This window comes from Pogona vitticeps, chromosome 2, assembly GCF_051106095.1.
Source record: "Pogona vitticeps strain Pit_001003342236 chromosome 2, PviZW2.1, whole genome shotgun sequence".
Taxonomy (NCBI): Eukaryota; Metazoa; Chordata; class Lepidosauria; order Squamata; family Agamidae; genus Pogona; species Pogona vitticeps.
In genome coordinates, this window is record NC_135784.1 from 143,061,583 (window position 1) to 143,205,761 (window position 144,179).

The following is a 144,179-nucleotide window of genomic DNA, read 5'->3' on the forward strand; positions in this document are numbered from 1 at the left end:
TGCTTCCTCCCCATGTTGCAGGCAGCAGGTGTGTGTTTCACGTTTTTATGATACTAGGTTATCTCAAGAACCACCTGCTTCCAGATAAACTTTCAAAGAATTAAGATTTAACATTACAAGGCCTGCATGTTTTTAGAAGATATCAGATGAATGGGTACAAAAGGTGGGGTTGTTTTGATGGTGGAGCCAAGATTGTGAAATGGTCTCTTCCTTGTGGAAAGTTGCCAGCCTTGCTCTCTCTCTCTCTCTCTCTGCCCCCTCCCCTGCTTTTAGGCATTCATTGAATACTTTTTAAATTGTTTAGCAGGCTTTCAATGTTTAATGATCTGCTGCTTTTAGGCATTTGAAGCTTTGCTGCTTTTAATTGTTATTGTTGCTGTACTAGTTTAGTATTGTGTATTGTTTTTAACCACACTTACTGTTTTTTGCTGTTATGATGCTCTTGTAAGTAAGTCACTTTAAATGCCTTTTCAGAAAAGCAGCATTATAAAACAAAGTCAAGCAAAAATTCAGCAGGCAAAGCTTTTCTCTGCTGAACTTCTGCTTGTCACACAACTGTTAAAGCCACTTGGAGCCCTGCCAAAAGCATGCTGGCAATCCCCATCAGGCAGTTCCTCACTCTTTTCAGCCCGATCCTAGGCATTTTTAGTTAACATTATCCACAACTATATATTCAGTGGGATGTTGTTGACACTGAAGACTTTAATCACCTTTTATTTGTTGGGATTGGCAGTCTAACTGCGTCCAACCTTGGGAGTCATCACTACTGGTAAATACGGGCAACAGAGTGTCTGTCTCACCCTTTAAACCAGTGGTTTCCAACCTTGGGTCTCCTGATGTTGTTGGGACTAAAATTCTCAGAAGCCTTAACCACTAGCTGTTCTGGCCAGGATTTCTGGGAGTTGTAGTCCAAGAACATCTGGTTGTCCAAAGGTTGGGAACCGCTGCTTTAAACATTCTGTAAGCAGCAGCAGCAGCAAAATTTGTAGGAGTGACAATGTGCTTCCTAACAGGAGGCAATTGTGGCCCTCCAGGGTTTGGACTGCATCCCCTTCATAATCCTTCCTTACTGACTGTGCAGGATAGGGTAGGTGGACGTTTCAGGCTAAAACAAGAGCACAAAGCAAAAACCTGGAGGGTCACAGCTACCCACCCCTGCTTTATAACAGAGAATCTCCTAGTCTTTCAAATGTTGCCAGATTACAGCCCTCGTAATTAATGGTCGTTGCTCCTGCTGGCTGGGATTAATGGGAATTATTTTAAGTCCAGTTCCAGAGGGCAACAGATTTTTCTCCTCCCTGCTTAATAATTTACTCTCTGTACCCCCTTCTCCACAGATGGGTAAAATGCAGCCCTGGTTCTTACAGCTGACTGGGGCAGGTAGGATGCAGTTAGGGAATTAAAACAGAGAGCTTGTAACTTCATGGCCTTCTATTTTTAAAATGCTCACTTTACTGGCACAATATTTCAGTTGTACACATCTGCCCTTTTGTGCTTGGCCTGCTGAAAAGTCTTACATTTTCTCCCTTCTCTGTAACCAACCTAAGATTCAGATTTTTTTTAGGTTCCAGATGCGGCAACCATATAGTAATGGGGTTATTCCTGCCTCTTCCTGTTGCTGATAGTGCTCCCGACCTGCTGGTTGTTCTTCTCACCCATCCATTCTTATGGATCACTAAATATGTCATTTAAGGACTACGCTTCTGAACTAGAAGAGCTGGCAAAACATGCTATTTTAGAACTGGAATGGAAGCAGGAAACACCATGACCTGAATGGCAATGGAAAAATAAGTTTTTTTTTTTTTTGCAGAACCTGCATAAAGCAGATCTTAAATAAAATCAAATGCAGGACCCTTTACCAGAATAGGAAACTTTCAATTACTTGACACAGAATCATATATATTTTCTAGAAGGAACCCCAAACTATGGTTATAGCAAGTTTTGCCTAATTCAGAATTTGACTTTCTAGATATGAGCTCTCTGGAACCCTGTTACGTGAAGATTTGCAACTAGTTCTTTGGCTGTGATTAGCCAGTCAGACATTTGAAAGCAGTGATCACAGAGGCAATTTGCCTGTTAAGACTCCCTTCACTCACCCTTGCACTATGGGATTCCTGATGAATAGGGGATACCTATATATTTTGTGTGCTAGGAAAACTGATCATGTGAAACCACAATAATAATAATAATAATAATAATAATAATAATAATAATAATAATAATAATAATAATAATAATAATAATAATAATAATAATAATAATAATAATAATAATAATAATAATAACTTTTATATATATATATATAAAATACACCATGTATTTCCAAAAATGTTTATATAAAAATAAACATTTTTGGAAATACATGGTGTGGGATGCTGTTCCTCATTTTGAAACAGAATCACCTTTTAAAATATTATTGGGGTCTGGGGGGGGCAAACATTTATAGGAACTGCAACAAAAGATTGAAGGATGTGGGAGGGGAAGAAACAATGTGTAGGAAATATCTGTTTGCCTTGAAGCCTCCATTTTGTTCAAAAAGAGACAGACGGGTCTGCAAAGGAAATGCTTTTTTTACAGGCAGGACTTGAATTGCTAGCCTCACTTGAGGGGAGGCACTTACCCTATAATCCTCTGAAATAGCAACATCAGCTAATCAGCAATTACTGTGAATTTTAATCAAACATAAATTTACCTCATGGGAATCTGAACAATGAATTCTACACTTGAAACGGTAGGAAGTTGCTGTGGAAGCACCTACAGAGAGGCTGAGTAAAGAGAGGTCTCAGTTCTACTCTAGACACATGTTAAAAGACTCTTGTGCCTTTTAATAGCTGCATGGCACTCAGAAATTTGACAGTCAAATCTTTTAAGGAGGCAAGAGATTTACTGGGGAAAGTTCCTGCACAGAAACTCTACACAGAAAGTTAATGGAAGTAAGTTCATCAGAAAAGAATGATCTTAAGAGGTTTGGTTCAATTTACACTCCAGAGAGAAGACTGGGGGCCAAATGCTGAAGCTTTAGAGATACTCAGAATCATCCAGAAAGGCAAACAATTCAGAATTATCATGAAGTAAATGGGTGAAGAATGGCCCTCTGTGCTCCGTTCGAAAGACAGCATTGGTCTGAGAACTGCTGGGTACTCCCTTGTCATAATCAAAAGTTAATATAGGTGGTGACCACGAGGAAAAGCTATCCCCCAAAAATCTCACATCTGCTTTGTAGTGGGCAAACTTTCTATTTCTGATGTCTAACTTGGTCAAAAACCAAAGCAATTGGTGTAGATATCTTATGGATAGGTGAAATGTGATACATCAAATTGTATATGCCGAATCTTGATAGGGTCCTTAAACCTCCCTATTTTGCAGCCTTCCTGAGTTGAAAACAGCGTTTGTCAATTAGATTGAGTCATAACACCGAGGTGGTGGGATACACTCAGCTTTGTGAATCCCAACTTGTTCATTTCTGACCAATGCCACATTATGACCTCTCAAATACTTTCCCCCTCCCCCTGTTCAGTGCTTTGTTCATCTCTGCTGTAACATCCACCTGCTGATTTCAGCTAGCTTCGTTGGAAGGGTCCTTGCAAAACCTTTAGTGTCACTGTCCCTTTATTTCTCACATCAGATTATTAAAAGATCCTGTGCATTTGCTACCCAAAAGTGTATACTGCGAGGAACACTCACAGAGGGACCCACTGACTGTATGAACACAGTCCAGGCACAGTCACGTACATTCAACTCCCCATTCAGTTTAGTGTCAGTTAAATATCTGTGCATAATAGTCACAATCTGCTAGATACATCTCCCGTATAAGTGCTATTGAAATGAATCAGAGTTGCTCACAACTGGGTGTGATCTTGTGCGTTTCTTGTGCAGTCATTGCAATTAGGTTTGTAGAGATGAAATTTCTTACATGATAGGTATGGTGGCTTTCCTTTATAGAAGTCATAGGAAACTACCTTGTACCAAGCCAGATCACTGGTCTAAGTAATTTAGTACTATCTATAGTAGGATACACAATCAGGGACTTTCAAATATGTTTTGCCTAAAACTCCCATGAACTCTAGCCAATACAGCCAGTGGTGAAGGACTGTAGAAACTGCAGTCCAGACAATCTGGAAGAGGACCACACTTACCCAATCTGATCTATACCAGCAGCACAGTGATTCCCAGCCTTGGGTAACCAAGGTGTTCTTGTACTGCAACTCCCAGAAACTCCAGCCAGCACAGCTGGTGGTGAGGACTTCTGAGAATTGCAGTTCAAGAACACACAGGTTACCCAAAGTTGGGCACCACTGCATTGATAGCCTTTGGCCAGGTTATCCAGATGTTTTGGACTTTCAACTTCTAGAAGCTTCAGCCAACATGGCCAATGTGTTTATGAGAGCTTTTGACCAAAATATTTGGAAGGACAAAGCTTCCTTGCTCTCCTGAATGACATTCTTTGGTAACATGTCTCAGGGGATTCAAAGATGATCCTTCCTAGTTCTACTGAAGATTTCAGGGACCAAATTTAGGATCTTCTCCATACAATGGATGAATTCTACCACCGAGTTACAGCTCTGGACTAAAGCTAGGATTACCTCCCACCCCTAGATGGAGACCAGAATACAAGATCCTCATTTTATAATAATATATATAATCTTCTCTTTAACAGGAGCATATTAACATCCGCAGACATTGTCAGAATAATTATCATTAGAATAACAATAATAATAATAATAATTAATAATAATAATAACAATAATAATAACAATAATAATAATAAAAAAGGGTAGCAGGGGACAGGTGAGGGGAGTCTATAGTACACAGTCCTGTGAGGAAAACAGCACAGCCTTGAGGAGCCTGCGCTGCCGCATCATTCAAGTGCCCCCTTCCATATTTACACACTTGCCTGGCGTCCACAACCCCAGCTAAGCTGAGGGAAAACAGTGCATTAAACACAAAATAAAACCCATCAAATAATCTTCCCCACCCACCCTCCCTAAAACCAGCCTTTTTTTGTCTCATTTGTTCCTTTTCCATAAAACTTCCCATCAGAAATACATTATTTACACATGAAATAAATAGAGCAGTAACCTGATTTGTGTTTGGCCTGTGGCAAACAGTCAGAGGTACTAGGGAAAGTATGGCTTGGATTCAAATCTATACAGAGCCGTGTGGGGAGCCGGGATCAGCCTGCAACCCCGGGCATGGCAAAGCCGGGCACCTTGCATATTTCAGGGCCTTGTATCCAATTGCCAGGAAGTGGTGTGAGGAGACTGGCCCCTTCCACTGTTCTTTGGCCCTTCTCCCCCATCCCCAGCCATCTTCTGGCCCCGGAGCAGTGGTTGCATCCCGCAGTCTCAGCACAGGATGGGCACACCATCTGCAGTCACAAGCCGTCCTGTGGTGGGGTCATAACTCCCTGCCAGGTAGTAGAGGTCTTGCCGGTCCTGGTATTTCTTGTTGCGGGTCAGCTGCTCGTAGTGTTCACGTTCAACCACCTGGCATTTGTGTGAGATGGTCTGGACATCATTTTCATCTTCGTGGCACGACTGGTACAGGGCATTCTGAGGGAAGATCAGAAGTCAGAACATGGTACCCCACCACTCAGTTTAAGAACAGAGGTCCCACGAAAAGAGTGAACCTCCACTGACAAGGTGGGGTGGGGGAGGGGAGGCAGAATCCTCCACAAAGCCATAGTGGAAGCTCATCATATTCCACATAAGAACAAAGACAAGATGGGTCAGACTAAAGGCCTCTCTCATTCAGCACTCTTGTGCCCACAACCCACAAGCTCTAAGCGTCTTCCTGCTTACATTACCCAGCAACTGATGTGGAAAGGCGTATGTATCTGATACTGGAGACTGCGTAAAGCAATTATGTCTAGTGGCAGTCAAGGACCTTCTCCTCTCTGAATCTGTTTACGCCCTCCCCTCCCAGCCAAGAAGCAGCATTTGCCAATCCCATTGTGGGACAAATTCAATTAGCCTTGACAGAGACTACTGTTCTGGGTGACTGGCAACTTCTCTCTGCTCCATTTCCTTCAAGATCCTGCACATTCCATGGCACAGGGTTCATATGAGAAAAGAGTGTCCATAGAGAAGAGTGGTGAACCTTGGAGTGCTAGCTATGTATGTGTGGTGGACTTGCAGTGCAACCCTATCCACGTCCATCTAGAAGTAAGTCTAGCTGAGCTCTGTGAAACCTAGTCCAAGGTAAACGCTTGCAGGATTGTTGCCTCCATATGCTTCTAAGGCAGACAACACCAGAGGCTCCTTTTTATATAAGAGATGGGCAAATGAAGGTTGTCCCTGCTTGTTCCCTTCTGTAAGACTTCAGTCAAAAGTGCCTTCCTTTATTTCTTTTGCTAGAATCCTGGTGTCCATGAGCGGAAACCAATTCATTTAGGGTAGCCATTCTCAATGGCGGCCATATGGCCCCCTGGGAGGTCCTAGGACATTAGAAGGGGGCCACGGACTGGAAACAATTCTGCACACACCGTCTTATAAGGTTTGCAATGTGACTTCTACAATCCTGATTCAGCATATACTTCTTTCATATTGTGTTTATGGCCATGGCAAAATAAACTAGTTAGTTAGTTAGTTAGTTAGTTAGTTAGTTAGTTAGTTAGTTAGTTAGTTAGTTAGTTAGTTAGTTAGTTAGTTAGTTAGTTAGTTAGTTAGTTAGTTAGGTAGGTAGGTAGGTAGGTAGGTAGGTAAGTAAGTAGGTAAATAGGTAAGTAGGTAAGTAGGTAGGTAATGGCTGATTTAGAGAGCAGAGGAAAGTGAAGCCAATGTCAAATTATCCCCATTGGTACCATAAGGGGTGACTGGGATATTCAAGTACAAGGCTGTATTTGAGATATTTTAAAGCAAGAATTCCAATTGCCCAGTTCAAGGGTAGGAGATTTAATGCATGTTAAACTCTTGCCAGTCTATTGCAAACCATCAAGTGAATGGGCAGCAATTTTCACCCTACTTTCTGCTCACCATTGCTCTACCTTACTACTTTGCATCCCTTTAGTCCATTCCCCTAACCTACCTCTGGTTGTTTCATCACTCATCACTTCCACCAAACTCTAGCCCTGCTCCCAACCACTCTCTAGCCTTGCCACTCACCTTGCCATCGCTGTGACGCTTGCCCAGTTTGGTCTCTTCAGGATGGTAGAACCATTTTACTTTGACCACCATGTTGCTGCCCCAGGATTCCCACATGCTCTCAATGCGGCCAATGTATGGCAAGTGGGGTCGGCCAGCTGACAGAAAAACAGCACAGTCACCGATGCGTAGAGTCTCCTTCCCTCGTACGATGGCCTTGTAGAATAACTTTCGTGCTTTCCCCTTCATGCCACGGCGCTGTAGGGAAGGGAAAGAACATGCTAAGGCAGGGTAAGCAGTGGCCTGCGTGACACAGGTGGTCCCTCCTCTTCTGTGCTGCAAGGCCCTTGGAGTTTATGGAAGGGATTCTGACTGTTGCCATGGAAACAAAGCTCTCAGAGCAGCATCACCAGTGGAACATGTTGTCCAGAGCCTATAGCAACTGAGCTTAACTGAGGGGCCCTTCTGTAGCAAAAACAGCTAGGTTCCAGAAAGAATCCCTACCATTTCCCCCTTAACAAGGCCTGAGAGAAGATAACCAACAAAAATTACCAAATGCCTTGTTGGTCTTCTCCAAAGTGTTTGTGTCCATGAGGGACTTGTTGGCATGAACTGCAGTCTAGGAATAAGATGTGCAGAACACAGCTGGTGCCTCATAGGCAATGATTAAAATCAGGCTGTGTAAAAAAGTACAGATCTAAGCCCACTGTATTCTCCAGTGCGAGATATACAGTATCCCTCATCTTACTGCACTCCTTTTAAAGAAAGGTGACTTGTGGACAGCTGTAATTATGAAGCCTCAACTAGAGTAGTGGTTCTTAACCTTTGTTACTCAGATGCTTTTGAACTGCAACTCCCATAAACCCCAGTCAGGACAGCTGGTGGTGAAGGCTTCTGGGAGTTGCAGTCCAAAACTCCTGAGTAACCCAAGGTTAAGAACCAGTGAACTAGAGCATATGGGCACTGTTGCAAAATTCTTGCATGAAGAATAATTAGGACTGATGAATGACAGTTAAAAAGGCATAGGCCAAGTTTGGGCACCTCAGACTAATAGGCAAGATACAAATATGCACAGCCACTTCACTCCTCCTTTCATAACAGTGGGTGAAGAAGTCAAGAAATCATCACCTACGCTTAGTCTCCTGTTGCATTTGAGGCCATGAAGAATAGTTTCCAATTTTGGACACAACAGAAAGCTAAGATTAAATGAAGACTCTTGATTTGTTTCCTGGCCTGCACAAAGGCAGGAGTAAAAAGTATGCGTGCACAAGGGCACAAAGTTCATTCATGTCCTAGCTTATTAGGTTGAGTTGAGACCATCCAGACAGCATCACAGTCCCCGGCAAGCCCGGAGACCTCAGCAACCATCCAGGGGCCCCCTGCAAGTTCCCAAGAACTGTGATCCTTACACATGTCCCCAGGGCAGTTTTTCCACCAGTCCTGATCCTCCTTACACGATAAGCCGATCCAACCATGCTCAGTGGCATGTAATTCTGACCCCAAGAGTTCTGATCCCAAGACTGGAACGTTGTTATTATTATTATTATTATTATTATTATTATTATTATTATTATTATTATTATTATTATTATTATTATTATTATTATTATTATTATTATTATTATTATTATTATTATTATTTTTATTTATTTATTTATTTATTTATTTATTTATTTATTTATTTATTTATTTATTTATTTATTTTAATTTATACCCCGCCTATCTGGCCCACCGGACCACTCTAGGTGGCTTCCAAATATAAAATCAAATAATAAAACATAGGCAAATACAGTGGTGCCTCGCTTAACGAGCGCACCGTATAATGACGAAATCGCATAGCGATCCGTTTTTTCGGATTGCTAATGCAATCGCTCAACATTTTTTTAATAGGGCAAAATTCACTTTACGAAGACCGGTAAGCGTTTCGCTTACCGATCTTCGCAAAATGAAGCCCGACGATCAGCTGTTCGGCGGCCAAAATGGCCGCCGGAAGCCCGGAAATGGCCCAAAATGGCCGCGCGCAGTGTTTTCGCGCCCTCGTTAAGCGAGGGGAGGGCGCGAAAATGGCTGCCGGCCATGAAGAAGCATCGCTGAACGGTGAGTATTCGGCCCATTTGGAACGCATTAAACCATGTTTAATGCGTTCCAATGGAATTCCCTGCCCCGTTCAACGATGCTTCAGCATAGCGAAGGTTAATCCGGAACGGATTAACCTCGCTATGCGAGGCACCACTGTACATAATAATCAAACAAGCACAGCAGTGAAAATAAAAAGGAAAAGTAAGAAAAAATCAAGAGTTGGCTGGAGGGAAGGCCTGAATAAACAGCCATGTTAGCATTCTAATTTGCTAGCCTCAAAGCATTGTGAAAACAGCATCTTGTGGTTCTTTTGTCACAAAATACAGAAAGGGAAATTTGGTCTTTCCGTTCTGATCTAGGACAGGAAGGCAGTCTGAAGAGAAGAGCAAACTTCCCAAGTTTAGCCTGCCCTCTTGTCAAAAGTCACAGAATGACTGGGATCGATAACCACACATATGAATCACTTCCTTCCCACATTTCCTTTTAGCAATGGCAGAATGCCTCGTCCACCCCACCTCACCCCTGCCAATCTTAAATCTCTTCGGCAACTCTGTCTTAACAAGTGGAAAGGCAAATTCAAATGATATTTCTTGACTTGCAAACTAAGGTTCAGTCCTTGTTAAATGTGGAAGATGTTTTTCTGGAGCAAAATTCTAAAAGCTCTGTTCAACTTCCAGCCTTTTCCCTTACCTGAGTGGGATTCCCAGACCATTTCCAGAGCTGGCGTGCAGGAAGGAAAGCAGAGATCTTTGGCCGGTTTTCCACCGAGGGCAGGCGCTGCCGGCGGGAGAACTCTTTGGCTTTAGAGAAGCTCAGGGCCTCCTTGCGCCTGAGCTTGCCCTTGGCACCAGCGGCAAAGCACCTCTGCAGGGTACTGCTCTTTGAACGAAGGGCTTCAGACTGAGCCAGCAGGGCAGGAACGGGGTGTGTGAGACAGGTCTGCACAAGCAAGGTGGGGTCCTCATCATCAGAACTGTAGGAAGAGTCCTCATTGTCAGAGGAACAGAGGCTAGAGGTGGAGCCTGAGCCAGAGCTTGAAGACGTGGATGATCCAGAAGAAGACGAAGAGACGGAAAGGCGTGTCAGGAAGCGAGATGGGACGCTGCCCCTCAGTTCATCCACTTCATCTTCGTCCGAGTAAGAGCTGTGGCAGTCACTGTCACAGTGCAGCCCATACTCTGCTTGACCCGTGTACTTGCGTAACGCCAACCCTATGGGCAGGGCACTCTTCTTCTCCTTGATCCCTAGGCCTGGGTGAGCGTAGCCGTGGCCAGGTAGGGGCCCAAAGTCTTTGTCGCTCATCAACAAGGCTTTGCAGTTTTTGTTCTTGGGTGAGGTCACGCCCTCATGGTCCAGCTTGACCAGATACTCACCACCCACTTTCCGACGCCCTCCTTTGCCCATCTCAGCATCCAACCGCTCGGCCTTCTTGGCGCGCAAGAGCTTTTGGGTACACGGCAGCACCAGGCCAGCACTTCCAAAAGTTGAGTAGGAGTTGGCAATGCGGCTGAATGAGTCTGAGCCAAAACCATTGCCAAAAATGGGAGCAGCTACACTGTGGACGGGGAAGAGCACCTCTTTGGCACGCAGCTTCTTGCTGCTGCCATTGAGTTGGAAGAGGTTCTGTCGTAGAGCTGTGCTCTTGCTGGACGCCTTGCGCTTGTTCTGAGCCAAAGCTGACCAACTCAACAGGGGGCTGGCACGACGGCTCAGGAAGTGGTCTCCTGGCAAAGCTTTCAAACTTGAGTGCAGCACGTCAGATTTACCTGGTGAAAAAGGACTGGGTTAGAGAAATACCGGTGAAGATGATCAATTGTGTTAAGGTTATTCTGTCTATATCCTTCTCAAAGAACAATCTTCAGTTTCTGTGCTTCAAAATGAATAAACTTATTACTGTATATGGACCATTTTGCTTCCACAGCTCCCCACATGTTCCAGCTGAGTTCTAGATTTCTCTCAACGATGCAGCTCAGTTTTGAAGCTAAAGTTGTTATGTCTCTGGAGGAAGTATAGCAGGTATCCTTAAGAAACAGATAGTAACTAGATCGCAACTATTGTGAAAAAGGCACCGTGCATTCTTTAGTTATCTGCACTCTCAAACAATTTATGTAGGATCTTGGCATCAGTCATAAAATGGCAAAGCCCAGAGGGTAGCAGCTGCCCCTTGTTTATAGGAAGCATGCACTTCCCACTCCCTATGGTCTGCCATTCCATGATACACCCACCAGAACCTCAAGGTTTGCAAACATTCCCATGACATTGTCAAAACAAACATTTTAAAATAGGGTTAGGTAAAAAGCAAGGGCCTGTTTTGTGAAATTCTTCATCAACGTCAAAACAAGCACTCATCTGTTGGTAATATTTCATGCATCACCTGAAAAGGGCTGCAAAATTACCCATTATGCAAGAAAAATCCATAACGGGATATTGTCTGCCATGTGGCCTCTGTAGAAAGCATTGCTTTCATTCTACATGCCCACACTGATATGAATGTGATTGGTGTCAGATTTGGATCATGAGGAATCTATTAAAAATCAATCACTAGAATTATTATAACTTTAGGATGCTTTATATTGAACTAAATATTTAAGAGCAATAAGGTTGATGCAGTCAGATTTATATAATGGATAATATTGTATGGAAATGCCTCCCCCGCCTGCCTATATGTTTTTGCTTGTTTTGTATGTTTTTTTTGTTGGTTTTGTATGTCTATATGTGTTATAAAATAATTTTTTTTAAAAAAGAGTTGTGGGTCTCTTGGGATTGGCACCATGATGAGTTGTCTGAGTGGTGTGGTGTTCTTTTCTCGACATCTTATGTGGAGGAGAAACTACAGGCACACTGAGTCTGAGTCGCTCAATGAGATGGAGCGACCAGTAGAAATAGGGCTCAAATGGGGGGGGGGGAGGACATTGGTATCATGGTGACGTCCGCCTCGACCGGCGAAACTGGGGACTGAGCCAAAATTGGGGACTCTGGCTGGGTGGAAGGAAGCATCAGAGTGTCCTCTGAAGAATTAACTCGTATTGTGGATTGATCTTGTAGAGGCTGGTCTGGTACCAGTCCAGAGGAACAGGTTTCGGTAGATGATTTTTTCCTTTTCTTAGATTTTGAGTGGTCTAATATTGAAGGAGACTTTGGTATTGGAGTAGTCTTAGCAGAGTTTGATGTTTTGGATTTAGATTTAAACTTTTATAAGCTCTTGGAAGTAGCAGTTGGAGATGCAATAAGTGGCACTGGAGACTGATTTGGAGGCTGAGTAGTAAGAGGTGTCTTCATGGTTTGTGAGGGCTGAAGTGATTTTTGCCAGAGAAAGGACCTCAGGCGTTGTTGCCTCAATCTGAGTGCCTGCTTGGTAAATCTTTTACAGTGGTACCTCGATTTACGAACTTAATCTGTATTGGAACGACGTTCGTACATCGAAAAGTTCGTAAGTTGAAGTACCATTACCCATTGAAATGCATGGGAATGGAATTAATCCATTCCAGCATTTCAAAAGGCAAAAAAGCAGAGATTCCAATTTTCTGCCCTTTCTCCCTGCCTTTTTGGCTTCGGATGTCTCAAATGGCTTCCTCTGATGTCAGAGGGAAAGCCCTTTGAGACTTCCGAAGGTGCCGATTGCAGTGGCATGGACCCCCAGGCAGGTCTCCCAGGGCTTGCACGCCACCATGGGTGACCTCCCTGGGGGTCCCTGCCACCACGATCGGCACCTTTGGAGCTCTCAAAGGGCTTTCCCCCCAACATTGGAGGAAGCCCTTTGAGAGCTCCGAAGGCAAAAAGGCAGGGAGAAAGGGCAAGAAATTCAAATTTCCAGCCTTTTCTCCCTGCCTTTTTGCAGGGAGCCATTTACGAAAGGCTCCATTGGCAAAAAATGGCATTAACTTGTGAACAGGGCCTCACCCTTGTTCGTAGGCTGAGCTCCGTTCGCAAGTCGATGCCAATTTTTGATAATGGAGCCATTCGTAAATCGAAAGGTTCATATCTAGGGATGTTCGGAAGTCGAGTGTTGACTGTACAAATTTGGCAGGAAGTAGTTTGATGTGATTCCCCTAAGCAGAACAGGCAGATGTTGTGGTTGTCTGTTAATGGGCTTTTATTAGAGCACAATGTGCACTTTTTGAAGGGGGAAGGGGTGCCATAAATGGCGGGAAGGGAAGCAGAGGGAAAGAGGAAAATAGGGCGGGGGGAAGCGGTCAACAAAGAAAAAGTCTCTCACGATTTCTTGATATAAAGAAGGACTGATTCTTGTGTAAATTATAGAAGATGATTGATGAACTCGAAGTAAACAATGATATTTTCTTTTCTAGGAAACACAACGGATGAAAGGCAGCTCGACAGAGGAGACCTCAGCTGAGGTGAAATAGAACTGAGGTGATTTGGAGGCCGGGTGGACCTAGTGGGCTACGGGGGCGGTCCTTGACGAACGGAGCTTAAAGCTCTAGAATATTCCGAAGATCTCTGCACAGATTAACCCATTAGTGTGCATTCACAGAGACCACGAAGAAGAACAAAGGAATGGCCACTGAAGCAGCAGTGAGAGGAGCAGAAAGCAGTTTTGAACAGCTTTTGCAAAAGGCTGAACTCAAGACAACTGCAGCTGACAATCAGTAAAAGATCTGGTGCTGACTCAGAGACTTGTCTACAAGTCTATGCTACCTAGGTCTAATATCTTACATCTAGATCTATACCCACATTCTGCTATACTTACTATTATTCCTCAAACCTGTCCCAATCCCCTTGATGTTTTTGGCCCCAATTTCCATGTCACTGCTTTGGCCAGCTCAGCTTCTAGGATGCCCTTTAATCATGTGGGTTCCAGCGCTGCTCTTTAATGCAGAGTCTGATTTTTGTGTACTTATGGCATAATTATGAGAGTGTTGGATCTGGACCTGGGGACCAGTTACATTCATGCATCTTGAAGCTGAATGACTTTGCCACTAATCTTATTTTGCATGGCCAGTTAGCTTTTTATCTATTGTAACTTTATTATTATTTGGATAGTTTAGAATTGCTAAATCATTTGGTGAAATATTTGGGAGTGAGTTTGTGATTATTATTAGCTGATTTTCAGAAACTGGATATTATCTTCTGACATATCTAAATGTTACACTACCTGATGCAAATTAATTTTATAATTATTCTTTTCAGTTTAACTTTTTTTCTTTTCTTTTTTTACAGGATGTGAAAACAGATACAGTCTGTTTTTTTTCTACAGGTTGTAAATTGCCTTAAATATAACAATGTAGAAAGAGGGTTTAATCATTTAAGATGAAACAAAAATGAAATAAATCCCTGTCCATACCAAAGTCCACTGAGTGGCCAAGATGGCTCACATTCTCAATCTAACATGCCTCACAAGGTTCTCATCTGGATAAAACGGGATAACCTTTGGCTTCCTCAAAGAAGGGCAAGAAGCGGGGAGACCCTGTGCCTTACCAGCCTTTTCTTTACTGGCTGCCTTCTTGCCAGCGCTTTTGGTTGACTCAGAGCCCTCACGCCCCTCAGCACACAGGCTTGGTGCTGGTTCACTGGAGTGGGGAACATCACTGGAAGACCTCTTGTTACGTCGGCAGGAAGTAGAGACCAACAGCGCAGGAGAGGGCTCTGTGCCTACAGAGGGAGGAAGGGGAATTGTAAGTCTCACCCAAAGATCCAGAAGAAAGATGCCTGCTGAATCCTACAGTTAGTGTTCCATCATCTACTTTCCTCACATGCTTTCTTCCTTAGTAGTAGGCAGTATGCCTCCTCCAACACTGACTGGGGTCTCTCCTACACAACGTATTCTTATCCCAAGCACATAACCAAAACTCTCAAGACACAGAGTATTTAGCAGAGGCTCCAATATGGATGGAGCTCTGCATAAAAATGGGCAATACAATACTGCATTTCGACCAGTGGAGTCAAAATAAAATGCGAAGCATGACAGCTACAAATGGCTCTGCGTTAATCTCACCCAGGAATACTTACACTGGATTTTGAAGTCTGGTGGCAACATGCGGATGTTAGACACTGCAATGTGTCCTGTGTCCCCATCGTCAAATTCAACCAGCACTGAATCCGTATCATCCTCTTCATCGCTTGAGGAACCTGTGGAGCAGAAATGGTCATAACTTGAGAACAAACGGAAAGGTTACACGCCAGTTGGACTGCTCAGCCACCTGCTGCACACTCTTTTCCTCCCCACTCTGGGATGTGTCATGGCCAGCCCGTCTCACCTCGAATGACATTCCCTGGGTAGAGACAGCGGGACTTCTGGCTCCAGTAGGCACAGACCCGGGTGCCTGGTGGCAGGCTGTGACGCGACGGTGGCTGCACATCCAGAACCTGGAAAGAAACAAAGGGCCCTGGTTGTCAAGCCCACTTCGCTCTTAGCTAAGCTCCAAAAACATTGCTGACACCATCGCTTAGGCAAGGATGAGTGTACTTTATGTCCTCATACAATGATAGTCAAGGTAATGTCTGAATACAACCCAACAGAATCTGGGAAGGGAAGCTAATATTCAGATGGCAGGACTTCCACGGTTATCTGCCCTTCTTCCACTATCACCAATCGTATTCTCTTACCCTTGTCTTCTGCCTAGACACCACTGAACCAAGGAACCCTTTCCTCCAGTTACAAGGCACCATGCCGTATAACATGCAAATACAGCAAACACTCAAAAGAGGTGGTTTAGAATGAACCAATGTTGCTAATAGCAACTGAATCCCAAAATCAGCAGCTCTGTGTATACTTCATTTGCATGGTTTATTCTGAGTAAAACATTAGTGTTTTCCTGTGTGCAGGAACCTCTTGGTCTTTGCCATTCTGCACCGAGCTGGACGAATAAATCTGACTAAAGCACAAGCATCAGCAAAGGCTACTCTCTCAAAGGGCTCCCCTGAGAGTGCTGCCAAAACATGCAGCATCTCTCTATGTATCCACTCAGGCACTAGGATGCACCGCTGGATGTACTAAGATATCCCTTGGAAAGGCAGAAGTCCTGTATGTCAGAACGTTGCACCACCAAAGGCAACAGCAAAGCCACTGCAAAACTTAAAAGAGGTCCAGCCCACAATAGGTCTCAGCCGTTGTATGATTGCTGAAGGGCTGGGACTGCACACCAGTACTTTGTGCCTTTGTGCAAGGGCATTTAACAGGCCTTCAAGTTAGCACAAAGCAGGTGTCCGCTTTCCGGAATACACCCTGCCTGCTTTTCCCTGAAGTTATGCTACTTTAAATCCCAATACAAAGAAGGTCTGGGCTTCGCAATTGTACCATGCCTGTCTCATCAAAAATGCTTTTTTCCCTAGCATTCTGTGCCAGGTTGCACATTTGCACAGGGGAGGAGTACTTTTTACTCCCTGCCCCACAGGTATGTCCCGTAGGTATTGTTCCCAGTTGCATGCTACAGCCCAGCTTCTCCACAAATACACACCCCAACTGTCTAAGCAGGCCTGATTAATCCCAGGCCATGATCTACTGGGACTCACCGCCTCCTGCAGCAGCTGCTCCTGGGAATAGATCCTCTGCCGGTTGCCTCGCTCCCCCTCGATGACAATGCTGTAACTACAGGAGGGACAAAGCAGTGACAGGGATTTATGCAACTAGAAGGACAGAAAAGGCGGGAAAATAATTCAACTGGGCTAATTTTGATAAATGGGGAATGGGGACATTGAACGATCAGTTTGCTGTAGGGAGGACAAAGCCCTTAGTCTTTTGGCCCAGGCGAGTCCGGTGGGAGTGCAAGGTGCTCCCAGCCCAGCTCACGGATCGGAAGAAAATGGGGCAAAAGAGGGCCCCCAAAGCTCTGTTTGGGAAAAGAGGTGTAACAGCACAACAGTCCAGGTGTTAAGTCTCTCCAGTCTGACTCACTGATCCTTATTCCCTGGTGAACACAGAATGACAGGTTCATACTTCTTTTCATGGACATCATTTAAAAATGACCAAATTGTGATTTTGTGTATGTGGTTTTTTTTTAAATCCGCTATTACACCCCCTTTACAAGATGGCTAGAAGATAACAGGTAGGCCCAGATTAAACAAGGCACTCAAGTGGGAATGGAATGCAAGTCTCTCAAATGAGCTCTTTGTCCTCTGAAGCGCATGGGCTCTTTGACACAAGAGTGCTTTCTTCAGATCAGAGTAAGGGGTGGACACAGGGGAGAGACCACTGGATGTGCCCTGAATGAACGTATAGCACAGATCAACTGGCACTGCAGCTGGGGAAGATGGAACTCTTGATGGAGACCAAGCAGGTGATCTCTGGGGTGGTTATTTGAAGAAAGGGGTACATGGATCTCTCTTTAGGAGGGCTCACAAGCATCTACAAGGCTTAGGGAAGTCCTGGAACAGAGAGGAAAGGAATGGTACAGCCTTCTGAAGGATGGAGACATCATGGAAACATCTGCGCTGCCCTCCGGTCCTTGGAAGGGATGGCCCTCACTCCCTGCATGTACCACCCAGGATTGGGAAGGAGGGCCCCTTACATGTCTGGTGGCTGCAGGCTCTTTACACTACCAGCGTAGAGCAGGCTGTCCTCTTTGGGGATGAGCACCCGCAGTCCATCCTGCAGATCTTCCTTGTGGATTGTGCATGACTGGGCTGCAAAGAGAAGGCAAGGCATGAGCGCACAGCACTCCTCTCTCCATTTCCTTATTCTGCCTTCAGGACACAACACGAGCTCTTCAAAAACTGTGTGGCCATCCAGGAAGTGTCTGGATTAAAGCTCTGGCTAGACTCACATCGTTTCTGGTAAGCATATGGCAGACAATGGGCTCACCAATTGATTAGGAGACCTCATCAGCCAAGAATCCAACCCTAGGAGCTCTGCTGCATGACATCATCCCACATTGGCTCTCCACCATTCTGTCCACTCTTCCAAGTTGCCTACAGCACCAGCCTTCGCCTGACAGCCATGCACCCCAGAACAGTTCATTCCCTCAAATGATGCCTTAGCAGCAGTGCACACACCACAACATCCCATCCCTAGTACTACCTCACACCACTACCTTTCTTATCTGTACGTCTTTGTTCTTGACCACCAAGCTCAGTCAACAGTGGTACTGCATTTCCACTAAACATCTTTGGCTCCTGGTTCTCCCATCAAATGTTATAGACTCTCACCGGTGTCCTGCTCTGCACCTGTGGGCGGCATCTCCTCTTCTTCAGAAAAGCTGCTGTTATCATCAAACTCAAAGTGATCCTCAATGGCAAAGCTCTCCATCAGTCGGCTGACTGCCCGGCCTTTGCACTGCGAAAGCAAAAAGCATAGTGTGTTCTTTTGCTGCATATGGGAGTGCTCCACTCGTGTGGGATAAACAGTGATTCCCCCTAGGTGAGAATGCACTAAATAAAGGACTTTCCCGTCCGGAACCAATTCAACAGCATTAATCTGGCTCTTGCAGAAAGGGGTCATTATGCATAAAAGGGTTTCGAAGAAATTCAGAGGATCTCAGCCTGCATGGAGAACTGGAGGGCTTGCCTGCATGCCTTCTTTATTTCTGGATAGGTAGCCCAATTTGTCCCTGTCTCACTTGGCCTAGTAGCTGGGGGGGGGGGCAGGTCTAGAGCTTTCAGATCTTCATAAAACACTCTAGTAGCTCTAGGGCTATATAGCTGTTGTTTTTGAGGGTGGCAGGCGCTGCTGACCTCAACAAACCCTGCACTACAGGAGGGGGTCATCTGGTCTCCTACCTGTTTGCTGACCACCTTATTCTTGACCTTGGAGAGCTTCTTGCCCTTGCTAAGGATGGCCTTAGCATTGCGAGGAGACAGTGCCAGTGTTCCATTCTTTCTCTGCCAAGAAGGCACAAGGAGAAAGGGAAGAAAGTCAGCAATGTCAAGCATACCAGACAAACATGCAGTATATCTCACAGCATCTGACCTGACACTCCTGTGGAAGGGATCTGCCCTTCCTAAAGCCTAGCAACACAGTAAGGACCAGTCTGTTAGGCAGCAATACTGTCCTCTTGGAATAGCTGCTCCTCCTGCCATCCCACTTCACCCCGAGGTGTGCATCTGCAACCCTCTTCCCTTCTTTCCCTGCTCACCCGGAGGGCTGACTGCAAGACTTTGCTCTTGCGTGTGGCTTTCTTGAGGCGTTCACTGCTGAGCTTTACTGCATCGTCCCGAGCTGTGAATGACCGGGCCTGACTGCTAGAGAAGAGCGCCTCGGGGGTGGTTGATGTCCCAGGACTGCACTGAAGCTCCTTGGCCTTGCTCTTTAACTTCTTCTTGCTGGAGGTCTCGCATGGTCCTGTCCGACACGCTGGTATTTTCTCCAACCTCCCTACACCAGGCTTCACAGGACGCCGCTTGATTTTGACTTGGCCATCAGGACTGGGGATTCGGCAAGGCCCTGTGCAAATCCAGAAGAGCAATGTGGTAAAGCATGGAGCCAAAGGGAGCCCACATGTTATGCTGATGCTTCTCTCTGACTACACAGTTTGGTTCCCAAGACACATACAGCAGGAATAAGCTTAGGCATATCTGTATTATGGAGAAGCTCTCACCCCTCGTGGACTTGTCTCATGTCCACCTCTCTTTTAAGGCAGTAATAATAGCAGAACCTGGATCTTTTAACTTCCTATGTAGCTTTTAAGATGAACTTAGAGACTCTCTGTAACAAGAGGTGGGTGCAGAGGGATTGGTCTCTGCTACCTGGCACACATCCTTAGGCATCAGACATGAGTCAGGCATCATAATTTTGCAGGATGGAATAACAAGCAAAACAGGAGAGCCAGATGCAATCTGACTCATATCCCCACCAAGCTTCAATGCCCAGTTCCTTGTCAGCTGGGGTGGATTTAGCATGTTAAAAAAAACACATTTCCCTTACCTAGCAACCCCTGCCTCTCCTTTTTCTTTTTCGCCTTCTGATTGGCCTCCATTTTCACTACTGAGGAGGGAGAGGGGCCAATCACAGCAGGACTGACTGTCACATGGAGGGTGGAGCTGGTGTCACTGGTCAAGTCATCACCACCACCATCATCATCGCTTTTATAGTCTTTGTGGTGATTGTCATCTGCAGATATGGAGGAGAGTTAGTTAAAGTTGAAGAATGTAAGTGGAGCAAACAGAACATGAGGGGGAGACTCCAACTTTCCTCATCATTCCCAACTTCACTTATGCCCACACATCTTTAGCTATCATGATACATCCCACAAACAATCACCACATAGTTTTTGAGGCCTATACTCCAAAATGAACTGTGAAGTAAAGATCAATGGTTCCCAACCTTGGGTCCCTAGATGTTCTTGAACTACAACTCCCAGAAATGCTGGCCAGCATAGCTAGTAGTGAAGGCTTCTGGGAGTTTTAGTCCAAGAACATCTAAAGACCCAAGGTTGGGAACCACTGGCTTAGAGGCAATAGTTCACAAAGCATTTTATTATGGGGGATTAGCGCATTTTGTCCAGGGAGTCGCCCTCTGCAAGGCCTCTTCCCCACTCATGAATGGCAACCTGACTTCTCGCCAGCCCAACATTGGTACTCCCTGGCGGCTGAGGCTACTGCAGTGAAGGCCTGAGGAATAAGCACTTAGTAAATTACTTAGCCTGGCATACTCATGGTGAGTAGAATGGTGAGGGTAAAAGCTTTTAAATAAACGAAGAAACAAAGCAAAGCAAACAAAGCTGTGAATGACTGTGTTTTAGTTGAGAATAACCTCCCTCTGTGCTGACCCCACTGTCGAGCTGGCTGTGCATCCCCCTTCCGATCTCAGCTCCTACATCCTGGCTCTCTTGCCCCCTCTGACAATGTGTCTTTGTTCTTTTGGCTTTAGGGAGTGGAAGCAGGATTCCTGTCTCAGCCTTGGCTTCCTGATAAGATGCCCCAGGAGCTCCAAGGGAAACCCATAAGGCTGCAGTCAAATGGGAACGGACATTGGCCCCTGCAGAGGCCATCACATGCAGCTATTTTTAAACCCCACGGCTTCCTCTGCTTGCCAGCAGGAAATACACTTGTGCGGCAAAACCCTGGCCAGAGCTGATGATAATGACTTTGGGGGAATATGGACTTGCCCACGAATGCCTTGGGAGAAACCAATTGGGATAATCTTCCTCAGTGGAAAGATGCACAAACGAACAGGGATTTTGCACCTTGGGAGCTCAGCAAACAGCTCAGAGGACAAGCTCTCTGTCAGTTCCATGCAAGAGGCCACTGGCTGCCTCAGAGGGTCAGTATCCTTTTGGCAGCAGGAAGCAGGACACTTATGACTGATGTGATCCCTACATTTCACACAACCAACTTTACTTCCCTGCAAATCCCTTCTATACCTGCATCAGGATTCCCCGTGCTTGGCTTCGCCTCGGAGGAAGTGAGGTCTTGTTGTAGGTATTTGGCAGAAGGTGCGGCTTTAGAGCTCTTGGGATGAGATAGTTTCTTTTGGATCCGAGCAGCAGGGGTTGGCTCTTTTCGGCGGAATGGGCCAATGTTGGCAGGCAAGCCTTTGCTCTTGACCTTCTGCTTAAGATGGGAAACCTTGTGCACCACATTGGAAGTCAGCTTGCATTGGGAGCTACTCTTCTTGCAACGCACCTTATCCTGGAACCGTACAGAAGAAGTTTTGTTACTAACGGCAGAAGATGCACAGAATTCTCATCGTCCGGCATCTCCCTCTCCCTCCTGCTCACTTGTGGGACAATTGTGAGAATTAAGAAATTGGAAAAGGCTGAAAAAAAATCTTATCTGGCTCTACTGCTATTGAAGTTGGACTCTCTATAGCCAAATCTTCTAAATCCTTCAAAGAAGGGAATTCTGTGCTTTATAGCAACTGCTCTGTTAGAAGGGACTTCCTATCTCCATTCTCTTCCTTGCAAACTAAACCCAGGACCTCACTTTTCTGTGCCAATTAACTGACATCTATTATCTGTAATGGCAATCTTTAAGATATTTGAAAACAGCAATCAGAAACCTTCTGGCCTCCTTAGACCTCAAGTGTCATTTCATATTATATTTTAAGATATATTTCTGTAACATTCTGTTTCCTGTAACTTTGTGTGTGTGTATGAAGTTACGAAACCAGTAATTTAAAAGAAGACAAAACACCAATTCAAATGGTACAATTGCTTGTTTATATTTGCTTTTTGTACATAATTAATTTTTCTAGTCTTTGAGGGTAAGTAGAAGGAGATAGCAAGCAGCAGATGTGAACATTCAAAGACTAGGAAAATATCGCACCCACTGATCCTGCTAGGTTGGGCACTGGCACCTAATGCATCATGGTTGATGCGGTGAAGATTTCTGTCTTTTAAAAGGGGACAAGAATATTGTTGCCCTTGGCTCAGATCAGGCCCCACCTATTCAAATCATTGAAGGATCACTTGTTCATCTGCAATGGAGGCTAAAGAATAAAGCTGAAGTGTTCTCACCTGTGAGCTCTTGAGGCCACCATAAGCTGTCTCTGATATTTTCCGTTTTTTCTTCTTTGGCTCCCCCTCAGCCCGCAGCTCTGCACACAGCAAAGATAAGCTTGCCTTTACTGACCTGTGAATGGGAAAAGAACGTTTGAAGAAAGTCCAGTGGAAAGATATTCAGCTCACTGTCTCCTCTATAAAATGGAGTGGAACCGACAGCCAGATCAGGTGGAGGGGTGGAGCACCATGCACAGACAGAGCCCAAGCATCATTTGGACTAAGCGGAAATGATTAGCGCTTTCCTACATGCACACCACAAATCCATCCCATATTGGTTTTGTTTGTTCACATCCCATGAATGTATTCCCTGAGCCATTCTGCATAAAAATCTTGCCTATTTTTTTTAAGAAATGAAGAACTGACTGACATCCTTTGGTTTCTTTCAAGCCTCTTTGCTTAGTTCCCTTTTGTCCCCTTTGTGTCTTATCTCTGTATTTATATGTACAACCAAACACAGTATATGAGTATTTCTCTGTGTGTGCACATGTACATACTAGACATTTCATTTTTTCACAAATGTATATTTTGCCTGTAAACCACCAGCAAAAGCAAAAGCAAAGCATGATGCTTATATACCGTCCCATAGTGCTTCAAGCACTCTCTGGGCGGTTTACAAGTTAATTATGCAGGCTACACATTCCCCCCCCCCCCAAGCGAGCTGGGTACTCATTTTACCGAACTCGGAAGGATAGAAGGCTGAGTCAACCTTGAGCCGGCTACCTGGGATTGAACTCTGGGTCGTGAGCACAGCTTTGAATGCAGTACAGCGGTTTAACCACTGCACCACGAGCACTGGCTCGCAGTGCCCTAAGGATCAATGTCGCGGATTGTATGGTCATATCTCCTTTGTACTTCCTGCCTGCCTGCGCACAAAAAATATCTAGTACTACTTGGTGGGTTTTTGAATGAGAATATCTGAAATAGAAACACAAATTTTTTGTGGGTGGCAAAAATTGCCCTGGTGGCAATCTTTAGAGCACTGTATTTTTAATTGCATTTTAATTGTTTTATCTTTTTATCTTTTTACTGTATTTAAAATGCTGTAAGCCGCCCAGAGACCTTTGGGTAGTGTGGGTGGTAAATAAATAAATAAATAAATAAATAAATAAATAAATAAATAAATAAATAAATAAATAAATAAGCCTCGTGGCGCAGTGGTTAAAACGCTGTACTGCAGCTAAAACTGTGCTCACGACCTGGGGTTCAATCCCAAATAGCTGACTCAAGGTTGACTCAGCCTTCCATCCTTCCGAGGTCGGTAAAATGAGTACCCAGCTTGCTGGGGGGGCAATGTGTAGCCTGTATAATTAAAAAATTGTAAACCGCCCGGAGAGTGCTTGTAGCGCTATGGGGCGGTATATAAGTCCAATAAATAAATAAATAAATAAATAAATAAATAAATAAATAAATAAATAAATAAATAAATAAATAAATAAATAAGTCTATCTCTACCTAGAACTCCTACTTTAACTACACAAGTGATATGCTCTTATTTTCTGGAGAAGCATGTGAATCTGCAACTCACAGCTCTGAATACTGCCAGCATGTTATGCTCTAACACAGCTCTGATTAAGCTTTACAAGATCTAAACAACAGGCAAATAAATACAGAAAAATGAGTTTCCATAAATATTCTCAAACATCAGCCCCCTCCCTCCAGCAATGAATCCTCTGAATTTCTAGGCTACATTAGAATGTGCCTCTTTCTCTCCTTCAACCAATGTTTGACTGTATGCAGTGCTTTGTTTGCAAAAATTCCTATATGTCTGCCAGCATAGAACGAGCATGCAAACACAAACACGTTCTAACAATTTTACTCTGTCTTCTGCAATTCTATGCTGCATCTTTTGGCATAAAACATCATTTACAACTTTATTTCTAGATATCGTGGTTATATGAAAATGTGTTGGAAAAATACAAAAATAGATTCCATTTATGTTAAAAATGTATCAGCACAATGTTTTTTTCAGGCAGAAAACTGATTATTGCCTTGGTTCACAGCATCTGGGGACTTCACTTTTTGTAAAGAGTAGAAACATGCTAGATAATAACCACTGTATTTCACAGACTGCAGCACAAGGATGGACAGGGTTGGGCAAACCTAGATTTAAAGTGCTTGGTCTCTTCCCCTAATGGAGCTGCCTCAGTGCTGGATGGTCACTAAAATTTAATAGGGATAAGTGCTATGTTCTACATCTAGGGGGGGAAAACCCAAACACAGAGCTTTAAGATAGGGGATACTTGGCTCAATAATACTACAAATGAGAAGGATGTTGGATTTGTTGTAGGTCAAAAGCTGAATACGAGCCAACAGTGTGATGTGGCTGCAAAAAAGGCAAATGAGATCTTAGGATGGAGTAACAGAAGTATAGTCTCCACATCCCATGAGGTACTAGTCCCCCCTCTATTCAGCACTGTTTAGGTCTCATCTTGAGCAGTGATTCTTGTTCTGAACATTGAACTTTAAGGATGCCAACAAACTGGAGCAAGTTCAGAGGAGGGCAACAAGGATTGATCAGGGAAATGGAAACCAAGCCTTATGAGGGACCTGGCCATGTTTAGCCTTGAGAAAAGAAGACCGAGGAGAAATGTGATAGTACTTTTCAAATACAGTACTTGAAAGGCTGTCATACGGAGAAGGGGCAGGATCTGTTCTCGATCATCCCAGAGTGCAGGACACATAATAATGGGCTCAAATTATAGGAAGCCATATTTAGGCTGAATATCAGGGGAAAACGTCATAGCTTTCCGAGCACTACAACAATAGAACCAATTGCTTTTTGGGGGTGGTGAATGCTGAGACATTCAAGAGAAAAATTAGACAGAGAACTATCTGTCTGATATACTTCAACTGGATTCCTGCACTGAGCCAGGGCTTGGACTCAGTGGCCTTATAGGCTCCTTCCAACTCCATTATTCTATGATTCTAAAGCACTCCTCTCCAGACAACAACATAGCTTGAGATCTCCTCCTGCCTTTTCAGCACAGGAGGGCACAGCACGAACTAGGTGCCAAGACATCTGGGTTCTATTGAACTCCAGTTTCCTCAGGAAGCAACTTGGATGAAGGCTGAATTGTGGCAGCTGTGTAAAACAGGAGACCAAATTTCTCCTGACACATATGAAGGACTAGTTAGTATTACTAGGAAAGTCTCTGTGACTGGCAGAGAAGAAGGTGAGGCCTTACATATTGCAGAGAGCTTCATGTCTCTGTGTAAAATAATTTCTTTTATGTTCTGCACCCATATACACACATTTGAAAAGCCCCTTTGTCAGGATTGCATATTAGGAAGTTACACATCAATTTTTGTATAAAATATTCCATAAAGTCAAAATGCAGCTATTACAGACTAAACAAAGTACATAAATAATATTCAATAAAGTTTCTTCATATGGACCAATATCAAATTTTCTATAAAACAGAGTAGGAAAGTTTTACATTCCTTCCTAAAGAGTGAAAAAGCCTTAGGATGAAATAAGTGCCATTGTTCTGCAAGACATAATTACCGAAAAGGCTTAGGAAGTTATTTTCTCAAATGCCAATTAAAATAGAGTTAGTCATTGTTATAATTACTGTTTTTAATAGTAACTCTACTTTCTGCTGTGTATAGGTGATGATAATTTTCATTGCATTTAAAAACTCTGAATACTACAAGCTACTGATCTGTACTAGAAAAACCACTATCCTCCCATCTACCCCATATTGCCTCCATATCCATTACAGAGCACCAGGCCAGCAGTACAAAGCACAGAATGAGCCAGTGGCTGGAGCATATGAAAACCCTCCTCCCCTATTTGATGAGGTCATAGCGCAATACCTATAGAAAAACTCTGATAAAAAAAAAGTTGTCAAGGCTAATTGTCATGTAGTCACATCTTCATTTTGGAAAAAAACGGAATTCATTACAGCTAACATCATATGCAACAAGTTACTTCCAAGCTTTGCCTTCTCTGGAAAATGACAGCATTTGCCACCTGCACAGAGGGATCCTGAGGCAGCTCCTTTCCTACAGATCCTAAGTTATATGTGGGAAGACTCCTACTGGACCTCGGTAGTAGGAGAAGGTATACTTCTAGGAGACTTGGATGAACAGGGACATGGTAAAGCTTTTGCCGCATCCTCCACAGAAGAGACAAGGTTGATACCACAAGACTGAGTGGACAACTCCTGTGCCTGTTTCTTGGGGGATGTGGTGGATGATGGGATCATGCTAGACCCCTACCCACCCCATATCCTGAGGCTGCTCTAGGAAAGGGAGGAGACATTCCAGGACTTTTTATGTCTTCCAGCAACATTCCAGAGCGGCTGCCACTTTTGCTGCAGCTCATTAATTCACCAGCTATGGAGGGGGCTTTGGGACAATCACCTCTTTCAGTGGAGCTTGTCAGAAGATTTTATGAGCAGGGGGATTGCCAGAGGAACTACAGTGTAGTGCTTGCCCAGGCAGCTTAACTCCCTCAGCACCAAAAGGAGAGCAATACGGGTGGCAACATGAATTGTGTAAAGGGTCTCAGTGCCACTCTTTCGTTCTGCTCTGAAGGGACAAGCTTCATGGGTGGGGGAAGATGGGCAGCATATCTTAAAAGAACCAGGAAGCCAGGAGATACCTCAAAGGTGCAGACTTCAACACATGCACACAGTAAGGACTACCGTTCTGGATTAAAATTGCTTCAATGTGCTGATGTGCCATATTCTCAGACTAAGCCATTCTCAAATATTGGGTTGGTTTGACTGTCTTCTCTTCCTAACTTTGAACATTTGTTCTACTTGGTGGGATGTGTGGGGAAGAAGAATTGCAGGGGCTCATGGCAAAATAGGAGGATGTATCACAGGTCTTTAAGGAAAGCAGGACAGAGGCTGGGAGACATGAGGAAGGAACAGTGGGGAGTGCAGATGTCTCACTCTCTTGATTAATGAGTCTCTATTTTCCTAGAGCTGTAGCAAAACTCCCACATGGATCAGTCTTGCAATGTTTCTGTATGTACAGGCAAGTAAGAAGCTCGGCTTCTCCGCAGGGTATATACATATACCAAGCACAATGGGCATCAGAAAAACTAAAACGACCACATTAACTACTATACCACAAAGTGCTTTCTGTCCAGCACTTTAAACAAACGCAAAGTGATCCTAAGAGTTTAAGAGAAACTGGCAGTACAGTTTGAACTTTTATTCTACAGCTAGTACAGTATAAGAATAAAATCTGGGTTCCTCTTCTAGGTATTAGCAGTTGTTGTTAAAAGAGAAGGAATTTCTCAGAAATTCTGCACCACCTGTGGGATTCTATATTGAGTGACCATTCCTCTGCTTTACGGCAGGACTAGCAGCACGCCAATGTCAAGAGCTGTTGGTAATGACTCTGGTATGCTTGGGCATGTCTGTTAAGTTTTTTGCATATTCTGCATCATGGAATTAAAATTCAGTGGCCTACATGGATTGCCCAAGCTTGTGTGATTTCTCTTACTTTTGCATAATGTATGCTATTTACCTTATGCAGTTTACTTTCCTTCTGTTATTCCTGGGGAGGGCTAAGGTCTTACACTGCACATGGCCAGTCCTCAACCGGTTTCATTTAGCAACCTTTTCAGCTTCAGAAATTCCAGCATTGCCCATGAACTAACTCTCTCTCTCTCTCTCTCGCTCGCTCACACACACACACACACACACACACACACACACACACAAAGTGTGTGTATTTGTGTCTTTAAAAAGCAGGAATCTATGCCCACTCTTATATTCTGTGTTCCTTTTGTGCTCCCACAGAATCACAGCACATACAAACCCCAACATCTGTTGTAGTTATTGTAAACTCACATGCTGCTTCTAGTAGGTGTGGCTGGGAGGGACCTTTTTAGACTGGGGTTATTGTCAACCTACTCAGCAATAACCAAATGTTCCTTCCTGCCTCTGATACAATGATAGCCCCACCTCTCTGCTGTTTTCCCCCTCTCTTTTGTCTGCTGGAAGCAGTAAGCCTGTTGAAGCTTGTTATCAAGAGCAGTCACGTGCATCAGTTTTACTGTAGATCTGTTCAACTGTAAGTAGAGACACATTTTTATTCTTTCTTCCACTAGTGTGTCTGAGTGGGTTACTGAGACTGTAAGTGCCAGTTAATGAGAAAAAAAGGGGTGGTCTGCTCTGGTTAATTTGAAGCTATTCTGCTCTGTGAATCCTTGCCCTTCTGCTGCACAGCTACAGGAATTTAAGAAGAACTTTAAAACTCTGCAACAGTTTCTTCAGGTACCTTTGGCCACAGGCTTCCACACACAGCTCAGTAAAATCTTCCTGTTCCATTCCAAACTCTTCCTGTTTCCCTTCCGGCCAGTCTGCAGCCAGTTTAGACCAGACTCGAGAAGACAATATGAGTATGATTGGTCTCATCTGGCACACTAAAGGAGCAATGGGAGGATGATGGGAGAAAGGCAAGAAGTGACAAGGGAAGCTCTGTACTCCATTTGAAGTGTAGGCCAGATTCAGAATGGAAAAGTGGCAGAGGAAGTTCACCTTCCACCCCCTCTCCTCGCTTGCCCCTAACCAAGAACTTCAAAGAATCAGGCCTGGCTTCATCGGGGTGGGTCATCCTTTGTCACCTTCCAAAGGATCTTCTCTACAGTGCTTTGGCAATGCTTGTTCTCCTAGCATAGTAAGTATGAAATGAATCAGTTCCCTGAAGGCTTGGTCCCATCCCCCCCCAAGCTGGCTGGCTGCCCGCTCTGATCTCTAGTGCTCGTTAGTTCTAATTGCTCCACTCCGGCACCCAAGCTCCAGAGAAGCTGCCTCTTGTTGGCTGCACCCTGGGAATGCAGCCCAGGGCTTGAGGCCGCACAAACCCCATCTTCCCAAGACAGCTTCTGTTCACACTCTCCTCTCGGGCCTTGCCCCAGTACCTCAACCTTTTGACCCAGTCTTGACCCTGAAGCCGGTGCCAAATTCCATTCCGGGCTGCGGCTGCCGGCAGGAAAGAGGAAAGGAAAGGAAGGCGGGAATTCCCTGGTTAAGCTGAGGGTGGGAAGGAAGCGGAGCACCCTGAAGCAGGCGAAGGGCCATCAGCAGGAGGCGGAGGAGGAGGAGCGGGCTGGCTTAGGAGCAGCAGCGGGCAATGCCAGGCTCCAGCTGAGGCCAAGCCCCCAACCCCCCAACCTGAGCACCTCAGCAGACTGACTTCAGTGGGGAATTACCATGGCTCCTGGCCACCGCTCAGTTCCGGGGAGTGGCAGGAGGGAGGCGTGCTTGGCAAGAAGCTCTGTTCAGCGTGGAAAGCTCAAGGAATCGGAATGTTCCTGATAGGAAACAGGCCAAGGGGCTGGGCCTGCAGCTGCCATAGAAGCATGTGTTGCTCTGCTGAAGCCAAAAGCCTCCACCTGAAACACAGGGAAAGGATGCCACCATGGCTGGCAGCCTTGGCCTGGCACGCAGTAAGGGAATCCTATGCCATGGCTGTTTGCTGGGGCAGGCTTACAAGGCAGATACATGCAAATGAACCAAGCGGAAAGCAGCACAAGCCACCATTCAGGTTAACACACACACACACTCTCTCTCTTTCTCTTTCTGAGAGCCTGAACCGTCTGGAACCACACTGAGATGCCTTGATCTGTGGGAAAAGGTTGATTTCCCATGTGCTCACATGTGAGCATTCAAGGGATTGGATCCTGCTGCTTTTATGGCTTTTGAGAGGCCAACTGAGCCCATTTTACTGCACCACAGAACAGCATCAGGTACCTCAGGCTCTGAGCCCACTGTGGTAAACAGAGCAGGTCACGGTTCTCAAAGGCCCTTTGCAGTTAGTAGTTCATGAATACACTTTTACTTTCTAGGTACAAAAATTGGAAAAGAAGAATCTATGTTCCAAACATATTTAGCCTTGCTTCCCAAGATTGGTGAGAATGTCACCAGTGGCAACGCTCTTGGTAGAATGTGATAATAACTGCTGCCAACTGGGTTCACATATAGAATGTGACCATGTTTTGGCAAATAATTCGAACTACCAAGGAGCTTTTGTTGACCATCTTTTCAGAAAGCACTTTTCCCCCTTCTCCTGGTTAGGACTTTGGTCAAACCAACTTTACAAATATTTATAATAATTCATTACGAATTTGCAAAACATTTGACCAGAGACCATAGCAGGACAAAACGTCTGTGGCACAGCCGATGATCGCTTTATCAATCGCTCTCTCAAGCTGTTGTTTATCCCTGCTGATGAAGCTCATCATAAACACCAGCTCCTCTCTGTAAGTGGAAGAATTTTACTTCTCAGTGTTTTGCCTTCCCAGGCAACAGAGAACATGGAGTGTGGACTATGTCGGAGGTCGCAGAACGTAAAGGACAGAATCCTGTATTTCAAAAGGAAAGCCTAGCTATGAAGATTTGGTCACGAACTCACTCTGATGGAATGGCTTCTGGAATCACGCAGACATACTCTTAGAATGCACAGAGCAAGAATACAGTATTGTCATTTAGTGCCCTGCTTGTTGCCTTCATATGACCTCCTATCCTCTGATATCACTTGATAGGTTATATTAGTGCCAAAGACTGAACTCCCTTTTGGATTTAATTTTGCACGAATCTGCACAATTTTAAAAGATGCAGGGAGGAAACAGGGATTCTGCTTCACCTCCAGGATAAATCTATATAAAGGGCTGGTGGTGGGCAAGGAGAAATGGGAGAAAAGACAAGCAAGTTCTTCAGTGAGCCCTGGAAGGTTTCCATGAGCCATATGGTAGAGCCATGTTGCAACCCAAAGCCAACACTAACTGCTTTTTTTCCCCTGTAACCTTCACTACATTTGCTAATGTTTTGTGACATAAAACCTAGAGATTAATTTTTTTTTCTTCTGTCTTAATTGAAGGAACCATTTAGTACAGATTTAACTATTATTACCAAATCATCAGGATTGATGCAGCGCACACACGCGTGCTCCAATCATGTTTGGACTAGCTTGGAGGATTTATGCAAATGGGCCTGCCGGGAGAGGCAATTTGTAGCAGAGAAGGACAATTATACAGGGCCCGTGAGTGCGGGAATGACTGTGCCGGGCGGCTAATGGATAATCATAAAGCGCCAGCAGCAATGAACACCACTGCAGCGTGACCAATGACTTTATACAGCACAGATAAAGAGGCTTTTATGCAACGCTGCCTTCCTCTTCAAAGAGGGGCAATTCTTTCCCCAAAGCGGTGCAGGAGGCAAAGCCGACCTGGGGCGGGAGAGAAGGTTTGGGACAGAGAAACAGACGTCTCTCCAATCCCATTTGGTTTCCCAGGCCCCGATGTCCACTATGGGGTGGAAGGAAATCATTGTATTTGGGGCTGAAATGCATCCAGGTCTGGAGTGGCAGCAACAGGAACAACTACAAACAACAAGAGACTTTGGCTTCCAAATATTTCATGAACATCATCACCTCTCCTTCCAGCTCTCTCTTATTCTCTCTTTCTGACACACAAACACCTGTCCACAGGTATCCATAATATCCAATAGGGCAATGGGATCTCTCTTCTTGACAGTTGCACTGGCTTTGGCAGTGTACAAATACACAACGTTGCAACAGATAACAAGTACATATGGAACACATGTTGCATTCTGTTTGATGTGAAAAAAAGTCACGCTACTTCCAGGACAACAACAAAAGAGAAAGTTCCAAGGTCTAGGAAATAACCATTTGTAGAGACTCCTGAAAAATACAGTCACATACCCTCTGCAACATAGTTGTGCAAATAGGGACAGGTCCATCCTCCCCACTCCCTCTTTGCCTCACTCAAAACACTCACCCTTCTAAACATAAGCAGAGTAGATGCCTCTCAGGTAGATGGTGAGGGAATTTTAAGCAGAAAAGGGAGAGCAGATATGGGGTACTGGAACCATCCTACACTAGTCCCTTCTCCCCAAAGTTCCCTCCCCATTGTCACATTCCAATTTTGAAAATTAGCCCAGCTGGGAGAAATAAAACCTTGGGGCATGGGGGAAAAGAATGGGGGAGAAAAACCAGCAGGTGTAGCAAAATCTCATCTCCGCCCTCCACAACTTAATGGGTGCTTGGTAGCAATTCACATTTTGACCACTGCTGGCATTGTATATAGCTTTGCTGATATGGGAATGCATACTACATTGTTTGCATTCATTATAATGCCTACACAGTAACAGCTATGCATACTCAACAGAGTAATAGCTATGCATACTCATTAATGCATACGCATGCTCCTGCATGCTTCCAGAGAGGCATGCAACGTTGTGCACATATAGTGCTACAGTGTCATTCCAACACCCACTTTACAAGTGATGCCAGATCACTCACTTGACCTTCCTGCTGTCACTCTTGCTGACTGAGCTCTGTCGCAGTGAACTGAGTGTACTGGAGTGCTTGCGTTTTCTAGGCCGTCCTGGTCCGCGTCGAGCTGGACTCCGGGAGCTCTCATCTCGCCTGCAGGCAACAACCATAATAAACACAGGGCAAAAGGGTGAGAACGTCTCAGCTCCCATTTGTTAAGACTTGTGTAGGTTTCCAGAAGGTGTGGGTGCTGTCTCCTTAAAAACACTGAGAAGCTTTGAATTCAATCCTGGTACAAGGGAACTGCCTGCTTGCTTCCCTGGCCGGCAGATGTGATATGATTTCACATCCTGCCCTTCTGTTCTTGGCCAAGTAGGGCTTGGTGCCTCCTCCTCCTCCTCCTCCTAGAAACCACTGTGGAAGGCGAAAAGGCAGAGACACTCACTCATGGTCGTGCCGCCTCTGTAGCTTGGCCAGTTCTCGCTGCTTCTCTTTGTAGCGCCGTTGGAGTTCTGCTAGCCGCATACGCATCTCCACTTCCTGTGTGTCCAGGTTCTCAATGGCTGCTTTCAGAGGGCAAACCTATCGAGCGTGAGAAGCCTCCTTAATCATGGCAGAAAGCAAATGGCTTTTGTGTACAGTCTGTGTTGTGCCCTCCCTTTCATTCCTGACTCTTACGTGGCTTCTCTTTGCCTCAGTATACCAAAACCTGATAAATAGGTGTGCTCTTGGAGAGAAAGTGCTGTAGAAGGCTAGCTGGCTCCACAGATAACGCTAGAAAGCTGCCTTTCATGTGCCAAACTGCCCTCCCCCCCCCAAAAAAAAACCTGTACCAAATCATGGCCTGGTTCTACAGCTTCACCACACTGAGCCTCAGGGGAAGAAATATGTGACCCCATCACCCAGAAGCAAACGCAACCTGCGATTAATTATCAAGAGTTTCTGGGAAACATGAGGTCCCAACTGCTTCCTCTGGCAGCTGAGAGCCTTCCTCAGATGGCAGCTTCATCAGATAAGATGACTGAAAATGCAGTGGGTTTAAAAGAGCAGAGCATCCGCGGCCCAGAAAGAGACAGAACACAGAGCTCCCAATTTGGTCTGGCTGGCACCAGGACTACATCAAGAAGGAGCCCTAGGATGGTGGAAGGCTGGAGGTGGCCTTATGAAATGCCCAAGAAGCACAAGACTTACAGGTTTGGTCTTTGGGGTCCAGATGTACTTGCGACGGGAGACCCTTGTCCGAGGTGGCACATCCACGCACGGTGCGGCATCTGCCAAGTTGAGGAGGTCAGGAGGGCTGCTTTCTAGGCCAGTAGCTTCCACAAGGGCCCAGGCTGCAGCAAGCGTGGCAAGGCTTTGCAGGTTGAATGCAACCAAGTCTTCATCCAGCACTGTAGAAAAGCAAAAAAAGAGATGAGTGTTGTAGAAAGAGAGCTCTCATGTAGCAGACATGGTATATATATTAATGCATATAACATGTGCTTATAATATTTTACAATACTTTTGCCAGAGCAACTGAAGAAGGCTGAAGCTGAAATGCCTTGCTCAAATACGCCTGTTTATTAGTCATTCTTATAAGTGTAACATGTACTTACAATATACATTATGCATCTAATACCTCTTCCCAATCTTACAGGGTGCTTCACAAGCACATATAAAAGAGTTGGCCATAATCAGAGCTCCCAACCAATGGCGGTGTGAACTTTGAGTAGAAACTATTCTCTGGTCATTGGATGCATGCACGTTTGTCTGGGTCTTGTTTGTAGCACTGGTTGTGTCTCACAGATCTACTTTTGGGGGGGGGGGGGGAGAATGCCATGTCCTCCCTTTTCTCAGAGATACCTGGCTTCCATGCTAACCGTGCAGGGCTGGAAAGTACACCATGACAGTACAGGTTAGCCAAGGCAGTCTTATTGTTAGAACAGTAGCTCTGTTCTAAGCTGGAGAGTTTACAGGCAAGGCACAGTCCTGTCTTGCTTCAACCCACCACACACTCCACATGTCACTGCCTGAAGCTATAAGGCACATTTTCATGTTTATCTCCAGCAAATACCACACGTCCATCTAGGCAGAGGGGGAGGTGTTGGGATACCACATATCACAGCAGGGGATCTGAAAAGGCAATTTGAGCTGAGGGGCAGCAGCCAGGAGCCAGCATTGTCTGAACTTAGTGGGGAAAGGGGGCCTCATGAGATAGCATCAAACTTGGAAAGGAGACTTCTGGGGAAGCCATGATTGGAGGGGGATGGTTTTAAGAGCAGTGTAGTTAACAGACTATGCTTTCAAGAATCCCTGGAGATGTTAAGTGGACAGAGAAAAGGGAACAGCAAGGCACAGAAAAAAAATCTGCTTGCTCTGTGTGTACGCATATATGCCTGCATACATATGTGTATGCGGATGTATCTATTTTACTCTCCCCAGTGGATTGTTGCCCTGTGCTTGTGTAGAAGAATGTCTGCCTGAGAAGTGAACCTGCACACATATGCATGAGAGTCCTTGCATGTGGTTTCCGTTCCACTGTGTGCAAAAAACAGTTCTGGTGTGTGAGCGGCAACCGTTTGTGTATAGATGAAAAGTACAGAGTTTACTTAGCCACAGGGGGTGATAACCATCTGCACATGTGGGTTGGTGCAGACCCCAGACGGGAAATGGAAGACATAAAAAACAATAGCAGAAAGGTGTAGAAACTAAAAAGAGGGAGGGAGGGAGAGAGGACTTTCACTAGTTTCATTTTATTCATTTTTTAAAAACTAGATTCTGCAAGCTTGGGGACACTCCAGTTGATGAAGTATTTGTTCTTTAGAAACTCTGAAACAGAAGACATCCAAAAAAGAGCCTGGTGCTCCCTCCCACGGAACGGTATTCACATTGGGTAGTTCTCCCTAAGTGACAGGAGTGGTGAACACGACTGGTTCATTCCCCAGTTTGCAGGGCTACACAATGTTTTTATTAACAGCCCTCAAGACAAGTCTCCATTCTGCCACAATTCTGGCAGTAAGATTCCACTTCCCTCTAATACACCCCTTGCCTTCTACATGTGGCACAGAGTAGCTGCCTTGGTTCTTGCCTCCTGGGCTCAGAATAAATAAAACTTCTCTTCCTAGAGACTAAAGCAAGAGTTGGATTGATGTTGCTTCCAAAATAGTGACCAAGCAAGCAAGCCATTAAACTGTGACTCTTGATTTCACTTGACTGTTTGGAATGTCTGTGCTTCTAAGCGAAACACATGGTATGGCTAACTAGCAGCAGGGAGCAAGCTAGTGTGGGCCGCTTGGGAATGATCAGGCTTGATTAGAATGATCTAATCAAGCCTGACCATTCACACGGAAATGGCTCTTACTAATATTATGAAGTGGTTTAAGAAGCAAGCCACTTCAGGATATTGGGAAATTAATCACTTCCCGTGCTTGGCAGAGGACAAGGGAAGTGGGGAAAAAACTTTTTAATAGCATCAACTATAAAAAAATTAAAACAATCTTTTCTTTGCCTTCTCTGGTTGAGAAACTGCCTGCAGCCAAAATACTGCCATGGATTCGACTACAGGATGGTGGTGGTTCCTTGACTGGCCCTTTGCGATGAGGCAAAAAGATTTTTTTTAAAAAAATCATAACTGATGTAGCAATTTTCATAACTGAGTCAAAAATAATTTTCCACTTCCCCTGTCGAGCAGGGGAAGTGATTAATTCACCAATATCCTGAAGTGGCTTGCTCATGAAACTGCTTCATGATACTGGCAAATTGAAAGAGAAAGGCTTGCTCTGGATTAGTTTTAGCGATCACTTGTGCTGGAACTGACCCAAACCAGAGCAATTCTATGTTCACCATGGAAGTAGAAGCCCCTTAATAGAGCATCAGGTAGAAATGCTCTGGGGGCAGACTGGTGCACACTAGCAAAGATGTTGTCCAATTGCCATCTTTTAGAGTGCACCAACCCATCCCTGTAATGCTCCAAACAGCAGGCTAAACAGCCCATGTAGTCAGCATCTCATTTCATCCCCAGGGCCAGGAACAGGCAATCTCATGGACAGGTGTCTCCTTATAAATGTGAATCCTGATACACACACTTTCTCCCATTGTTACCTACCATGATTTGGGAATGCTTATAGCTCATTCAGAACACTCCCAAGCCACTGGCCATACTGGCTGGGGAGTTTGGAAATTGTACTCTAAAAAGGAACTTTCCCACACTCTGCAAACTATATACAACACTCAAGGCCAGACATGAAGTCCATCTTTCATCACACAATACATATGGAGAAACAGCCTAGAGGAAAACCAGCAGCTTATATGGTGCTCCAACTTGGTTACAACAGACTCTTCTTAGCTTCCAGATACCTGCAGCTGCAGTAAAAAAATGTGTGATTCCATCCCACTTTTTTAAACCTGGACTGCACAATTCCTAATGCACAAGAGCGAGACCAACAAGAAGCACAGTGCTGTGTTGATGGTAAGCTATCCAAGTGCAGATCCTGTTCCACAAGGCTGTAGCAATGCATTTCGTATAACAGCAGGGAGTTTGATGCTAAGACCTTTGAGGTCCCTTCAAATTCAGTGACTCTAAGATCCTGCACAGGGATGTTTAAGCAGTGCAATGCAGGCTTAGGGAGTGGACAGGGATGTACAGCATTCATGAGAGTTAACTACATTTGGCATTTGATCTCCAGCTGTTCAATGCAACATTAGATGGGTAACGGAAGACAGCAGGAGAGTATGCTGTAGCAATACATCTACTGCTGTTTCCCAAAGGTAAAAACAGAACACATTTTCCTCCAAGATCTGGGAGAGGATTCCAGGACATCTGGTTTTATAGACTCCAAATAATCTTCCCATCAATCACCAACTGGTCACAATTTTTTCATATCTCATCTTCCATGATAGACACAAGAGTTCTGATCAACTCTCTGCGGGCCGGCTGGGAGGCAGAAACAGGTGTTGGGAAGTAAAAGCTCTTTATTCCTTTGCTGATATGTAAAGTTCAGCCCTAGTTCCGACTCAATTGGGACACAGAGCCTGGAAAGTTTACTTTGGGGAAACGCCCACAATCTCCTAGCTGGCAGAGCTGGCCAAAATGAAAAGGGGGCACCTTGCTTCCTTACCATGGGTGGCCGTGTCAGAGGGCTGCCGACGGAGTTCCAGTTCAGCCAGCTCACTGAGCAGGGCAATGCCAGGAATCCCTGAGCGGCATGGAGTAGGCAAAGGATGGGGAGTTGCAGGAGATGGAGATGGAGGTGGAGACTCCAAGGCGGGGAGTTCACCCAGATCGATGCTGGCAGCAATGAGGGCATCCAGGCCACACAGTGCTCCTTGTACTTCTGTCTGCGTGGAGGAGGCATCTGGTGAGCTAGCATCACTCTCATTGTCCTGGCAGCTATCTTCCACAGCTGCAGCTGGACTAGCCTCCATGGCTATCACCTCTGGAGAAGGGACCGCTGCATCTGGCCTAGGTTCCTCTGGATGGTCTGGTGGGGCAGAGTTATCCAAGTCCTCTGGGCTGTCCCCGACCAGCAGGGGGCAACATGGGGTGGTTTCCTTGGCTAGCTCTGGAGAGCTCGGCCTCTGAGGGTGCACAATAAGATGGGGAGGGCGTGGGTGAGGAACTTGCACTTCCGTCTCTCCAACCACCCTGGGTGGGCTTGCCTCTGCCTCACAGTGTGGCTCCTCCTCCTCCGGTGGGAAGGTGCGGGACTGTTCAGGCTCAGCTGCCGTGGAAACCGTTTGCATAGTGTCAGGATCAGCTGGGTCCAGGGGTAATGGCGACGCATAGCCCAGACCAGCCACAGGGTAGGAATAACCAGGAGGAAGGTCTAAGGAGAGAGAGAGAGAGAGAGAAAAAGATCAACAGGGTAAGAAAAGGGGGAAAAGGGGAGCCCAACACAATCCATCAGGGTAACCTTGGGCTCTTCAAATCACACCAAATGGACCTATGAAGCCCAGATAAAACGGTTGTCCATAAATCACACAACCCAACCCCAAATTCTTCTCACATAACATATGGATATCGCATGAATGTTTTCAAATTCTGTGATTATAACGAATTTCGCAAATTCAAACTAAAGTACCTGCTTCACAGTTTTTGCAGGCCATTACCTTCTGCAGAGTGCCTGCAAGGACCGCTGGGGTAAAATAACGGGAGGACTGATTGCCAGGAATACGGACCAAGAGTTGCTCAGGTCTTGACCCTGAATGTTGGAAACCCTGCAACTGACCCCTGAAACCTTCCTAATTGATCTCCAGCCTTTAATAACCCACATCTCAAACAGTCTCTCCCCCCCTCACCAACCACCACCACCATGAGGATCACCAGCTGGATTGTAGATTAATGGCATTTTGAATGTATTTAGGAGTGACACCATGCAGTGCTAGACACCAAATGACATAGCGGTATCAACACTCAGACTTTTGCCCGTAGCAGGACACAGATCATAAAATCTTACTAGTAAAGAAGGCACCTGTACCACAAGTTGGCAGCAACCCCTCCAATCAATAGCGCGCTGCCTCAGCAAGCCACACCTGGTCGAGTTCTTCCACAAATATGCCCCCCCCACACTTTTGCCCCCTCCCCCTCCCCCATTCACAGCCATGCCCTGAGTCTCTCTCTCTCTCTACCTGGTTCCAGTGATTTGGGGTAGTCCTGGGCGGGCCGCCCTTCAGGCTGTTTGCCTTCAGCCTCAGGACCTGTGGAGTTCTGGGAGGGCACCGGGCTTACAGCAGGCGAGCATGGCACCACAGCAGGGCAGACAGGTAAAGTGCAGGGGGCAGGGCATTTGGGCGGGTGGCAGCACGGAGAGAGCTTGGCTGAGCAGGCAGAAGAGGGCAAGCCCTTTGGGGGAGCGTTTAAGGCAACAGCTTTATGAGATGGTTTGAGCGGCTTCTCCGGGCCTGGCACCTCCAGCTCAGGTGGTGGCTCTTCAGGCTTTCTCTAAAGAAGGGAAGAGGGGGAAAAAATCACCCATGAGTATTTGAATCTCTCTCTGTCTCTCCTCCCCCCAAACACATACAACCAACCTCACAGGAGCCTAGTGGGAATCATATCTACAGTTCAGTCTCAGGGGTCCTTGCGCTTCCAACTCTATGATTTCAAAGGCTAGATAACAGTCCTCAGGCAGGCCTGTCTGTCCCTTCCATACCCACTTTTCTTCTTCAGGAAGCCTGATCAGTTCACCAGCTCCAATCCCACGCACAGCCTGAGTCCGCGGCTATTTATCCGAGTTGCATCCATCTACAGCCGAGATGGGCACAGGCTTGCCGGATGTTCTTGGACTGCAGCCCCCAGCCTTTGTCTCCACAGATGATGGCAGCTAAGGCTGATGCACTACAGGGATCCTTTTGCTTAAGCACAAGTAACTACAATTCTGAACAAAAGCAACTGAAATCCAATACCAAGGGGGAAAAAAATAAGTTTGGCAACCTATATAATGCCAACATATCAAATGGGCAATTGTTATTTTTATGTATGTTTTTCCGCTGCCTATGCACAGAGACAAGGACTCCTGTGGACTGCAGAAAGCAACTTCTATGGCAACTGGGAATTTTAGGCAGTCACCATTTTTGGGGACTTTCAAGACTTCATTAGGCATCAATCTACACTTTTCTGAAAAACATCTTGGCACCTCATTTTGAGAAGCTGAACTTCAAAGAAAGCTGAATCCTACCTAGGCATATTCTCTGCTTTCTCCGGTGCCCACACATAAATCAAGACAAAACAAAGCTCCAGTTATGGCCCTTGAGAGCCAGCAAGCATGTTCTACTTCTTCCACGTAGGATACTGGTTTCCATTACTATCCCACCACACAGCAAGAAGCAGGATGTTGACTATTGTGGATCTGTAGCCAATATAACTTCCTTTGAGATGACTCAGGAGATAACTTTCCTTCTCACTCAAGATCTGGCCAAGCACTATATTTAGAGCCAAAAGAGCACTTCTTACCAGGCAAGATTGGCTGGAGAATGTGTTGGGACTGTGTGTTATGTGTGTGTGTGTGAGAGAGAGTAACACATGTGTGCATGCCTTCTCTGCTGCATGTGGTTTGGCTTATTTGGGTGAGACATCTGGAGCTGTGCAGTACCCTTTCTGCAATACTCATTGCTTTGCATGTGTATCACCCTGTGGTCTGGACTGCATGGACTGATCTGCATTAAAACAGACTGTGTGGGTGGTCTAGGCTTTCTCACAGACACTACGTGGAACTGAGCGGTTCTTTGAAGACAAGAAAGTGGTTGCACTGGGGTTCATTCCTGAGCAGACACGCACGGCGCTTTGTATGCTTGTGGGGAACCATCGAAAGTGGTAAAACTCACATCTGGGCCCACCCACTTTCCTCAGTCTCTGGACACTTTGTGCTTGGTCCCACCCCCACCCCCACTCCCCTTAGCTGCACCTATTGCTGGAATGCAGCTCTGGCACAGCACCTTCTCAGGTTGAGCCCCCCAGGCTACAAAGGGCTCCTCACCCCTGCTGCAGATTTAATTATAATTTGGTTCTTCTATCTTGTGATTACCTACATGCCCCAAATGGCAAGGGGTTAATCTTTACCCAGTAAGCGAGGCCTGTTTTTCTAACAACCCACTAAAGGTGAAAAAAGAAAAGGAAAAAAGAGGGACCATATTGGCGATTCCATTCCTGCAGATGCCTACCTGGCTATGTGTGTGCCGCTGCACTTCCAGTGCCTGAGCTGCACGCTGTTGTTGCTGTTGTTGCTGTTGTTGCTGCTGCTGCTGCTGCTGTTGCTGCTGCTGCAGAGCATAGAGTTCTTGTTGGCGCAAGAACTGGGAGCGGGAATACACGGGGAGTTGCCCTGTGTGCTGCAGGTGAGAGCCAGGCCCCCGGCTAGGATACATGGGTGGCCATATAGATGCCTGATCCATCACCTCAGCTGCTGAGAGACAGAAAGGTTAATCAGAGGGATAAATGAAGCCAACACCTCTAAAAGAGGCCTCCTTGTGCTGGAGAACCACACCTACATTTCCACATTAGAGAGACAATCTCCCCACCACCACCACCACCACCACCACCAGCAGCAGCATCTGAGTTATCCCAGTCATTGAGAGTTCCGGGTATTCCAGCTAACTGCATTCTGGCTGCCACTTACCCAGCGTGTGAGGGGCACCGTGGGCTGGAGGCTCAGAAGGCAGAATGACTAACTGGGCAGGTGGTTCCTGTGACAGGGGGAAGACTGGTTGCATGGCACTGGGCATAGAGGCTGGGAAGCCAGGCGGCAGGTTTTGATGAAGAGCAGGGTGCCCGATGCCTAGAGCGTCAGAGAAGAAAACATATTTCAGACAGAAAGTCACACCCCCTCTATGTACGCTCACGGCAACTCTATATTCCCCAGAGAGAGAAGATATTACTACAAGAGGTGGGGTCTTCCCCCCCCCACACTGAATGGAGCTCTTACTTCGCTTAACTTCTATTTAGTTATCAGCAATAGCCCTGGCATTACTGTCCCAGTTCGGCAACAGCTGTTAATCATCCACATTCATAACATTTTCTGTTTTAGGAACATACATTTGGTTAGAACAGTGGTTCTTAACCTTTGTTACTCGGATGTTTTTGAACTGCAACTCCCAGAAACCCCAGCCAGCACAGTTGGTGGTGAAGGCTTTTGGGAGTTGCAGTCCAAAACTCCTGAGTAACCCAAGGTTAAGAACCAGTGGGTTAGAATATGTCCTCTGCATCATCTATAAAACAGGAATTTTATAAACTGTATGAAGCAGCCTAGAGTCTCAGTTACCCTAGGCTTCAGATTTGCCTTTGGCCCTCACAGCCTTGAAGGCCAGAGGTCTAAGGTGGGCCTCTCGATCTATCATCCTGACCTGCTTTACAAAGTGGGAAGAGAGCGACAGTAGCAGGGGTGCCAAAGTGTGACCAGTAGAACAAATGAGGGCTGAAAGGAGATGTGAATGGAATAGCAAGGAAGAAATGGAAGAAACTGAATTTGTTGCACCATCAGGGTAGAATTGCTGTAGCTCTGGTGTGAAACACATCAGGGACATGTCTGCTGTAAAGTCAGCAGCTGCAGGAGGCTCTATTCAGCTGCAGGCTACAAAGCACACGATCGCGCCAACTGGACTGACCGTATGAGTGTCCACCCATCCAAAGCGAAGGGCTGCGTGTCCGGGGTAACCAGTGCGTATGAGCTGGATGGGTATGGGCTGTTGGATCTCCTCCCAGCTGGCTGGCCTGCAATGAGGAGCTGCTTGCAATCATCAGGTGGGGGGTCAGGTCTCCAGGGCAGCTGCTTGAGGGGTGGATGCGGGCAAACTCCACAAGGTCTTTGTTATCCCTGGCAGGTGAAAACAAGCAAAAACACAAAAGATGAACAAAGGCTGGGCTACTGAGATGGAGACTCCTCCACCCTCCAGGCTAGACAAGTGGGCTGCCACCAAATGGCCCTGCAGCCGCCCTCAGTCCCCACAGATGTGAAGGGGCAGGACCCGGGAGAAACAAGGTGTCTTGCTTCCTTTAGAACAGGCCCATTGTGGGGCCACAAAGTGGTCAGGCACCCAAGTAACCCGCCATCTTTGCCTTTGCTTAGAGCCTTCAGGACGCCAAGCTGGTCTAAAAAAATAAAGTATTTTTACAGCTCCCTATTCTCATATGCCTACTTCCCCAATCCTTGTCCTGGATCAGGCCCTTACTGAAGCAGGAGGTCTCTTCCTGCAAGCCCCAGGCGTTCCTCACATAGCCGGCTCCGTTCCTCTTCAGCATCCAGGTCAATGACATGCACAGGCCGTGCAGCACCAGCTGCCAAAATAAAATTAAAAAAGAGGAAAAACAAGATTAAAAAAGTACGATTAGTAACCTTTCCAACAGTTTCCTCAAGACTGGGTCTTCCTTTTGAGGACACATATGGGGACACATATGGGGCAGGACATGACTGAAGCTTCCCCCACCCCCACCCCACAACAGAATGATCACATTCATTTTTCACTCTATGCCATCAGGTGGGTTTTGGGCCCTCGAGGAAGGAAAGGGAACTATCTTCCTGTTACGACGATTTTCAGCTAAGCTTTAAGAACACCTTTGTGTCTTGATTGCCTGGGAACTAGAAGTCTAAAATGAAAGGCCCTGCATGGAAAAGGAGAGAGGGAAGCCAGGATTTGGTTAGCAGGTGGCTGCAGACTGAACCTTCTTCCACATCTTATCAGCAGGCGGGGAGCACCACGCATGGACAGAGAACCCTAAAGCCAGATCCTGACTCTGCCGTGAGGCCCCAGTCCTGACCCTGCACAGCTTCCAAGCCTGGCCTCCAATACCCGAGCATTTCTCCACGTGTGAAGCTCCCCTTCATAAGGACAATAAGTGGAAGGGGCTTGGGACTGGAGGGGGAGACAGGCTATTATGAACAGAAAGAAGAAGGTGCTGAACAGAGAGATGTATTTTAAAAATCCCCATGGGAAGAAGGATGTCCCTCCTCTTCCTGCCTCATGCCCTGAGGTGTCTTACCTTTCAGGCCCATGGCAGCCCTGCCCTGCCGACCGGAGCTGGACCCATAGGCTGGGTCAGGCCGACTCAGCGTGTCCTTCTGACGAGCCACGGCCACAGCAATGCCCACTGGAGGCTGGCGCACCTCACCATCCCCATGGCCCAGCTCGTGGTCTCGGCTGCGGGCACAGTCTGGGCGCTCCAGCTCCTGCTGCCCTTTGGCCCCAAGGAACTTGCCCCCATCCTGGTGGGCACAGCTCCCCTTGAGGCTGCCCAGCCCCACAAAGGGAGCCTTCTGGCCCACAATAAGTGCTTGGTTGCTGTATTTCAGCAGGTTTTTCATGGCCGACACCTCATCTGGGGGAGTGTGCATGTCTTGGGTCAGGACCGAGCCCTGCGTCATGAGTGCGGCCTGCTGAAGGCTGCTGCTAAAAGGGTCCAGGTAGGAACTTTTCCTTTCCTCCACCATAGACAAAGGAGGGCCCTGGCCCTGCACCGGCCATGGCGGCAAGTGTGGCCCATTGTAGCCCAGAGAGCTGAGCTCCATTGATTTGCGCTTGGACTCGGCGTGGGTGCCCGCCTGCTCCATCTCTGTCTGCAAGTGCTGCTGATGGCGGATGCGAGCCACTTTCTGGGTGCTGGGTGTTGGCGGCTCCTTGGGGGCCTTGTCTAAAGTGCAGCAGGACTGGCTGAGTTTACACAGCGTCTCTTGAGGGCTGGGCCGAGCACAGTCTTGAGGTGGCATCATCTCAAAATGCCCGCCCTTAGGTTGGTGAGGCAAGCTCCCAAAATGGCCATCAGAACCAGGGTTGTTCAGGTACTCCAGGCCTTTCAGACGGGCGCTGGAGTTCTGTGGCCAATCCAGCCGCCGTTCGACCTTGCCCTCTGCTTTGAGGTGAGAGAAAGGGTGGTTTCCGTAAGTGGGCGGGTGCTCTGGCCCCACATCGTGGGGGCGCTCCTTGCCCTCACAGGGCTCAGAGGGCACCTGGAAGGAACGACTCTTGTCAGTCAAATGGCCTACAGAAGGCACGAAAGTGGCCCCACTGATCCGTAGCTCCCGGCTGGCCTTATCCTGCAGAGGGCACATCCCTTCTGGACTCGAATGAAGCTGGAGGCAGGGGAAGCTGCTGGTCGTAGTGCTGAGGGCAGGGGGCCCAGCAGGCAAACTAGACGGGACAGTGTAGGAGACCGAGTGGTGCAGCATCTGTCGTCGCTCCAGGCACTCACTATAGGACTGAGGAGGAGGCTCGTGGTGTCCAAGATCCTTGGCACAACGACTCTGGGCACCAGCATGGCGTGGGAGGATGCCTCCGCCACAGCTGGGGAGTACAGCTTTGCCCGAGTCCCCATTCAATACTTTGGAGCTCAGAAGGCACGAGGGCAGGTGTTTGGGCCGGTTGTCACAAGAGCTTCGCTGAGGAGCCCCTTCTTTGCAGTTCCCCTCTGATGACATGGGCATCACCAGTTTGTGCCGCTCCTTGGCCTCCTCGTCAGCTGCTCGCTCCTTGCCCTCACCCTTGGCCCCTTTGTCCTTTGACAACACAAAACGCTCATAGTCCTTGTGGCACTTTTGCCCGTGGCCAGCCTCCCGGTCCCGACTGCAGGAACCGATTGGGTGTCCAGGTGCTGCCCGGGCAATGCTGGGGAAGTTGTGATTGGCTGAGAGCAGGGTGGGCTGAGCCGGCAGGTTCCGCAGATAGAAATTGTCTGGAGAAAAAGAGAGAAAGGTATCCCTGAAAAACAGCCACCAGACAATGGCAACCCATATTGTAGCCCTCATAATAGCCCGACCTATACCACTGTCCATATCCTCTGGCCCAAAGAGCTCTGTGGACAAAACCTTATCTGCCTGCATATTGTACCACGAGTGGGAGCAGGCCAGTTGTCGCGCAGAAGCCAACACGGTGAATGTCTGGGGTCAAGATGGAAGTGGCACCAAATGTACCTCAAGGACAGTGGCTTTTTCTTCCCCTTCCCCATTCCCTCTATACAACTGCCTCTTGAATCTGTGTCCTTAGTGAGATGCTGGCTTCTCTTCCCTCACCCTCCAGAGGCCCCTATGACAGGCATGCCACCCATTCCAACCCACCCATTCTCCACACTTGCCTTTCTGACTTTCATAGAAACGATGCTGGCCGTACAGGACATTGCTGTTTCCATGGTGATCCAAATGGCTCATGGGAAGAAAAGTGGATGCTAAACTCCCAGAGAACCTCGGGTAACCTGGAGCTAAAACAAGAGGCAGTGAAGAATGAAACGCCAATGTCACAACATATTGGTCATGAAGCCAGGTCACTGCCTGGGCTCTTAGTCCACTGTCTCCATATGCACGCACTGAAGCAAAATTGCCCTTTGTTAGATCAGGCTTTTACTATGGCCACACTAAAATAATATCTAGTGGTTATAGTTAGGGAATGACTGACTTTCGGGTGGATCATGGGGTACAGGAAGGTAATTGGACATGCATGAGAAGATGGTCCAAATTTATGGGTATCACAAGAGAAAACTCCTCTGGTGATAGCATGGTAGAAAGACACTCTCAAAGAGGACACTTTAGGAAATGGGGGGGGGGGGATTCCAAGGTCCTCCTTTGCCTAAATAAATGCATAACGTAAATCCAAAATTTGCACCAAGGTATTTAAAACTAAAGAATGATGATGATGATGATGATGATGATTATGACGACGACAACAACAACAACAGCAACACCTTTAAGACTGACAGTACTATTTCAGTATGAGATTTTCTGGACTATAATCCACATCTTTGGACACAGAAAGACACTTCCATGTGTTTGAAGAAGTGGACAGTAATCCAGGAAAGTTTACAATGAAATAAATAGGTTAGTCTTACAGATGCCACAAGATTTTTGCTTTGGTTTTGGCTTTGTTGGTGGTGAAAGAAACAAGGTTTTCTGTCTGAAAACTGCTAAAATTGAAATAGGATTGAAATAACCCCACCTATGTACATAGTACTTGCAATAACTTACTCTGTTTTCAAAGCTTACAGCTTAGTCTGTTTTCAAAGATTCTGATTTTATTTAATGTTTTGACAATGTCCGAGGGAACAGACAGAGAGAAAAGGCTAACTGAGATTAGGGGAGGAGAGATGTGCATCTGGCAGTGAAGAGTGCCATGGAGGCTAGAGAGGGAAGAAGGAGCTCCTGAAGCATCACAGATCCACATTCTGACCACGGCAAGTACTTCTTTCGGATCTGCAGTTGTACCAGAAATTCTAGAATGGCATCCCAGCATCTAGAAATTTGGTTGCTTCAAAACATGAGGGAGAAATTCAGGATTCCAAGCAACTTGGTGTCACCAATACAGTACCCAGATTCCATGGCTCAGCAGCACTCAGAGATGTGGGTGAAATCTACACATAGCCATTGACTTTACACTCTTCAATAGGATTGTATCCTCCTGGCTTCCTGCCAGCCTGTGTCTCGGTCAAGTGTCAAATGCTGCCACTAAGGATTTTACTAAGAAGACAGCAAAAGAGAGTCAAGCACTTTGAGGGCTACCTAGAGTGAGCACAGCCAAACATCTCAGCAAGCACTAACCCTGAGTTTTCACACCTGATGCTCAGAGGTGCTGGGCTCAATTCCTAGCTTTGCCACAAACTTCTCGGGGTGAATTTAAATAAATGCACCAGTCATAAATAAACATCAATCTCGTCTTCTTCATTGCAAAACAGGAAGATTCACTAATTTATTTAACTGAAAGTGTAAAGACTCTACCAGCTACAATATATGTCTTTTAAAAGGTGTATCTACGGGAGGAGGAGTGGAAACAGAACTAGACCTGACAAACTATGTCAATATTTGGTATTCTGCTACTTTAGAAACAGAGAATTTCCTCCGAGTTTCAGTAGGCAATTCAGAAGAAGATGCCGAACTATAAGACTGCCTATAAAAGATGCAATATTATTGGTAAAATTGGGCTACGGTAGTATGTGACTCTTTTTCTAATTATAAATATAGTTTCTTCCACAAAAACTGGTTTTGGGGAAAAACAGACACGTACACTGAAGAAGAGAGGACAGTTTCTTTCTGAGAATTTGAGCTGTGCTGATCAGTACATGGCTGTCCTTAATGTAGTTTTAAGCTCAAAAACAGGAGGAGAAAATACTTTGCATATTAAAAACATGAAAGAAAAAAAAAACCCAACACGAATGTTCTTGCACAGCAGAAATGACTAATAGTAAGGAGTTGAGAGCTAGCCTAGCCAACCCTAGTAAACCAACCTCTCCTCAGACACAAGACATAATAGACTCCAAAAGAATGGATTTCCCACACGTCTTTAATTTGTGACTCAGAGCTTCCCAGCCAGGTTAGAATCCAATGGTGGCAACATAAACAAATGGTGGGGTGATAGGCTAAGACACTTAACGACCTTGTCTGAGTTTCCCCAAGCTGACTTTTCTTCATGGTTCCTCACAGAAGGGGAATGCTGGCCTTCCCTGTGTGTGCCCAACTAATCTCCCTAGTGAGCCACACACCCATACTTTCAACCCTGCCTTCTCTTCCCCCCCACCGCCAGCTCCCAGACAGGCTGCTCGTCAGCATGATGCCGACAGCATCGCCCGCATCCCCCCCATCCCACCCCCAGCAGCTCCAGCATGCCGGAAGCCAGCTGGCAGCCGTTCAAACTAGCAGTCGGGCCGGCTGCCCGGGCACAGTGCCAGCAGCACCTTGCCGCTCACACTTTAACTTTCTGCATCTCGCACAGAGGGGAGGATGTTGTGGAGGGGGGAGGGGAAGGGCACAGCAAGAGCTGGTCACCACGGGAGAGAGGGAGAGGGAGACAGAGGGAGACACACACAGAGGCTGCAGCTCAAGAACAGTTGGAAGTGTATCTGGGGAGGGGAGCGGGCAAGGCTGTACAGCCAGCCGCCTAGCACATCTGGAGTGGGATAGGAAGAGCTGTAGTGTGGACGCTCCAGGGTGGCTTCTTTGGGGCCGTGGAGTTCTCAGTGAAACACACTGGACGAACTCTGAATTGCACGGACAAGCTGAGAATGGAATGACGGAGTAACTGCAGTCTGGGAGGCTGAAAGACATCAGCTGAACTAAGTGCACGTGAGAGAAGTTCAGGAACAGAATAACAGGAAATTTGGGAATAGGAGTGGGAGGAACTAACAGCTCTGGTGAGGGGGAGGCCGTAGTCAGATACTGGGCAGACCTGCAGCAAATTCATTGTGTAAAACACTTTGTTCAAAGGTCTTTTTCGAGAAGGCTGCTTTGAATATCTTAGGGGATTTCCTGAATCAAAGAAAAAAAAAGGGAACGGGCTCAATACTAGTGAAGAGAAAAATGCAAACAACCCTCCTTGTTCTGCAGTTCTTCTCCAATTTCCTGTCCTCAACTCCAGAGGAAAAAAAACAAGCCCAGCTCTGTGCTACAGTGCAGTAGAGCAGTTTAAACAAATCAACTTAACGTTCTATGATCAGAATGTGATTTGGGGACGGCCAGTCTCATAGGGGTTCAAGAGTCAGAAAGTTTCCTTCACACACCCCAGGTCTGCGTGCTTCTGCTGTGAGTTTGCATGCATTTGCTGGGACATTTTTAGTTCTTGGCCTGCTATCCTCCGCAAGTATGAGGATCTTCTTAGTCAGCACTATTTGTCTTCTGTGATTCCCTAATGGCACAGTATAATATATATAAAAATATTTGGCCTGACACAGAGTATTAAAAATTGTTTGTCTTTTCAAAAATCACCTTTCTAGACTTCATGCTTTTGGTGATTAGTAGGAAGATGGTCAGGCCACATAATAATGACTCCACCAATTCTCTTTACCTTCATGGGAGTGTGAGAACCAGATCTGGGAGGTGCCAGAGTGGGGGCCACGGAAGGCCGGTTCTGATGGGGAGGATGCCGGGCCTGTGGGATGTGGGGGGGCTGCTGACCCCAAGCTGCTGCTGAGGAAGCTGCCCATAAAGGATGAGGCAGGTGTGTTTCCCATCAACCCGCTTCCTGCTGGATACACAAAAGAAAAAGAGAGAGCGAGAGGAACAGAGAGAGAGAGAGAGAAAAGCAGAGTGTCAGCACACAGATAGACAGCATGAATCAATCTCTCCACAATGGCAAGCATTTAATTAAATAATCTATATTTGATATCCTGCCTACTGCAAATCAAATACTTTGCAAAGATACATATGCATTAACCTGGAAACAACCTTTGCAAAACAGTACCAACATAAATGTCCTTGTTTTAAAACCAGCTACTTAAAATCCTAGTTTGTTTGAATGTTTGTCCCAGACACCAGGTTTACACAGAGAACTAAATACTTTCAGCAGATGGATGGGCCAACCTATGTGCCTTTATATGCAGTTTTGGATGCACAAACACAGCTTTCCCACTCAATTTGGCAGCTCTGATGTGCATATATTATTATGTGCCTGCTCTCTATACTGGGGCTGGTGTAGTAGCGTGAATACCTACGGAAAGCCTCTAGAAGTGATGTGATTTTATCGCAAAGACGGGGTCGTAGGATATGTGTCACTGGGCCGTGAAAACAGAGTGGCAACTGGCAGAGGTACAGAACCCCTTGGTATACATGTGTGTGAGCATGTCAGCACTCATGCAGCAGTTCAACACTAGCAGCTTCAATGCCAGCATATAAACCCTGGAGGGTAAGCAAATGGGAACAACCCCCATGCAGCACATTGGGCTCTCCTATTTCCAGATCGAGAACAGTATCAGGATTAAACAGTTAGCCAAAGAGAGATGAATAAGACTGAAGCTAATTGTCCACAAAGATATCTTCAAAAATTATAAATACAGTGTCAGACTAAACATAGAAGCCACGAGGCCATGATACAGAAACACCACACTGCACACAGGCATCAGAGGAACATCTGCAGATGGGGGGAAGGAATAATCTCTTTCAATGCACTGAATCGAGTGAATCTCTGGTGATGAAGTTTCTTCTGTAGCTCTTGCAGTTGGGCCACCATATTCCTTGGCCGGTGGCTCCTGCCTTATTCTGCAATACCGTTGGGTCTTTGTGGGGTGGCCACCTACACAGCCTGAACCTACTTCCCCAGTGAAACAAACCTTCATGCAATTCTGTTTTTTTTTTTTCCTCTTGCAGTAACTTGACACCTGAGAGATGGTTCTGGCATATCAGTGGAGGCTGGCTGTTGCAGAGACACAGTGCGCTCAAGCAAGTAGGTTGCAATACTCCCATGAGCAGCAAAACAGGAAGGAGATGACTCCTGAGAGGTTAGCCAGCAGTCCCTTCGGTGAAGAGAATGCGGCTCATGAAAGGGAGTGATGTAATATGGCTCCCCCATGTTAACATTGCTCATGCAAGTAGACTGCTTATGTGAGCAGTATTTTTACACTCGTCAGCTGGTGATTTACTGTTGGATCTGCAACCCTGAGTTATGGCAGAATGCTATATCTGTCTAGTTCATAATGTAGAAATATAGAGAGGAAGAAAAGAAAAGAAAAGACTTTGTGTGACGGAAGTGGCACTGGCTATACTGTATAACAGGCGTTCTCGAAAATATTTAGAGAGGTGTCTTTGGTCCTGCTGATGGTAGAAGGGTACGGCCCTGCACCCACACACCTTACATCTCCCCCAATTCCAGGTTACCATTGGGGGGGTAGAAGGTGGTCTAGATCTACATTCAGCACAATCCCCATGCTGGAGAAGCTTAAGCCTGTGAAAGTTTTGCTTGTCTCATGGCTGTAAAAGGCACACAACAACACTAGAAAAGAAGAGAGAAAAAGATGGCAAATGTATGGCTACGTGAGGGACCTGGCAGGGCCTTAAAATAGTGCTATGTGCTATCTTTGGGCAATGGGCCTGGACTTTTTAGTCATTATCCCTAGGTATTTGACGTGGGTGAGTGCCTGGCCAGGCATCCAGCCAAGAAGCAGGAAGTGCTCCTCACTTTAAGCCAGCCCACGCTCCCTGGCTAATCCCACTGTGATGCATCAGCGATGAGTGTGGGGATGTGGTTACAAGGGTAGGGCCAAGGCCACTCCCTACAGCTGGACTAGGGGTGGGAAGACTTGGTACTTGTGAGAGAAATACTTTTCTGGAGATTGTATAGGAGCTAAGTCATAATTGGGGCCAGGGGGAGAAAGTGTGTCCAGGATGCAGCTTGGAGAACCCAGGCTCCTCCATAGGCTGAAGACAAGGAGTAGTGAGGACCTCTGGAGTAACTGAACTTCCGCCCAATGTTAGACTGCCAACCAGGACAGTAGGCTTCTTTCTTCAAGGGGTATTTCGTTTTGAGGCCTTTACTTACAAACAAACAGAATTCCTTCCTTCCCTGGACACTTATCTCATTTTCAAAAACCTCTCTATCTTTACCAGCGGTTCTCAAAGTTTCATTTATTGCCCTCTAACTTCAGTTCAATGATTTCATAAAACAGCCTCATTCGCTTTCAGATGTGTATTCCAGTTGACACCTCCCCAATCTACCATGATGTCACGAAACATCCCTCTTCCTCTTCCTCATATGCATAGACATTCTCAAGTACTGAGTACAAGACATTCACTCAATAAGGTCCCCCAAAACATAAGTGCTATTAATCAGCTGATACAACAGTGGCCTGGAATTCTGACATCTTACAGGGCTGCTTGCTTTGTTATTGCAGACTGGTCAGTTTGGTAGTACAGGGCTTTCAAGGATCAAAAATGATGAAGTCATCTGCCAACCCATTCACCCTTCCTTCCTTCCTTCCTTCCTTCCTTCCTTCCTTCCTTCCTTCCTTCCTTCCTTCCTTCCTTCCTTCCTCCCTCCCTCCCTCCCTGAAAGGGTCAGGTTAACTATGGGGGACATGAATGTTCTCAGCAACAGTATCTTGCTGTGAGCTACACCTGTTCCAGTGAAAAGTATTTTGTGGGGCTTGTTTTTGAACGGACAATGAAGACCCACTAGTTTTACAACAGAGATGCTCCTGGTAGAGATTAAATCTGCTATAAATGGTTTTTTTTTTTTAGGGTTCAAGCATAGCTGCCTGGATTTTTGGACTCTCCTAGGTGTGCAGCTACTGCAGAGGGAACAGTACAATAAGCATGAACATTTGTGCCTCTCTATCAGTGGCATCTAACAGTAGTTTCCACCACTAAACATCTGCAGAAAGCTCCAGCTCAGTTCTTGTATTTACAGAATATGGGACTCTGTGCATATATGTGTGTGTATATGAATACGTGTGTATCTTCCATGCTGTATTTACACTAGTGGGTGTAATACTGCCATGTAGAGAAGGGGCAATTCTCAGCATACAGTTTTCAATCTGCTGTTTTTAGAAGTTTTTAAAATTTCATTCTTTACTTTGCACTGAAGTCTCTTTCTGTTTAGGCACTATTGTGTAATCACGATCACAGATTTTTAAAAACCATCTAGAATAATGGCAAAATCATATACTTATGATAGTAAACTGAAGCTACTTCCAAACAGACATGTATAGAATCGCACCGTGAAATATGTTTTAATACTAATTAAAATACTCTAATTATGATAGTACTAATGTGGCACCAATTGGAGCAGGAGGAGTGTTTTTTTTAACCTTAATATTGAATTTATGCCAAAATTGTGTAATCCTAAGAACCACTCCTAAGAACCACATGGCCATTTCTTGCATTTAAGTGTTACTGTGTGGCTTCATTATTTTAAAATTTTAAGTGATAATGCATTTGAAGACAAAAGATCAGCTAAATACTCATACTGATAAAATGGTAGTGATGAAAGAGGTAGAAACAAAGTAAGCCAAATAAGATGCATGGTGACTATTATATCTGTCTGATACATAAGGGGTGGCTCTTTAAAAGATGAGAAATTATCGCTACAGTGGCCTATATTTGTGGAGAAGATATGTCCTTGCTTTCCAAAAGGAGGTGGATTTGCTGGAGCCCCTAAAGAGTTTTCCATAGGGAAAACAGGGAGTGATGGAGATGATGAGTTGACAAAAATGGCATCATGAAGACCAGTAAAAAAAGAATGAAGGGAACAATGGAGCATGGCTACTCCAGAGTGATCATGGAAGCACCCCTAGTACAACTGGGAAACGCAGCACCAGTTGCTTATTGCTTTCAGTCCCGGCATTCTCAGATTAGTAAAGACCAAAATCCCAGTAGACATGTAAGCAAACGGATGCACCTACTTTACAAGGGTTTCAGGCAGAATTATAGGGCTGGGAGTGACAACTTGCTTGCTTGTATGAAACCCCCACACATAACCCTGGTCGTTCTTCCCTGCTGTCCCACCGGGGATCTATTGGTGTAAGGAGAGTCAAGGATCAAAGCTCGCCCCATGTCATCTTGGCTCGAGACTGTATGCTTTGAAGTCCTCCAACAAGCAGCTCTATCTGCAGTCACACCTTCAAAGCAGGCAGCTGATCCTTGGACAGGCCGGCCTTTTCCGCCCACTCAACCCCACAGCCTCAGACCACACAACATTCCACACCCTGCAGCTCCCCAAATAACTGGCCAGTGTCGTTTCAGGCAGCTGCAGCAGCTCCTTTTACCTCTGCTGTTCTCCGCCCACCTACCCACCAGCTGCCTCCAGCTGTGCAGGGCAAGGGTAGCACTCCCCAAGTCCTCAGGCAGCCCAAGCTGTGTTACAGAAGATAAATCACTTTTGCTGCTTCAGGCCCTGCAAATCCCGATGCCACCTCTGGAGCACAACAGTTGCCCTTTCAGATGCGCGGCTGCCAAGGAGACCAGATAAATTGGGAGGAGAGGAACAGTTGGGCCTGGTGGAGGGGGAGGTTGGCGGAGGCAGCGGGCGGGGGGGGGGGGGCAAGCTGCAGTTTTCAGAGCAACCCTATCTGAGAGAAGCTGTGGTAGAGGCTCTTGGCTTGCATCTCCCTGAGAACAGAGCCCCCTGCCTTGGTTCTCTCACGCTTGCCAGCATTTCCCAGCCTGTGACTCACAAACTGCTGGCAGCTTCTGCTCCCCTGACTCTGCAGCTGATCAGCCCATTGCTTGCTTCCCATCCCTCCTCAAACAGCAGCATCAGCCAGACCTCCTCTCACACTCCCTTCGTGGAGACTTTGGATCCCATGAACTGGAAGTCCAGCTCCGGCCCACTCCACCCCCAAAGTCATCTGGTCCTAAAGGAGGACTCTGGCAACATATGCTCTTTAGCCCTAACTGGACATTCTCTATTTGGGAGAGGTGGTGTGTGGCCCTCCAGGAACCCTGGCACACTGGTAGAGGGGCACAGGTTGGAAACAATTCTTCACACACCATCTTATAAGGTTCGTTGTGCGACTTGTACAATCCTGATTTTGCCTATATTTCTCTCAAATTGTGTTTCTGGAGCACCAAAAAAAAAAAAAAGAGTTGAGAATGGCTATTCTAGACAATGGTGGTTTTAAAAATTATTATTATTTAAAGATATGTGACTGCCCAGCTCCTATGGTATTGCCACTGTCCTCATTTTCCTGCTTTTCTAATTCAAACAAATCAGCAATTGACCATTTGTGGACATGCAATTATGAAAACGCATATGTGGTAAAATTCTCCTTTTCCACCACTCTTTATGAATGTACAAGGTTTCAGAAGGCAGGGTGACTTCACCACAAAGATTGAGAAAGTGAACATTTGGGAACTTAAGTTCTCAGAATCAATCTAGCCATGCTGGCTGGAAGGTTCTGGGCACTGTACTCCAAAAAGTATATATTTTTTCCCAGGGTTTGCCAACGTTGCTGGTATTGTGAGTTTCCAATCATTTCATTAACAACATCTTGATGTACAAACAGTAGTTACCAAGTAGTAATACTCTTTTCCATGAAAGTTTCACCCTCATCAGCTAATTTCTTCCAATCAGGTTGGCGTTAAAGACATAAAGCCAAGCCAAGTGGGTTTATTTAGGTCCGTTAGTAAGTGTAATGGCATCACTATGTATATATACACACGCACATATGCATGCAGGCATGTGTGGGTGGAACTGAGACCTCTCTTAAACTTTACATTTCGGAAAGAAGCAGAAATCTTGTCTGGTGGGCTTCCTAAGCTTGAGGCCTTACTACAGTTGTCTTACTTTTCCCACATCCCACCCACTCCCAACTGCTCTGAAGAAGGAACCCGACCAGGTTTCCTATGGGCTGTTTGCTGAAAAGGCTGGCCAGTATCAAATAGAAGTTCAGCTCCAATCTCACTAAATTCCTAAAATTCAGTTTGCTTTATGTAATGGGTTCATTAAAAGTCACAAACTGAAGAGGCAGAAAGAAGCATGCTCAGAAGAGCAGCACTCATTTAATGACACAAGGAAGGCTGAGAGAGAGCAACCCTTTCCCATGTTCCTCCATTGCTTGAAACTCTCTTGCGGTTTCAGCTGAGCAAAGCTCTCTGTGTTCCCTTCCACGGGGGGCAGGGGGCGGTGGGTTTCACTCTTCTCTCTGGTCATTGAAAGCCAGGAAAATTAATAATTTGGATCACAATGAACTCCCTCCTAGAAGCGGACAGCATCCAACTCGCAAGCAAACTGTTAGGACTGGGAGGAATGCCATCCAACACTGTCTGGAAAAACTGGGCTGTGCTGTTTTATTTTCCCAGTCATTCAGCGAGTGGCAGGAAATGGGAATTTCCACTTTTTAAAAAAACCCTCCCCTTCCCCCATTTTACCACTGAGGAGGAATTACTGTAAATTCATTCATGTTAAGGTAAGGAGTTTTTAAAAGGTGAAAGGAACTTGCTTTCCCCCCAAAATTAGCACATGGGCTGGAGCAGCTGTCAGCATGGCCAGCAAAGTGCTTTAGCCGACTGCCTCTCTTTAGCCCCCCCCCCGCTCTTGCTGTCCCTGACATGCTGTCTGTCCCATCTGCACACCTCCAGGAGGAACATGCACTGTGGGCTCAGCAACAGAGCCAACAGGAGACACAGGTGGTGGTGCTGGGGGGAAGGAGCACCTGGGAGGGAGCCAGGACCAGGAATACCTGGGCAGCACACAGGTGGGATGGAAGGAGCAGAACCAGGAATGTGAGGAGGAGGAGGGAGGAGAGGGGCAGTGGTGCGCAGGGTCATGTGAAGAGCTGCCACCAGCTTTCTGTGCCTTGACAGAGGTGTGCCCGAATGTCCTGAAAACCCTTGGGACTGGCAAGTGGATGAACCTGGCCCAAGAGCAAAGCTGTGTGTGTGTGTGTGGGTGGCATGCACATCTTCACCTCACAGGAGCTGCTGGACCCTCCAGTGCAATGACCTGTGGGGACCTGTCTCCTTGGACCCACACCCACCCAGTGCCTGACCAAAGCTGCCACCAGTGACTGTGCCTCTTCCAGCTCGCTTGGGCATTAGAGGAGGTCTCCCCCTGCAGAAACAGCTCTCTCTCAGGGACTGCTGGCCCTCCCTGAAGGGTGCTGAGGAGCTGGGGCTCATGAGAGGTACTCAGCCACAGTGAGGAGCGACAGATAAAACGGGAGAAGGGTGCAAGGAACCACTGCCTAGGATAAGGAGTGATGCTCGTATTGGGACAACTCCAAGCCCTTGGTCTACTCACTCAGGCTACTTGGCTGAATTAATGAAGATTGTTCATGGTCATCCTTGATCTGAGGTGTCTCTATGGGACCAAAGCTACAGTAGTCCTTTCAGGCACTGCTCCACTCCTGACCCCGGAAGGGGCAGCAAGGGGCACGGCCTCATAAAAGGAAATGCCTACATCACTGCCCCCACATTCTTTGAACTGCTCTAATCCACAGCATTCATTTTCTAGGCCAAGATATGCAGGCTGGGCTCTGAGGATCTTAGTCAGGAGTGACAAAAAAAAAGGCTCTAGTTCTTTGTCCCCATTGTGGTTCTGATCTACATTCTTGCAATCAGCATTTCAAAAAAGTGATGAGTAAAACCACTTTACACAGAATCAGTGCCACTCTTTCCTACTCTGGGTATTTATTATTTACACAGCTCACCAGTATCTTGCTATGAGGCTTCCAGTCAATAGGGTACAGGTAAATTCAGAAGTGCAGGCGCTCATCAGGGCAGCCCCTGTCGCTGGGTCATCACCTCTCCCCACAAAGAGTCTTAAAGTCCAGGCGGTTTGATATCAATATCAACAAAAGGAGTTCTAACAGCTTTTGTTTCTCCCAGGAGCTGTTTTATGGTAAAGCCAATGCCCTTTAATTGACCATCCAAGACCAACTCATTCTCAGACATTTTGCATTATGACAAAAGTACTGTAGCCTGCACTACCCAATAGACTGTTTCTGGTAAGATCTGTGTCTACTGTGAGGACTGCACCAAGGACAAGAAAGTGTGTTGGTAGGGATGGGGAGATGATGTCATAGCCTCTGCTAATCAGGAAGTCCTGGGGTTTTCCATGTGAGCCCAGACTCCACTGCTTCCATGGTTTCCCATCCAGATTGCTAACCACGTTTATAGCTATTTAACTTTAGCTTCACACTGTAGCAATTATTTGGTGCTTGCTCTTAGATCATTCATTTGGCCCTATGATTGGCATATTCACTCCAGTTTATGTGTTCCTGAGCTGAACGCTAACACAGAAAATAGGTTGTCGAACTAAGCTCCAGATGTGCTCTACCACAGGCTCTCTCTATGTGCAAAAGCAGATGGGATCTGGACAGGACAAAGTCTTGTTTTTATCAAGGACAACAATCATCAGCAACTTGTCCCAAAGTCAGATTTCAGATGCCCAAAGCTACCTGGACAATTGGCCAGTCTCCTTGTTTGCCTTTGTGACTGGTGATTTCCTTAACTGTAGGGCTGCTTTTCATGGCCTGCCAGTGGTAGGAGGCCCTCACACTGCATAACGTGGACAGAGTGTGCTGCCAAAAAAAGAGGTGGGCTGGATGACAATGGATGTGACACTTAACTCTTCTGCAGAAAGGAGCTGCCAGATTTTGACATGCACACAAGGCAGTTTCTACTTGCAAGCAGTAAAAAGGTTTGTTAGGTTTTTTGTTTGTTGAAGAGATAGGAAAAGCTACTTACATCTCATTTCCATATGGAATTATGTTCACAGGTATGTGTTAGTGGTTTCTGCTCCTGGGCAGAAACAACTTACTGCAAAAGTCTTTTGATTCTGGATATTCCTGTCTTTACTGTAGAAGGGAGTGGAAAACAGAAGGGAGAGAAAGGTGTGTGGCCAATAGATTGGCACAGCATCTGTCCACATGCCAAGATGCAAGGAGCCCAGTGGAAAAAGCAGCAGCTGGGATGACACCCCTTAGCCTAGAAGCAGGGGCCTGCCAATCTCATCCGAGCCAGGGAGCGACACGCCCTAGACAGAAGGTGTTTCAGGCAAGGAGCCCTGCTCGATAGTCACTCAGACCAAGGGAAAAGCTTCCTCTGAGGGATTGGGGGGGGGGTGGATTCTGAAAAGTCCTGACAATAGCGCTCAGCAAGACAGGTGCCTGGACTGTTTGGTTAGTTTGCAATAGAGATCCGTTATGCTTCCTCCACTCAAGGATCTCCGGTTCTGTATCAGTGGAGTCACCAGTGAATCATACATTAAACAAAGGAATCGGCCCCAGACTAGGCACTAGATCAAGCCCCAGCTCCTGGCCTTTATCCCCCAACTTTGCCAAAGCTCCTCAGGCTGTCCTATCTGTTGCTGCATCCTTGACCTGGGACTTTTTTCTCACTGTCCTTAACTATGCTTGGGGGGGGGGGCACTTTTTCTGAACTTTTTTTTTGAACTGCAGCTCCCAGAGTAGACATGCCCTCTGAGAAACTGTAGGAGTTAACAGTTCAAAAAAGTATCATTTCCAAGCTTTGTCTTGTTCCATTTAACTTCAAAGGGCTATTACTTTTACCCATTGATTTCACGTCCAGACCCTATGCTCAAGTCTAAGCAGCTTCAGGCCTCTTGCCTGTTCACAACAGGAGTTTACAATAGCCCTTCCTGTCAGAAAAGTTACATGACCCCTCCACCTGAACACAGCTGATTCTGCCACCCTATTTCCTGTGTGAGGGAAATATGAAGTTGGTGAGGGAAGACCGCGGAAGTATGAAAAAGCGAGGATTCTGTGATTTTGGTATGAGAAAGAGATATTAAAATGCCTTGGTTTAACACTCCCCTCTCCAGACAACTCAGCTTCTGCACTTTGTGTGAATGGATGGACATTAATTTGCATCAAGGCTCAGAGACAGAGAGATACAACAGTTATCAGCTGTTATACCACGTGGTTGCCAGTGCTTCTTACCTTAGAGGAAACATCCCTTTCTCCAGGACATCACTATAAATATCCACTCCACATCTCCACCCATGAAATATCCTGCGCCCGTAACTTGATAAAACATTCTTGCTCCATTTTGAAGTCCTAACTTGAAGTTCTGATTTGGCAATCCTAATGAGGCTTGTGACAAAAAAAAAGGAAGGGGTGCAATCTCTTTGGCCAGATCATTAGTGGATGGAGGACCAAGTCCAAGCTGGATTCATTGGATCCAAGTCATTAAGGTACCGTTACCTGTCCTAGAAGGGCCACTCCAAGCAGCGTATGATTGACATTCTTTATGAGTCTGGCCTGCCTTATACAGGCAGATGCCTTAACTGCTATTCTTGCAGAAACCAGCTCTCTGTTCCTGTCCTGCTGCTGAGGGTATCAGGAAGAAACTGATGTTTCAAATGAAAGTCTGGGCCTCTTGCTTCTTTGCCCACCAACCCTTCTGCGACTCAGCCAGCCACCCCAATCTATTTTCTATGGCCCTCAGTGGTTCAAGAGACAACTTCAGCCTCAACCACTCATCATGTCCAAGTCTCAAGAAAGCCTTCTTCTGTTATATTTACACAACAAAGGGCAGAGACAACATTGGATAGAAGTGTGTATTAGACAGGCAATGTGTACTTTGCTGGTCTCAGCTTTTGAGTGAGAGAACAACAATTTTTGGCAAAAGAATAAATGAAAGAATGAGCAATTCTGCCTTCTTGGTGAATAGGAAGCAAAGTTAGATATCAAAGCAATTGCTGATTTTAGACAATTGAAACAACAGTTCACCCAGAAAAATACAAAGCACTCATTTCATAATATGTATAACATGTTTATGGAGCCACCCACCACAGCTCATACACCCTAAAACTTGAACACCCACAACAAGGTGAATTTTGTTTGTTTGAACTTTAAAAGTCATTGGTAATAATGTAGGCTCTGGAGTTCCATCAACGATCAAATGTTGTATTTAACTATTATCTAGCTATGCTTCAAAAGGGCTGAGTTGTAACAGGTGGTGAGTCTGTGCTATGATTCTGAAGGATGTGTCAATGATAAATGAGCTGGGCTATCACCAAACATTTTGCTGCCTGAGACAAAGTACAGGTCAGCATCTCTTCTGTTCTCCATGTACAAATGCCGCATGGACTGCAGGTGGTAATAGGATAGCATCCTCTGCTGCACCCGAAGTCACGAGGTAGGCTGAAAGGCTCAAGTCTGGCCAGGGAGTACACATGGCTTTATCCTCTAATAGAGGGAAATGCATAAGGGGTTCAGGATGAACAGCAGTGGGGTGGCATTGGGCAACACATGGTGCCACTGCTCCTGAGCATCCGTTCTATGGGGCGATTGCCTCATTTGTCTAACGGCAAGGCTGGGCAGTCCTGTCTTACAGGGCTTAGGTAGCAGACAGACCCTGGCATGGGCCTCTTACAAGAAAAACATTTTGTGATTGGACTAAGGCAGGAGCAGGGATGTACGATGCATGTGAGACCAACGGTGTTTGAGCAGAATACGGAGGAGTAGAAATTACGGCAAAGAGAAAGAAAGGTTATGAAAAGAGGTCTGGAAGCCCAAGTCAAATACTGTGTTCATGTCTGCGGGTGTGGAGACATGCTAGGATTGAATGGAAAATAGTTGAACTGCACTTCACAGCTGCCAGGGGTTTTCCCACTCCTGTTTCAGGTTCATGCTTCAATACTGAAAAGGGAACAGGCTATTCTGGTGGCTGGAAAGTTGTAGCAGAGCCCAGGAGACAGATCACAGGCTGAGCGTGACCTCTTCAGAGTAGCCATGTGGGGGAGGCCTCTCCCGGCCCAAACCTCTGGAGGCTATGTGGGAAATGCTCAGACAAACATCTGTTCCATTCCCAGTCAGGTTTCAGTGGCTGGAGGAGGAAGCCAAGTTCTGTGGGAGAGGCCCAGTCCAAACCAGCTCTTCTGGGGGGCGGGGGAAAGGTCCAGCAGCTAGAACACTGGCTCAGAAATAACCCCTAGCTCCAAGCTCAACTGCAAATGCAATGGCTGCTATCTCAACCCGCACCTACAGAAGAAGACCGAGCTCTTCCAACCTGTACAACGGACGCCTCACTAGTCTGAGAGACAGCGAGAGAGATAGTCTAGGTTGAAAGCTGCAACAGATTCCAACACAAGTCTTATAGATCAAGTTCAGACGAAGACTCCCTCCTACGGAGCTTGTTTTCGTACTTTCTCAGATGTAATACTTGATATCTCAGAATTGCTGAAGCTTAAGCCTGCCTAAGACACTGCACCCTCCGATGTATGGAAGTGTTTCCCATTCATCCCAGCCACGTGTGCGCTCAGTTTAGAGATCACAGGCACTCTGCACATTTTCAGATAACATGGTCATTCCACCTTTTCCGCACTGTCCTGGCACCGAGAACAGATTCTCGGGCTAGGCCAACCCTTCACAGATATTCCAGTGCCTTTTTCTTATCTCAAAGAAGAGCTGTATATGTGTAATAGTTCCTTCCATACCTTCACAGAGAAGAGGCCCTCCCCACCCTGAGGCATATCCATGAGACACAAAACCAGGAGAACAGCCAACCAACAGTTATTCCTGTGTACAATAGACATCCACAACCCTGTCAAGGACACAGAGAATACAACTGAGATGTATGCTGCTGAATAACAGAGATCTAATGCTGGTATTGGGAACACAACCAAATGTATGCTGTATACTCAGGCCTAGGTACACCTGGGCATCCTGAAAGCATTCCCCGTAAGTGTGTACATATACAGTGTTGTAAAGCAAAAAAGATGTAACTTTTTTTTTGGAAGGGGGCATTAACTATTTTTCTAACTTATTTCTTAACAAAGCAGGAAAAGGGGGCTAGGGGAAGTGACAGACACCTCTTCTCCACTCGCTAGCTAACTATCATATCCAGAAAATACACCCACCTGGCTGCTTCTCAACTTTTTGTGCCTAGAAGGTAATTTCTTTGCCATCTTTTGGTAAAAGTAAGAAAATAAAAAGCCTGGGAAAGGGAAACTCGATCCACAGAAACTATTATAAGACGGTAGTTTCAGCAAGCTTGCTCAGTGATTTCTAGGTCCACCTCCACGTTCAGCCCAGTCAGAAGGTGCTTGTCTCCCCCTCAAAGCAAAATGTTTGGTACCTTAAAGGCACTACAACTGTGCAGGCTGTGCCAGTGGGTGTAAGGAAGGCAAAACCTGGCTGTACGACCAGAGCTGCTCCATCATCTGCACTGGGGAAATTCTAAAAATAGAAGAGTTTTGCAGAAAAGCAAAATTTTCTTTTCTGGCCCACTCTTCTAGCAAGAAAGATCTGGAGAAACCTTTCAAACAACATCAAGAAGGGACTCAAGCAAACTCGGATGACAATGTAACCCCCAATACGCAGACCAAATTCCATCTTAAACATATCACAAAATTCTTGAGCATCATTGGTGACTTTGCTTTCACTTCATGTGGAGTATCTCTAAGTATATGAAGAATACATTTGCTTTGTGTGTGTGTGTGTCAAGACAGAGGTTTCTCTTTTTGGTCATGACACAGAGTACATTTTCTTTTGTCACAAAAAGGAGGAGGAGTTTCTGAGCATACAGAGAGTCTCTAGTGACCCTTCTGGAAAGTGAGAATACACACCCATTCACACAAAAAATGTAGATGCAAGGTAGAAAATGCCTCCAGTAGTAGTGCATGTCCCTCAGAAGGACAAAAGGTGGTAAAATTTTGAGTCGTCGGCAGCCAAACTTTTGATGCAGTTTTCTTGAGGAGAAGGCTCATTGGTGGAGGGTAGGAATTTGGGATCTCCATTTTTCATTTCATAAAATGAAGGAATGTTTAAAAATGTTTAAAAATCAGTGACCCCAAAAGATTGCAATGAAAATTATGATTTTAAAAAAAGGAATAGGAAGTTTTAATCCTGTTTACATGTCACATCTTTTAGCCATTTTTGATGTTAGGGACAAATGCCATCTAAAAATCTGGGGGTGTTTTACCAGGGCTTGCTAGGATCAACACATGACTTTCTTTACACAGAGTCAATCACCTCTGCTTTCTTTCCAGGAAAAAAAAATGCTTCAGGGATTTACCTTGCTTCAAAGGGCTGGTCCCTCAGCAAGTCCTGACATTATCCATGGGATCAAGTGGGTGATGATGTGCACCTGATGTCCCATCTGTGAATCCTACATGTGCAGAGCGGTAATTCCCAGACAAATGGGCTCAGGGCCCAGGAAGTAGATAAAGTGTAGCTGTTGGAAAAGTGGCCAGATTCACGCTGGGAATGGACTATGAAGTGTTAGTAACAAAGTAAGGTGAAGTAATAAGAGTGGATCACATCTAGGCTATCCAGATGGAATTAATGGGAAGAACCAAAACAGGGAGAAAATCTGATTGGTCAACTTTCCACAACTGAAGATTTGGGACCCATTGCCTCAGAATACCAGTACTTTGAACTCAGGCATAGCTGGTCTTTTGGGGAAGAAGACAGATAAGCAACCCATCTAGTACGTTACATATGCTCCTGGCACAGCTGAATGTCATGATGCCCAGGTTGTTTGCACAGAGGCAGAGACAGCCGCTCCATGGCCAGCTCTACATCCCACAGCCAGCCTCCTGCATCCAAGGGCATGTGAAAAGCCCCTGTCCTTCCAAAACAAACAAGTCATAATGAATCCCTAGGCACCAGTCTGCTTTTCCAACTTAGACCATTCCCACCAGCACCTCTGTGTGTGCATACAGACACGGTCCTGCAAGAATGCCATATACTGTATAAACACACGGCATCCAATTATATCCACTTTTCTTCTCCTGCATGGGGATTTCCCTTTTCCCCACCTCCCCAACCTGTGAATCTCAGGAGAGAAAGTACCTGGGTGTGGCCCACAATCAACACCCAGCCTTAATAGCCAACAATAGAAAACATAGGAGAAAAATAGCTTCAGACTGGTCTGAATTACATAATTAACTGTAATTGGGTATAAACTTTCACGAGGTTTTTTCATACAGAATACAGGTTTGTGTGGAACTGTGATGTATACATTTCAATATTCCTCCTGACCACATCAAAGGACACAAAGGCAGCCTTGAGTTCAGCAGTATGACACGCTGAGCGAGATCCTTCTATAACATCAGGGGTCTTGGGTTTTCTTTGGTTTTGCTTGCAAGCAAACTGGAACCCTGATTGATTGGGAAGAGGGTTCTAACTCTAATTTTACAGCATTGTTTCTCTTTTCTTCCTTTTGGTGGCTTCGGGTCAGAAAGAGTGCTATCTATGTTTTGATTTCAACTCTATTCCAAATTCTGTGGGGGTGGGGACTTTAAAGTTCTGCCACCTTGTTAAATAGTAATACATTTGGATATTCTCATTGACTGAAAGACCCGGCTTCCAAAGTCCACATTTTCAAATGATATAGAAACTGTTGTTGTCCATACACACCCAAGCACATCCCATAAAAAACAAGATGGGCAAAAAACAAAGGAATTCAAACTGAAGAGAGACAGTCAACAGGATCAGCAGAATGATATGCTAATGACTCTGAGAAAGAGACAGAGTATAGTATGGAGCCTTAAAATTATTTCACTTAAAACTGTAATTAAATATGTGTTCAACAGGGCCTCTGTTATGCAGATTTACTAGACAGAATGTTCCACCTCAGAGGTGGGCAACCTTCTCCTCCCCCCACTCACACTGCCTGCTGAGGACTATATTAACTCAGGAATAATTGAATCACGTGTTGTTGGGGAGGGGAATAGAAGCTAGTGGTACAAAGATCCAGAGAAATAGTAGGTGAGCCCAGTCTACCTTCCTCTCAACCTAGCAGGATGCAAAGGGATTCTGTCCATCCTTCCATTAGCTTTCCTCAACAACTATACAGTGGTGCCCCACATGACGATAATCTGTTCTGGGAAAATCGCCGTTAAGTGAAATCGTCGGCATGCGAAAAGCCTTTCCCCACTGGAATGCATTGAAACTCATTTAATGTGTTCCAATGGGGAAATTACCTCGCCGTCCACCAAAGATCGCCCATAGGGGAAGCCATTTTCCGAGCGCCGATCAGCTGTTAAAATGGTTGCCCTGCGAAGCATGGGTCGGGAAAACACAGGGCAGCCATTTTGCGAAGCCTGAAAAATCATTGTCTTGTGAACAAATGGTCCGCAAAGCATGGACCTAATAGACGTCCAGCGGAATTTCCCCACAGGAACAACTGTTTTGCGAATTGCTATGCGATCCAAAAAAGTCACTGTCCTGCGGATTTGTCATACAGCGAGGTCGTCATCTAGTGAGGTACCACTGTGTTGTTCTTACATGCCTCAAAGCTGAAATTCAGCAACCTGATCTTTTCTCTAGGTGGAGACAATGTGCAGGATCCAATGGTGTGTTTCTGCTGGATCCCAGAGCACACTTTCCACCAGGACAAGCAATGCCCTCTCCTCCTGGAGCCACCTTTGCACCCTAAATCCCTGAAGACCTTCTGGAGCAGGTGTTTCAGCACTTTGGATGACTACTGGAGGAAGTGAGAGGGGAAACAGTCCCTCCTCTACTGGCGTTGGATACCAAAGGACACCAATGAATCTTACTCTGTGCTGGGAGCCCAAAATGCTCCTCAAGTTTCAGCCAGCTATTCAGATGCAGAAGGCACAGCAGATTTGTCTGGAAGGGGGGAAAAAAGTGAGCAAGTGGACTAGAATTAAAGTGGCCTCTTCAACCGGCCACAGAATCAATCATCCAGACCCCCCTCCTCTCAGCCTCACATTCCTCTTACAGATGCACCCAAGGTCTGCCTCCCACAGACAACATCGGCATCTAAGTTCTACTTCCTCCCCTCCTTGGCAACCTTTCATTTCCTTAAGTGCCAAGGAAGAATTCTACTCTCACTCTCACTTTCTCTGTCCAGCGCACGACAAAGACTGGCACTGAATGCTAACACAGAAAATCCATCTCTCCGGTCACCTCCACCCTGTTGCTGTCCTGGCTTTCCTCTCTTTCCATCGACTCTCCTATTCAAGCAGCCAGAAAAGCCTCTCCTCCTGGCCAGGCCCGCGATCCCTAGAGCGGGTTCCTCCCTCACAAACACGATGTTCCTTGGATGAGTAATCATTTTGGGGAGGGAGGGGAATAGACGGGTAACAGACAGTGGGGGAGAGGTGACAAAACTATGGGGAGCTCAGGCAAAAGAGAACATTGTGCAAGTGTGTGGGGCGGCGTTAGGGTGGAATCAAGCAACTGCAAAACACGGAGCCTTTGGCTGGGGTCTTTCTCAGCTCTTCCCAGATCTCATCATGGATGCAAGACTGAAGCCAGCACAAAGATGCTTAGCTGGCTCACTTGGGAAGTTGTTATCTGGGTGAAGGTTTGATGCATACCATACCGACACTATTTGATATGCAGTAATCCTATAATTAAATGTTTGATATCCACTGGCTCTGCCTGGAATGGACTGAGCTGCAACAAGACACTAAACCATTTTATTTGGAAGTGGGGACAGCAGAGACCAAGGATGGGGCAGCTTGCTGAAAACAACAACAACAGACTGGTAGGAATTTGAGGCAAGGTACAAAGGGCCAGACCGGTGGGGGAAAGGGTGTGCATGGGACAAAATCAGTGTCGAAAAGGTTAGAATTCCCAGACAGACCCCACCCCCCAAACACCATGGAGACTGGAGGATTCTGGGGACTGTAGCCTAAAAAAAGTGACTTTTCTACATATTGGGAGAGATCTGAGTTGAAATTCCAGCTTGATCACCAAGCCTTCATAGGACTCTTGAGCAAGTTGCTTTCTTCGCAGCTATTTCCCACAGTATCATTTTAACAGGAACGTGCCCACCAATTTAAACAGTAATGTCTGAAACAGATAACATGCTTTTCTCAATTTATTCAAAGATCACTAAAGTCTTCTGCAAGGAGCCACATACGGCTCTGGCTGCTGTTTGTTGCTGTACCTAATTTTGTTTGTTTTAAATATACATTTGCTCAGATGAGTCTGGTTTTCACAGGTACACCGTGAGAAGCTGTAATATGTACCTGTTATGATCCCAGAGTGCAAAGTAGCCCAAAGTGAAGCAGGAATGGCACAGCATTTTGAGTGGTGACAAATATTTTGGAAGTGAGGGATAACAGTCTTGGAGTTTTTCCTGTCTACATCACAACAAGGTGAAGAGGAGCTGTGCACAGCTCGCATTAATTTTAAATTGGACTTGCTCAGAAATAAGCAATGATTGCAGAAGCCTCCTGAGTCACCTGTATCAGTGCATGTAGATTTGCATACTTTCCTTCCTGGAAAGGACTGGGAAAGTGTATCAGCAAAGTCCTCTTATAAAAAAATAAGGAGGCCTTTAATTAGAGTCATTTGTATTCTGCACTGCTCAAGTTCTGTATCAAGAAAACTGGAATTCTTTAGGCTACATGAAGTGTGTGAATAAGGCAAAATGGTAGAATTTTGCTTTCATCTAATTTGGTTAATTTTGCACAATTTATTTGACTATTCAGAGATGGGGTAACGAAACTGAAGTTTCACTACTAGCCACTGAAAATCTGATCTAATAGATACCTCTCCAGTTTCTGAGATTTTAGCATGCACTCTGTAGATGCATTATTAATACAGTAATAGGTTTACTATTATTAGCAATATGGTCTAGAACTTTTAATTTTTTTAAAAAATTGAAACCAATATTCTCAAGACAGGCTTGCATATCTACTGCCTGAGAACTGAATCATATGCATCTCACAGAGAATAATGTAGCTAATTCAATATTATACTGTAAATTGAAATTCCTTGTAGGCTGGAGGAGATTCTTAATGCTGGCAAACATTTTCATTGTTCTGGAGGAACTTAAGGCATCATATTTCAGCTCCTTTGCAGGATTCATGGAGCGCTGGCTATTTTTGCCAGAGGACAAGTGGTAGTACTTAAGAGAAAGATGCTATCAGAAAGTAAAATTCAGACATTTCTTTTCCTGGCTGTTAAAAAGGAGAGGTGTCTTTCTCAATTTTGATTTTTTCACTACTTAAATAAATGAGTTACTACGCAATAGTGCTCCACCTCTTCCTGGAAAGGACTGGGAAATTTTCATTTTATCCCAATGTAATTAAAAATCCTCCAGGGATACATCAAACACAAACCAGATAATATGAATACTTGCACTTCCCTCCCTTGAGGAGATAATACATGGAGCATGCTTGGTTGCTACACTTTATCCTGTAGAAGAACTCAGGAAGCTACATAACCCCTGAACCCCACCCTAAAAATAAGCACCTCAAGGTCTAAGCGTCCTGGAAGTACTGAATCCTGCATCTGGCACCGGTTCAGTTTCTAGGTGTGTGCTCCCAATGATGGAATGCTCCCCCACAGAAAACACAAAGAAATATGAGCACATAGAAAACGAAGGTGTCGTGGAGAAACCTGGGCTAGAATCTTTACACCTGAAATTTAATCCTTCACCTGCAAGCAACGTCTGTTGTGGAAGAGCACGCATCATATGAGATCTGGGTTCAAATCTTCACTGAGGCATGATAGTGCTCAGGTGACCTTGAGCCAGTTACACTCTTTCAATCTGACCTACACTATTGGGAGAGAACACAACAAGGAAGAGGAGAGCCTCATAAGCTGCCCTGAAGGTCACTGGAATAAAGGCAGGGTATGAGAAGAAACTAATGAACAAATACAATAAATAATAAATCCCAAAGCCATGCTTGCCATCTCAGTGAATGCCAGACATGTTCTCTGAGGTCAATACTCTTCATCATAGCAATGGAGGGAAAAGTTTTTCAAATTAATCAGGGGATGGGTACAGTATTTGGTTTCTCTTGCAAAGACCAAAGAGGAAGACTGTATCAGACCTTTATTCTGCCTTCATTCTTTTATTCCCTTTCTCTCTATTGGTGTGTATTCTTTTTTCCCCCCAAGATCCAAATTAAAGAATTTTCACATGACACTCTTGCAGAACTGAGTTCACTGATACCATTTTGCAACAGGCCAGGCTTATACCGTGTTCCATTATTATGTGTAAACAGGGAATTTGATCTTAAGTCACTATCCAAAACAGTCCTCCTCCCCCTTTCTAGCTGTTAGGGCTGCAAAACAGTGTTGACAGTCTGATGGACCAATGTACTGTAAAATTAATTTCCAGGTGTGAGATGTTAAGGAAAAGTTTAGAAAAAGAAGATACCACAATAGGGCATGGGGCTTTTTAGTGCCCCACTTGTATCTTTGCCCTCTTTCAATAATCGGAAGAGTAAAAAAAAAAACCAACAAAACATCATTTTCAAGACTAATGAGTTTTGTTTGGCATACATTTTTGCAGACTATAGCCCATTTTTGCTGAGTAAACTGTGTGAAATAAGTGAATCTGTACAAATGTGCTCGATCTGCATGCACAAACAGAACTTGGGGGAATGGAGCTTTGGATGCAACTGCGGCTAAGTCTATTGCAGTAGGAAATAATGAACACATACTGTAACTGCCAAGGACAAAATAGAAAACCAGAAATAAGGCACAGGTCACTTCTCTTCCATGTAGCAATAGGCAGCTTGATCAAAATCTGCATTCTAATAGTTCTGTTTTGCAACACAGCAAATGCTTGCCTGATACGGAACCCAGGTAGTTGATAGGGAATCTGTCAGTTACATTTTTTTAAAGAGGAGGTTTATAGTTCTCCAAGTGTAGGGGGAATTGGTAATATGGTATAAAGGTTTATTGAAGACTCAAAAAGCTGCCAAGGATGCAGGAAAAAAAAATCTGTGTTCCCTATTTTCCTTCTCTTAGCACCCTGAACCAAAGCATGTGTTTCTCTCTACAACGGTTCATGCATCTTTTCCTTTCCCAAGCCTTCTGTCCAGGTTTACAAAATGACATAAATTGTATTATTTAAAATGTGGGTTATTATTTCAACACTTGGTCATCATTTTCTTCTACTTAGATAGGAGTTCAGCTGGCTGGAGACCTCAGTGAGTTAGGTATCTGGCTGCAGAGACAAAGTTTGGGAGTTTGATTCCCCACTGGAACCAGCCTGTGCAGCCTTGCACAATCTCAGGATGCCCCCAGAAGAAGGGAAAGGCAAACCACTTCTTAGTACTGGCTACCCAGAAAACCCTGAAAAGGGTTGCCACAAGTCAGAACTTACCTGATGGCACACACTAACTCACTAAATAGGAGTTCTTTGGGCTTTGCCAAATAAGGATGGTTTAAGACTTTAGGATACTAGTGTGAGACTTTAGCACATATGTTCCCTCTTTTGTCACAGATTCCCTGTGTGGCTGAAAGTGAGTCGTTTGAGGCAAGGGCACACTCAAACATACCTTGCACAGTCCTTGAAGCTAGAGGGACCCACCCACTTTCTCCCACAGATGATCAACTCTACTGTGGGAAAAACCAATGGCCTTTGGCTTTCAGGTTCAGGGTTACCATGGGATGAAAGAATTGTATTAGCTCAGTGGATTGGACCCAGAGGCCAGGTGTTTGAATCCCTGGGAGAAGGACCATCTGAGATGGCCTGGAGAGCACATGGCTGATGGGATTATATGTCCTGTGACCTATGCAGCCTGGGGAAAGCTGTATGGTCCCCAAGCAAGATTGGTGGCACATAATTATGTATTACGAGATGAAAGACCCTTTCACTTCCATGCCCCAATCCCACCCTATCCCAAGAACTCAGAAGTCATGAAGGGGAGGTTTCATTTCTCAAGCACAGGGGAGGGAGAGCTCCCATCTATGGATGCTGAGGTCCAATTAAAACCAATTGAGTTAGTTCAGAGCTCTTTCCATATGAACCAAAGCTTCCCAAAGCCAAGAGTCCCTGTCCAGGCACTCGTTCTGGCAAAACAGGCCCATGCCAGGTCCTGGACTGCTTCAAGGAATCCACACCATAAAGCAAGCTCCCTGATGCAGAAGCTACTCCTTCAGCACTGGGAGGAAGATGAATCTACATGACAGGAACGTGGTACAAGGGAGAGGAGCTAAGGAGCATGGTCCCACGCTCCCCTCCCTGCCACCCCCAGCCGTATGATCCTCTTTGGGTGGGCATGTGAACCCCTGAACAAAACTGAAGTCCAGATGACAGATTAAATCTAACGTAACATCTGTAACAAGGGTAGCCCTCCCAGTGATGTAGGTCTACAGATTTAGTCCTTATCAGCCTAGCCCATGGCAATGGATTCTGGGGTGTACAGACCAAAAGAACTCTAAAGGGCCATAGCTGCCCACTCCTCCCACGACATAAGTCTTTCATGTTGCTTCCTCCTATTCAAGAGTGTCTGTGTAGGGTGAGAGTGAGGGTGAGGGGAGCACAAGAGAAGAAGAGAGGCAGAAACAGAGAGGAAGCCTATAAGAACTAAATGAAAATGCCAGTGGCGGGATTTATGGTTTGGACTACTGATCTAAGTCAGGGATATATTGCTGGAAATAAAATGGTGGGAAGATTACATTGGAAATTTTTTAAAAAATTACACATAATTAACTGCTGTTCATGGGGGCGGGGGAGACATAACCTCAGTGTTAAGAAAACCTGCTCATTTCAAATGATAATGATGTATTTTATTGAGACAATCCCTTTAAAGTTTTGGCCTTAAAAGTGTGAAATGGCCTGCAGCAAAACCCGCAATCTGGCAGCTAGCTTCCTTTTGCAAACAGTTTAGCAGGTACAGTAACAGGAATGGAAAAGCCAATGGTTACAAATTAGCACTCAAGTAGCATCGCAAGACAAGCTTACAAACTCCTCATCCCCCCCCCACGCCCACCCACTCATATCATATGTATACCTTTAGCAGGGTCTTTTACAGGGTTCCCTGGCAAGCATTGCCTTCACCTGATGTAATCTTAGCCCATCTTGCTCATCCATCAGTCTGCCCCATAAAGTCCTCTGACACACTGGAATATCAGAGAAACATCCACTTCATCAGTCTATGCAAATAGAACAAATCTCACCAGGCTTCTCCAAATATTGATTATGCCTCCTAATTTATAGCAAAATAATAATGACAATGACGATTACAATAATAATAAAAATAAAGTTGGGAGCAGCAGGGGGGTGGTATGGGAGGAGCAAGGCATGAGAGTGTCTCTGTGTGTGCGGAAAGAGAATGAGATTGGGAAAGCAGCTGGTGACTGAAAAATAAATTGCAACCAACACGGAAAATGTAGTGAATGCTTTGTGGTAAATGAGGGATGAGAAGCTGGAGACAGAGAGAGATCAGACAAGAGAGGAGGAGGGGGGGGAGGTGGAATCTTTTACAGATACCTTTATTCCACCCCAGTCAACCTGGCAGGAGAGGTGTGTGGCTCTCTGGAGGAACACCCTTTTCTTCCTTGGCATTTCTAGCTGCCAGCACAATTAAACCTCTTTGTTTCAGGTGCTGCCCAGCAGCCAAACCAGCTCTGGCATCAAATGTTACATCCCGTAGGGAGCCACAGTCAAATCACAATTGCTGATTATTTGTTATTGATATACATATATTATTACATTTGTGCCCTGCTTTTCAGCCAAGAGAAGAATTTAAAGGCAGCTCACCTTAAAAAATCCGTCACTCGATGCAACATTCTGTGTCTAAGCAGAATGTTGGGAGTGAGGAAGAGGAAATGTCTACGAATGAGGGTGCCTGGATCAGGGCATCCATATGATAACACACGCTTACCCTATGTTTGTTACAGGGACCAGAGCCCTATAAAAGTCTGAAAACTGAATCCATGAAAAGGCGAGACTAGTCATGCCTCATTTTAATCACAATAAATTTACGTTCTGAGTTAACAGGCATCTATATCTCAGACCATTAGCAAAAGAAATCAGCAGCATCCTGTGCTGTCAAGTCAGTTCTGATTTATGGCAACTGTTTTCAGGGTTTTCTAGGTAGAGAGTGCTCAGAAGTGCTTTCCCATTCCCTTCTTCTGGGAGTGCCCTGGGACTGGGCCACTTGCCCCCAAGGCTACACAGGCTGGCTCCTCTGGGATGCACAGTGAGGAACTGAACTTCCAACCTCTGACTCCGGAGCAAGATACCTAAGTCACTAAGCTCTTCAGCCAGCTTAGCGAAAAGGATAGGGAGTCAAGACGGGGGGGGGGAAGCAGGACTCCCTAACACAGACTCTGGGAAGAAAGTGACATTGATGCAAATAGACAAGGGAAAGAGAAGAAAGCTGGTTGTCCTGTTCAACATTTTTCTCTGGGACTGCAGGATCTTTTTTTACTTTAGGTTCACCTTCTATGAAAATTAGATGAATCCAATTTTCCCATGTAGAGTTTATTTATAAAGACCTCTGGAGAACAGCAAACCCATCTGTGAACAGCATCAAACCAGCAACTGCAATTCCATTGTTCCCAGCTAGCTTGGTCAATGTGAGGACATGGGAGAGGCCCTTCTCGGTCGCTGCTCCCACACTCTGGAACTCCTTTTCATGGGAGGCCAGACTGGCCCTGTTTTTGCTGTCATAAAATCGAATCCACTCAACAGAGTGAGCTTCCGTTGCTTTGTCCCAGCTCCTCACCAACCTAGTAGTTTGAAAGCATGTAAATGCGAGTAGATAAATAGGTACCATCTCGGTGGGAAGGTAAAACGGTGTTCCCTAGTCATGCTGGACATGTGACAACAGAAGCTGTCTTCGGACAGGCACTGGCTCTATGACTTGAAAAGTGGAATGAGCACCGCCCCCTAGAGCCGGACATGACTGGACTAAAAATGTCAAGGGGAACCTTTAACTTTACCTTTTAAGAAGAGGTCTCAGTTTTTTTTCCCATTCTAGTTTTTATGTTGTTTGTTTTACTATTATAAAACACCCTGGGTCCTCTTGAGGGGAATGGCAATGGATAAATATTTAACCACCACCACCACACTTACAAAGCAGATGGTATTTTAGCATAAACACCCCTACCTGTGGTACCGTGCCAGGGCCTTCTGGGAGCAAACCCCTTGAAGAAATAGTGTTTCCAAGAAAAACCAACATGAAAACCCTACAAATTTTCCCTATTCTGCTTAGAATGTAAACAGAGAACATTCTGGAATTGCAACAAGGGACATTTAAGATTAGCTTTCAATATTGCTTCAGCAACCAGGAACACCCCACAGTGAACTGAAAGACACAATGTCCTACCAGAACTTAAGTGTGTACCATGCAAAGATGGGGAATGAGGAATACCGCTGAGACACAGACTGGCTTGAAAGTGCTTAATCAGAACTCGCTAGTGGCCTCTCATAACAAGTCCAAGAGTTGTGTGGATGCTCTCGAACCTGATGAGGCAAAGGTCCACAGACACAGGACCACACAGAAATGTCTCAAAGCATTTGGGGGCTGGGACACTTGTGGCCCTTAAAATATATTTCATCTGTCCCAGCTAGCACAGCTAATGGTGAGAAATGGTGGGCCTTATATAGTCCAACAGCAACCAAAGGGTCACAAATTACTCCCCCCCCCCAAATAATATCAAACCAGATAATTATCCCCACTGTTGCTTGCTCTCGCGGCCAAAGGCTCCCCAGGGTCTCAAATCAGAAATCTTTCCCATCTCTTGCTCTCTGGTCTTTTTTAAATGTAGAAGCCAGTGAACAGACCCAGAACGTCTGCAAGCAAAGCATATACTCTACTGGTCAGATGTCCTCCCCTCTCCCAATATTTCAAGTTTCAAACCTAAAATGTTGAGATCAGCATCATTCCAAGCTTTGAACTTGAACATTGTTTACAACTGTATTTCTCAGATCCTGGCTAACTCAACAATTGGATAATTCCAAACCTGAATACTATGACTGATTCGACCAAAACAAAACAAAACAAAAAAACCCTCTTTTTATGGAAATAGAGAGGTTACCTACCTGTAACCATGGTTCTTGTAGTGGTCCTCTGTGAATCCACACAACTGGGTAGTTCTGCACCTGCGCAGGACCTCTCAGAAGTTTCTAGAGCTTAAAGACATGTGATTAGTAGGACGTTCCTCTGTGGAGCGCATGCTCTGCCCACCAGACGTTCCTGTAAGAGTCCACCACTATCAAATAGCTATATATATTTTTAAAAAAAGACAATGTGATGGACAGAGGGGAAGATGAGCAGGATGTGTGGATTCACAGAGGACCACTAGAACCATGGTTACAGGTAGGTAACTTCTCTTTCTTCTTCGTGGCCTCTGTGAATGCACACAATTAGGTGACTGACAAGCTCACTTACCAGATGGTGGGATGTCACAGTAGGAAGGAGGTCAAAATAGCTCTGCCAAAGGCAGCATCACTCTTTGCTCAGACATCAAGCAGGTAGTGTCTCATGAAGGTCAATCGAGTGGACCATACAGCCACACGGCAGATGTGAGTAAGTTCAATTCCATGATGAAGTGCAGTAGAGGTCAACATTGCTCTGGTAGAATGGGCCTTCAAGTGTTCAGGCGGTGTTTTGCCTGTTAGTTCATATGCAGGAGAGATGGTTTGAGTAATCCATCGAGAAATAGTTTGAGGTGAAGCTGGGGCACCTTTATGAGGGCCATGAAAATAGAGAAAAGTTGTGTTTTTCTAAATGATTTAGTTCTGTCAATGTAGAAGGCGAGAGAGCATCTCATGTCAAGCATGAGGAGCATGCGCTCGAGTGGTGTAGAGGGAGAAGGGAATAAGGTAAGCAATATCAGCAGCTGATTAAGATGAAATTCAGAGACAACTTTAGGTAAAAACGATACATCAAGGTAGAGAGTGAACTTATCTGGGTGGAATTGGAGAAATTCTGGGTCAGGTCTGAGGGCAGCAAGTTTGCTAGCATGCTTAGCAGATGTTATCGCCATGAGGAATGATGTCTTTAGAGAAAGTAGTTTAATATCAGAAGTGGCCATATATTCAAAAAGCTGTTGAGCAAGTGCACTGAGGACAAGTTGTAAGGACCACTGTGGAAGAGGGTATTGATGTGGTGGACGGATGTTGAGGAGTTCCTTGAGGAATTTTTTCAAAGTTGTGTGGGACAAAAGCTTAGTGGAATCGGAATGAGGCAGCTGGTGTGCTACAACAGCAGAGATATAAACTCTCAAGGTTGAATGGGATAGTCCGAGATGAAAAACATGAAGGACAAAGGTAAGTAAAGTCTTCAGAGAAACAGGTATTGCAGGTAAATTATGAGAGTTGGTAAAGGATAGGAAAACTTTCCATTTATTTTGATATAGAAGTAGGGTTGAAGGTTTTCGAGCTCAATCAAGGATGTCTTTTATGGCGGGAGTATTCTCCATGCAGTCAAGTTGAGAGAGTCTATGTCTGGATGGTATATTGTTCCCTTGTCCTGGTGAGAAGATTGGGTATCAAAGGAAGACGGAGGAGGTCTGTTGACATCGATCTGAGGTGGGTGAGCCACGGCTGTTGTGGCCACCACGGGGCGAGAAGTATGGCATTTGAGCGAAATTGACAAAGTCCAAGGATGGTGCGGTGTATGAGTGGTATCGGAGGGAAAAGATAGAGGAGTTTGTCATTCCAATCTATTATAAAGGCATCTCCGAGTGACTTCTTGCTCATACTGGCATGGGAACTATATTGTTGACACTTGGTGTTAGTTGCGGAAGCAAAGACACCGACTGATGGGGCACCCCACCGGTGACAGAGGAGATTGAAGACGCTGTTGTGTAGTGACCACTCGTGTGTTTGGGTGTTGAGGTGACTGAGATGGTCTGCAAGTAGATTGTCATTTGTGGAAACGTGTACTGCTACAGGGAAAATGTGGTGCAATAACACCATTCCCAGACCTCGACAGCCAGGTATAGCAATGAGAGGGAGTGTCTGCTACCCTATTTGTTCACGCAGTATAGGGCTGTTGTATTGTCTTGTTGCTAATTGTACGGCTTGCCCTGCGATGATTGGCAAGAAAGCACGAAAAGCCTTGATGATCGCTAAAAGTTCAGGGTGGTTTATGTGTAACAACCTTTCTTGTCTTGTCCAGAGACCATGGATTTTGTGATTCCAACAGTGTGCTCCCCAGCCCAACGGGCTGGCATCGGTGGTGACCTGTACTGTGAGATGAAGTGGTAGAAAGGGTCGTCTGACAAGCAGATGTGGAAGAAACATCCACCAGGTGACCTGATGGGCAAACTTGGGAGTTACTGTAAGACGTTTGGATGGAGGGCTGGTCATGGGATCGAAGAAAAACAGATACCATGATTGGAGAGACCTCCTTTTCAGCTATGCATGTTGGATAACAGCAGTTGTGGAGGCCATCAGTCCAAGTAGGTGTTGAGCCTGATGTGCCGATACTGAGGCTAGAGGTTGGAATGGTTGTATTGCTGTTCTTTTGATGATTCTTTCTCGAGGGAGAAAAGCTTTGGCTTGTAGGGAATTGAAGTATGCTCTAATATAAATGACAGTCTGTAACGGCTTGAGGTGGGATTTTGCAAGGTTGACCTTGAGTCCAAGGTCCTGGAGAATATCGAGAGTAAGTTGGGTGGCTCTGACAGTGTCGTTATAGGAAGTGGCGACTATCAACCAGTTGTCGATATAAGGAAAAATGGTGATACCTTGAAGACATAGGTAGGTGGCGACCGGTGCCATGCATTTGGTGAAGGTCCTCGGTGCCGTAGAGAGACTGAGCGGGAGGGAACAGAATTGGTATGAGAAGTTGTTGAATCGGAATTGAAGAAATTTGTGGAGACGCGGATATATAGAGATATGAAAATACTGTATGTGACTTGAAGGTCGATGAGCACGAACCAGTCTCCCTGTGAAAGGAGGGGGATGATCGCATTGAGGGTCAACATTCTGAAATGTTTAGGTCGAATGAATTTATTGAGATTTCTAAGATCAACAATAGGATGGAGCCCTCCATCCTTCTTCAGCACTGTAAAATATCTTGAATAAAAAACTTCGTGAAGAGCAGAGGAAGGGACTATGTAGATAACTTGTTTTTGGAGGAGAAGGGAAATTTCTTAAGAGAGTGAGAGCCAATGAATAAGGGGTGGTCCTAATGGTGCCAGAAGATGGGATATGTTTAAATTCGATGAAATAACTGTTTTGTATAATGGAAAGAACCCAATGGTCATTAGTAATTCGGCGCCAGGAGCTAAAGAAAGGATGTAATCTAGTTTGAAATGAAGACAAGGGTCTATAGATATTGCTTTCCCTTTTTTTGTGGGCATTCAATAGGGTTGTCAATGTGTCTGTTGCTGTTGGGGATGAAAGGCAGGTGCTGTGGATGCTGATGGACTGGGCTAAGGCCGGTCAGAGACTTGCGGTTTGTATGTTTGTTGGTAAGACTGAAAAGGCTATTGGAAAAAATGATGTCTGCGAAACTGGGGGTGCTGGTAGTGGTACAGTTGTTGAATGGAATATGAGCGTGCTGTCTTCCGGATTTTATTAAGATTATCCATCACTTCATCAGTTTTGGCACTGAAGAGGCCAGCACTGTCAAATGGGAGGTCTTAAATTCCTGACCTAGTATTGTCTGAGATGCCGGCGGATCTCAGCCAGGCATGGCCCCTCAAGGTGATAGAAGTGGCCATAGCCTTAGACGCAGCATCTGTGGTATGAAGGAAAGCAATTCTTTGTTGTTTAGCTAAGGTCATGGCCTTAGCATAAACATTGAGAGCTTCAGATCTGGAGGCATCAGGGGTGACTTGAAGAATAGACAGGGTTTTGTTCTATAGTTTCCTGTGGTACGCACCCATTGCTGCTTGGTAGTTTGTGACTCTCATCAGAAAGGATGTAAGAGAGTAAAGGCGTCTGCCTAGGACATCAAGTTTCCATCCTTCCCAGTTGGTAGGGACTACAGATGATTTATTCTGAGCTCTTGATTGATTAGTCTCAACTATGATTGAATTCGGTATGGGGTGTTTAGAAAGAAAGGCTGTATCTGGACCGTGTGTTTTATAATGATTCTCTACACGTCTGGAAATTTGTAGCAATGAAGGAGGCTTATCCCATGATTGTTTGATCAACTCTAACATTGCAGGAATGAAAGATAGGCTGAGAGGGGGTGTCTTATCTTGATTGAAATTGTCAAAAAACAAATATTTTTTTCCTGAGGTGGTGGCTCTTCGACATCTAGTTCTAAAGATTTTGCCATTCGGGTGATGATCTGGGAGTAGGACGTGAAGTCCTCTGATGGGGATGGTAGATGGTTTTCAGCAACATCATAAGAAGGAGTGGGCAAATTGGAAGGTGATTCTTGAGAAATGTTGGATGTGGAGTCTTGGGTGGAAAGAGTTGAGTCAGAAGATGGTGATTGGTGTGGTGGTCTTGTGGTCGATGCCGATGGTTGAGATAGTAGTGGCAGCTGTAGAGTTGGAGATATGTGTGATATTGGGTGCTGTTCGATGTCAGGAGGAGGAGGAGGTCCTTTGTAGGTAGTATGTAGTAACTTGAAGAGCCATATGGTGTCGAGATCATTTGGAGGAGTGTTTGGCCCGTTTAGTCTGAGGATGAGAATGAGGTAGAGGTATAGAGTGCTTAAGAGCTGATTTGGTAAGGATTGACATTTGGTGAATCGATGCGTGATACATAGTAGGAGGAGACCGGTGTCGATGTCAAGGTGGTGAAGGCAACACGGAAGGTGAATATTGAGGTGGGTAGGCGTATCTCACTCTCTTAGGTTCATCATAGTACAGCTGTTCTGTCAGATCATCAGGATAGTAAGGGTCGTATCGATGGTACTGATCCCCATATTCATCTCTAGACGAATATCGAGATGGTTCAGGATAGCAATAAAACTCCCTGTGAGGGGGGTCATGATGAAAAGAGGAGATGTGCCGTCTCTTTTCCTGGTGTTTTCCGGGAGAATGATGAGATGACTCCAAGCCAGAAACTTGAATAGGTACTGTCCGCCCTGGTGATCTAGAGCTTGATTGGGCTGAGGCCAGGCTGGAATGAACATCAGCCGGAGATAGGCCAGTACTCAGCGAGAGGCTAGCAACAGAGGCTGTAGCCTGGGCAAGTATCAAAGTTGGGTCATCTCTATCCAAGATTGAACCTGGGGCATCTCTAGATGACTCCTCCAGAATTGGCGATGGAAGTACCGGCAGAGGTTGGTGTATCTGGGCCAATGTTATAGGATTCTTAGATTTATGTTTACCCTTGTTTTTCTTAGAGGAATCATCTGGTCAGGTTTTAGCCCTCGACGTCGAGGTTGATTTTGGAGCTGACTTAGTTGGTCCTTCTGTCGGAGTGGAGGGGTCGCCAGGCTCGATCCCGATTGAGAAGCCTCATGGTGCTCTAGACACGGGTACATCACCGGATCCATGGAAGTAGATTAAGAGATTTGTCCCAGAGGTAAGAACGGAGTCTCTGCAGCCACAATTTAAGTGTGGGCTTTGTGAGTTCTTTACACTCAGGACAGGCGTTTGTCTGGTGTTGCTCTCCAAGTCAGAAGAGACAACGACTGTGACCGTCTCTGAGTGGGATTTTATTCATGCAGAGCACACAGTGCTTGAAAAAAAAAGGTAGCAAAAGGGGGAAAGGAGTGGCGGGGGGCGGAGGAAGAGAAACCACGGAAAAAGAAGCAAAAAGATGATTTACATAATCAAAAAGGGAAGTAAAAAACTAACAGGGAAATGTCCAACAAAAGAGCTGATTAAGGAAGAAAAATAAAGAAATGATCTCACGAGTACAATCGAACAATAGCTCTGGCATTCCAAAATAGGTCCAACCGAAGCAGCAGCGAAAAGGAACTGAGGGGATGTCTGGCAGGCGGAGCATGTGCTCCATGGGGGAATGTCTTACTAATCACATGTCTTTAAGCTCTAGAAACTTCCGAGAGGTTCTGCGCAGGCGCAGAACAACCCAATTGTGTGCATTCACAGAAGCCACGGAGAAGAAAGAGACTTTGTTTATACTAGGTGAGAGGTTCTTGTGACATGAGCTTGAGGCACAAATTATTAGATCCTGGGGGGGCTTATTCAAATCAATTGACCAGAATAATTTGTTAGTTAAGTCTCTATGGAACCTTTGTCCAATGAAAACAGCTGGACTTCAAGGCTAGGGCCCCTTTCTGAGCTGTGAGAACAATGTGTGTCCTGAGGAAAGGCTGTGAATTTGGGTCGGCTGAATGTGGGGCTTATTCTGTGGTGCCACTTCTGCCATGTTTTGGAGGGTACCCATACCTCTGGGCCCCTCCATATCTCTCAAATTTTATTTTAAAAATATTTTTGGTCACTAGAGGGTGCAAGAGAGCTTTTCGGATTACAAGTCTTTTTTTAAAATTACACCCATTTTTCAGTTAACAAAAGCCCACTGTAGCAACCTATACAACATGATACCAGTACCACCACCAGCATCACCACAACACAACAAGCACAGTAATCTCTTTGACAGCACCCCTCCCCTTTGGCTAACTTTCTTTGGGAATGTGGCCTTCACACTGCTGGAAAACTGAAAAAATTGTCATCAACGCCGATGAGACTAACCATCCCAACAGTAGATGCTACGAAACAACCACTAATTAATACTAAAACATCTGTCCTGAGTTCTCCTCCAGGTCTAGCGTCCTCAAGGTTGTTTAGCTTTAGCTACTTAGAACATTCTTGTTCTATTCATTACTGGGTCTCCTTAAAAGAAGGGTCTGGATCTCATTCTGTGACAAGAGAGTTCTGGAAGTTGACATGGGAGAAGGGAGTCAGCTGGCCCAAATATTAGCTCCTGCTTTGGCTTTGGCATGATATGAACATCTAAAGCATGGCGGTTGTGGGATCCCCAAATTTTGTTGGGCTCCAGTTCCAAGCCAGTACTATCACTGGTGGCAGGCAATCAGAGTTTGAAAATACAGTAACTAATACTAAACTAACATTTCAAACATAGTGTAACAGTAATTACAAAATTATTTTTGGTACAATAAATCATTTTCAACAATTACATTTAAAAAGCATTCTAAGATACAGTACTTTAAAGACATTTGGTAGGGATCTTTCAATTTGTATGTAGATTCTGCCATCAGTCCTAAGTGGCGAGGGAAGTATTCTTTTATTTCATCCTTTGTGTTTTTGTGATATCAGAGTGGGCTGTTAGGAACTGGAGAGTATTTCTTTGTGTGCCTGCAATACAACTCAAGGCATTAGCACCACTCAGATGGAAGAGTTACTTTTCTGTTTGGGGTAAAGATAATGGCAAAAATAGAGAGGCTGTTGCAAAGCGATGAATAATAGAGAGTTCCTTCTAAGAAAAATAATGTTTCAGGCTTGCTGTGTGGATGATGGAAGCGGGAGTCCAACAACATCCGGAGAACCAGAAGTTATCTGTTGCAGCTCTACAAAGAAGGACCAGCACTTCCCCCACTGCAACAAGAACATTTCAAAACAGCAGTAGTTTGGTGAGTCTTGCAGTAAACAGGGCAGGGCGCAAGACAAAGGTCCTGAATACAGCTACCTCTTACACACAGTCCCCTTGGCACAGACAGGCAGTGACATTACACAGACGTCTCCGTCTATCACCAAGCGAGGAAGAGAGGCTTCTGGCTGGCTACTTGACCTAGCAATTCATTTGCAGCACAGGGACCAATTTAGTGCAGCCACCAGGGAAGTCTCTCTGCAGTAGGGACTCTTGTCCCCAACACATGCAGGCTTCTGCTCAGCGAGAGAAAAGTTTGCCCGCTGATTGAACAAAATGGACTGCTACAAGTTGGGGCTAGCTGGGATCACAATCACAAGAGTGACACACACACACCCAGCAATGCGCATAGCGAGCTCCACTTCTGATCTTCCAAACAGTTTCTACAGACTTCCACTGCCAGCAAAATCAGGACAGGCTAAGACTACCTACAGTCCTGCCGCTGCCTCAAAGGGCGGTTTCTGCCATTCCTGTCTCCAAAGATGGTTGTATCCACTTCAAGAGGGGACTGCTTATTACTCTCTTCTGAACAGACATCATACTGTACCTCTTATGGGTAGACCTAAAGGTTTAGGTTGTGGAGAATTGTTCTGTTTTTCCTCATAATTACCTGGGGCCTGCCTGGCTCCTAGCCAACAGTACCCTCAGCCAAGGCTTCTCTTCATCCTAAAATAAACTCTCAGAGAGAAATTGAGAGGCAAGGCATTACAGTACAATCACACTCCTCGCAACTCTCATTTCCTCTGGCACCATCTTTCTGCTCCTTTCTTCAACCCCAGAAAGATGGGGAGAGTCAAAGAGAAAACACCACCACCCTCGCATCATGGCTAGGCTATCTTTCCTTAAACATACATTAACGCAAAAAAATAAAAAATAAAAATAAAAATTCAATATTGAGAAAAAAAAAACCTGTCCTCATTGCAAGATTTCAAATTCTCAGGCTTTCCCTCTTCTAGTGTTGCTAGAAGTATGAAAAATAAAGCAATATTTTTAAAGCCAGGAGAAATTGGCCAATGAACTATACTGGAGAAGCATCTCTCACCTGCTGCTTCTACGGTCCAAAATGTTCACATATGGAGAACATCAAAACCTTTCAGTAAGGCATCAAAATACAGGATGCAGTCAACCGTTACATGAAACTACAGTTCAACATGACTTACAGCGAACCTCAAGCTTGCACACTCTTTTGCCCCTCTCCTCTGACCCAAATACAAGGAATTTGGAAGTTTTTTTTGCTTCCGTTTACATCAACCACAGATGCTTCACACATGCAACCCTAACCAACTGTGATTGATATTAACTATAGCCCTATTTGAGCATTCCACAATAATAATAATAATAATAATAATAATAATAATAATAATAATAATAATAATAATAATAATAATAATAATAATAATAATCATCATCATCATCATCATCATCATCATCATCATCATCATCATCATCATCATCATCATCATCATCATAATACATTGAAAGCATGAGCTAGGAAAAGGTTCTTGCCCTGCCCCAGACAGTTTGAAGAGAAAAGCTTTTGTTATATGCGGAATCCTTCCATGAAATTGGAGATCTTGGATTCCCAACTGTCCTGAGAATCTCTCCATGTAGCAGATTAACTCCTCTTCAGACTGTTTTTCTTCAGATGGAGAAAGTGGCAGGCAGGGATAGATCTGAAATGCTGTTCACACTGTTGAATTAGGCTGTTTATTAATTGCCTGAATAGGGCTCATATTTTGTTGGAAATAAGCCAATTTCAAACCAAAGGTTATGAACCTAGCTTGTTTAAACAAGCCACACTAACATTACACACCGCTGAGGATTCAGAGAATATGCTAAACTGTGGTTAATTGCAATAAGAAGTGAAAGAGTTCTTGCAGTTGCACCAAAGAAGGAATAAGGAGGGCAAGGCTCAACACACACACACACCGGCAAGGCTTCCTGCTGCTTTATTTTCATCACCAAACAACAGTTTAGTGCACTTTCTTATTGATTTCTTGTATTTGTTATACCGTCCTTCTACCCGTGAGTTCAAAGTACATAGTTCTGCTCCTCCACATTTTATCCTCCACAACATCCCAGTGAGGCAGGTCAGACGGAGGGAGAGAGGGGATCATCCAATCAGTTGCATGGCTCAGTAGGGGTTTGAACCTGATCTCCCAAGTCCCCGTTATAAAGAGTCTGCCACCAATTCTTGGCATGAAACCCCAAAGCAGCCACAGATCCCTTAAAAAGGCACCTTCTCAGAAACTAAAGAAATATTAGGAAGGCCAGGTCTTTCCCAGCAGACAAATTAACAAGTGACAGAAGCAGGCTGCAATTATGCAAAAGTGCTAGCAGACTTTACTTTTTCATTGCACTTTTATGCACACTGCCTTGAATATGGAAAAGAAACCATATGCATATTCAAACATTGCTTACATCTATCTAGCCAATGCAACTGTCTAATCTTTCCAGTCTATCTTCATCCCATCATGTTTTGACCTGTGAAATATATTACTACAGGACTTTCACATATAACACCATGTGCTTTTTTTTTTTTTTTTTTTTTGGAAAAAGGGAGATTAAAAAAATCATCCTTAAGGTTAACAATCCTATTTTCTTTATTTACTTGGGAGTAAGTCCCTCAGAACTCAGTTGGACTCCTTTCTGAATAGACACGGACAGGTTTGTGCTGTCAGTCTGTGATGGTTGAACAAAGGAAATTGATCTGATATCTGTTATTTGCTGCACCTTGTTCTCTGATGCATGTCGTACTGACTGTTGTTGAGTATCTGATGGCAGCTTTATAGGAACTATTGATCAAATTTAGCAGGACCATGTGGTAAGCTATCTTGGGGACTTACTGGCCCAAAGGAATTACTAAAATATTAGTAAATAAAATAACAGTGAAAAAAAATTGAACTTCATTCAGAAGAGATCCACATCCCATTCTATAATCCATAATACTTGAATGTATGGCATGTTTTGTTTTGTTTTAGTGGTGTTTGGAAATGACCCATTAGCCTGGGAAGGCAGCCCATCTAGGAGAAGGAAAACTTTGATCCCAAACCCCCACGCCATGAAGAGAAGGAGGAGGCACCTCCATCACCCATGCGGCGAGGGAGCAGTCCGGGTAGGTGGGACTCGTTAGCCTGGGAAGGCAGCCCATCTAGGAGAAGGAAAACTCTGATTTCAAACCTCCACTGCCTTATGGCTATATCCACCGATGGAAAAGGCTTCAGGAGTCCCAGAGGCAGTTTGTGTTGTTCTGGCAACTCCTGCAACATCGCTGGAACCAGTTGTATTGGCTCTTGCCTTTCCATTGGACTATTTCAGCAATGTGGAGAGGGGGGATTTGCTGCTTGGGTAACAGCCTATCCTCCATATTATTCTATCCAGGCTTCATGTTCTGGAGAGGACACTCCAGATTCGCATACAGTGTCGAAGTCCTCCGTACAGAGCATGCTACCATAATCTCTGAACCTATGATGATATTTGGAAAGAATGCTGTGAAACCAGAAAACCTGTCAATTTTACTCCCAGCAGATCCAGCCCAAGGTGCAGAACTGACCATCACTGGGATATTGCACCAATGTAATGTATAAACCATGTGACTATGGCTGGAGGTCCTCCACCACAGTTTGACGGTGATAACGGGTTTAACACTAGGGCAATCATGGCTGCAGACCTACAGCCTTATAATGGTTGCTGGAAGCCATTAAATTGTGAGCCTGCCCTTTTAACCCACGGAGGTTCCAAACCACTTGCTTAGACATAAACCTTGCTGTGTGATACAGCACTTAATTTCACTGCAGAGTGAAACTAAGTACTTTAAGTCTGGATGGTGGCTTGTCATTGCCTTGCCCTCTACTGCAGTCTAAAAAGGGAGACCAAAAAGTGAAACCACATGAGAAAAGCTTACTTTTATTTACTTCCTGCTTTGTAATCAGAAGTGCTGCCCACATCTTTAATAAATGTGTGTCCTTTTCCTCTTGTTCTTCTCCGTCCCATCTGTGCTTTCATAGTGGCTGGAAAGGTTGCTTCCACCCCACCCACCCCGCCTTTAATTTCCTGTCAGGACCCCATTTTTAAATATTTGGCAAATAGGAAATAAGTGCAACAGAATTTTCCCTGTATTATAATTTAAGATTAATCCATATTGTTATGGCCCCAAATAAATGTTGTAATATTGAAATGCAGTTCAAATTAGCTTGACAGAGTGCCAGAAGCACAATTAAAATGTTATCCAATGGGTAATCACAACCTAGTCTGTACGTTATAAGTGCCACTTGCAATCTGTCGCCTTTCTGACAGAGAGAGAGAGAGAGAATGCAAAATAGATATCCTGATCATTGCCAATGGTTAAAAGCCCAAAGTTGAACTCCTTTGGCAACCAAACTATAAAGTGTTCTCAGGAGCCTGATGGGAGAAAAATATTAAAAACAGGATGTACATAATTCAGACAGGCTACCCACTAAAGCTGGAGTCAGATAATCATCTTTCCAACATGCTAGAAATGGGATAAAAGAAGCATCATTGCTCATTCCTGTACACTTTTCCCAAACCTGGTACCTGTAAATGTGTTGGGTTTAAAAAATCCCCATCACCCAAATCCAGCATGGTCAATGGTCGTGGTGGCTGAGATTAAGGAGTGTTGTAGTCTCACCTGTGTTGCATTCTAACATCTGTAGGACACCAGGCTATGGAAAGGCTAACGCACCCACTTATATTCTATTATTTCCTATGAAAGTTTGGAAAGTTGCTTTTTTAAAGTAATTCCCCATCTGCACAAGCATAAAAATAAGTAGTTAACATAAGTGTTACAATCATGCTTTTAAATATACAATGAATACATCATGTTATTCATTGTATTGCTCACTCCTCTTTTTTTCTGCAGGTAGGGAATCCAAAAAAAGTAAATCAGGAAACTTTAAAAAAAAATCTGTTCAAAATGTTCTCAAAAAGTCAAAAACAACTAGCTTAGATTCAGGAGCTCAAATCTGGTTCACTAGTAATAATGGGTCTGTAACCATCAAATTTCCTTTCACTGAAAGGTGAAGGATTTACTCCTTCAAGGCATTTCAGTGACACACTTTGGATCATTCTCACCACTGTTCTTTGTACATGTGCACATTGGTGTGAGTGTGTGCACAAATTCATTTATCTCAGATACAGATAACAAATCCAAGGGAAGAATTCCAAGGAAAGGCCTGTGTGGGCCTTGACCAGAGACGGCCATCTGATAGCTGACCAGTGCTCTGCTTTCTCAGCTGCCAATTATATTACAAAAGTGCCACCAACCACCTAGAACCGTATCTTGCAGAGGGATGTTCATATTCAATGGATTTTTTAAAAAAACTTTTAAACCACATCTGTGCATTTTCTTAAACCAGCCCAGCTTGTGATTGTTCCCTTCTTTACCCTGTTCCCTTCTTTACCCTGTTCACACTCTAGAAGATCAGGTGTAAAACTGCTGTTATTGTGAGGTTGGTAAGTTTCACACCTCTACAGTAGGCAGTGTGAACGAACACATCTGGGGACAAAACAATGTTGGATCTTTTTGTCTTTCCACTCTGCTTGTGAATCTCCACACTCACCAACACAGATAGGAGCCTCCTGAAGATCAAGGACCATACTTGACTCCTTCTCCTCCAAATTAGTAAATGCTAACAGAAATGGTAAGGAACATTTCCAAGGGAGAACCAATGGATGAATGGGGCAGGTTCCTTCCAGATGTTTTGAATTATATCCCCATGGCTCTTTACTCTTTGCAGTGCTGATTGGGGCTAATGGGAGCTACAGTTCCAATAATCGTGTGGTCTGCAAATTGCCTATCCTATCGCACCTTGCATTTGCTAATTGCCTTCTGAAAAGCTCATTTCCCACTGCAACTAAGTTCTATCAGAGAGGATTGGGGATGGAGTGTGTCCGGGAAGTCTCTTGGTTTGCCTGCTGGGCAAAAGAGGTTGTCTGTAGAAACCATTCTCACTAGTTACCAGGAGAAGGCATGCACAAAAGGGAGCCCATGCAGGAGCCAGGATATTGGCCTAGTGCTCCTCCAGAGAAAACCAATACACATGGAGTGGGAGGATTTTCCTCATATAGGTTTATGCCCTGGATTTGAATGCAGAACCACTACATGTATGACATGACCCAACCAGTTAGAGCTTCAACCTCTGTTATCCTTGGAGCTAGAGAAAGGTTAATACCCCATAGGGTGGGTCTGTAGCTGTGGGCCTGGGGACTCTCTGTTAGGCATTTAAGAGGTGAGGAGAGCATGCTGCCTGCCCCTCACCCTGCTTCCCTCTTTCCCCTGGTACACTCAGACTCACATCTGTCCATTCCTAATGACAGGTTCCATGCAAGGAGCCACTGGCAGCTATTGCTGTAAGTATTTCTCTGGGCTCTTTTTACAATGTGTCCTGGTCCATTTCTTTGGCTCCTCCAAAAAAAAAATCTTTCCCTTCTCATTTGTGTCTTAAAGCCTTGCCTTAGAAAAGATGCCATTACTGTATTCCCTGCATGCATCACAGCAAAGGGTCTACATAGGAGTTGCCTGGCGTGAGCTCTACAAACAGACTGACATTCTGGCCTATGGAATGTTCCACGCTCTGCCTGAATGGATGTCAATGGACTTAACCACAGTGGGATCATTGCCACTTGAGCCACCGGGGTCAGTGGAAGGGAGGACTACACAACAGTATTTTGGGTGCTGCCATGCAGGTGTGTACTGGTGGCAAGCCCTCAGGCACAAATCCTGATGTGTTCAGGATTTAAGAGCCCCCCAGAGAGGTTTTACTTGTCATTCGCCTGAGAAGTACCACTTGCAGGGCTGCTACACTTGACATGGTTTTCCTGGTGGCCGGATCCCAGGTATGGAACTACCTTCTATCAGACATTTGCTTGTCCCCTGGACTCTTGGCTTTCAGAGGCCATTTATAAACATATTGATTTGCACAAGCTTTCATGGCACAGGAAAGCTTTTGATGTGTTTTCTACTGCTGTTTGTTTGCATTGCTTTCATTGCCTTTTAGCAGTCATTTGTTATTTTAAATACTTTTGCTTGTGATTTTAGAGAGTGATCATTTTAACTCATGAAGATTGTTAGCAGCTCTGACGCTGATACTGCCACTGCAGTCCCTGTTTAGGAGACTTTGTGCAGTTGTGGTCTAAGAGTAGGAACCAAGGAGCACTATATTTGACAAGGTGTTTATACTGTCCTCCTTCGACTGTCCCCCAGGACCCAAGGTGGAGGGTGTAGTGACACACGCATGCACAGTGTACTAGTAGGCAACAACTATCCGAGACAGGCTAGGATGAGAGTTAATTATTGGCCTTTGGACTTGAAGAACAATAATAGTTTGATCTGAACCCCATGTCTAACCAGTCACATACTGTACTCATACTGGCTCTCCCAGCAGAACTGAGAGGAAACATTGATCCTGTCCTCTTCAGAGGATATCAGATGTATTTGTCCTGAGCAGGGTGGATAAAAAGCAATAGATTTTTAAAAATCAAATTGTTTCAATCACATTTTTTAAAAAAATATATATATATATTTTAAAAAGTTTTTTAAAAATTAAAAAAAATATAAATCATGATTAAAATCGTTATTTAAATCCATTTGATTTACAGCAAATCCATTCCAGTCCTGAGTTCCCAGCACAGAAGGATATGATTCGGAATGGGCTGTGAGAAAAGCTTGGAGAAGTTACTTTTCTTGGACAGCCTTACCTGATTACGATTTCTTAACTGTACTATACTACGGTTAGTTTATGGAACCTCATTCAGCAGGAATAGGTTGAAATTAAGTCCAAATCCCAAGAATCTGATTTACAGTGGCAAAAATTAAACTAGGCTAGGAATAGTTATTCCTGCCAGACATGACAAAATATCTAAAAAGAAAGCGAAACCCTTAGGAGGAGAGGCAGTAGCTTTCAGATCCCTTTTCTTACAGAGTTATATTAACTTTTCTGAAGCATTCAGTGTTTTGAGGATGAATGGGATCAATTCTTACTCACATGGACCAAGAGATGGGAGTTTCTCATTTCCTATTCATCCACTCTGTTTTATACATAAGCAATACCTTCTTCAGAAACAATTACATCTGTAGCCTTTCCCGATTAAACCTCACTGTTCCAAATTTGGTTATATTTTATTCACTTATACTTTGCTTTTCACTGGTCTACCTGCATGTAATCAAATAACTGAGCAAGGAAGACGCCATCCTCTTAAAGCTGAAGTGGGATTCACAGAATAAAACCAATATTTATCTTACTGGTGGTTGGAAGGCACACACCTATAAATTTTGCTTTATTGCATGCAGCCTGCTTTGATAATTCCTTGTCACCCGCCCCTTTCCACCTCATGTAAGGTTTTAATTTTTTTTTAAAAAAGCAACCAACAACCCACTAAACTTAAGTAGCTCTTTGCTGTGAAACCCTTTCAGAGATCTTATTTTTAAAAAGGGAGCCATTTAAAGTGTCTCACTTCCAGTGGCCTTCAGACAGACCCTTTTTTCATCTGAGGAGGTGGCAGGGGGCAAAGACAGGCCTTGGACAAAGTGTCCCTTTTACATTTTTTTAAAAAATCGGCTGCTTGTTTAAATATAGGATGCTCCACAACCCTACCACTTTCTTCCACTCGAAAAAGGGAGTTCCTAGCCTTTGAGGTGGTAGAGCCAACCGCAGAGATATGATGACAATGTGGCTGGGTCACACGTTCTCTGACAGATTCACAAAGCACTTTACTAAACAATATTGAGTGTGCATTAGGAAAGGTATGGAGAATGTCTGGCCTTCCAAATGAATAGGAATATAGCTTCCACAATTCTTTGCCACTGGCTATGGTGAGTCGGGTTAATGGGAGTGTAGGCCAAAGCCTCTGAAGGACCCCAGGTTTTCCAGTGGAACAGTAAGAACTGCTGGATAGTTCAGTGGTTTAGATATGAGTCAGATGTTAGAAGTTCGAGTTCTCGCTGGGCCTCCTTGATAGAGACTGGACTTGAAGATCCAAAGGGTCTCTTCCGTCTCTGCAGTTCTAAAATGATGATGATGATGATGATTGTAGCCTATGCGAAAAGTGGCCAGTTTCTGCCTCTGTAAAAGCCACTCTGTTCTCCAAAAAAATGGGCCAGCGGTGTTCTTTTGCCTCCCAAGAGGATTGCCTCCCAAGAGTGGTCAGACTTTCCAAAATATGGCAACAGGCTTTTTCTCAGTGGCTCGCTGTCTAAGAGTTGTTTTTGCTTGTGTGTCTCCCCTCTTCCCCTTACAGTTTTATACTGTTCATTTTTGATATTGGTAAGCTACCTTGGGCTCTCTTGAGGAAACAGGCAGGGCAAACAAACAAACAAACAAACTGTTGTGGGGAACAGTGTTTACCACACATAAATTCTAATTTAGCTGAGCCACAAGAGAACAAACATTTCAGGGATGTTCTGCTCTTTAGTTAGCCATCCTTATACCATGGGCCATATATACCATCGACTTATTGGCATGAGTAACTACAACCAGATGAGATGGCTTGTCTGCTTATATCATCATCTAACTAAAGCCATGTGTGCTCTGTTCTTGAGCAGCAACAAACTTTTTTTGCAACGAATATGTACGCAAACATGCACGTGGCTAGGCTTTGCACATATTTTGCTCACCCATCCCTATTGGCTGTAGGCAAGGGCAGGAAATTCAGCGCTAAAGCTTCACCCTTTCCTCAGCCAGCCTCACTTCTGGCCTTTCAAACTTTAAGAAGTTCCTTCTCAGGCAGCTTCAAGCATCACTGAAGGGCTGGAAATTTGGGCCACAAGCCAAAGTATTTACAGGTGAACTTGCGCCCTCTAATATTCAGTGGGATCATATATCTGCAGCACAGGGTCACGAGGCTGTACTGGATTGTGTCTTGCTCTTTTAAGAACAAAGTGGAGATCCTGGAACCCTAGGTGAAACGCTGGCACAAGTAATCCCATTTTGACAGTGAATCGGTCCCTCTCCATTCCTCCCCACATCCAGCCATCCTTCACCTTTTGGGGCAATCTTGACTTTGTTTTCTGTGTTTGTTTATTTGGATGACATCAATGGAGAAGTCATCTCACCATCCTGCTTTGCTTCTAGCACTATAGGAAAGAGCAAGAACACTTGATTCCTCTAGGATAGTCCAGCACAAATTGTGACCCTCCACCAAGTGGCCAAATATTTTGACTTGCTATGTCATCCCACCCATCTCTACTTCTTGCAGTTCCTCAAGGGCAACAAACATTAAGAGTCTTCTCATGTCCTTCATGGGTTACCATAAATGGTTATTGGGTAGCATTTGTCCTGATGTATGAAAAATAAGCTAATTTATTAAGGCATCTTTTAACATGACCACAAAATTTTACAAGATCATTGGAGAGTACATAGTGATTTGAGTCATGCTGAAGAGAAGAGAGTCTCCTCTTCAAAAGGAAAGGAAAGGGAGAAAAATCCTCTTTTCTGCTCAGAGACAATCCTTACTTCACTATCAAGAAGTGTCAGTCTGCAAGTCTGCACTCATTTACTTCTGGGATGATGGAGTTGCAATATTCTGCTTGCCTTTACAGTATTTAATGAAGGAAGGCTGTACATTTACTGGCTTGATCCGATACACGTTTACAATCACCACCACTAAGTTCAGTGGACATTTCCCTCAATGTCTCTTCCACCTAGAATCCTAATGACAGTGAAGGGTTTATAGCAAGGAAAGACTGCATAATTTCCGTATCTGCTGTGATTACCACAGCTCCTGTATACCAAGGCTTATTTATTGAAATATGTTTGTATCCCCGCTCTTCTATGTAAAATATTCAGAACACCTCAAAGAAGACAGTTTCAAGCTCTACAGGAAAGATAAGCCCCAGCATGGGTATCAAAGTACCAGGCTGATAGGCACCCCATGCCGCCAGCTCTATAGTTAGTCTGGGGGGGGGGGTCTTTCTGCAGCTGGGTCTCAGTTTACCTATGCCTATCCTAGCTAATGGGAATGTCTCCTCTTCTGAGCTGCGATGGTCATCAAAAGCAGCTCTTGGAGGGGAACGAGATACATTTGGACGGATTCCTTTTTATGCAAGTCAATCCCTTAAGCAAAGCCCTGTTAGATCAGATAAAAGGCTATCTTCTCCAGCTTCTGTTTGCAGTGCAGCCCACCAGATGCCTATAAGAACCCTCCAGCAATGGCCCTATCTCACTCATGTTCTACACAGCAACTGGTATACAGCATAGGCATACTGCCTATGAAGCTGGAGGTACTGTATTGTCATCAAGATGAATATACATTGATGGCTGTATTCACCATTACGTTCCTGCAGCTCATTCTGTCCACATTTTGGGATCCACCAGCAATGCAACAGTAAAAGATCTCACCTCTGCACAGAGGATGGGATCAAGGGGGAGCTGCCTAGCAAAGATGAGTTCACCCCTTTCCAGAGACAGCTGAGTCAGCTCTGAGAGAGACAAGCTGTCATAAATAGGCTTCTGAAAAGAGCATTCTTTAAATGACTTAATACCAGGGTATTTTAATATTTAATTAAGCTATCACCACACTCCACGTGGCTCTCACACTCTCTGTGTCTGTCTGTCCCTCTCCCTCTCCCTCACACACAAATGCACGGAATGGTACACCAGACTGAACCCTAGTGACACACTTAAAATCTCTGTGGGCCTAGAAGCTGGACTTTCCCATCAAGTGTGTGGAACAGATGTTTGTCTGCTACTGCAGCTGTCCATCTTATACCCTTCTGGATTTCACTACCCTCTAAGAGTAAGAGTAAGACTACACACACACACACACACACACACACACACACACACACACACACACACACACACACACACACACACGTTCTCCATTGTCCAAGCATACCCTGGGATGAAGCATTTAGCCAGGACAAAGGGACCGTTTCCATGGAAAGCCTTCACTGTGTGCAAACAGCAAAGATAAATGACTTGGGGGGAAATATTCTTCACTCACACAGGGGGATCTGCAACATTTTGGAGCCCAAGCATTGCAAAGAAACATGTCTCCAAACCACATTTGCTGGGGGGGTGTGTGGTTTTGCGGGGAAATTAGAATTTCAAAAGGAGAAGAAGGGTATCTCTTTCAATATTACCTGGATATCTGTATCATTTAAAGCCATAGTTCTTTTTCATCAGCTCCTGTGTGATGATGGGTCTACCAGGGAACAAGTGGCATATTCACTGTAGCTCTGGCAATCTTGATCACAAGGACATAAGAGCAGCCTTGCTAGATCAGACTAAAGATCTATTTGGTTTACTCTTCTTTTCGCAAAAGTCCCCATTCCTGATGCCCAGAAAGCTCACACAACCAAGAGCAATAAAAAGAAAGGCACTCTCTGGTTTTTCCCCTCCATCCATTACTCAGGGTTAAACTACCCTGGAACATGGAGGTTCAATTTTATTGCTATACATTTCTAGACAAGCCTTCTCCAGCCCCTGCAGATGTTTTGGCTTTACAGGTCCTATCAGCCCTAGCCAGCAGGGGCAATGGTGAGGGATGATGGTGGCAAAAGGGCAAAATATGCTAGGTGGCCAAGATGTTGTGGAGGTCTGCCCAAGAATCTCTCCATAAGGAACTGTGGTACTAGCACAGCAAATTGTGACTTTGTGCATGCATGCCATAAATTCATTTCAGCATTTAGGAGTCAGCTTTAAATGTTTTCCAGGTCCATTGCAAAGCTTCCATTCGTTCCCTCAGACCATGTACAGAACCCTACACTTGAAATGAATGGTATATGTGCAGCTGAAGTAACTGGTGGACTTGACCCACATGCATAACCTGGTCAGCTTTCCTTTTGGCACACATCACCAGCTACACTATCAGGCTTCTTCATGCACTGACACATATTATGTTATTCCACTGAGAAACAATTGCTTTGAGAAAGCAGGTTCACACATATGCAAATATTTATTATTACATTAACAACAATTTACCATAAACTCCCTAATCCTAATCACATGCTCCTTGTTCTGCTTCAGTGTCTCTCTCAACCACAGATAGATGCTGCTTTAGATCACATGCAACTGCCTAAATTTACACCTCGGTCTTTCACCTTGATGTCTCACCATTTGACAACAAACCTCAGTACATCAAAGAGGTAGCTGTTGCCATGCCAGGAGGCCCTTTTTGAAGGACAGCCCCAATCCCCCCCCCCAATCATTGCAGGCCTCCCAAAATTAAAGAATGAAGTGGCTGCATGTCCAGAGTTCCCCTGACATTGAGGATGACCACGGAAGACATGGCCTGTAGTCAGTTCAGCCCTAACCCATCAGCCTCTCACATATATGAGCAGCCAAATGGCATCCCACAGATGAAGCAAAAAAAAAAAAAGTAAGAAAAGAAAAGAAATAAAACTAATCAACAGATGAAACCACTCAGCTGTAATTTGGCAAGATTTTGGTTTTTCAGGATTCTGCTTTCTTTCTGCCTGACACATGTGTCTTTACCGCCCTCCACCAGCACACCCACCCCATCCGCTCTAATCTTCAGAAGGAGTGCCACTAATAAGGAGTAGACAAGTTAATCTCAAAATCTGTTTTAACTTTGACACAGACTTCTATTTTCTCTCTTTTTTAAAGGGGGGGGGAAATATGCAATTCATGTTCTTAAAGCATGAGGAGGGGGAAGAGAGGAGCAAGATAAACAGAGAAAGTGGTGTGTGTGTGTGTGTGTGTGTGTGTGTGCACGTGCGCGCTGGGGTTGGGGTGGGTGGGTGAGTGGGGCGTGTCTCCTGCCACAGTGATAAATGGCTAAATGTAACTTGGGGAAATCTTCAAGCTCCCTCCATAAAAGATGATGGGTTATCGTTTCACAGGGGGACTGGCTGGCTGTAACTGGGGTGTGTGCGTGTGTTGTTCTCAACCCATGTCTCTCTAATAACTGAGATGAAATCTTAACGTAATTTTTTTTTAAAAAAAAGTTTCAAGATAGGTTGCCTTGCGATCTGTTCACTCCCACCCAGGCCTGCTTTTGTCCCTTTTTGCCATGCTTCATGGCCTCACATTGCAAACACAGCTGCATCTCAGTGTGTGTGAGAGAGATCAAGGGATCCTGTCTCTCTGAGCCACCGGTCTCTGGTGAGGGTGGTCTCTCTCTCTCTCTCTTTGCTGCTTTTCTTGGAAAATGAAATGGAACAACAACTCTCTCTCGTTCTCTCAAATTTTTTAAGCAACATACAACCACACCTGTTTAGGCCCACTGCTTTCCCAGTAATGCCATTCTCTTCACCCCCACACTCCTTTAAAAAAAAAACAAATTAAAAAAACAGTTTCTGATCATGATTTATAATTTAATCCACTGAGACAGCTGTAGGGAAGGAAGGAGAGACAATCGCAACTTTGGCACTGAATGCAGCCACCTGATAGGCAAAAGAAATACAGTAAACAATTTACCGGGAAGACTTAGGCCAAAGAGAGCCGACACTCTCTCTCCTTCTCATTTGCTTACACTCAAGAACCTCCTTGCACAGAACTGTCTCTCTCCCCTCCCCACTGTCTCTTAGGCAAACCCCTTACTCACAAAACTTACCTCAAAATATGAAACTGTATGGATAATCAGAGACTTGGATAAATGGGTGTGCTGTTTACGTGCTGGGTTGTGTTAACATGGAACTACATGGAAAATCCACAGCCAGTTTTGATAATCATGAGCTTTGGCAAAGCAAGGCTTGAGGGAAATGGAGTTTCTACCATACTGCACTATTAAAAACACCAAAGAGGGAGAAAACTAATTCTAGACCCTGTTAGAATATAAAGTTCTCAAGATGCATCAGTCCCAAGTGCTCTGCTCATATCCTAGTCTTTCTCATTTCACGTGTTTATCCGGAGCATTGAATGACATTGTAGAGTAAACACAAAGGGACAGACTCCACTTGTAAGAGTACCAGAGGGAGCCCTGAGTAAATTTTACTAATTTACCCTGTCTAAAATTCAGCACCCTCAAGGCTTCTGCTTTTATGATATCCTTATAGCTACAAGATGATTGTGGGCCTGTTGTAATAGCCCTTTTGGTCACTTGAGAAAATGTTAATTGCTCAAAGGCTTTAACACCATTATATCTTATTAATTATGGCACTCTAATTAGACTTTTCAGCTATTTCACCTGTGTTAAAAGAACATTCAAGACTTGGTCCTGCATGTCTTGAAGCATAAAAATACAATGTTTGCTGTTTAGGCAGACTTCTGATGTTACTAGTAGCCAACCCTCTTCCTCCCTTCCAAAAAAATCTCAGTAATAACGCTCTCAGGTCTGTAAAAGAAGTGCACCATTGTGAAGCTGCACATGGAGAGGACACAATCCTTGAATTTCACACATAGTCTACAAACAATGGCACTACTATGTGCAAATGGATGGGGTTTTGTCTTCCAGTTATTTTCTATTTCTCATCCACATAGTTTAAATGGGAAGTTTCTTTGATGTTCACCTGAGTCCCAGTGTTCAGTTTTAGAGCCCACACCCAGATGGTATTCCTCAACTGACAGAAGCCTCTTTTCTCTTGAATGGGGAGGGAAATGATTGCCAGCAGTTCTCCATGCAACCCATGTGTCACCTCCCATGGATGCAGGGGTGAGGGAGAATTGCCTCATCCTGTCTCCCTCCCTGTTCTGCCAACGGGGGCATCCGAAAGTCTTCTGTTAGCAAAGGGTCACCAACTGGATATAATCCTGTATCCTTCTTGTATCACTCAAATGAATACTCTTTTAATGTGGTCTGAATACACCAAAGGATAATTCTGAGAAATAACACAAATCAATAAACCACAAATCAAAGCAATACAGTATGTGTGTAGTAAATTAGGGAATTAAGAGTCCTTTGAACCATTCAAGCCTTGTCCACATTTTTCTTATACTCTCAAAGTATTAGAAAGGGGCATGTGAGTGATTGTTTGCAAGAGCACAATCGTAGTTTATGTGCAATTCTGACCAGTTTTTGCTGACTTCACCATTGCTTTCAATCCGTATTCAGAACATTGGACATTAAATATTTGCTCTCATATTTCATATGAATGGAAGCTCAGGCAGAGAGAAAATTACACGCACCAAAAAAAAAAAAATCCAAAGAAAATTCAGAGTCATGATTCAGGTGTCCATATGTACCTCCGATCTTGACAATACTTCATACATTTTTGTCACATACTTTGGGAGTGAAAACCTGAACAAATCCAGATTCACGGCCTAGTCAGGGTCTGCTGAAGTATTTGGAAATCTCATAGGTTGTGAGGAATGCCCCATGTTTGCTTTCAACATGTGAAGGCAACCCTAAGGTTGCTTTGTCTGAGTAACACCTGGCTTTTTGGAGATTCTGGCTTACCCAGAGAGGCTACCCAGATAGAACGGCCTCCCTTTCTTAAGGACTGAAAGCGATGATGGAAGGGGGAGGGACTCGTGTGCTTCCTTTCTTCCATGCATGTGGGTTCCACATGCTTAAATTATGCCTCAATAGTGCTTCAGTCTAAGTAGATCCAGTCACAAACTGACATCTCCATGGCCTGCTTTAAGTATGAATCAGTCTGGATACAATGCATAAAGAATGCAGGGACCACAGAGCGCTATATGCAGTAAACAGGCCCAAATTAAGATGGATTTTTTTAAAAAAATAAATCTTAATTTTTATTTTATTTTATTTTGTGTGCGTGCATGCAAGCATGTGTGTGCGTGTTTTCCGGGCAGTTTCATTTGCTTGGAAATTTCTGTTCTAGATCAGTGTCTGATGTCAGTAATAGACTTGGTGAGAATGAATAAACTGAAACTTAATCCAGACAAGACAGAGTTGGTCCTGGTCAGTCAAAAGGCAGATAAAGGAATAGGGATGCAGCCTGTGTTGGATGGGGTTACATCCTTCTGAAAACACAGGTACGCAGCTTGGAGGTGCTCCTGGATTCGTCTCTCAGCCTGGATGCCCAGGTTTTTGCAGTGGCCAGTTAAAACTAGCGTGCCAGTTGTGCCTGTTCCTGGAGTGGTCTGACCTGGTCACAGTAACACATGTCTTAGTTACATCCCTGCTGGATTATTTTAAAGTGCTCTGCCCAGGGCTGCCTTTGGAAGTACTCAGTAACTTCAGTGGCCCAAAACGCTGCAACCAGATTGTTAACTGAGGCTGATTACAGGGATCACATAACCCCCCTCTTACAGCAGTTCCAATGGATGCTGATCCCTTTTCAGGCACAATTCAAAGTGCTGGTTTTAACCTATAAAGCCCTATCCAGCTTGGATCCAAGCTATATCTTTTTTTCCCCAATTATTTTATTTTATTTTCAAAACTATTAAGGGTAGGGTAAGGAATACAGAAGGTAAAGGGCAATGGAAAGGGTGGAAAAGAGGATAAGAGAATATCAAATATATAATCATTCAATCTTTTCATATTAAGTATATAAGCATATAATCAATTCATATTCCAGTAAAAGCTCATCTTTCTAGTTAAGAAAAAAATAAGAAGATCCAAGCTATATCAAGAACCATATCTCCCTTTATGAGCCTGCCAGGTGTTAAGATAATCAGAGTAGGCCTTTCTCTTAGTCCCACCACCTTCGCAGTTGGTGGGTACATAGGAGAGGGCCTTCTCTGTTGCTGCCCCCAAACTCTGGAACTCCCTCCCACTGGAAGCCAGGCTGGTGCCATCTTGCAGTCCTTCCACAAGCAGACCAGGCAGACGTTTCCTTAAGGGCTAACTGGCTGGGAGAATTTTTTTAATGAGATGGTTTATATTTTGTTGCTTCTGAATCTGTATTAGTAATGCTTATACCTAATATTTTAATGTAGGTTTATTGATTCTTTTTAAATATATGAAAAACTTTTAATATTGTGTTTCTAATAAGGTAAGCTGTCTTGGATCCTTTTTAAAGAGAAAGGTAGGGTAACAATATTTTAAATAAAACAAAACAAAATAGAATAGGATAATATAAAATAATTAAAATGGAGATAGTGGGGTACATCCAATGTTATACAAGTAAGCTTCTACTCACATAACAATACTTTCCCTTCATCTTTCTCTGAGCACCCCCACCCACCCCTCCCCAATTTGTTTTTTTTGGGGGGGGCATATTTCCAAGGTGAATTTGAGGGAGTTGTGGTGGATGCAGGAGGTGGAGGAAACCTATAGTGTCCCTTCCACTGATGGACTTCTTTGTAAGAGAGAAATATGGCAACAAGACAAAGGGAAACCCAGAACTGTTTTAAAATACAAAGGTCTCATGACTTTCTTTTCACTTTGGGCTCCAGTGTCTACTTTGTATAAATCTGGCTTATAAACAAAAACAGCTCGGTAGTTTTAATACAGAAATTAGGGGACTACAATTGACTTATACCGCTGAAGGAACTGGTCCAAAGCAGATGGGGTTTCTTTATCCCCTCTAGTAAATTTCACTAACACCCCTCCCATGAATTACCATGAAAGTCCTTTCTGATGTTTGCCCGTAAGTCAAAACTGATGGTTTTATTTTATTATTTATTGGGAATGATCGGTGTTAATTAGTTTGGTCTAATTAATGATTACATGCTGCACTTTAAATGCCAGCTCCCCCTACACATTACACACACTACATGCCCCACCCCCAGCTTTACACACAATTGGCAAAACAGTGAAAACGATGTAAATGAGGCAAAACTGAAAAGAGAGGGGAAAAAAGGCTATTTCTCTTAACAGGGTCTCTCTCTTTCTCTCCCTCTCTCGTTCATACTAACACACAGTGGCAACTAGTCAGAGAGGCTTGATGCCTTTATTATCCTTAATATGCCCTGTTTTTAAAAGCATTCAGCTAGAGAAGTCTGTCCTGAAAGAGGAGGGAGAGAAGAGCCAGTAATATTGGGATTTTTGTTGGCTCCAAAGACCCCCTGGTTTAAATGGGTAAAGGGCTCTGTTGTGAGTGGGTATCTCATGGAGAACTGAAGGGTAGAGAGGAACCATGCTTTCAAATTATTTATGCGTGCAGTCGGCGCTAATGGCATATGCAAGTTGACAGCATACATCCTATCAACTTGCTGAAGTGTATCTTGATTGTTCAAACACACTCTTAAAGGTGCCCGATCATTTATCAAATTAAAATAACTGTGCTGTGTTTCAAAAGGCTCTGAAGATCTAAATTGTGTTCTGCCGTTCCTAATACCCCCTGCATTTCTATATTTCCGGACGTCTCCTCCCATCTTTCCAAGCACTCTAGATGCAATGGGGTAATGTAAGCGAAGATTTGAAAAAGAAAAGGAGGAGCTGGGGAAGAGTGCAAGGCAGTTTCCCCACCGCCACCTTCCGCCCCATGTATGTTTGCCCAGAAAATATGCTTATTTCATGATTCTAACTTTTCTCTCTCTGCGTGTGTGCTGTGTCACAAACTCCAATACAAATCTACTAATCCAGCAGGAAATGATGGACTCCAGAAACTGGGCCAATTAAATTTAGACTCATGAAAAGCTTGGTGGCTAGTAAATTATAATTTTTATTAGCTTGAACAATGTTCCTGTAAGAAAAAGTGGAGTCTCTCCCATGAATGGTTCTTGTATAATTTATTTAACTTCATGAGCCTTGCCAAAGCCTCGAATATTTTTAGGTCTTTCTGTTCTATGGTTTGGCATTTTTCTTCCCATATATATATATATGAAAGTGTGAGTTTCTGAAAGGATATTTTTAGGCTTCTGTCTGTTATTTTAAACAACCATCTTTGCATTTGGACTCCCATATGTTAGGACAGCCTCTGCTTCTGCTCTGCTGGGCCTGTTTTGAAGAAGCCGCAGTGTAAGTTTTGGACTGGAACACTTGTTCTGCACATGGAAATACTGCCTTGTTTCTAATTTACTAGCATGCACGTAAACACACTCTCTCAGTCTGGTTGCTCTTGTGAAAAAAAAAAAGAAACCTACCTCTTTATATGAATAATTAGACATGATGGCGGAGCAATCCCCAGTGGGATAATGTACATTTCAAATCTGAACTTTAATTTGTGCGCGCGCGTACACACTCGCATACAACCACAACTGCCTTGCATAACCATGTGTGCCTGTCCCTGTGCAAAAGATCAACGCTGGCAGTTCGGAGCTGTTATCTCTGCATTGCCTTTGATGTCTCATGCTACTTGTCATTTATAAGTAAAGATGGTTAGAGTCTTTAAAACATGCCTTTGAACAGTAACTCCTTTAGCACCTATTTAATGCTAGTAACTATGTTGCAGAAACATCCACTGGTGTCACATAGTTAATGAGGTATTTACTAAAATGGGTTTTTTTTCCTTTAAAGGGGAGCACCGCAGGAAGAGCAGGGTGTGTGTAAAATCTTACACAAATTCTGCCTCCTCCCAGGGAATGATTTTTCACCCCCTCTCATTGGATTTCAAATTACCACAATATCCATGGAATTCTGTTGCTGTGAAACATTTTCAAGCTTAAGATTATTGAAAAACTTTCTGTTCAAAAGAAATTACTGTTCTGAGGGGTTCACTATGTCTAGTGGAAGCCAGAGTCCATTCCTGAAGGTCGTCATTCTTTTCTTTCTAAGAAACCTACGCTGGCCAATTCTGTTCATTACTTACATGTATGGACAAGGTATGTCAAATTTCCAGTCAATCTTCAATGCCCCCCCCCCAAATAAAATAACAACAAAAAACCCCACCCGAGATTCAAATATGTTGCCAGGGTGCTGGGGAGACAGTATTTGGGTCTTCCAGTTGCTTGCCTTCTTGGTAAGATTCTCACTCACAAACTAAATGAGAGCCAACAACAATAGGAAAATCCAAACAGCTTCGGGCAGGAGTAATGATGACTAATGCTGCTAATATCCTTTTCTGTCCCTTTCTTTCTCTTTCTCTTCATAATTTTCACAGCTTTGACTATGGACCATCTGCATTAGAGACGCGCGCACACACACAAATCTAATACTACACGAAAAATAATGAGACAAAACATTTTAATTGCACCTTTAGTGACAAGGTTACTACAACAGCGCTTTACCATAAAACTTCTACAGCGGGATTATAAAACTATCAGCACTCTCCTTTAAGAAAAACAATTTGCTAAATGTTAAAAGCCAACTTTAAAAATCCAAGGTCTCTGTAGCCAGCTTTTAAAAAGAAACTATACAAGGAGAGAGTTGGGAGGGATATCCATATCTTCACAGGAAAAGAATTCTGGGGAGGAGGGAGTGTTAGAATACATGCTGGATCAATGAATGTGCGCCTTGTGGAATTTTGTCCAAAAGGACATAAAAATTAAGCACTCTCCTGTAGAGCTCTTTGTGTTCCAGTCTGTCCTTGGCGGATTTGCTTTGCATCCGGCCTTTTGGAATTCTACGTTTAATTTTGGTTTCTGCCTTAGCTGGCCTTAAAAATGGCTGTAAGTATCAGGATGCAGGTTATATGCTAAACACTCCCCTCCTGCTCTCTTTTTAACAGGTTGGGTCTCAAGTCTTTTGAGTCATCACGAATGGTGGCATACTCAGAACGTCTTTGGCACCTCTTAATCAAAGGAATGAAAGTTATCAATGGACACAAATGTACTGCTTTTTCAAAGTATAAGAGAAGGAGATTATGTTAGGCAGGCAGTACTGTTATTTACAAATTAATAATAATAATAATAATAATAATAATAATAATAATAATAATAATAATAATAATAATAATAATAATAATAATAATAATAATAATAATAATGCCACTCATTAATATTCACTATAGCCTCGTCTGTATATCCACGGATTATGGCTTCTGGTTCTGGAAAGGTCTTCCCCTCTATTATAATTGTGTATCAGCGTCAAGATTCCATCAATAATTTATTCCACAGGAATTGTCAGTGTGAACATAAAAGGGGGGGCATGGACCCACCCAAAAATGTTAACACATTTAAAAGAAAAGATTATAGGAACAGTGGTACTTATTATAAGCTTAATAAAGATTCCCAATGGAACATCCATGTACACATATGAGAAGGGAAAAATAAAAGCAATCAAGAGAAGACTATGGAAGAAAAGCACAATGACTGACACAAACCATACTCCTCATCCAATTTGCCTGGGTTTGTGTTTGAAAAGGTTTTTTCCCCCTCATACTGCTGGAACCAAACAGTTTATGAAAGACTTCATTCGGTGAGCATATTCTATTTTGTAGATAGGTAGGGCGGAAGGAAGGCGGGCAGGCAGGAAGATTGGTTAAAAAATAAACTTGGGGAAAACCCTGCAAATCTATGATTCAGTCGTCTCAAATACAGAACCATTAAATGTGTGTAGCTTGTTGCATTTGTTAGCACTTTTACAATCTTGCCATGCTAAAAGCCCATTAGTAATTCTACATGTGGTATGTATGTTTTTTTAAAAAAGAAATGTTTACAATCCCAGTCAACAATTTCTACCCATTCTGGTCTACCTCATGCCATCCTTTTTAATCCATGTACTAATTGTAATCCCATTAAAGCAGATATAATTTTATTAGCATTCACAGTTCATCAAGCTAGCAATAATGTATCTTACTGCTGAGTTGAGAAAAATAAAAACTACAGCACATTTTTCCCTCAGATGTTTAAAGTAACTTGTAAACAAAACTTAAGTGGCTGTGTGTGGTTTTGTAAATCTAAGATTAAATCCATACTTCCATAAATATATATATATCCCATACAAGACCCATACACACAAAATGAGGGTGCACACTCCAGAGACTGCCGCAGGATTTGAAAATCAACCATATGACAAAATGCTTGAAGACAGAAATACATATATTGACTTTGGGTTAAATATAGAGGCTGGTTAGGTTACACTGGAAACAAATTCAAACATTCAGTGGAAATAAATTGTTTCTAACTCTGAACCTCCTATTCCGGATGGGACTGATTTTTTTTTAATTTCCAAAAATAAATGCAACAAGGGTAGAGCAAACCCTTTGAAAACTCTGTCTGTAAAATTCAGAAAGAAACACTATATTTATATAGAGAGAGCCATGTCCTCTACATTGCTTTATTCCTTTCTTTAAGAAAATACTCATTTTGCATTCCAGCCTCTGTGGATTTATTGTTCTTCTGGTCTCTCCTCACAATATACAAAGATGTTAAGGAAGACTGTCCACATGGGTCTTGCCTCCAAAGAGACCCTGAATTTTGGACTTGGGCTGTAAACAATGGGTCTGCTTTGTTGTGGGTTCTTTCTAACATCCCACAATTTAACTAGGGGATACCTAATATTTTGCATCCCCCCCCCAAACAATTAATTGATTAAACAGGATGCTAGAAAGCCATCGCCAAAAAACCTGGCATGTACAACCTCCCTGATTTTTCTTGCCAAACTTTGTGTCTTTAGCAGGATACCACAAGCACTTGTTAAAGCTAACACATGCACTGCAAACCCATTCTCACCCTGACACTTCAGGGCTTTATATAGAAACAGGATTTTCTAGTCTTACACCACCCGCTCTATTAACGCTAACCCTGCACATAGAACTACCCCTAATCTGAAAGAGCATAGCCAGCTCCTGGGTGCTCACCCTTTCCTGGCAAATAACAGCCTTTTTGTTCAGACAGAAAGTACCTTCTTGTTCATGCAATAGAATGTCTTAAGGATGTTAATGCAGAAAAAGGGTTTCTCTCCCCCTGCAACCCCCCCCTCTTCTGGGGGATTTATCTTCTGTCAGTTTCAGCAACTGAGGGGAGGTTGTGTGTGTGTTTGTGTGTGCGTGTGTGTAAAAGCCCTTACTTTAACACCCTCTCCCCTGCCACTAAAAATATTTTTAAAAAGAAGAAAGACCCCCACCATGGAGAATATGAGGTCTACAGGCCAGGAGAGTAGGTATCTTCCTCCTTATCAGTCGTATATATCCTGATTTACTTGAAAATATACAACCTCTTCCTCTCGTACATACATTAAACCCAACTGCACGTGGGCCCCATCATTATTGAGTTATTAGCTTGGAACAAAAGGGCTATCTTCCCTTCACTACTGAGAACCCCATTCCACAGAGCCTTGATAAAAAAAGGGGGGGGAGAGAGACTGCAAAAAATCGAGTCTCCCTCTTCCTCCTCCCCCCCACCGCCCCCCCCTCCCGGCTGCCGACCCTCTCGAATCCAGCGGGCGCGGGTTCTCTTTCGCGACTGCTGCGGAAGCCCCGCGCGGCGCGCGCCAGTCGAGGGGCTCTTCTTTTCCCGCTCCTCCTCGCCTCGTACTTTTATTTCCCCTTATTCGTTTTAATGTTACTGCGTGGGGTTGAGGGGGGCGCGCGCGGGAAATGCAGAAATAAACTAAAAATGGAAACACCGTCGCGGCAAGGGCCGCTGCAAAGCGCCCCTTTCCTTTCCTTATTTATTATTTTTTTTCTAAATGTTGGGAGGGATTCATTGCCAGGCATCCTCCCCCCCCCCGTCAGCTCGCTCCTCGGGCAGCGGCCGGATAATTCTGCACCCCGTGGCAACCGGGCCGAGGACCGCTCGCAGCAGCCGCCAGACCATGCCGCCGCCCTCCTTTCGGCGACTCTGGTGACTCTTCTTCTTCTTCTTCTTCTTCCAAGGCCGCCCGCCTCTCCCTGCCGCTCCCTCTCTCTCCCTCTCTCCCGCCTGGAGCAGAAGCGGCCCGACCCCCTTCCCCTGCCCGCTCGCCCGGCCCGGCCCGGCCCGGGCCCTCGCCTCTCTCCTCTCGCCTCTCTCCTCTCCCCTCACCCCGACGCCGCCTCGCACTGACCTGTGTGCGTAGCCATGGAGATGGGCGAGGGGAAGTATTTCCCAGGCTGGAAGTGTCCTCCGTGCTGCACCGCGTTGTGCCCGGCGGAAGCGAGGCGGCTGGAGCTGCTGCGGTGGCCCCGGTCGGCCAGGAGGTGAGGCGGGGGCGCGAACTCCCGGCCATCCATACCGGGGCGGCGGCTCCTGCAGCAGACCCAAGCCCCGGCCGGGCAGCTGGGCGCGGAGCGGGACCGGCGGGAAGGCCGCGGCAGCGGCGAAGCTCCTTCTCTCCGGGGCGAGAGAGCGGGCGGCGAGCAGGCGAGGGGAGAGGAAGGCGGGCGCGCCTCTTTCTCAGCACCGGGAGGCCGGTCTTCCGCCCGGGCTCCTCCGCTTCTCCTGGCGCCTGGGATCCGGCCTCATGCTCTGCAAAGGGGAAGGGGAGAGAAAAGGACGGAGGAGGAGGAGGACAAGAAGGAGAAGAAGAAGAAAGGTGAGAGAAAGCAAGCCATCGCGACCTGGAGAGGGCGAGGGGAAAGCGGCGAGGAGAAAAGCCACCGACCGGGAACGGCGGGAGCCTCTGTTCCGCCCGAGACCAGCCCCGTCGGCGCAGTTCTCAGGCCAGACCCCCGGAGGGGCCTTCGCGAGCCGCCTTGCCCCGCGCTCCCTTTCCCGCCGGCTTACCCCCCCCCCCAGCCCCCAATACAATTAAGCAAGGCGTTCTCATTGATTTTAAGGCGAAGAACCCGGTCGGAACAAAAACAACGTTCAACCCCCTTTTTAAATTTTATTTTGAAAACTGGGAAGGATTCGCCGATTCGGCCCAGCGCAACTTTCTCCCGTCGCCGACGATTCTCGGACAGAGAACTGGCGAAAAAGCGCCGAGAACTGTACCGATGCTTTAAAAAACACCTTAGGGAGAAGGTTAAGAAAGGAGAGGAAAATATGCCTTGTAGTCAAATGGATAAGTATTTTCTTTTCCTATCGTACTTGTACTGTTTAAGCATTTGATTTTTTATATATAATTTGCGAAAGGTTTTTCTCAAGAGCTGGTAATAATATTTGGACCCTCTTCCTTGCTTGAAAGTATGGGTAAACTCAACGGATGCCTCTTTCATGAGATGGGGTGAGAGAGGGAGGTTTTTTCCCCCCAAGTTCTCTGATTTAGGTGTGCTCACTTATCTTTGGCCTTTTTTTTTTTTTTTTGGAGTGGGAAGGGAAAGGTAATTTTAAGAGAAGAATAAGACATAGCTCCAATCCCAGAAGGCTGGGTTGCCTTGATGTGATCCAAAGGAAGCCTTCACGAGACCCCAGCCCAGCTTGCTGCGCTTCAATTACTGTACTCATGCCCAGGAATAAATATTTCACAGCAGACACCTTAGTGGCAAAATCCTGCATTCCTTCTCCAAGGACAGAGGTTTAAATCCTACAACTATATTCTTAGACAAAACAGTTATGTAAGGTCCTTCCTGTGCATTCATTCCATTTACACGTAAGGGTTTTTTGGCTTAGGCCCAATGTGTGTAACATTAAGCTGAGAGGAAGACAAGGGGGGCGAGAGCATAAAAGACCTTCTTCCTCCCACTTTCCCCACCTCCCCAGATTTACCAAGCAAGAGTGTGTTGCATTGGAAGATATGCACTTCTAAGATTTTCATTGGCTTCCTCACTACCATAATGTGCAAATGTCCATCTAAACAAAGTAATCGAGATGCTAATGAGGAAAACCTAATGCTTCTGCTATGGAAAAAGAGAGAACACCCAGATTCTTTACACTTCTGCTTCCCTGTACATCATTCTAGACAGTCAATTCCACATGCACAAATTTTTCCAGAGACTAATATGTTGCTTAAAGAATGTATTGTATCTCACTTCAGACCAAAAGAGAGAGAAAGAGAAAAGGAAAGAAAAAAAGGTAGAACTACATTGTGGTAACATTTGTTAACATTGCAGAATAGAACATTTTTAATACACATACAGCTTAATGAGCCCTGATTATAACAACAAAGCAATTAAAATGTTTTTCATTCACTAAATAATATTTTAAATAGCTAGATTCAATACTTCCAGCCCTTAACAGTGGTGCCTGGCTATTTGGTGTTTGATTTAATCTATAACGGAAAACATAATGTATTAAGTGACTACATATTTGCACAGCTGATAAGTAAGCTATGTGTGTGTGTGAGAGAGTGAGTGAGAGAGAGAGAGAGAGATGGGCAGGTTTTGCCCTGTAAATAAATGCTACAGAAGGGCAGGACTTTTCTCCTCTCAGTTTCCTCAATGGAGATTATAATCTCTTAAACACAACTGATATTTTATGTTTTATAATTGTAAGGAATTTTTAGAAAGAATATTTGTATTCTACATTCAGCCAATTCTGTTCGAAATAATTTCGGAGCTAGCAGGGGGGAAATGGGCGAGGGTAGTGTGTGTGTGTGTGTGTGTGTGTGTGTGTGTGTGTGTGTGTGTGTGTGTGTGTGTGTGTGTGTGTGTGTGTGTGTGTGTGTGTGTGTGTGTGTGTGTGTGTGTGTGTGTGAGAGAGAGAGAGAGAGAGAGAGAGAGAGAGAGAGAGAGAGAGAGAGAGAGAGAGAGAGAGAGAGAGAGAGAGAGAGAGATGAAGCCTAGGAGACAAAAGCTAAATTAGCAGCTTCAGCAAGTTTGGGGTTCAATACATCAATGTGAATGGAAACGTCGCATGTAGCCCCCTCCTTTCTCGCTGGCCGAAAAAGCAGAATGTAAAATCCAGTGTTCCGACTGAAATCAACCGGGGGGATTGAAAATCATGATTTTCAGGCCGATGGAAAGTTTCAGGATCCAGGTTCCAGGAAGGAGCGCTGGCCACCACCTACCGCAGATAGGCTTTCCTTCAAGATCGTGGGGCCGTTCTGCTGAGCGCGAAAAACGAAGATTGAAAAAAGAAGGTGGCGAAATGAGGCTGTGAGAAACGTTGCAGCGCTGGAGCCCCAAGATCCCATTCATTAACATGGGGCGAGGACCGGGGGTGGGGGGTGGGGGTGGGCGCCTGCAAGCACTTTCCCGGGTTTGTCTTCAGCGAACCAAAAGGAAGGCGATTCTTTATAAGAACCGTCGCTGGCGAGAAGGTTTTAGGCTCCACCGGCGAATTCAAACATTCTAAAGGAACAAAAGGACATTTTACATTTGCACGGCTCAGTTCCAGTGAATTACGCCCCCACCCTTAAAATTTTTAATTGGGGGCAAGGAGAAAAAGGGTGGGGGAGAGAGGGACTAATTCAGTTTGGTGCTGTCTTGCCCCTTTTGCAGGGTCGGGAAGGTTTTGCGTTGTACCAGAAATAATTCCTCGCCGACGCATCGCCCCGGAGAGAATGGAAGATCCCGCGGTGCTTTCAGAGCTACATTGCTTTCAGGCCTTGCCGGAAGACGTGGAGCGGAAACCTCCGCAGTTCAAGCTAGACGAAGAGGCCTCGCAAGCGGCCACGATCGGTAGGGTCTTCCGGGGCTGAGACCTCGAAAGCTTCCGCCTGGCAGCGCCGGCGAGCCGAGCCACGGGGAGATCCGGTCCGAAAGGCTTCCGTGACTCTTCCGACCACCATCTTTTCTTTTGATTCTTCTTGTCGATTCTCTTTGTAGTTTTTGGCGAAGCGATTTCAAGCTCGTTTCGGTGTATTTAGTTCAAACTACAGTACCACCTCCCAGAATCTCCGGTGCTTTTGAAAATTTAGGAAAGATCCGAAAACAAGGAGGAAAGACGTTGCCAGAAATCGAGAGCGAGAAAGACAAAGCACGTTTTGCAACCGCTCGGTTTGGAGAAGGCTTCTCTTCCCGGGGAAGGGCAGGCACCGCGCAGCCTTCCAGACGGAACCAAAGCAAGCACGAGAAGGGATTTTACCTCGCATCGTCATGAAGCATTTCGCTACTATGTATTAGAGGGAATCTTTCCCGCAGTGACAAAACCTAAACCCTCCTTCTATTAAAAAAAAAAAGCACACATTCATAACGCGCAGACAGGCGCACAAGTAAATGAAAATGCATCTTTCCCCCCCAAGTCTTTTAATTTTTATTTGTAATTCAGAACCGTACTGCACCAAGCACCGTCAGTTTCAAGTAGTCTTCACCGATTTATAGAAACCCCAGAGCCTCGTCTGCAACGACCTATTGTGATTTCATTTTTGAGGTGGGAGATTAGAAATTTGCATTCATTCTTTCTTTATTTTTTTAAAGGTTACAATGCCTGTGTTTGTTTTCCTTGCAAAGCACCCATTCACAGATCCATTAAAAATACACCAACAACTAGAATTCCAGCAAGATATATGCAAACAATCATGGGGTTTGTTAGTACTGCCCGGAGCTGGGTACAAAATTTTCAGGGAAATACTAACCATCAAAAAGGATATAAAAATAAATATACATGCACATATCTAGATTTTCCTTTTACTAAAAACAGTATGTATCTTATTTCCCAGGAAATCGTTTAAAATTTAACTTAGGAATTGATAGACAGTTGTTACATATTTCAATCACTTAAGTGTTTGAATTGCTTTTAGAAGAAAAAATAAGATCAAAACAACTTCTTCCCGCAATAATTTTTGGTATGCCACTACTAATAATAATTTCAGCACTGACCACCGTGAGAGGGTACTTGACGTTTATATAATAATAATAATTTAAAAACAAATAATGCACGTTTTTTTAAATAAACTAAATAAATTTAATTTACTTACTGGAGGGAGGGGTGTTCCTTTGCACAGAGGGAACGCAATACAATTAAATCAGTGAGTGGGATTTTGTTGTATTCCTATTGGTATTTGCACTGTGCTGACTGTTGCACTGTAAATGCACTGGCTGCTGCTCCTTGCAGAAAGGAAAAAAGACCCTGTCGCGGGCTCCAGCTTCCCCAACCTCGCAGCTCAGTCCTGCAAGCAACTCTCCCTGCATACTAATAAGCTCGTGCCACTCACTCAGGGTGAGCGCGCTCGCTGATTGGACGCCCAGTCCTCTACGGTAATAAGCTCGTGCCACTCTCCCTGCGTAAACAGGCTTCCCAATAGGCTGGCGTGGGGCCAGGGAGCTGCCAATCAGAGAGCAGCAGGGCTACTACTCAACCCAATGGCGCCTAATTCAAGTCCCTACAGTTGCGCAGTTCCCCTCGCGCAGCTTCTCCTCGCTTCGCTGAATGGGGGATACGTAGCAGAGGGAGGAGGAAGGGGGGGGAACTTTGGCGAGTGCTGCCAGAGTACCGCTCCGGCCCACGCGCGCGCGCGCGCGCACACACACACTCTCGCGGACGCCAGATGGGTGGTGTGGGGGTGTTTCTTGTTCCTTCTTTTGCTTTGCCCGAACTGGCGTTATCGAAAGGCAGTCTTGCCGAGCTCACTGTATGGAAAGCGTGTCGCACACAACGGTGCCTGCCCTAAAGCGGCTTTTATTCGAGAACGAGCTGCCTATGCAAGCTGAGCTCTTTACATGCCTCAAGATCTTCCCTGGTGCCTCATCTTAGTGCCTGCAAATTTGTCTTTAATGAACCTCGCGACACTATATTGTGTGGTCAGGGTGGGGTTGGGGAGTCACCTTACCAGCATCTGAACAGCTTTTCTGAACTGTTTTTCTCACTAACGCTTTCCTTCTAAGGCGCATGTAAACTCCCAGGTGGGTTACCATAAATCGAGATCTATTTATTTATACAGTCATTCTTTCCCTCTTTTCTGTCTCTCCCACACTTCACATCGCCATTAAACCCACCCTCGACAAAACTTCAAAGGAAAGCTCCTTCCAAAGCAGTCGCTCGAAAAGAGGCGGGGGGAGTAACTGTTCTCCTCTAGATTGCTCTGTACGCCAATATATGCACCTCTCGATTGGTTGCCATGCTACTTATAAGTAGGCTTCCTCTTTCTATCTACTAAATATATTCTCTGTTCTGAAAATCTATTTTTAGTAAGTAAACTCTCCACGCGCAAGCCGCACCACAAGAGTCGACTTCGTACCGGCAACGAACAGGTTAACCACCCCTTCTTCAGTTTCTTCTCCCCCCCTTCTTCCAGCCCTCCCTTCCCCACTTCCAGGAGATGCCTTGATTGGTTGGCAATCCCCCAGCCCGCTGTCCATCACCGAGTGTAAACAAGGCGCTGATTGGCTGCTCGCCAGTCCGCACTGAGCTGCCTGAAAAAAGCAATTACTGGCCCCGCGGTTTGCAGGGGGCCCGGGGCTGGTTTGATGAAAGGAGATAAGCTGGGGACTGTTTCCAGCACACACCCCCAATACACCCCCCACCCCCGAGGCAGAGCCTACTGTCCCTTGAGCCAAAAGAAGGTCAAAGAGTGGAGAGGATCAAAAGGAGCAAAGAAAAAGGGAAACGGACTGAGTCACTATTAGCGATTCTGAAAGCAAAGCCATTCATTCAAGGCAGGTTTGGTGCATCGGGCACCGGGGGAGGGGAATTGGGGGGGGGGCTCACGATCAGCCCTTCCTCCCTTTGCAGAATTGGGGACTAGGGACCCGAGTGCACTTTAGGATGGGCGAAGCAGCCGGGGAAATTTACAGCATTTAAAGGAGAAGGGGGGGAGAGAGGGAGTTTGAAGGGGCGTCAGAACAGCGGCTCTTCCAGCACAGAGAGGCCGGGATGGAAGAGCGGAATCTGAAGCTCCTTGTGTTGCTGGCCTGAGCACGATGCTCCCTCCTCAAAAGCGGCTCCGGCGCGTAGGAAAGGTTTGCCGAGACGGTCTGGATCCTGCCCCATCGCATTTGCCGCCGGTTCCAAGACCTTCCCTGCGTTCCGAAAGGAGCATCACGTGTGTTCCTCTTTAGTGTGCAAACTGCGCGCCCCGGGATATTTCCTGGGAGAATGTCCTGTTTCTGCAAACGCGAGTAGGCTAACCGGGGAAACGTCAACGCTAGTGATCGAGTGAGATTGAAGGACGTGTGCGCGCGTCTCTCTCTCTCCTCGCCTCGCCTCCGCCGTGCCGTGCAGTGGCGGCGGCTGGGAAGCCTACGAGGTCCTTATTCTCCTTGTTCTTACGTTAGCGGTTACGAATTTTTTTTAAATTAAAGGATCGTAATTGATCTGAAAATGCAGAATAAATCAAAATAACCAGGGAGAGATATTAGATTACAATGAAGCTATTCATTAACCGGCGGGGCAAATTAAATTAAGACTAGCGAGAAGCCGAGAAAGTGCATTTTAGCGCGACCACAGGGCCGTACACGCGTGTAAACGCGATCTCTGTGTTTGGGTGTATGTGTGGGTTTGCATTTCTGATCCTGATAGTAGGTTCTCGAGAAAGAAGTTATTTACAACTCGGGAACCACACAACTGGAACAAGCTTGCTAATCCATGAGCTGCTGGTAAAACATCAGTAGAGTGAATCTGCCCGAAGTTTTTGTTTCAGTTAATAACAGCACGGGGTTGTTTTATATTAAATTGTACAAGGATCGAATATTTCAGGTAGCTGACGACTCAAAGCAGATGCACGGACAAAGGCACACACACAATGCCGAGAGAATCACCAAGGAGAAAACTCTCTCTCTCTCTCTCTCTCTCTCACACACACACACATACACACACACACGGAGAATAAAACTGCGTTATCAGAAAGAAACTACAAATAAAGAATAATAAAATTATGCAAGGGAAGGGGATTCTGAAAGGGAACTACTGTGAGAAGAAAAGGGAGCGGTTCCTCGAAAATCTAGTTGAAGGCTCTTGAATTCCTCTTATAAAAAGTGACAGGGGAGAGAAGAGGAGGGGAAAACTACGGGGAAATACACACTTTGGGCCAGTCCCTTTACACGAGACCAGGAAAAGACAAGGCCCGACCAGGGAATCCAGGAGTTTAGCGTGGAGGGTGGAATTTCGTGCGGCAGACATGGGAAACCACAGCACACGTATGGCACACAGATAGGTACCAGCACAAAATAACGATACAGGGTGTATGTCTCCGTGTGTGTCTGTGTGTGTGTGTGTTGCCCTCGATCTCTTCAATCTGCCAGTCTTTCCGCCTCATACATCAACCCAGGCTCTCAGCCAGGACGTCGGAGGGTGTGGGCGGGGGGGGGCAGTTCGTGTCACAAGGGGTGCAATTGGGCTTGTCTTCCAATATAGGTACCGTGTCTTTACAAAAAGGCATGGTCTCAGTATTTCGAAAAGCAAACGTACGTGTTCTGTGTATTCCCTCTGTAGTATAGACACCCGATCGCCCTATATACTGTAGCTGTGTTGGAGGGGCCCTCCTGGCTTTCAGGCTTTACCGATCAGTCAGTCCAAGATAACCTGAAACTTTTGAATCCTGGTCATTTTTTTTTTTAGGACAGAGCCGAGGTACATACACATTCCTGTGTTTGTTTTCTTCTGAGTAGTCTTGGGCTACATCTTCTGAAATAACAAATGGAAAGGGCGACAAGAGAAACTCCCCTTTCAAAAAAATTTTTTTTAGTAATTCCAATTTAGCAGTCCTTCCTTCCTTCTTCGTGTTCTCCTCGTTGAGATATTCTTAGGGCCCCGCCGTGAGGTCTCCTCTCACCATAGATTTCCGAGCGCCGTTTCCCGTGACTCCCTGGAAGAATCCACGCCACGGCGCCCACCCCAGGCGTGTTTTCACCGATCAGGAGTTTAACAACACTCCAGCGAACCACTTGGGCAACGTCGACCCTGACCACCGACACCCCCCCCACACATACACGTGTGGGTGGGTGTTATCATTTCAAATTCCTCGCTGTTTTCCAAGGTTCCAGACTTTGTCTTAAGGTCCAAAGAAGAGCCTTCAGTTCTGCTGAGATAAAGCAGGTGAAGAAGGGAAATGCTTCCTCAAGGTTTCCTTTTTGTCTTCTGGTATACCCTCCCCTGGAAAAAGTGAAACGGAGGTGTTCAAACGTTACAACGGCACCACTAAGTACTGTAGTTTATCTGAAATGGCAGCCTCTGAACAAGAAGACATTGCATCTGGATCCTAGACCCGTATCCTTTACGATAAGACTTATCACTTAGAGTTGTCGTCGTCGTCGTCGTCATCATCATCATCATCATCATTTCAAATTCAGTTAATCTACGATAACAGCCGGGCCGCCCAATCCTAAACACATTTAGCATGAAGTAAATTTTAAAAACATCCCATTCGAAGTTAGCAGATTTAGAGTCACAAAAGGCGAACACAGAACAGAAAGTCCCACTGAAATCTGCTTGACTTCCAGGTATATGAGGTTCGCTTGTTGGATGTGTGGTTGAAGGCGAGGACTCAGGAGATAAGGGTTCGAATCCCTTCTCTGCCACGGAAATTCACAGGGTGGGTGGGAATGGCATGAATAAAACCAGTCCTTATATATCTCACTTACCTGGAAAGCTCTATTAGGATAGCTATACATCTGTGCTGAAACACATAATGTATGCATTTACTCCTATGTAAATTTACTCAGAAGCTGGACCCGGTTAATTCAATGGGCCTTACTCCCAGTCCACACCATTGTCAACCGATTAGCTTGTAGAAGATACACAGTCAGTTGCATCACACGTTTTTAAAAACTCAAAAGTACGGTAAGTCCCACTTGGCAACAGCGTGTTGGATTGCACCCTCACTTAAGGAACTTTGGGCAGAAAGCTCTAACAAAGTTGACGACTGAGGGAAAGAGAATAGAGGGAGGGTTGCCATGATTCCCGGGATCTAAGAAATGCGGGCATGCATGCGTGTGTGTGCGTGCACGACCATGCTGTGTGCCATCAGGTCGACACCGACTTAAAGTGACCCTGACAAGGCTTTCAAGGTAAGATGTTCTATATTTTAGTAGTTTGAGTAGTGAGTAATGGGTAGTGTGAGTAGAGTAGTGTGAATTCATTAATTGGGTGACAAATAAATAAATAAATAAATAAATAAATAAATAAATAAATAAATAAATAAATAAATAAATAAATAAATAAATAATTGTATATGATATTCTATTGGATGGATAATTGGATGTAATATATAAACGTGGAAATGTGAGGTAGTTCTTCCCCCCCCTTTTCTTAACTCTTTGTTGTGGGTTGGGGGGGTGAGGGGAGGGCTGCTGTCCATTCTTTCAGGTGGTGTTTTGTAATGAATGCGCCAGGTCTCCGAGAAAGCAGCAGTTGCCCTGCAGTAGGGAATGGATGGAAGGGTAATTAATGCAAAGTGACTGATTGCTCTTGAAGAAGGCCAGTCCAGCAAAGGGGATTGTCCCTGGTCATTGAAGCGTCGCTTGATTGACACTCTCCTTTCCATCTCCAGGCCGAAAGCAAAGTACTCAAGCCCTGCCTGCGTTTTGTCACCGGCTTCAGCCAGGGGTTGCAGAATCTCGGACTGTTAGCAATGGTGGGTTTGTTTGGGGGGTGGTTTTTAAAAAGAATGCATATGAGGAACCCAGAATAAGAGAGCAAAGGATTCCTAAAGCCAGAATAGATTTTGGTTAGAGAACTGCAACAAAAGTCCCAAATTAACCCATTGGGAGGAACAAGAGAGATCCAGAATGGTCAAGATGAAATAAAGGGGATCAGAAATGAAACTGGGAAAAATCTGTCTTAGGTTGATCAAAGCAACCACCCATTCAGGCGCTCCTGAGTTTAATTTTTAAGTGTTTTCACTCTTCTGTTCAGAACAATCTAAAGATTTGCTCTAAGTAATTTCCCCCCCTGTTAGAAAACCAGTTTTCTCCTCCCCAATCCTCAGGAAAGGGCCGAAGACGGTTTTTAGTATTTTTAGTATATTTTTTGTATACTTTCACAGTGTGCCTTCCCCATCTCCCTTTCTTTCAGTACACTTCTTCAAGAGGGTTGGGTGGGATTGTGTGTGTTTTTTTAAAAATCTTTTATTGTTTCAAAACAGTTGTTACAGCAAATAACTTTAGACAGGACTGGTGTATAAACCAGAGGTCTGTTGGCAAATTACCAGTACACTCGTATTCCGACTGCTCACTTACACAATATTGGGGGGGGGGTCTGTGTGTGCGGTTTTTTAAAAAAAGAGATCGTTTTTATATTTTTGCATGAAAGGAATGCTGCTACCAGAGAGAGGGGTGTGTGGACAGCGAAATTCTATTTGCCGTATAGACAGATCGCAGTACATTGTCAGCAGAAATTACAATCTCTCCATCTAAAAAAAAAATGTCCAGAGCTAACAAATGTTTTTAATTTTAAAAAAAGAGCAGAGCCTCAATATCTCTTAGACTTTCTCTGCAAGAATGAGAAGATTATGAATCAAAGAAATAAATATTTAGGTTCGGGTATAGAAGGATCCGCCAAAGAGATTCACGCACATACATGGTTAGATTATTCCAAAGGGCCTCCTTAAATGCCTGGCTCATCTCTGAATTCTGGATTTTTTTTTATTTTTTCATTTTGGAAAAAATGATAATAAAGGGGTAGCTATTTAGAAGTCTCAGGGGTCACGGTGAAGATGTGGCAGGAAGCAAAGGCAAAGAGGAAAAGAGATCATGAGAGACACTGGAAGGATCCTGTGGATCATCTCTGCTCCCCCCTCCCCTCCCCCGGCAAGTCGGACAACAGGATTTAAGCAGTGGTCATTTACTCGTAAGTAAGCCATGGCTAGGGTTGGATTGTAATTAAGCCACGTTTGTGGGACTCAGTTAATACAGGGAGACTCTTGCAGAGAATTAAGCTCGTTTATCTCGGGACACATTAAGGAGATTTAGTTCATCTCTCACGGCCAGATTTAAAAGCCAAACTACGCCCTTCCCCTCCCCCTCCGCTGTAAGGCAGTTGTTCGAACTGCTGTTTTGTCAGCAAAATCCTGGTAAATTTTTGTTTCTGCCTTAGACTCTCCAGGAATCCGTTTAAAAACAAAACAGTCAAGAAGCTTCGTGAATCTAGGAATGAATTTTAAGGCGCAATGCATGCGGCCTGGTTTGCAATAAAATCCAAGCTTTTCGCGGGGTTCAAATAGGCCTCTAGTGTAAGATCATCTAGAGCCTGGTGCATTTCCTAGGAAGCAAAGTAAGATCGGAAAGAAATTCCTCTTTCTCTTCCCTTCACCGCCCCCCCCCCGCATGACGTGGTTAGGATCGGGCTGTCACACAGTTTTAAGCAGCCAACTCAACTTTCGTTTTCAATTTTGTATATATCAATGAGACAAGAGACTCGACTTATATAGATCAGTCTGTCATATACAAGTCAGTGCGTGCGCGCACGCACACACACACACACACACACACACACACACACACACACACACACACACACACACACACACACACACACACACACACAAACGCCAGCGAGAGCATGAATCAGGATCACGTTATAGCTCGTTTAAAAATGCTAACTAGGAGTCTGAAGTCGATTTTAGATATACGTGTTTCAAAATTTACTTCAGCCCTAAAGCTTGACCGTTTGGTATTAGACGGACATTACAAAAACCTTTTTGGGTTGTGAGTGCATAGGAGATCATCCAGAGAGAGGTGACTGGGCTGCCCTGTCCATTTACTCTCTTCGGTATTCTCCTCCCTGTCCAAATGGATATTGTAAATTCATTGGGGCAGAGATCTCTCTGACTCACGGTTTTGTTTTGTTTTTGCTTATGTTACTTCTTGAGGTAACTTAGGTACAGTATTCTCTATGCTTGTTCTTGATAATGGTTCTATCAGTTTGAGGGAATTAAGCTCACTATACCCTTTGCGAAGTATTTAATTCGCTGACCAGTTGGGGATGCCCTCCCCTTTTTATTAAACTTTAGCCTCTGACGGAGATAGCACTGGGGGAAAATGGCACATTTCCCTCCTCTCTTTCCTCAAGGTAGTCAACAAGAAAACATCTCCTTTCATGTCCAAATGAATATGCAATCATTTTAAATTCTCAGACCTCAGCTAACCTTCACACTCTGGGGAAATGTGCTAAAATATTGCAATTTAATATCTTTCCATCTGGAAAAGAGAGAGAGTGAGAGAGAAGAAGGAAAGGCGAGGGACACCCACCCCCAGTATGTTAAATAAAATTATGGATTAACGCAGCACGCTAAATAATTGTCTAATAAGGGCTGGGAGAGGCAAATCTTTACATTTCGGTAATTGTATGTTGGGTGCCGCACTTAATGCAATTGTTTGGGCCCGGTTCATTGTTCCATGAGCTATTTGGTCAAGGAGCAAATTAGAAACAATTTCTTGGCTAGGAGGAATTACCCTTAAAGTCTTCTAGCAGGAAACGCTTATTGGGAATCGTGAGAAAGTGGCGTGGAGCGAGGAAGCAGGTCCTCTCGGTGAATCTGGCAATTTTTTTTAAAGGATTCCTCCCCCCCCCCTTTGTGCCATGTGTGGATTAGAAGAAACTTGAATGACTACGATCCTACATTTACACGTGAGTAAGTCTATTTGATCTCCAAAATAACAAGAACAGCAGCAGCAGCAACAATAACAACCAGAAGAAGTGGAACAACCTACGTTGCCCCTCCTCTCCCGGGGCCAACTGGAGAAAAGTCGAAGGCTGGTGGGCTCCAACTCTGTCCGGCTTTATTTGTTCAAACAGGCAACACAGATTTCGTGAAAGCCAAGAGCCACCTCGGGATCCTCTCTCTCTCTCTCTCTCTCTCTCTCTCCGCACCCCCCCCCCGCACGATCCTGCTCCTGGTGGGGGGGAAGGGGCTCGAGCACGTGCTGCGGCTCGGCTGCCAATAGCTCCGCGCGAACATGCCCTGTTTTATATTACTTGTTAAAAAACAGACTACTGGAGGATTAAAAAAAAAAACGGCGATGAAGAAAAAGGAACCACACACCAAAACCAAACCCTTTCGGGACACGGACGCCCCGAATCGTGTGGCTCTGCTTTCCGCCAAGGGTGGGGGTGGGGCGAGCAAGAAAAAAAGGGATTCTGCTCCCGTCCCGCGACCGACGTGGATCTCCGTCGGGACTGCAAACCACTTTAAACGGACCCGCTTTCCCGGGTTCCTCGCGTCCGATTTCCGAAGCTTTAACTGGTTTTAGTCCCAGGACAGCGGCTTAACAGTCTTAACCCCGGACCAAGCCATAGGTGGTTTACTGTGTTAGCCCCCTTGGCGCGGAGTGGGGGGGTCTCCTCCGAAGAAAGCGCGCCTGAGGTTAAGCCGCCAGGCTACCCTCCGCTCGACCGCAGTTCCACACACCCCTCTCGCCCCCCTCTTTAGGCTCGAATCACCTTTTGTCCGATTGCTTCAAACCTGCCCTCTTTCTTTATCTGAGCAGGACAAAAGGGAGACAGCAGAAGTTCCCATTTATGGGACCTTCCTCTCTTTCCTCGCCTCGGATGTCCAACGAGCCCCCTCTTCACTGAAGCCCGCCTTTCCGACGGCACAGGGGACCTTTTTCAAAACCATAGAAGTAAGATAGCTTTCCCGTCTCTTGCACCCTCTCCATTACTGACCCACATTCCCGCCGCCGCCACCCCAACAAATCGGGACCCAGACCATCTTCCAGAGAAGAACGTGACCCGGGGCAAAAAAAGAGGGCAGTTTGGGCAAGCGTAGGGAAGAAGAGATCTCCGCTTGGTGATGCATTTGCTACCTCTTGAAGAGAAAGGGGCCTTGGTCATTATTCTTTCTTACGCAGGATCCTACAAAGCCTACCCACCCCCACCCCACCCCCAATTTTAAAGGGTAGGCCTTGTGCCAGAATTGCACGGCTCCATGGAACACCCTCAAGGCTCTCTGTAGCCTCCCCGTCCTTTCAGCAGAACTGAATGGTCACAGGTTCTAATTTTCTTCCCTTTCATGTTTTTCGTTTGATGTGATCTCCCAGGATCCATTTCTGTGAGGGGCACGGCCCCAGCCAGCCTGCCCTGTCCGTTCAGCCTTCCGCAATCCCTGGCAATGGAATCCCAAATCCTAAGAAAAATGAGATCCTAAACTGGGCTTAGATTTCCCCAGGCATCCACGGGGATCGGAAGCCAGCCCGCTCACCCCCCCACCCCACTCCCGGGCTGTTAAAAATAACGCTTGCAGGCCCAGGAGGCCTGGAGTGGAGTAGTCAACTATTTGGACCCTCATTGGCCAAGAAAGGTCACTCGCCCCCCCACCTTCCATTTGACCCTTTGGCCCAAGGCGAGATACCAACAGACTGGACGCTGAGGGGGCTGGGTCCTCTTGCTTCCTCTACAGCCCCCCCGTCCGTCTAGTTGCTGCTCCCTCATGAGAGGAATGGTGGCCTCAGAGCGAACCACACAGGGGCCAGGGGAGAAGAGGGAGAAAAAGACCACGCTTTGCCCGTCGCCCTCTTCCAGGTTTAGCGATTACACACGGTCCAGGCTTAGGGAGAAGGAAAAAAGGCAGAACTTTTTAGAATTTCCCTCCCCATGGACAATCCCGGTATGAGTCCTATTTCTGAAGTGAGGAGGAGAAATGTAAGGCCTAGAGAATTTCGGTGGCCGCAGGATGTGAAAGGGTTCGTAACCGCCTTATTACCAACGAGAGGAGGAAAGTGAGCCGAAGCCTCTCTTAGGAGGTGGAAAGGTGTGTGCCACAGTAAATTCTGACGGAGCAGCGTAGATATTGCTCAAGATCTAGACCTACAAACCAACAGTATGAAAATGAAGAGCGAGAGAGAGATATGCTGGAATCTATGGATAACTTTGTTTCTTCTAATCAAACCAGGTCAGAGGATCTAACTCGTCACATTCCTTTCTTACCACCCACCCACAATAGAAAAGGGGGTGGGTGGGTTTACAGGCATATTTATGTTTCTCTGTACAGAGACACCCAGGAAAAAGCAAAACGGTTTCTACACCGGGCAAGGATCCTCACCCCGATTTTTTATGCACATAACGACGGGGAAACTGACAAATGTGTTAATCAAATAAATCTACATAAATAAATTTTATAGTGGCAGACATACAGAAATTGCAAGGCGCTTACAACACATTTTCAGTCTCAAAAGAGACGCCTCTAGTACTTTCAGCACCGATTGTGGGAGTGTGCTTGCGCGCACAAAGAGTGGTTTCTAACAAATAAGGGGTCGATCTTTGCTCAGAGGTAATGAGCATTTATAAACCACCGAGAATGTTAATGCATGTATATTGCACGGACACACACGATATTTACACACAAACATAGCCTATTATCACAGAGCAATTTCAGCAGGCTACCCTTCCAGTCTCCATGGAATAAGCAAACTTGCCGGCACCAATACAGATTTCCCTCCCCCGCTTTTTTAAAAAGCAGATTGTTGGGGAGAGGAGGAATCCGCTGACTTGGTGTGGATGTGTATGTTGCGTTGCTTCTCAGGAGATCCTCCGAAAGGAAGGTTTGTTGAGTTTTAAGCTGCTTCCTTTCCAACCCTCAAACCTTTAGGTTAAAGCCCTGTTAAATGCACAGTTGTAATTTGTAGCTAAATGCATCTCAGTGTGTTCACACACTGAAAGTACAATTCAACGTGTTTGTTGTGTGAGGTTATCAAGGAAACCAGCCCATCTGGATTAAGTTATAGCGAGTTTAATAAAGGAGACCAGGCATAACCAAAAATCTCTGTTTCCATTCTAGGTAGGACACATAGATAAGCCAACTGAGTAAATAAATAGATAGTTCTTAAAAGAGGAAGAAAATGTGTAACTTCTGAAGATTCCAGGCGGAGTGGATGTTGGGCAAATGCTAGGTTGGAAGAAGCAAGGGGTGTGTATTTGAGCGTAGTGTTTTTAAGTACAGAAATGACGCTTTAGCTCGCTTTCTGGGCCAGCTGGAAGTCCCTCCACCTTGACAGGAGATCACAAGTAGACTTCCACAGACAGTTTCTCTGTCAGGCTCTCCCACCCCGCCGCTGCGCTACCTGCAAATACAGAAATAATATTACACCCAGATCACGCCTGTCATCGACCGTCCCTCTTTATAGCCAAGACAGCATAATCCGAGCAAGATTTGGGAAAGGGTATGATGGGGGAGGGGGGACGAGTTCTGTGAGGATGGGGTGGGGGTGGGGGAAATGAGAGACCATTTCCTTGCAAACATGTTGTGACATGTCAAAAGGGTGCCTGTTTTGATAAACACATAATTAGTGCCAGGATGTGTGTGCAGCTGGGTAGAAAGGCAGAACTTAGATAATAGCCACTGCAAGCACACACCCCATCGGAGCGGATTTACAAAACGGAACTTTTAAAGCGATCATTAGGGTCCCTTGGCTTGAATGGGGGCGAGCCGGGTTGGTTGGGTGGGCAAGGGGGACCATTGGGGGAAACGACCCCCCCGCCCGCCCGTGCGCACGCACGCACACACACATGCACACACAAGAGGGACGCGCACCTCCAAACACAAAGGAAGGGTGACGGAAACGCAGGAAAAAAAATGAGGGAGATGGCTGGATTCCTAGAGTAGGCTCGGCCGGACAGGATGCGCTACTGCTGGGAGGATGAAACAGCTTTTTCTCTCTTCGCCTTGTTCCCTTTTGGGTTAAACGGGGAGGGGAGGGGGAAGAGAGAATGTGGCTCTGGATGCTTAACTACTTTTATTGTTGTGTAAAGGGGGTTTTGGGGGAGGAGTAGCGCACGGAGGTGTGTGTGTGTGTGTGTGTGTGTGTTTGAACGAGAGAGACTACCACTTCCCCTTCCAGGATGATCCCTCTGTGTAACAGGCAAGAGCTGTCGCCACGTGAAACCCCACTTAAACAGGCTCTTTTGCCATCTTCCTTCACGTTTCGTACGGTTAGCTACCCACTCCTTCCCAGGACGGCCTTCTGCCCGATGAGAGATGGAAAAGGCTGGGCCTCTTTCCACCCCACCAGCCTGAGGGCGGAGGGGCTTCCAGGGTCTGCAACCCATATGCCTTGGGTAGGCCGCTCTCGACACCGAGGCAGAGCCGAGCCGGCACCTTCCCCGCAGCCCGCCTGGCGCTCTTCGGCAGCCCCGCGAACGAGCCGATTGGGTGAGGGCGGGGGGGCCTTGAATGGGCTTCTCCCTCCACACAGCCTTTTAACCTCTTCCCCCCCCCACATACACTTCCAACCCCCCACCCCCTTCGCTTCCAGCGGGGTCTTTGGGATCGGGAACTCCTCCCAAAGGGAGAGAATCCGAAGCACAGTCCAGAATAAGCCGCAGGAAGCCGGCCAAGAGCTGGAACCGAGACTGCTGACATCAGGACCCCTGCCTCTATTCCCCAGCAGCCCTCACCTTTTTCCACTCCAAGCAACTTTTAACACTCTTAACTTCACGGCTCTATCATTTAAAAACAAAAAACAAAACAAAAACAGTGACAAGCGTTTGCACCAGATTGCTGGTGAAAAGACTAAGTCACCGAAGCGCTCTCTCTGTGTGTGTGTGTGTGTGTGTGTGTGTGTGTGAGAGAGAGAGAGAGAGAGAGAGAGAGAGGAGGCTAAGGCTAAGGCGCACGCACGCACGCACGCACGCACACACACACACACACACACACACACACAGAGGAGCGGGGAAAGCACACAACAGCTCTCTCGAAGCTCCATGCATTACTTGTACAGTACTATTTCTTTCAGAGGTCAATTCTATCGAAAAGGCAGGGTTGTTGTTTTTTTTAAAAAAGATCTTTTTCTCTTTGATTGCATATTCCTTTCCACGCAATAGCCGCTCCCCCCCGCAGCACAGCCATTGTTATCATGTTAAATCGTGTCATGTAAATCTCAACCTCTCCGTTAAGTGAAATTTTATTTTCGATTTTGCACGTTTCTTTTGCTTCAAGATGGAAAGCGCCGTATTAAAACAGAGGTTTCGTATCAGCAGATCAGCGCCTCCCGTTGTACTCCCCTCTCTCCTTCCTCCCACCGAAAAAAGGGAGGGGAAGAGTTATCCATAATCTCGGGACCCCTCCCTTTAGAACCCGGGTAATCAATGAATGAAATATCATCGGTAATTATGCCAGTAGAATCAGATTCCACTCAGTATTCAGGATAGACAAGGACGATTATTTCTGAAGTTCTCAACCAGAGTCCAGGGCAGAGAGTATCAATCCACACAGCCGTCCTGAAAATGTCTCTCTAAACGGAAGTGGAGAGAAGAAGTAATGTATTCAAGGGGAAAAAGAACCCCTAAAAGTGGAAATAATTTTATCCGGGAGGGACGAGAGGAAAACGACGTGAAACCCCCCCTCCCCTAAAGGACCGAGAAGGCAGCTTTACCTTTCTGAATTTACTGAATTTACTGTAATTTCTGAATTTACTAACAGCTCCTTCTTCAAGCTCCTGAACAGAGTTTCCAGTTTCCGGTCGCAATGGGCAGGAAAACTGGGGTGGGGTGGGGAGAAACGAACCCGCTTTCGCCTCCCCGGGAAAGAAGAGGCAGAAAAGAGCCTGGGTCTCGGGCGGCCTTTTGCGCCGGCTCTTCCCTCTGCTGCAGACAAAACAAATCCCCGTCTCCGTCCCTGCCTTCGCCGGAGGGACTCGGGGGGCGAGAGCACCGCCAACCGCACCGGCCTTCTACTCCGGCTCCCCACAAAGGCGAGGAGGGACAAGAGGAATCCCTCTCTCCGCCAGCCCCCCCCCCCCGCGCCTCCCCCCATGAAAGATCCGGGCGCTGCTCCGGACTCCGCACTCGGCTCGCGCCTGGACGTCGTCGGTTTTCATCGGAAAACCTCCCTTTTTCCCTTTGGCGGAAATAAAATGAAGAGGGCGCCACCTCTCTCGGGCTTTGTCCCGCAAAACCGGGAGATCATCCGCCGCCTGGAGCGCCCGGAGGCCGGCAGCGGGCAGCCCCGGAGCCTCGGCGCTGGCGGCCCGAGAGGAAGCGGGACTCTGGCCGGCTCCGAGCGCCTCCTCCGCCGGCCATCTTCCCTGCCTCTTTCCCGCGCTGACCCACGCCCCTCTTTTATCCCGCTAATCCTTGAGTCGTTTGGGGAGGGGGGAAACCCCGTTTCTGCTCCGTTTCTTGGGATTTCTAGTCATTCCGGGAGCCAGCGATCTCTACGAAGGATGGGAAGGAGGAACGGGGGTGGCCTAGCCCGTGTTCGGGAGCGGGGACGGCACGATCGCGAAGTTCTTCCGAGGGTCTTTGCGCGCCCTTGCACACCCCCACCCACCCACACACACCGCCGCCACCGCGTTTCTGAAAACCCTTGCAAACAAAGCCTGGGCACGTCTCTCCCTCCGGACAGATCAGACTGGCTGAGCGCGTAGTTACCAAGCAAACAACCACGCGGAGGGGAAGAAAAAAAAAGAAATTAAAAGTAGCAGCACTTTCTTGGATTAAGAGTAAATCGAGGGGAGTCGAAATATGGAGGGGGGGGAATTGTTTGGCCGGGGAAGCAAAACAGAACACAAAACAGTCTTCTGGATTTCCCAGCGTTTCACGTGGCGAGAGGGTGGGGGAACAAAACCAAACCGGGAGAGCCACCCCTGCGCGCTCCGGAAAAGAGAAACGATAAAACCAACACAGAAACCGAGGACGTAGCAAAGCGAGGCCCGCAATGTGCAAACAGCGCCAGGAAAGAGGATTTGGGAGACGTTTCCGAGAAAAGGCCAGGCCTCCCTCCCAGAACGCAAACCTTCAAGCCCGGATCTTGCCCGCCGCGTCTCTTCACTACCTCTTTTGTTAACAGAAAAGTCAATGCCTTTAATTAAAAATCGTTAAATAAATCCATCTCTTTACTACCACAAATATATTTCTATACCGAATTTGCAAAGATATCGATAGAAACTCGAGCGGCCGGGTCCGGAGATAATTTCATTTGAAAGAAAGGGGGGGGGGGGTCCGAGCAAGAAACAAGGGAGACTTTTCAATACACACACACACACACACACACACACACACACACACACACACACACACACACACACACACCTATCTATAGGCGGCATCTGTTAAAAGAAGAAAAGAAAGGCTTGTTTACATGCACTCCTCGGTTCACACACCTTTGCCAGGATAGGCGGTCAGATGTACTGTACTGACTCTCTTATATTTGTGCTCACAACACAACCACATGCTTGCTTACTCGGGAGTAAGACGGTATTAAATAGGCTGATTCCCCGGTGAGTGTGCATTGAATTGTTAAAGAGGAACGCGCTCTCTGCCACTCAATGAATCTACCTCCGAGTAGACCTGGCTCAGGCTGCCGGGTTAATTACTCCCCTGATTTCCGCGGGAAACAAAGCGAGGCCTAAACAAGGCTAATGGGGGAGCAGGAAGTTTAGAAGCAGGCTGGAAAAGCACACAGCAGATAGGCTTGTAGAAATATTCTGGAGGCAACTTAAGAACTAGAGTTTTGACTGAAGAAAGGAAGGGGCGGCAGGCCAAAGATGCAAAGAAGACCTTTAAATGCAATATTCCACGCCGGTGTGCGGGGGGGGGGGGAGGGCTGGCCGCACATTCTACTGAAGGTGGACACCCAAGTTGCTTTATTCTTCAGACATAACGTAGGGACATCTCAATTTTTGTTCCAGAGATGCATCTTCCAGCCTGCAATCTCAAGCACACTCGCCTAGGAGTAAACCTCATTGAACTCCCTGGGCGTTACTTCGGAGGAGATACATATAGAATTGTGCTCTTAGAAGGATGATACATTTAAAAAAAAAATAGTTAAGAACAATTATGCCAGTTATTAAATCTTTCAAGTAGCCTCTCGTTGAAATTAATATTTCTAGGCCAGGATACAGTATATATTATCTGCATTAAAACATGTAACAAAAAAGGGTGGTGGTGGGGCACTCAAGCATTATTGTACTTTGAATCATTCAAGTTGAATGGATGCTGGGAAATTGTGCGAGGGACACAATTCAGCAGCCCGATTTCAGGTACTGTATATTTAGAGATAAACGATGGGGGGGGGGGGAATATCTGAGCTGGGCGTTTAAAAGGGAAGTAAGTGCCTATAGATTCTTCCATCTTCTCAAGACCCATTTGCTGTAACTTAGGGGCATTTGACCCAACGCCGGGAGGCAGTGGAAGACAGGAGGGCCTGGCGTGCTCTGGTCCATGGGGTCACGAAGACTCGGACACGACTTAACAACTAAACAACAAAAGGGACATTAGATGTATTCGTCCGCAATGAAAAAAGTTTCCATGCAGCAGGAAAGTGGATCTAGAACAAGCTGCCTTTTGGAAGGACAGCAGCGCCACGAGTATGTTTCAAAACAGCAACCTCCTTTTCTCTTGGAAGAGAGGGTTTTCGCCGGGGCGCGGGTTTTTTTTTTCCAGGAGAATTCAGGAGAAGCTTCTTGTGTCACAGGATGGGGGCTCGGTGGAAAAGTGGCGGCCAGGGGTGAGCCTGCTGGGAATGTTCTGCCGTGTGCATAGGGATGGGGGTCAGCAGCGAAGGCTAGGTTCTCCTCCTTTTGGAATTAAATCCCCATTAATGTAGCAATTCATGGGAAGGAGTACAGAAGAAGACAATGCGTTAAATTAAAAACGAAGAAGAAGAGGAGGAGGAAGGAAGGAAAAAGACTTTACAAATACGAAAGAGGAGAGCAAATCCAGACAAAACAATTACTTACAGATCGCTGCTTTCCTGGGTCAAAGTTCTGTTTAACAAACCACAGAAACAAAACAACGCCAAAAAACAAAACAAAACAAAAAAACCAGCCACCTTCCTTCGCTGCAAATGAGGTGGGCCCGCAAGACCGTCAGATGGATCCAAATCGTGGGTTGGAAAAAGCCTCTATTAGAACACAGGTGACATTCTAATATAGAACTTTCTGTCCCTCTTTTCACTGCTGTTCTCTCTCTCTCTCTCTCTCTCTCTCTCTCTCCAGAAAGCGGAAACTGGAGGTGTTTTTTGCCTGTGCGCGCCCAAGACCCCAGCTATTTCCCACCCCTACCCCCGCCGCCGAAGCGTTTGAGGATTTGCTTCTACGACGCAGGCGGCGGCGGCGGCATCGTCCTTCTTGCGGCTATTATGAATTTAGCATTTAGTCGGTAGTATTTTGCTCCGGCTCCAAGGTCCCCCTACCTGCCCGCGTGGAGTAAATCCATTCAATTAGGGCACCAAGACGGAGCTGGAGGCTCTATAATCTCAAATTTATGGCCGGATGACGTGCCTCTCTCTCCCCCACAATGGAGACCAGTGACATTAAACAGAAAATTGATGAGAGAGAAGCGAAATCTAATCTCTTTTCCCCACTTCTTCCACGCCATTGCTGCTGCCGCGGCCGCTCGCTAGCCCTTTTTTCCATGGTTTGCGGAGAGAAAGGCGGGGTGGGGATGGCGAGAAGGGATTTTCTTGTTGTTGGTTGCGGCGGGTGCGAGAAGGGGAGCGGTACAGCGAAGCCTCCCGAGGCAAATTTCAACGGAACCATTTATCCACTACCCCCTCGCGATCCCTGGACAACTGAGGTTGCGCGTTAGGCTAGGGGACTTTTTTGGGGGGGGGGATTTTTTTAAGATTTTCTTGATCTCCCCTCCCCACTTCAGTCTCTCTCTCTCTCTCTCTCTCTCTCTCTCTCTCTCACACACACACACACACACACACACACACACACCCTTGGAACCTGTGTGCTTTGAGAGACCTACCTGATTGGGCTTGTGCTTTTTAGTGCGGAGTTGCATTTTCCTCCCGGCCAAGACCTCCTGCTCTCGCAAGGGGAACAGCAATGGCCCCGCAGCAGGGCCAGGCTTTGGAAAAAGAAAACCTTCGTGTGCAAAATGGGAAGTTTGAGTTCTGCATTTCAACCGGGCTACATTCCGCGGGGTTGTTAAGACAGAAGCGGCCTCGTTCTCCGACACACACACACGCGCGGACACTCGCAGACACCACAGGCGGAGGGACCGGGCGAGCGGGGGGGGGGGCCGAGCGGGGGGGGGCGGGCGGACGAGCCGGCGAGCGAAAAAGCCCTCACAGGATCTGTCGGAATAAAGACCAACTAACGTCGCCCTGTTGCAGCTGCAAACTGCCAGCACGGGGGAACGGGAGGAGGGCGGGGAACGGAGTTTGTGCGGGGTCGGGGGGGGGGCGAGAGGAGAGGAGAGGAAATCCCGGCCTCTCCACGTTCAAAGCGAGGAGGAAAGCAAGGCTGCCCGTCCCCTGGCGAGTCCTTCTGTTTCGTGGGGGCGCCTCAAAGAGCCGCACCGAGTCGGTTCCTCCGCTCCGCACGTTCTCGAGAATCTCTCGCCGCCGGTCCCAAGCACAGCATCCCCTCAACGAGGTCCCTCCCAACCTCGCAAGGTAAACCTCAGGAGATCCGCTGCAAGAGACGGGGAGGCAAGCAGGCAGGCAGGGGACTGACTGAACCGGGCCACTGACTTTCAAGTTGCTGGCTTGATCTCTTTTTCTCTTTCTCCATCTCCGCTCCCACCCCCACCCCCACCCCACCCGGACTTCCCATAACACCGTCTTTGTCTGGGATGAGTTTACAACTCCACGGCGGTAACCGTGCCTCGGACATAACAACGATCGGATAGAGTTGGATCTTGCCTTCCAGTTGAGGGGGCGCTTTCTTAAATGGGCAGCCGAGGGCTCGCCAGCCGGCTCCCTGTCTCTTTTGTCTGTTTACGACTGGAAGGTCCCCGACCTGGCGAGGGCTGGGCAAGCAATTGTCCGAGCGAGCCACCGCTCCTCCAGAAACTCCCTCGCAGGAGATCACTCAGCTTCCCACATTTCGCCCAAAGCACCCCCGTCGACGACGACGACGACGACGACAACAACAACAACAACAACACCTTGAAGACTGACAGTTCTATTTCAGTATGAGATTTTTCTGGACTATAATCCACATCTTTGGACACAGAAAGACACTTCCATGTGTTTGAAGAAGTGGACTGTAATCCAGGAAAGTTTACAATGAAATAAATAGGTTAGTCTTACAGATGCCACAAGATTTTTGCTTTGGTTTTGGCTTTGTTGGTGGTGAAAGAAACAAAGTTTTCTGCCTGAAAACTGCTAAAATTGAAATAGGATTGAAATAACCCCACCTATGTACATAGTACTTGCAATAACTTACTCTGTTTTCAAAGCTTACAGCTTAGTCTGTTTTCAAAGATTCTGATTTTATTTAATGTTTTGACAATGTCCGAGGGAAACAGACAGAGAGAAAAGGCTAACTGAGATTAGGGGAGGAGAGATGTGCATCTGGCAGTGAAGAGTGCCATGGAGGCTAGAGAGGGAAGACGGAGCTCCTGAAGCATCACAGATCCACATTCTGACCATGGCAAGTACTTCTTTCAGATCTGCAGTTGTGCCAGAAATTCTAGAATGGCATCTCAGCATCTAGAAATGTGGATGCTTCAAAACATGAGGGAGAAATGGTGTCACCAATACCCAGATTCCATGGGTCATCAGCAGCACCCAACTCCTTAGGCTACTGGAAACAGTTCAATGCTGGACAGGGTACACTCCAAATAACACAAATCCTTGAGCTGAATTAAAGGACCCAAGGTCCATGAGCTACAGAAACATGACATGGGGTCTCATGTCCCTCTTATGGTCTCACCACTAGGGCTGCTACAAAGAAACATGGTGACAGATAGCCTTCTCTTTCCCAGATAAGCCCACATGACCCTAGACAATGTACAGCACTTTTGAATTTGATAGCTCCTCTATCCACCGCCACCACCCCGCCCTCCAGTGGAAACCTAGTCATAGTTTTCTCTCACCTGAAAGAAAGGAGGCACGCATTATGTGGTGAGCTAGAGAAAAATAAAAAGATCAAAAAGGTGGGCAGGGCTAAGAATGAGGAATAAAGTGAGTGATATCCTGAAATAATATTGGGCTCCGGTTTCGGTGTGCTCCTGCTCCAGAACACACCCAAAGCATTGGTTTTATTCAGCCCTCTTTTCTGGATTCTGAGCTCAGGACTGAGAATGATGGAGCCCTTTCAGTTCCACCTAATGGCCTCCCTCTCCTTCACTAACTGCCGTACGCAGCACCTTACCCAGTATTTTCTCCCAGAAAATCTTTCTCCCACCTTTCCTACTATTTTTCTCCCACACACATACACAGGATGGGATAACACAAATGGATACAAATGTCTCAAATAAGTTTAGTCTCACTTTGGAATCTGACATTTTAGGTTCAGAATTTAGAAACATTAGCACAACAGTAGCTCCAGCAATTGACATCATTTTCTAGTCATTTTCCCCTTCAACTGTACAATATACCTGGCAACAGCCAATCCTGTGGCAGGGAGTACTACCAGCCTCCCACAGGCTACTAAGAAGGACAAAAATGATTTTTTTAAAAACTGGTTTTAAAATTTGCCACTTTTGAAGTGAAGTGCATGGGCTGATGGGCTACAGAAAGACCCTGTCGAGTTTGACAAAAGCCAACCCATAAAGCTGAAGTCTCCTTACTTTGCACTGCTGTATCAAAATCTCATTAAAACTGCTCTGGAACATTTACAAGAGTGCAGCCACAAAGGCAGAATATGCTAGAAAAGGTGACATATGAGGATCATCCACCAAGCAGAATTCACATGTGCAGGGGGACCCTGAGCATCCACTTAAGTCTCCTGCTTGGGGTCTCAGCATTGTGATTACAGAGTATAGCATAACGTTGTGACAATGGAAAGCAGACTGGATTGTCAGCCTCTAACTCAGAGTCTGGGGGACTTTCTCCCATTAAGTTTGTATACTGTGCAATTTGCAAGTAATCTGAGTGTCCACATGCTGGTGAAGGCTGGGGATGAAGACAGGGGTAGGTAGCCCCAGGGACAAAAAAGCATAGGGTCAACTTTCTCCCCTCTTCTCTCTCTCTCTCTCTCACTCTCTGACACCCACTTCTCTCTCTCTTTCTGCCACCCATCTCCCTCCTACCCTTTTCCTGCCACATGAAATTAGAATGAGAGTCTAATGTAGCCCCAAGGCCACCAGTTGCCCACTCTTGTTCAGAATACTTTGGCAAATAGTACTGAGCCAGACTCCAGGCTCATTGGCTCCTGTCTCCTTTTTGCTTTCCTACACTGCCTGTGTTTGTGGCTCTTCTGACGATACCTTCCCTTGCCTTTTATTCCATGCTGACTCCTTTCTTTCTAAACACCACCTCTCACTTATTTGTTATGAGAACTCCCAAGAACACATTTTTGCAATGATTGTGAGTGACACAGCTTACATCCACTAACAGTTCGAATTCTTCTGCCACTCAGATCATACCACCTGGCCATACCACTTCACACCAGACTGCAGGGATCATTCTCCATGCATATTTGAAATGGGTGTGTGTGCTGGGGGTGCTGGGGCTCATTATCCATTACTGGAAATCCTTCCCCAGACAGTATTCCTAGAATTGTAGAACCATAGAATCATAAATTGAGCTGGAGGGGGCCTATAAAGCCATAGAGTCCAACCCCTTGCTCAATGTGGGAATCCAAATCAAAGCAGATTTGTCAGATGATTATCCAATTCTCTCTTGAATGCCTCTGGCATCGGAGCACTCACCACCTCCTGAGGTAATTGGTTCCATTATCATACTGCTTTAACAGTTAAGACATTTTTCCTAATAGTCAGCCTAAATCTGGCATCCTGTAGCTTGACCCCATTGCTATGTGTCCTGTACTCTGGGATGATTGAGAACAGATCCTGACCCTCCTCTGTATGACAGCCTTTCAAGTATTTGAAAAGTGCTACCGTGTCTCCCCTCAGTCTTCTTTCCTCAAAGCTGAACATGCCCAGTTCTTTCATTCCTTCCTCATAGGCTTGATTTCCACTCCTCTGATCATCCCTGTTGCCCTTCTCTGAACTTGCTCCAGTTTGTTGGTATCCTTCTTCAGTGTGGTGTCTAGAATTGAAACCACTCTGTCTGCTGTGTCTGCCTAGAAACGTTCTTTGATCGCATATTTTGAGGCTCACCAATGACACCTGGGGCTGATCCCTGAAGCACTGTGCCTGACTCTGTAAGTGACCTGCTGACTTCTCCAAGCTACACAACTGGGAGCCAGGGCTAAACCAAAAGATCTTGCCACTTGAGGCAAAGCAGCAGTTTATATCCTTGCCCGTGACAAGGTTCAGAGTACAAGGCAGCCAAATTATTTTGGCATCCGGGGCAGAAAATCCCGCAACCTTGCTGCCTGTAAAATAACAGCAAAGTAAACAACTGTTCGAGTCCCTTTCATGGCAGCTGAACTCTGCTACCTGAGGCAGCCACTTCATTCTGCCTAATGATAGAGCCGGCCCTGTTGGAAGCTGCCATGGACTGTCCTGGCATTCTACCCCATCTATGCTCCACATGCTCCACCAAGCCAAATCTGACCTGTCCACCATACATGGCAGCAGCCCAGCTTTTGTATCTGTTGCCTCCCAAGGCCTGTGCAAACAGTGATTTGTCAGACACCTGGCAGGCCTTAATGTTGGACCAAGCTTGGCTTGACAAGTCCTTGAAGTTACGTAGGCCATACATACATAAGCAATGTTTATTAGTGAGGGCTCCACTGCCCCAAAATAGAGGTTTTTGTTCTTTGGAGACCTGCATTGCATACCAGCAAAATATCCCCCTGGGTTATTTTTCTATCACCGCCCCTTTTTTGCTGCTATGTCAGATCAGTTCACAAATCTCCTATGGGGGGGAAAGCAGGGATGTTCAGATTAGTTCAGTAACCGAGGCTGAGACCCACCGTCTTCTGAACCCAGCAGAGAGCACAGCCCACTGAGGGGAAGGGAAATGCCCCAGAGTGCACTGTTTGTGAACTGCAGCTTGAATATTTCATCCATGTGGAGAAGAACAAAGGCATTTAAATGAATCCAGGATTACTTTGTAGTCTAAGGCTAGTAAAGCGGGACCAGGAGCTTTTCAGCCGTTCCATTCCTTTGGAGGACAGAGCCGTGTGTGGCACATGTATTCCATCCTGCAAACCCTAACCGGACTTGTTGCTCTCTGGAGCATTGGAAGATGCTGTCCCTTAAAGTAAAATTGGGCTGCTGCTGCTCGAGATACCTTCTGTGAGAGAAGTGGAGCTGGGTGTCATCTTCGCCTTAGGCAGCAAAGTAACGTGGAGTGGCCTTGGACCCAGGATTCACAAGCTCTTCAGCCCTTCTGGATAGCTGCCTTCAACCCTTTTGAACAACAACCTTTCTCAAAGACTCAATTTAGACTTGGTGCGGCCACACATCCTCCTATAGAGCGCCTGCAAAGCCCGAGTGCAGACACATCTACCTTAACTCGGCCTGATAAAATTAATACTGTGCTCAGATGGGTCACTTTAGGTTGCAGTCCTACAGACCCCTACCTAACAGTAAACTTATAGGGCCCATTAGGACTTACCCCTGAATAAACATGCACAGGACTATGCACAGGGCTCATTCTCCGGTAAACAACGGTTAAACCTCACATTTCTTTTTGTTTAATCAAGATATGCCCTGAATCAGTCTAGATATACCCAAAAGCTGCTTCGGGACTTTTTGCCTCAACAAAGAAGGAAGCCTAGACTTGCCATCCAAAGCCCCAGCCAGAGACAACGGGGATGACATTCTAAGGCAGAGCCAAGCACCGAGGCAGACACTCTTGTTTGGGTATTTATTTTTGGTTTTGCTTTACAGTAAAAAGCATCTGAGAAGACAGATTGATACAGGCATGTCAGAAGAACCCAGAAAGTGTGTGGGTGGCATGTGGCGGGAGGTGGGGGAGCCGAGCTAGAAAATCTTGAAATCTTCTACAGATTATTTATAGCATTTGTTTCAGAAGTGACAGAATGTGGATTTTTTTGTTTTGTTTGTTATCTATGTTTCTGGTACCCATCTAGGAAGCCAAGAAGGCTAATGATTGGAGTGTTATCCTCAGACTAGTCAGACTCAGGCTCAAATCTCGGCTTGAGTAGAAAGCTCACCAGACAACCTTGGGAGAATCACTCTCTGCCTAACCTTTGGTACTACTGATAACTGGCAATCCCCACTGTTTTTAAGACATGAAATAGTTTTAAGAACTTCTGAGTCCACCTCCCAGGCATGGTGACAAACTTTTATTATTTCTTAAAATTAACCATTGAAAACCCAGTTTAAACTAATAATCCCTATTAGGAGTCAGGTGTGATCTTGGGTTTTGTATGTCTGGAATATACACAGGCTTAATTATAAACTGATTTACGTTGTGATTGGTTTTAAGTGGCTTGGTTGACATGTAGATTAATTTTTTTAAGGTCATCTTCTGATCTGGACAAAGGTCATGGTTATTAAAGGGCATATATTTAAAGAGTTTAGCTGGCTGGATAGCTCAGTGGTTTAGGCACCTGGATCTGGAGCCAGAGGTTGGAAATTTGATGCCCCTAGGGGAAGAGCCAGCCTGTGTGGCCTTGGGCAAGCTGCACAGCCCCAGGGCGCCCCCAGGAGAAGGGAATGGTGAACTGCTTCTGAGTATTCTCTAGCTGGAAAACCCTGAAAAATCAGGGGTTTATAAATCAGAATTGATTTGACAGCACACGATTATTATTATTTAAAGACTTAAACACTTACAAATATTTCTGTCCCTTCTCTTTTAAAATGGGTGCCAAGCCTGAAAATGTGAAGAGAGTTGATGCAAAAGCTGTGTTTGTATATCGGGTGGGGTAAGTCTGGATTTGCTTGTTTCCTTGTTTGCTTTATGTGCTGCCTTTTCCCCTCAAAGGGGATTCAATTAAAACTACACAATTATAAAAAATATGTTTTTTTAAAAAAAAATCAGTGAGGTTTTGTTGGCTGTTTTTGGACCTCTGGTTGAAACCACCTGACATTTGGAACTGGATTTCTCAAAAATTATACAGGACATTCCAGAAGCCCTTGGACCAGGGATTGGGAACATGCGATTCTCTAGATGTTTTTGGACTGCACTGTCATGATCCCTGACTATTGTCCTCTGCTGGATAGGCTTTATGAGAATTGTAGTCAAACGGTTTCTGTAGATACATCCCCCACCCTTAATCTTGTCTCAGTTCTTGCTTATGACATAATTGATTCCTCCCTACCATTGGCTGGTGAAACTTCAGATATCAAATGCTGGGGCATGAAAACGTCAATTCATCATTCTAAGCATAACCTGGTTCCTAGCGGTTTTCTATTCCAACGTAACCCCAATAAGCAGAAACATGACGCAAAGGGCCTGATCCATAGCGGAGGGCTCCTAATAGACTGAGAAATCAATTGATCCTGACAATGTGCCTTATCTAGAAAGAATCAAGGAGAAGAAAACTGGGACAAAGAACGATAGAATAGTCTAGATAAATCATCCGGTTTTTCTGGTTGGATTATGGTTAGAGTGAGAGGAGTTTGCCCATCTAAAGAATCAAGTCACTGCTTTTTAGCTTAAGTGGAACATAATTCTCTGATGTGTTAGAAAGTTTTTGAAAGAAGGTGACAATTAATGGGCCATGCTGGCTGAGGGTGAGCTAAGTAACGTCTGTAGGACCACCGATATGTAAAAAAAGCAAAACTCATTGCAATGGACATTTTAAAAATATACGTATCAATACATTTTAAACATGCACAGTTCATATTGAGGCAATGCTTCCAGTAGACCAAATGAAAAAGTAATACAGTACTTTGGAGATCTCCAAGTATCTCTTTTTGGTTAAGGGTGAAGCTATCCAGTCTGGATTCCATTGACTTCATTTATCTGTTTAATGATATAAAATTATAACTGGCCATATCACTACAAAGACTGCACAGTTACTCACCGTCTGTTTTCCACCAAAAAAGCAGCCTATGAGTTTCACATGGCATGAAGAAAGTTCTAAGTTTACAGTGGAGCTTTGTAGTTTTCAAAGTGGAGAATCAAACTTTTATTGCTTCTCATGCTCCCAGCAATCCTAATGGGGGCCACTCTGAGGGAATCCTCATATGTACTTACATCAGCTGCTAATCCCTCTGTGAAAGTCTGCAGTCTCTTTTTACTCATTATATCACAACAACATGCAGAGTAACTGCCTAAGAGCAAGTCTTCCCTGATAACACTTCCCTGCCACCATATTTTTTGTAACATCCTCCCTGATTAATACATGAAGATTTTGAAAGAGTACCTTTTTGGTTGGTTAAATAAAGATATTTATTAAATATCTGTACTACAACATAGATTTTGGATAGGCATAAGTTTCTACACCTGCTTTGAGATTGAATGTTCTAAGATTTAACTGTATTTCTGTGAGATTCTTAAAATATGTTGAGAGAAAAAAAATACTAGTAGGCTTCCCATTACAGTATTATATTTTTAAACTTTAAGAGCAAAGTATTGCTTCTTTTGTTCTGTTTGCAAAGTCTAATTCAGCATTAATTTACAGCTAGATTCTTGCAAGCAGGTGGAGACCTTTCTCTTCAGGTAGGCTTTTCCTTAGTGACTGGTGGTCCGAAAGGGTTTTTTAAAAATGAATTGTTCTTCTGCTTTTAAATGTGTTTTTAGTATTGATTTCATTTACCATTTTAAACATAACACTTGTATAATTTTTAATTTTTGTATACTTAAGAGTTTTTAGCTTTTTAAATATTGTATTTTTAATTATGTAAGTCACCTTGGGTCCTTTTAAGGCAGGGTTAAAAATATTTTAAATAAACAAATAAACAATAAATGAGAGTTACTGTATCTTACTTCCTTCAACATGAAGATGCACTAAAGTCTTCCAAGGAAATCAGCCTTTTATTTATAATTATGCGTTAATGTTTGTATTAATCACCTGGCACCTGTTTGGTCACTGTGAAATGTAAGATATTGGTTCACAGCAGGAGGAACAAGTGCTGTAAGCATCAAATGTTTTTTGGGGGGATTGTTTCCATTCCTTTAGTTTAACTTTCTTGATGCCTTTCAACCCACTTAAACCAGGAACCAACAACAACTTTTTTTGCCCCCCAAATTGCAAACTGTTTCTCCAGAGAATTCTGGAGGGCACAATTTACCGTTCTGAAGTACTTTTGGCTAGAGGCCACTTCTGATTTCTTTTTTAAAAATGAGGTGGGAAAGGGGTGGAGAACCATAAGGCAGGCCCTGGGGTGGGGGTGGGTGGGTAGATTACGTTAAAAGAGCAAGTCACAATCACTGGGTTTTCTAGAGGATGACATTTGCCAAGAAAAAGAAATTTTGTACATGAACAAGAGACTTGGTGGAGAATTCAGGAACTGGAAGCTATCGAGAAGATCACATTGGGGGCCATATGCAACCCACCCCACACACCCTGTGCACACCTGGACCACAGGGACCTGTTTTCTTATTCTCTTAATTGATTCATGGGCTCCAACTGCTATGTGCTATAGACAGCATGGCCAATGGTCAGAGATGATGGACATTTCAACCTAACAACATCCAGAGGCCCAGAGATTGCCCACCCTTGGCCTGTAGAGTGAAGAGAGAGGTGCATGCGAGAGAGGGAGATTATGAGAAGAGTGTGTGCACACCAGACTGTGACACCCCATGGCCAATGTTGCATTGAGGTGTCATCATACCATAGAGACTAATTCCTTCACTGGGTGGTTACATTTCACCCACACTTTGCTGACGACACTGGTTCCCTACAAAAATGCCAGCTTTTGTTTTCATTTTTAATCAAAATCCTTGCAAGACTTACAGTAGGAGGAAGACATCTGCCAACATGTACACCTCCAGCACGTTGCCTGCCAATGCACTAGAACTTTGAGGAAGGCCCACCTGTATCTGAGGAGCTCTCAGTGGCCACAGAAGAAAGGGCTTATCCAGTTGCCCTGGCACATACTTGTGAAATGTGTGGCACCTTCTTGATGCCATATGGACACTAGGGAAACACTGTTCTATTTTCCCAGGCTTTTCAGTCCTCCAATGCTTTTATGCTACTAGGTGTTTGTGTTTAATTTTGCTGACTCTTTAATAGCGTCATTGTTCTGCTCTCCTTTTAGCATTTTTGTGTTCAATAGTACTATTATAATTTCAAATTTGTATAAACTACTCTGTGAAACCTTGAAGTGCAGGGCACCAGCCAACCAATCATTGAAGTCAGTAAGTTTTTGCCACATAGCTGGTTGAGACATTTAAATATTTCCAATACAACACACTTCTTAGATTTTAGACTCTTCTTTCTTTCTGCTCACCTTATATTGTACATTACTGGGAAATTGATTAATGCTTTTGCTGCTGCTTTTAATTAAATAATACTTTTACTAATACTTCTATTTGATTTGATTTAAAAAAATGACCACTGAATGAATACCTTTAGAAAGGTGGCATAGAACAAAATGTAACTGATAGATGGACGGGTGCTGCCGCAGGGAAGGGCAGAAGGAACGACAAAATAAATTTGAGGGGAAACCCTCTAAAGAATTATAAGGAAGAGGAAATGTTGACATTCCATAATGGTGGCAGCATAAGTGGCAGCCCAGACCTGGAAGCATAGCCATGCCCTTGCTCTCCCTCCATTCTCTCAACATCTGGATTATAAAACAGATGTAGTTCGAAAGGAGGCCAATACATTTAAATGAGAATAGTGTGTATAATATATTCTGGGTGAGAAGAGCTAAATTCAACATTAGTTCCCCCTAGAAGCAAACCCATTGAAACAACCTGGATTTGTTAGATGCAACTAACAAGTCATATATTCCTTTTAGTGTGTCTGTTGAAGTAAAGAATAATGTGGATTTAATCTCAAATAGACTTCTTTTTTGTTACAATGATTTTGAGAATGCAACCCACCTACCCACCCCTGAGTTAATAACCGAGGTGATTCCTATTAGGCAATGCTACATAGGTATATAAATCTATCTGGGAATGAAGGCAACACCATGTTTCCTCATTGAGCTGAAGTCCTGCATGCAGTGCAGCAGAATATATCTCGCAAGTTTAGCCTATGGGCTGTAAAAATGACAGGAATGAAAAGGCACCAGAGTAGTTTAAGCAATGGCATTTTGACACATAGGTTTTATAGCAGTGGTTCCCAACCTTGGGTCCCCAGATGTTCTTGGACTACAACTCACAGATATCCAGACCAGCACAGCTAGTGGTGAAGGCTTCTGGGGATTTTAGTTCAAGAACATCTGGTGACCCAAGCAGTTGGGAACCACTGCTTTATAGAAACCTACCTCTTCCATTTTTTGATGCAAGCTATTGATCATTCAGAGCTGACTCTCTTCCTTTCATCCACATGTCACTTCAAACCTGTTCCCTGACATGTAATTTGATTTTCTGAAGTGAAGTTGGCATTTCTGCAGGAAATATCACAAGAGACAAGGCTACTGTGACCTGTATAGCTTCCCATCCCTAACCTGTCCCTTGCTACCCTGTTCCCAGACTTTCCTCTACACAGCTTGTATCTCCTTTGCATATACTTTCAGTCAACATAGCCCTGTCATAATACTGGAAATATGAGAAAATTCAGACAACGCAATCAGGCAAAATTAGGCAAGTCACACTCTCCCATTGTTTCAATTAACTTTTTGCAAAATGAAGAATTAAGACCTAACTTAAAAGGTATGTTGAACAGAAATGATCGGATGGAATTGAGGCTGCAATTCCTGTGTATATTTACGTGGTGCTGAGACCAGCTGAAAACTGCGACCCTAAACATAATCACAGGAGAGTAAGGCTATTCAAAGGGACTTACTTCCAGGATCCTTGCCTATAAAATCAGGAGGCTAAAGTATCAGAAAAATTACACATAAAAGCAAATAATTACCATGACAATGGATGCTGTGCTGAGTGCACTTAAGCTGCTTTAACCTCCACTGAAGTCAACATTTAAGCAGCCTATGCACAGAACTGCATTCGGCTCTGACAAGTCTGTCTTAATGCAGAATTTTTACTGTGTGTTTTAATTGCTCAGATTTTATTTATCTATGATCAGAAATTTCAGTATAATGTGGTAGTAAATTGACCCTTATGGAGGGAGGATCTCACCCTTCATTTTACAGATGGAAAGCAGAACAATTTGCCTGGCAGAGTCTGCAGGAGGAGTAATATTCTGCCCTGCTGCACAAGTGTCCTGAACCACCGGCCTGTCCGGGCTTGCTATGCTAATTAAGCATTTCCTGCTGACAACATACACAGAATTTTTTTTGGCAAAGTCTATAATTTCTATTTTGGAACAAAGACTGTGGCCCTGCGAGGGGAGAAGAGAAAGAACCAACTTAACTCCTATTAGCCATTGCCATTGTATCAGATGTGTTAATAATCGGGTTTGCTAATGCAATTGCTACCACGATGCGAAAATCCGACTGGAAAATGTATTAGAGCAATTATCCCTCTTACTACCTCAGCCTGGTATAGCATTAATATTCAATTTTGATGTGGAAGTCCTATTA

General features: G+C 45.2%; 1 protein-coding gene across 3 annotated transcripts; it reads right to left on the reverse strand.

Moving 5' to 3' along the window:
• Positions 1-5,079: 5,079 nt before the first annotated feature.
• Positions 5,080-113,088, reverse strand: BAHCC1 (BAH domain and coiled-coil containing 1). 3 transcript variants are annotated; one of them, XM_020813401.3, is made up of 28 exons: positions 112,903-113,088; positions 108,229-108,629; positions 50,033-50,209; positions 46,344-46,466; positions 44,259-45,944; positions 43,451-43,556; positions 42,887-43,095; positions 41,902-42,060; positions 41,447-41,688; positions 39,419-39,731; positions 37,909-38,616; positions 34,004-34,203; positions 33,258-33,394; positions 32,840-32,965; positions 22,511-22,625; positions 21,416-21,683; positions 19,978-20,163; positions 19,190-19,497; positions 18,834-18,935; positions 18,264-18,390; positions 17,627-17,741; positions 16,632-16,707; positions 15,377-15,485; positions 15,129-15,248; positions 14,598-14,771; positions 9,852-10,927; positions 7,104-7,340; positions 5,080-5,552 (listed from the first exon to the last, which is right to left on the reverse strand). In XM_020813401.3, the coding sequence occupies exons 2-28, from the start codon at positions 108,392-108,394 to the stop codon at positions 5,346-5,348; spliced, it is 7,572 nt and encodes a 2,523-aa protein (XP_020669060.3). In that variant the 5' UTR covers positions 108,395-108,629; positions 112,903-113,088; the 3' UTR covers positions 5,080-5,345. The 3 variants fall into 3 exon arrangements, with proteins under 3 accessions (XP_020669060.3, XP_020669050.3, XP_020669028.3); XM_020813391.3 differs by having other exon boundaries at positions 41,447-41,685; positions 50,033-50,212; XM_020813369.3 differs by having other exon boundaries at positions 50,033-50,212.
• Positions 113,089-144,179: the final 31,091 nt, after the last annotated feature.

Coding starts and splice junctions, on each gene's coding strand:
- BAHCC1 (XM_020813369.3), bottom strand. CDS start 108,394: ATGGATGGCCGGGAGTTCGCGCCCCCGCCTCACCTCCTGGCCGACCGG. Junction 18,936..19,189: donor TCTTGCAGTCAGCCCTCCGG/GTGAGCAGGGAA, acceptor CCTTCTTGGCAG/AGAAAGAATGGAACACTGGC. Junction 15,486..16,631: donor AGCAGCTGCTGCAGGAGGCG/GTGAGTCCCAGT, acceptor GTTTCTTTCCAG/GTTCTGGATGTGCAGCCACC.